This window comes from Oryctolagus cuniculus, chromosome 2, assembly GCF_051225735.1.
Source record: "Oryctolagus cuniculus isolate XC-2025 breed Fujian yellow rabbit chromosome 2, ASM5122573v1, whole genome shotgun sequence".
Lineage (NCBI taxonomy): Eukaryota > Metazoa > Chordata > Mammalia > Lagomorpha > Leporidae > Oryctolagus > Oryctolagus cuniculus.
In genome coordinates, this window is record NC_142868.1 from 50,022,054 (window position 1) to 50,166,232 (window position 144,179).

General features: G+C 37.9%; 2 protein-coding genes and 1 long non-coding RNA gene across 9 annotated transcripts; 1 reads left to right on the top strand and 2 right to left on the bottom strand.

The window, feature by feature from the left end:
• Window positions 1–13,464: 13,464 nt before the first annotated feature.
• Window positions 13,465–33,681, bottom strand: ADAMDEC1 (ADAM like decysin 1). Its single transcript, XM_089325460.1, has 14 exons — window positions 33,524–33,681; window positions 29,007–29,119; window positions 27,724–27,800; window positions 26,949–27,027; window positions 25,397–25,473; window positions 23,730–23,916; window positions 23,544–23,606; window positions 21,857–21,928; window positions 21,386–21,555; window positions 20,988–21,069; window positions 20,488–20,618; window positions 19,223–19,397; window positions 15,339–15,421; window positions 13,465–14,160 (listed from the first exon to the last, which is right to left on the bottom strand). The coding sequence occupies exons 1-14, from the start codon at window positions 33,597–33,599 to the stop codon at window positions 14,154–14,156; spliced, it is 1,392 nt and encodes a 463-aa protein (XP_089181586.1). The 5' UTR covers window positions 33,600–33,681; the 3' UTR covers window positions 13,465–14,153.
• Window positions 29,126–72,718, top strand: LOC108175710 (uncharacterized). Of its 4 annotated transcripts, none has more exons than XR_016228900.1 (3): window positions 29,126–29,399; window positions 39,116–39,197; window positions 71,953–72,718. It is a non-coding gene; the product is annotated as an uncharacterized LOC108175710 (long non-coding RNA). The 4 variants fall into 4 exon arrangements; XR_007913874.3 differs by lacking the exon at window positions 71,953–72,718 and adding an exon at window positions 54,686–56,413; XR_016228899.1 differs by lacking the exon at window positions 71,953–72,718 and adding an exon at window positions 54,691–56,413.
• Window positions 40,596–103,525, bottom strand: ADAM28 (ADAM metallopeptidase domain 28). Of its 4 annotated transcripts, XM_017338045.4 has the most exons (24): window positions 103,343–103,520; window positions 95,266–95,369; window positions 89,911–89,987; window positions 87,127–87,205; window positions 85,383–85,459; window positions 82,511–82,703; window positions 79,182–79,253; window positions 78,216–78,287; window positions 72,728–72,897; window positions 71,261–71,345; window positions 66,336–66,466; window positions 65,215–65,392; window positions 63,844–63,933; window positions 61,323–61,518; window positions 56,420–56,522; window positions 53,362–53,521; window positions 49,742–49,822; window positions 49,352–49,430; window positions 47,641–47,746; window positions 46,605–46,683; window positions 45,034–45,099; window positions 43,300–43,383; window positions 42,406–42,429; window positions 40,596–41,184 (listed from the first exon to the last, which is right to left on the bottom strand). In XM_017338045.4, the coding sequence occupies exons 1-24, from the start codon at window positions 103,392–103,394 to the stop codon at window positions 41,164–41,166; spliced, it is 2,379 nt and encodes a 792-aa protein (XP_017193534.3). In that variant the 5' UTR covers window positions 103,395–103,520; the 3' UTR covers window positions 40,596–41,163. The 4 variants fall into 4 exon arrangements, with proteins under 4 accessions (XP_017193534.3, XP_051688081.3, XP_051688089.1 ...); XM_051832121.3 differs by lacking the exon at window positions 95,266–95,369 and having other exon boundaries at window positions 103,343–103,486; XM_051832129.3 differs by lacking the exons at window positions 40,596–41,184; window positions 42,406–42,429; window positions 43,300–43,383; ... (5 more) ...; window positions 53,362–53,521; window positions 56,420–56,522 and adding an exon at window positions 60,332–60,478 and having other exon boundaries at window positions 103,343–103,525.
• Window positions 103,526–144,179: the final 40,654 nt, after the last annotated feature.

Consider the following 144,179-nt stretch of genomic DNA (forward strand, 5'->3'; position numbering starts at 1 on the left):
GCTTGAAGTACACAAATCCTGGCCATACTTGAGCCATGCCTCCAAGCTTCCAGATTTCAGTACTAAGCGTGTCCACCTATGCAGATTCTTGAGTCTTCTACCCTGTTCAACAGCAGCACACTGGTGCAGCCCCTCTGTCTTAGGAGAAATGCAGAATGGAGGATGAAAGCCAGAAAAGGCAAGAAGTGTTTCTCCAGAAAGCTCTTTTACTCCGTGAGACCAGCCCGGAGAAGCTCTTCCTCCCTGCTCTGCAGGCACAAAGGCTGGCTGGGCCGGCAAGACTGTTTCTTATGTTCCTTTTCACCTGCTAGCTGGACTACTGTTCAACAGCACTCATGGGAGAGAGCTGCCTGTGGGGTAGTGACCAGCTTTCCTGTGAACTTAGACAAAAGTCAAGCTGACAGATCAGGAGGTAGATTTTTAGGAATTAAGGGGACCAAAAATTAAGAAAGCAAGCTTAGGGAGTAGGTAAGAAAATGGAATCCCCTATATCAACATAAAGGGAGGAGAAAGGCAACCAGGCAGAGGTCCTGTAGCTATCACTGGAGCTAGAGTTTGTCATAAGGGCCGAGAGCTGCACTTTGGAATGATGCTCTATTGAAGTTTGTTTCATAATACTATTTATCTTTGCTTTTATTAAATACAGATATTTTCTGGAAATTCCTTTTTCATTATTTAAAATGCATTTATAAGAGGAGGGCAATAACACAGCACTCAGCAAGGTGAGTCACAAAAGAGAAGCAGGCGAGTCCTGCCACACTCGTGGTATCAGGCGCTCCCCTCAGAATATCGGAGGAGCTGTGCACTTTTCTCCTAACCGCTGAGTTCTAATCTACTTGATCAAGCCTAAATTTTCCAACTGATTCTCCTTCTAGCTTTCCCCCATTTGTCCATGGGTCCTTTCCTGCGATTTCTCACTACTTTCTACATCCAGTGGACCTCACATGTCTTTTTGTACCTCCAGGATTACTAGGGGTGGAATTTTCTTCCTCTATTTTTATCTTCTCTTGCTTCTCGTGTCTGTGGAGACACAGGTTAAAGCCAGGTTAGAGTGATTTCTGAGTGAGAAATTCTGCCAAATTGGGTTGTGATGAGGTAGTGCCAGGGGGTTTGGGTACAAAAAGAACTGAAAAGTTGTAACTCTTTCATCTTCTGGTATTTTCATATTCAGTGGTCACAATGATGAGTGATTTTCTAAGCACCTAGGCAGAGTGGTGTTCACCTAGAGGGGACTTTTTCTGCTCCACCTACTGAGGGACATGGGTTTATTTTGATTCTCCCCTCTCCCTTTCTAGTTGCTTACATAACTTGTTTCCTCTTGCGAGCTCTTGCTGACCTACTGTCCCTTCTGCTGCCTCTTCCTTTTTAGACTTGCTTGACTAAGTGTGTGATTACTAAACAGAGAACAGCAACGTAAAGATTGATTCCAGTGCTTCAGCTCTACTCAAACATATGTCTAAAATGGGACTTGGGTGAGGGTGATCATGAGATCTAATGTCATTCCTTGCATTTGAGAAGAAAGTTACACATTCGGGTGGAGAAGTCTAAGAGGTCTCTAGCAGCAGAGTGGGCCTGTAGCTCAGAAAGCAAGTCCACCAAACCCATGCCAGGTTCAACTGGGCTGAGTCACGCTTGTCACTTAGAGCAGCTCAGAATTTCTTTTCCAGAGGGAAAGTAGATAAAGGAAAAGGGACAGGATTACAGGGCCACAGAATATCAGGGAAAGGGTTTCAAAGAGAGACTGCAATTATCCACAGGTGCAACAGGTAAGAGAGATGTCTGGGAAAACCTGCAGCATTTAGCAGTGAGCAGGCTGCAGGTGCTTTTGTAATGATGCGGTTCACTGCAGAGCACTGCACAGGTGCTGTGGTCGCAAGCATGACGCGGCCTCATGACTCAGCGTCCCTCCCGCTGCCCCGTCCCCTGCAGCCATTTTGGATGGGATTCTCTGACCATCTTTCTCTGGGTTCAGTGCCCCTGCTTAAACTTCAGAATGATGCCACCCTACTGGAAGTATTTGACCTGAGGGACTTGCTCTGTCTAGAAGATGAGCTGCTTCACAAACTTGTATCACAGAATATCAGTTTACCTCTTCTTAAGCCAAATTTCTGGTGGAGGCTGCAGCTTCTTTCTTAAAACCCATCATCATTTTCTGCCTCCCATCAAGCCAAAAAAAAGGCAAAAAGTCTTGTTGAAATTGTTCACTGATGTGAAAGTCATCCATAAAATGAGATAATTGAGCCTTAATTTCAGATTAAGTTGTGAGAATCAAGAATATTTCTTAAACTGCATTTCATTCTGTTGGTGCAGGGCTAAAGGGGGATTTCAGGTATCTGTGAGTCTTCCCGGTTACCCCAAAACTTGAACTTTTTATAGTCATGTTGCAACCACCTCTTTAAAATTAGCAATATTGGAATAAGAGTAAGAATTAGAGTAAGAAGTCTTGCTTATTGGATTGCAAGCAAAATAGCCTATTCAAGCACCAACCAGTGCTCCAGGAACAAGTCCAGTTGAGCAACACTATAACTGTGGACAAAAAGCTATAGGAGTTTCTTTTCCTTCCCCCAGTGGTTATTTTACTGTCATGGTGTGTGTGTGGGGAAGTGGATTTTAAATAATATCAATTCAAAGAGTGGTAGGTCCCAATTTGTCTGTGGGTTTATGTTCTCACTTTCATTTTGGACTCAACTTCTTGTCAACAAATTCTTTGTTTATAGTTGGGAAAAAACAAAGCCATCTGTAGAAACTCTTCCCATGGATAAATGTCTTTTTCTTGCAACTCCAGACCTAGACTTGCCACTTTGAATGCACTGTGGCTCAGTCAGCCGACTAGTTCCACCTGTCATCTTGACATTTTGGAGGCTTCTAATTAGCTGGAAAAGTATTTTTCTAATATATTAAAATAATAGATATCTTATTTAAAAAAGTAAAGAAAAATGAAGAATGGTTACCCGCACCTAGCATTGTGTAGTCAGAACGCCGTGGAGACCACAGGGGAAGACAAGCCCATGGACGCTGGTTGTTCTTCCTACTGCAGTCCTGCTGTGGTAATTGCAAGCCAAAGGCATGACCCTGCCCCCCCCCCCTTTCCCTTATCCCTTCTCTATTGCACATAGCATATCATCTTCAAGCAAAGAGCTAGCCATGCTTATCTTTCCTGGGAATGCATTCAGCCCACCTGGGAGCCTATCCCATTTCTCTTGTGAAAAACACCAGGTGTGCTTATGAGTTAGTTGGCAGCTACTGCTATTTGTTGGAGTAACAGGTGGGACTTGCCTGTTTTGCCGTCTATCTGGATCCGCGGAAGGGGAGCTAACCAGTTCCCTGGCTGGAGAACAGCAAGTAGCCCTCTAGCCAGCCTGCGACACTGTGGAAACACCACCTTCTCCCTCATAGTCTCTAACATCGCCTCTCTGCAAAGCACAACACTAATGTATGTGTCCTTAGGCTTCTGTCAAGCATCCATATTTATTTCCACAAGGACACACACATCCAGGCCACCTTTCATTTGTTGCCTTTCTGGTGTCATCCGTTCCTCTGTCCTTTGCTGCTCGTTCCTTCCCAGCCCTCCTAGGAGTCTGCTAGTGAGATCTGATTCCACAAATCCTTTTTGGTTTGTGAAGGCAGTGGTTAACGGCACAAAGAGAGCCAAGGGATGTATGTAAAGTGCCACCCTATAGCTGAACAGCGTGTAGTGCTTTCCCATGCTGATATCAGTTATTTGAGAAAATTGAATAGATTTTATTTTTGCATTGCTGTTAACAAGACATTCACCAAAGGTTTTGTTTGGAAGCTTCCCTGACCTTCTCCCCTTCCCCCACCCCAGATATGTTCTCAAATTAACATATTGAAAGTATCTGAGGCATTATCCATTCTTTCCCTGTATATTAAACCCTGTTATATTAATTTTTATAAGACTTTTTTACCTCTGTACAAGTGTATTATGCATATTTTAGATCTTAACTTTTTCTATGTTTTCTAATATGTATGACCAATGTAGCCATTGCTTTAAAGTGTACCATGTAGGGTCTGTTGTAGTATAGCTGATAAAGCTGCTGCCTGTGATGTCTGCATGCCATATATGGATATCAGTTCAAGTCATGGCTGCTCTACTTCCAATCCAGCTCCCTGCTAATAGCCTGGGAAAACACCAAGGATGACCCAAGTGTTTGGGTCTCTGCCACCCACATGAGAGATTAGGATGAAGCTTCTGGCTCCTGTCTTTGGCTTGGCTCAACCTTGTTAGTTGTGGCCCTCTGAGGAGTGAAGCAGAGGCTAGAAGACTCTCGGTCTCTCCCTCTCCTTTTTCCTCTGAAACTCTGACTTTAAAAAATCTTTAAAAAAAATGTGGTATGCAAATATAAACACATTAGGTCAAGAAAAAAAGTATGATTTTATGGAGCTAAGGAAGGAAAAGGTAGTAGGGAAATACAAGTTATGAAAAGTGATGTTATTCTTTATCCTTTATTAGTTCTTGGCTGGGGACTCCCCATAACAAAGGAAAGATTAACAGGAAAAAAGAAAACAAATATTTAATAACGTGCGTTAGTCCTTTTTCTGCTGCTGTAACAAAATACCTGAGGCCAAATCATTGATACTATAAATGAAAGACATTTATTTCAACTCACGGTTCTGGAGCCGGGAAGTCCTGGAGCATGGCTCTGGCATCCGCTCAGCTTCTGGAACAACCATAATACAGCAGAAGATAAGAACCAAGGAAACAAATGACTGGGTTTCGTTGTTTTTGAATTTGGAAAACATCATGCTGAGTGAATTAAGCCAGTCCCAAAGGGACAAATATCATATGTTCTCCCTGATCGGCAACAACTAACTGAGCACCAAAGGGGAAACTTGTTGAAGTGAAATGGACACTATGAGAAACAGTGACTTGATCAGCTCTTGTCCTGACGGTTGATGTACAATGTAATACTTTATCCATTTTAGTATTTTTTTTTGTTCTAGTACCATTGGTTGAACTCTGTAATTAACACACAATTATTCTTAGGTGTTTAAATTTTAACTGAAAAGTGATTCCTGTTAGGAATTTGGAAAACATTATGCTGAGTGAAATAAGCCAATCCCAAAGGGACAAATACCACTTGTTCTCCTTGATAGGTGACAACTAACTGAGCACCAAAAAGGAAACCTGTTAAAGTGAAATGAACACTAGGAGAAACGGTGACTTAATCAGCCCTCACCCTGACTGTTGATGAGCAGCTTAATATGTTATCCCTCTTAGTATTTTTTTTTGTTTGTTCTACTTAATACTTTTGGTTGAATACTGTAATCAATACACAATTCTTCTTAAGTGCTGAAACTTAACTGAAAAGTGATTGCTGTTAAATATAAGAGTGGGAATAAGAGAGGGAAGAGATGTGCAATTCGGGACATGTTCAAGCTGACTTACCTCAAACGGTAGAGTTAGAAACATACCAGGGGATTCCAATTCAATCCCATCAAGGTGGCATGTACCAATGCCATCTCACTAGTCCCAGTGATCAATTTCTGTTCACAATTGATCGTAATGATAGGACTAAGAACCAAAGGGATCACATAAACAAGAATAGTGTCTGCAAATACTAGCTGATAGAATAAAAATGGAGAGAATGATCCAACATGGGAAGTGAGATACACAGCAGACCCATAGAATGGCAAATGTCCTAACAGCACTCTGGCCTCAGAATCAGCCCTTAAGGCATGCGGATCCAGCTGAAATGCCCATGAGAGTATTTCAGGCATGGAAAGCCAAGACACTCTGGGGGAAAAAAAAAAAAAAACCTAAATGAAAGATCTCCACGAGTGAGATCCCAGTGGAAAGAATGGGTCATCAAAGAAGGGGGTACCTTTCTCTGAAGGGAGGAGAGAACTTCCACTTTGACCATGGCCTTGTCTAAATATGATCAGAGTCAGTGAACTCAGGGGGCTTCCTTAGCCTTGGCAGTTCATGACAAGAGCCTAGGTTGATTACTGATGCCATAAACAAGAGTGTCAATTTGTTAAGTCAACAACAGGAGTCACTGTGCACTTACTCCTCATGTAGGATCTTTGTCCTTAGTGTGCTGTACATCGAGATTTAATGCTATAACTAGTACTCAAACAGTATTTTTCACTTTATGTTTCTGTGTGGGAGCAAACTGTTGAAATCTCTACTTAATGTATGCTAAACTGATCTTCTGTATATAAAGAGAATCGAAAATGAATCATGATGTGAATGGAAGGGGAGAGGGAGTGGATAAGGGGAGGTTTGTGGGTTGGAGGGATGTTATGGGGGGGAAGCCATTGTAATCCATATTCTGTACTTTGGAAATTTATATTCATTAAATAAAAGTTTAAAAAAAAGAACCAAGGAAACAACTTATCATCCTTCCAACCTACTCCCCCAAGAAGTTACAGCTCTCCAACACTGCTGCATTCAGCCAGCCTGGGAGACAGCCTATTTCTTTCACCAGGTGTGCTTATGAGTTAGTTGGCAGCTGTTACCACTTGTTGGAGTAACTGGTGGGGACTGAGGTTCCAATGCATGAACTTCTGGGAGACTGACTTAAACCAAAACAGCCTGTAGACTTCTAGTATACATGGTAGAGAAGCCAGAGAAATGAGTATATTTCTAAATTAGATCTCAAAGAGACCTCAAAAGAAGGCTGTGCTGGCTGCCTGATTCCTCTTCTTTCCCTTTTTGGCCAAATTCCAAGTATCTGCTTGCTAATAGCATCCCTTCATCAGGTCTCTGATGAGTTTTTCTTTCTCTTGGGAAAGGAGGGGTAGAACAAGGGAGAGGCCAGGGTAGATGAGTAAGGTCAACTGAAGGAAGAGTGGCCAAGGAACGTTTGTGGTGAAGGCTTTAGGAACAAGGTAGGGGAAGCCGGAATACCTGAAGTCACAGCCAAGAGAGATAGTGGAAGATATTGATTGCTATAATCATTCAAGCAGGTGGAATCAATAAAAGCAGGACTTCTCTGATGGAATCAACATGGAAGCAATCAAGAAGGAGGTGCAGAGGGAGCCAGGAGAGCACAGGTGGAAGAGTTTAGATTTAAGTGAAGACGGCCGGCGCCATGGCTCGATAGGCTAATCCTCTGCCTTGCAGCGCTGGCACACTGGCTTCTAGTCCCAGTCGGGGTGCCGGATTCTGTCCCGGTTGCCCCTCTTCCAGGCCAGCTCTCTGCTATGGCCCGGGAGTGCAGTGGAGGATGGCCCAAGTGCTTGGGCCCTGCACCCACATGGGAGACCAGGAAAAGCACCTGGCTCCTGGCTTCAGATCAGTGCGGTACGCCGGCCGCAGCGCGCCAGCTGCGGTGGCCATTGGAGGGTGAACCAACGGCAAAAAGGAAGACCTTTCTCTCTGTCTCTCTCTCTCACTGTCCACTCTGTCTGTCAAAAATTAAAAAAAAAAAAAGATTTATTAAAAAAATTTAAAAAAAAAGATTTAAGTGAAGAAAATCCATCCTCAGACCATCCCTGGTAGATGAGTGACTCAGGTGTCAGGTGTGGATCCAGAGACAGCCTGAAATGCCTGCAAAGAGAGATGCTGGGGTTGGGATTAAACTTCTAACATTTTGGTTTTGCTCTGTAGAAAGAACAATCTTTAAATGAGAAAAGGAGGGAGATTTTATTAACAGAGGCAGTATGGGGAATATTCAGCTCCATGTAGTGTCATTTTAGTACCTCCTCTAGCTTCATTCGTTCTTCACCATCCGCAGTATATCATTCCGATCAGAAAAGTCTTCAAAGTGATGCCACCTCCCTTTTCCTAGCCCTGTGTCAACACCTATGCTTTTTTCCTTCTTTTGTTAAAACAAATTTACTTATTTGCTTGAAAGAATTACAGAGAGAGGCAGGGAGAGAGTCAGAAACCTTTCATCTTCTTGTTGACTCCCCAGATGGCTGCATGGCCAGTGCTCAGCTAGGTTGAAGCCAGGTGCCAGCAGCTTCTTCCAGGTCTCCCATGTAGGTGACAGGGTCCCAAACACAATGACCATACTCCACTGCTTTCCCCAGGCCAATAGCAGGGAGCTGGGTCAGAAGTGTGGCAGCCAGGGCTCAAACCGGTGTCCATATGGGATGTTTGTAACACAGGCAGTGGCTTTTCCTGCTACACCACAACAGTGGTACTGTGACCTATGCTCTTCTTACAGGTAATTGTATCTGGTTCAACCATAGTCAGCACGTTGGCCCACTCTAACATCCTATGATTGCTTGTTCCCCAGACTTGGCTTTGTTTGAATGTGTCATGATTTTGCTTGAAGGGAATCCCTGAGTAAATGCACATCTACCAGTGTACATCTGCACACACCCAGACCTGTATGTCCTTCAGTTTCTATGATGTCTGAGACTTGGTTAGATCGGCGTTTTCATCTTTCCTAGCTATTTTCCAGGTTGTTTCTTGATGAAATGAGCAACAATATTTTAAAATTTGTTATGGCATTGGAAGTAATTCAGAACTGTTTTTCTCTTGACTAAGTGATTTGATATAAATGCTTCAAGAGAATCCCACAAACCAGTTTAAATCTAAACACAAATACCTGGAAGCCTTTCAACCTTGAGTAGACATCTGGAGTTATCTTCATAGCACTGGTTCTACAGTTCATTTAAGCTACTTTACTGCTTGAGGAAATAAGATATTTAGAAGGAATATTAGCAGTAAACCACTTTCTTTCCCTAACTTTTATAATAACTATTCTAAAGTCTTTGACCTTGCTTAGTACATCTAGTTTCTTTGATGTCTAATTTTTATTGCACTCATTCCAGTCATCTATTTATTTGCAGGTTAAGTCTATCTGGATGTTAGTATTATATTTAATGGCTAAGTATTTCTGGATGTTACTATTATGTTCTTTAAAATATAACAAAAATAACTGAACTGTAGTGCATATAAGGAAAATTAAATTAGCTCATATATGCCAAGGACTCAGCATGGTGCCTGAAAGAATACAGAACAAACGCCCTTTCCCCATTCAATAGGTTCTGAATATAATTCATCACTCACCTATGCCCAAATTCAGTCTTATGGAAATCTCACTTAAGACATGCTGACAGCTTAGGACCAAGAGCAGGTAGTACACTGCTAATCCTTATTTCATATTTTATTATTCTCATTCCTATCTCTAAGCCTTGACTCCTCTCTAGAATTCATCTTCTTAACCCCAAACTCTGTGGGTTGGAATTCTCAAATCACATCATTTCTCCCTCCCTCCCTCCCTTCCTTTTTTTCTTCCTTCCTTCCTTCCTTCCTTCCTTCCTTCCTTCCTTCCTTCCTTCCTTCCTTCCTTCCATTTATTATTTGAAAGGCAGAGTTACACAGAGGGAGGGAGGGAGGGAGGGAGGGAGGGAGGGAGGGAGGGAGGGATGGAGGGGGAGAGAGAGTGAGTGAGAGAGAGAGAGAGAGAGAGAATGCCTTACATTTGCTGGTTCATTCCCCAGATGGCTGCAACAGCCTGGGCTGAGCTGATCCAAAGCCAGGAGCCAGGAGTTTCTTCTGGATCTCCCACGTGGATGCAGGGGCCCAAAGTCTTGGGCCATCTTTTGCTGCCTTCCAAGGCCACAAGCAGAGAGCTAGATCAGAAGTGGAGTATCCAAGACTCGAACCAGCATGCATATGGGATGTTGGCACTACAGGCGGCAGCTTCACTGGCTACGCCACAGCATCTGCCCCAAATCACATCATTTCTAAAGAGCCAAGTCAGTCCATACCTCCTCTGGAGCTCATCCTCAACTACTTCAGTCTTGTGGGTCCCCATTGCTCTAAACTCGTACAGCATTTAAAGCCTGGGCCACAAAAGCTGTCTCCTAAGGATTTGATTTATTATATTATCCTTAAATCTTTCATGTGCATGTAACTATTATCTTCGAATAAATGTAAAATTCCCATAGAAAAAGTATTCTTCCCGATGTGTAATGTGTAAGCATTACTGAGTAATGCATTGGATATGTAGCATGTGCTCAATAGGCTTTGACTCTATAATAATTTTATTAATTTGTAGGGCTAAAACTACTTGAAAATATAAGCAATTTAATTACTAAAAATGAAATTTGTCCTTGTGTGGACTCAATTTTCTTCTGTGTGTCATATTTTTAATTTCATATGTAAATATTTCCACTTTAACAATAAATCCCTGGTGTCAGGCAACTTGGTCAAGGTTAAGCAGTGTCTTTAGAAAGCAAATTACTGAACACTCACCATGGGCATTCATGCTTTGTATTCATATACACTTTCTAACACCATCATAGATCATCTTTAGATTGATGACACATTCATATTATTGATAAGTAAAGTACCCTCTGAATGATTTAATATGGGAGTTCACATCTGTCTCAAGAGACTCCCACCAGAATAGAAGACAAAAGGGTTTGGAACTCAAGTTTGAGTTCGATAATTGTCATACATTTCCTGTGGAACTTTAGATAAATCACTTAGCAACCTCTTTGGGTACAGATTCTCTCCTTGTATAGCAAAAAATAAAAAAAAAAAAGCCATGCTTCATTTAATGATGGGGATAAGTTCTAAAAAATGAATTAGATGGTTTTGTTGTTTTGTGAACATCTGCACTTACAGAAATGTAGATGGCATAACATACTGCATACCTAGGCTATATTGTGTAAGAGTAAACTGCCATATCTTTTGTCTGTTGAGATGTTGATTTCATGAAGAACCAAACTAGGTAAAACATGTGAAAATATTTTTTAAACTTGTGCATTGAACAGATGTGTGCTTGGGTTTTGTTTCTGCTTTAATTAAAGACAGAATTATGCCTTTGAAAAGTAACTGATAGATGTTAAACACCTTTCCCATTTAACTGTTAGATTGCATGCACATTGTCAAACATCAAAAACAAGCCATCCCGATGTTTGGTCTACCAACATGCTAAACATCTGGGGATTTCCAAAAATAATATTTAATTTTCTTTCATAGTAATGGCTTGATTTACTTTTGTTTCTAAATAATTCTGTGATCCCTGATAAATTCAGTGGAAAACATTTCATTTAATTATTTAGTGATTAGATTAGTCATTTAGTGTTACATCAGTTACACATAGCCTTTACAAATTGCCCAAATTTCTATGTTGGTGTTCCAAAAATGTGCATGGTTTATGACAAATGAGGAGTCATTTCAAATTGAAATTTGTGTGAAAAGATATTTTGGTTAGGCAAGGGCTTGGAACTTGCATAGCTATAATCACTTGGCCAAAGGTGATGGCCTCCATTAAAATATGCATCAGTTTTGGTGCATGGATACTCTAAGGTGGAATTAGAAGGGGTCCTCCTTGGTTCATTCCCTCCCCTGGGTACTCCTTTCTCTATGTTTTCTCAAGTAATGCAGGTAGAATAATATTTTAAGGTTAAAAAAAAGAATCAGGGCACTGTTGCCTTCATTTTGAGGTTTATGCTGAAGTAGCACCAATCAAGACAAATTTCAGAAAAGCGTAAAAATGATCTTGTAGGAAAAATTAAAAGAAAAACACTAACAGGAAAAGGCAGGGACTAGATAATACACCTCCATATACTGGGAGAAAGGAGAAGGGAAGGGATGGTGATCATATTTCTAAGCTCATGGAGTCCCTCCTAATCCATGACCTGGCAATTCTGGTAATGGGGGTTTGCCTTAGGGTGAGAGCTGTATGCATAACACATCAAAGTTTATGTTTAAAATGTCTAATTAATGATGTGATGGTAATTTAAAAAAAAACTGGGTCTCTGAAAAAATGCATGCATCTAAGTTCCTATGTCTATTTTAAATCAGATTGATATAATGCATAGAGCATATATTTTTCAAATAATAAACAAATACACAGTATTGTTTATTCTAATTCCATAAAGCCAGTCAATTGTAACCAAAGAATTTCATTGATTTCTGTTAAATCATTGTGTCTGTAGCCCAATAATGGTTGTCAGTGATGAATGAGTACAGTTCTATTATTTTGACTGAGTATTTCTCTTTACATGAATAAGTAATTTGAAACAGCAAGGATATTTATTTAAATTTCACTCATTAATCAAAGATGTGAAGTTATCATGCAGCTGGAAAATTTTCAAATTAGGAACAAATATTCTTTTAACTTTTTTGTGCTATTCATATTTTAATAAAACTAGTTCACAATTTTCCTAAAAATCTGATTACTGTCATTCACAGCCAGGGTTGGTCATCTCCAACATGTCACTGGCTTTTCTCTGTGGTACAGGTGGTTTTACTCTCAGAAACCTCCACTTGAGCATGATTCCAGGCTAAGAATGTCGTAACGAAATTTTTCTCCCTGCAGCAATGAGCAGGAAGTGTGTATGAGACTTGTGGACAGCTGACATCTTGGCAAGCCACACCCTGCAGCTGCAGCTTGACTGCCAGCAATGTCTGACATGTAGCTCCACTTGCAATGCTGGTAGGGGCAGCTTTCCATGACAGTGAAGTGACAAAGGTAGATAGCCAATACCAGGAGGCAATGCTTCCCAGGAGACCCTTGGTTTCAGAGCTCAATCTTTAGAAATAAGTTTAAATTTCTAAGCACTGCACACAAGCATCCATGGAAACTGACTACTTTTTTTTTAGTAATTGTTAAATAATATAACAGGAGGTGTATGGTAGAGTGGTTAAGCAGCTGCTTAGGTCACCTGCATCTCCTATATGAGTGCCTGGGCTTGATTTCTGCCTTCAGCTCCAGATTCCTGCTTCCTGCCAGTGTGCACTCCAGGAGGCAGTAAATCCAGTTCTTGGATCCCTGCCCCTACATGGAGACCTGGATTGAGGTCCTGGCTCCCCGCTACAGCCTAGCCTAGTCCCATCATTGCAGAAATTTGGGGAGTGAACTAGTGGATAGGAGTGTGCATGCTCTCTCTCTCTCTGCCACTCAAATACAAAGAACTATTTACTGAAAAAAAAAAAAAACACGAAGAAATCTAGTCTTCTTTTGTGACTGGCCTCAGGTCATTTCATTTGAGGCATTAGAAGATGATGTGCTCTTTTTTTTTTTTTTTCTTTTTTTTCATTCTCATCTCCACCTAGTGTTTCCTGGTTTGTTTGCTTTCTGAAGATGTATTTATTTATTTGTAAGGCAGAGTGACAGAGAGAACCAAAGAGAAATCTTCCATCCTGTGTTTTAATCCCCAAATGGATCCATGGCCAGGGCTAGATCAGTCCTAAGTTAGGAGGTAGGAACTCCATCATGTTTCCCATATAGGTGGCAGTGACCCAAGTACTTGGCCATTATCTGGTGCCTTCCTGGACACATCAGCAGGAAGCTGGATTGGAAGCAGAGCACCTGGACTCCAACCAAACCTGCACTCTGATACAGGTTGCTGGGGGTTGCTTAACCCACTACACGGTAATGCTGGCCCCTGTTTTCTGGATATCTGTGGCAATACTGACTACTGGCTAATGACACAATGTGTCTTAATTATGTAGGATTTTGACACCAAAAAAACTAACAAACAAGAGGCTTGAAAATATTCATTTTTTAAAATGATCACACAGAAAAGTCTAAAGAACTTGTATTTTTATTGGCATTAATGGCTTGGTAAGTTGATAGATGAAGGAAGCCTTTCTGGCTGGGTCCATTAAGAAAGTAAGCAGTATACACTTCTCAAAACATACCTTATATGTGATGTGAAAAATGTGCAAAGGATAACACAAAGGGGAACAGTGTTTACAGTTAATTAATCTTGACATGACAAAAGAATGCCAACTTGCAAGAAGCAGGCAAGGTGATCACTGAACGTAACACAAAGCCAGGATCCTATTGCCTTTCTGCCACCAATGCCTTCCCTCTGCAAGTGTTTTTATTTTTTCACAGGCTACTAATAAAATGAAAGTGGGGTTACAGTGCAAGTTCCTTCCAATTTACAATTCTGGACTCCGAATAATTCAGGGGTATATTTTTAGGTGCTTTGGTCAAAGGCCAATTTCTTTTGTTTTCTAAAGAGCAGAGCTATGCCAAAACTTCGTGGTCCTTGAAAATACATTATAGTATGATAAGGCCTTATAAAAAAGACAACTGTTCTAAGTATATTTATGTATCAGATACCTGATAAAAATATGGAATGTAGAATGACATGTGAAAAAGAAGTACAAGTGTACAAAGGCGAAAATATGCAAGATTCTTGGCATAGCTAGCGTTCTTGAGAGTTGTCTTGGCCAGGCTGCATCTCATTGAAGTAGACTTTTTGACTCATTTTCTGAATAAAAGGAAAATAAAGTTTGGAATCCAGGGTTATTATAAATGATATAATAATAACAACTTTTCTAAGTTAAATAATAATAACATATCTACTGAGAGACAGTATCTTTACTTTCATTTTACAGGTGAGAAAATGAACAAAATAACTTGGCTTAAAGTCTCACGATTAGTTTTGGGCAGAACTAAAACTAAAATATATGTTATCCTTATAAGTTCAGTTTTCTCCCAGCATTCAAAACTGCCTATCTTACAGAGTAATGGGCATGTCTAGCTATTTTCAAGCCTCTAAAGAAATAAATGGCTTTTTTTAGATGCCCTGGTACTGGCCTGGGCACGGTTTCTAGAATTCCCTGCAGAGTGACATTGCATCCAGCCCTTATTAAATGATGCATGTTTTGGCTTTGCTGTTCCTTCCCAACAAGCATGGTATTTGGGTCAATATTGTTCTTTGTGCTTTCTCTGTAGTTCAGCTCCACAAAAGATTCAGGGCAGGGAGAAAAAGAATAATTCCTTCTGTATGACATACCCTGAATATCTTCCCTCTTTATGATTTTAGGTATTGTTATTGGTATTTTTATATTCTGGAATTATTTTGTATTCAGAAACAAACACTATACATCAAGCAATTAGATTCCCTAGCCTAATTCATGTTGGATTGTTTAAGACACAAAAATAATATAATGGTTTATAACTCATTGAGACAATTTAAAAGGAATGAAGTCATGGAGTCTCACAGCATGTTCTTCAATGGTATGGATATTCTAGCTTGTTCTTCAATGGTATGGATATTCTTACACATCACAACTCTCAGCTGTTAACCAAGAATGAAGCATCTGCATCAATTAAGACTTTTTTTTTTTAACAAAAAAGTGCACTTTTGTTTTTCTCAACTTAGTTTGTATTAAGTTGATTCCTATCTAACAGGAAGTTAGGGGATGTTTAGCACAGATTTTGGCAGTCCTAATCTCCAGATATCAAAGAAACCACCTTCTCACTACTGTGTGTATATCCATACACTTCTGAGTTAGGTTCATATGCTTGTTTTTTTTCTGACTAAAATTGTCACTTTAAAAATATAAAACAAATGGTGTTTTAGTGTGCCATATAATTCAGTGGCACATCCTCTTCAGATATGAAAGTGAGAAAATGTTAGAAAACTGAAAAGAAAGATCTTACATGATATGCTTTTTAGTGTCTCCGCAATCGATTCCAGGTTTGAATTTACAGGTCACAGCCTCACAGCAAGGACTGGCACATTCCTTCAAAGAACACACAAACGCACACATTACAGTGAAAGTAGGTTCAGAATATCTTCTCATAGAGTAAACAAACTGAATTCTGGTACAAGATGGTAATGAAATTTCTTTTTTTTTTTAAAGATTTTTTTTTAAATTTTTTTGAGAAGTAGAGTTATAGACAGTAAAAAAGAAGAGACAGAGAGAAAGGTCTTCCATCTGTTGGTTTACTCCCCAAATGGCCACAACGGCTGGAGCTGCGCTGATCCGAAGCCAGGAGCCAGGAGCTTCCTCCCATCTCCCATGTGGCTGCATGTGCCCAAGCACCTGGGCCATCTTCTACTGCTTTCTCAGGCCACAGCAGAGAGCTGGATTGGAAGAGGAGCAGCTGGGACTAGAACTGGTGCCGCAGGCAGAGGATTAACCTACTGCGCCAATGGCACCAGCCCCTGAAATTTCTCATTCTACACTAAATTACTCTTCTATTCAAATTCCAGTAGAAATGATGCAGAAAACTCGATAGGAAAAAAAATGCTTTGAGCAATAATAACTACCTTTAATAGGCCCAAAATAGGGGCCGTCGCTGTGGCATAGCCAGTAAAGCCACAACTTATGATGCTGTTAACTCATATGTGTGTTGATTCGAGTCCCAGCTGCTCTACTTCTAACCCAGCTCCCTGCTAATGCACCTGGGCAAACAGTGGAGGACACCCCACGTGCTTGATCCCTTGCACCCATGTAGGAGACCCAGAAGAAGCTCCTGGCTCCTGGCTTTGGACTGGCCCAGCTTTGGGCGTTGCAGCCATTTGGGGAGTGAACCAGAGAATGAAAGATCTCTCTCTTTCTCTCAGGCTGTCTCCCTGTCTCTCTCCTTCTGTAATTCTGCTTTTCAAATAAATGAGTCTTTTTTTAAAGGCCTAAAATAGAATTATCCAAGTATTGTCTCAAGTAAATTTAGTCTAGAAGATATTACATGTAAATTACTTTAAAACCTCACAAATATACACGTTCACAATATTTTTACTTCTAGCAAACTATGTGACCTAATTAGTCCTTGGCAAACAGTTGGTGTCTGTGATATCAGTGTAGCATTACTGCTTTATATATAATCAGTTTGAATCCAAATGGCAGTTCCATGCAATTATCACATAAATATTGCCTCAGTGTTAATTCTGCAACTGTCCATATAAATTCTGATTCTCCACTAAAAAAAAAAAAAAAAAAAAACAACCCTCACAAATAGTTCTATACTACTTAAACTGTTTGAAAATAGAGAAAAATTTTAAAAATACCTAATTCAGTTTACCAATTTGCATGTCTTATAGGAAGAGTAGTAAAGAACACACGCAGTTTCCCTTTTTGAATATAAATGCAAAACCTTGAGTAAAATACTAGTTAAAACCCTGTTTATTACTAAGAACTACATAACAATTAATAACTAAATAATAACTACATAACAACTATGTGAAATTTTCCACTAAAAATGCAAGGATTTCTTTACTGTTTAAAATAAAGTAATAGAAATCCAGCACATTAAGAAACCTAGGAAGAGGAGGAAACAAATAATGCTATTGTGATGAATGATAAAAATTATTTGGTAGAAGTGCCGCAGTCATTATGGAACTGTTTAAGCACACAGCAAGTAAACTATGAACAGGATGCTGTATTGGGGTGATTTTAAAAAACACAATATGGCAGATAGTAAATATATATCCAATAAAATAAAGGATAAGACAAGCATTATTTATATTCTATATTCACATAGAAAATCCAACAGATACCATGAGCTATGGAAAAGATATGAAAGTATAGTAATTGAAAAGTATAAATCATATTTTCATTATTTATTTGTGCTACAATTTGCTACCCAAAAAGACAGAATCAACTTAAAAAATACTTGACAAGTCCCTAAGATAGCTGTTTAAGATAATTTTAAAATGCATCAAACATAGTAATAATAAATTAGAGCCTAAAATAAAAGAGAAAATAGTACACACAAAGCATGAAGAAAAGTAGGGAAATACTTCAGAGAAAACTTTCAAAATGTGAGAAAACTACTTAAAGATCTTTACATATAATTTTCCTGAGAAATGTTTAAGGCAACTTGTGTTTTAGGATGTATTTAATATTGTGAAATTGTCAGTGGCCTTCAGAAAAAAATATTCAGTGCATTCCAATTGAATCTCAGTTGTTTTTGGGGGAAAAACAGATTTTTAAAAGTTATATGAATATTGAATTGCTATGTAATTTTTGCAAAAATAGCTCCAAAGCACAAAAAATATGAAGAGATTTGCCACAAAAATGCTTTGTAAAATTACAATCAACAAAATAGTGTGATGCTTGTAAGAAATATGTAGCAGATAATTATGATGACTATTTTAAAAGATCTAAATATAGGCATAGGAAAACTTAATTTCATATCAAATCTATTGGAAATATAATTATTCAGTAAAATATACTACATAAAGTACATATATTACTTTATGCATAAGGAAAAATAGTTAAAATGTAGTTGTTCATAAATCTGATTACTCCAGCTTTATTCAGTCACATAAAAAGAAAATCAGTAAGGTGTAGAAGCAATACGAAAGTTGACAGATACACTTTAAGAATGTTAGATTTCATACAGACTCTATTTCTTCTTCCCCTTTTCTCTCTATTCTTCTCCAAATCCCCTTTTCTCTCTCTGTTTTTGTCAATACACATCAAATACATGCCATTTACCCATTAAAACTAGAAGTACTTCAATTGTCTTCCACCCAAGAAACCAAAACAAATATGTTGGAAAGGAATAAACACAAATTTTTATTATAAAAGTAAAAGCACTTGTAAAATTCCACACCTCATCTAATTAAGAGAATTTGCAGCATTCTTCAAAAATTATTGCACTATACGATATTCTTATGTAAGCTAACAGCTTAACATTGCTGAATAAACTGAGTAAGGTCTAGACGAGATGTCTCCACTGCCACACAGTTATCTAAAGTAGGGGGTCAATTCTGGTTTTCAATCCCCAATACCTAGTTTTGTACCCTTAGAACTAGTTACTTAACTTTTCTGACCACATTTCTTCTCTAAATTGAGATCATGCCAATACCTATTTTGTAGATTTAATAAAGATGTTTTATATAAAAATATTTTGCAGATTGTTGGATGCATATACATCTCTTCAAGTATTAACTACTATTTTGTCTTAAAACTAAAAGAAACCTACTCATAAAATGTGATTCTATTTTAGAAGCCTAATATGGAATTGTAGTGAACATTCTACCAAAACCATTCTTTAAACTATGAGGCTGCCTTTAAGGAGTTGTATTTTACAAAGATTCCAAAAGTCATGGTAATGACCTTAAATGTTCTATGTTAATAACCCATGTCTACAGGTTTATGTGATGTTTGTATCTCCTTCATCTCTGTTTCATTTGCTTTCTGGTTTACACAATGGATCTTGAGAAGAAAAGGCCAACTCTATATAAAGGACTTATTTCTAGATCTGTAATTGTTACTGCTCAACAAATGATCAACTATATCATTATGCAATATAGAAATTTTTAGGACATCCCAAATTTATGTCTACACATGTAATAATTATATACTTCCTTACATTCAAATTTATATAATCATGTCACAATATATCCTGGCTTTTGAAATATCTTTAAAAAGATGAGTAAAATCAGTAGCAAAAACAGAAGTACAAATCTGTTTCTTACTATGATGTTAAGTTTTTCTTTGGAAAAAATTTTCAGAAGAGCATTTTCAATAAAATTGAAAAGTAAAAGTACAGAATTCCTCTGTCCCAGTAACTCTAAGTTCTGAATTTCATACCTTAGGAGAGCCACAGTCACATTCTTCTCCCACTTCCAGAAGTTGGTTCCCACACACTGGTTTTGTTATATTTTGAGAAACTGATGATTCCAGTAGGCACTTCGGTTTTCGAGATAAAAGGTATTCTTGAAAATGTGAGCGGCAGGTAGTACTGAAATCCTTTGGGAATTTTGAACTGTAAACAGAACAAAACTCAGGAACAGCATGGCATAAAGTATGGTTACTTGTGTGTGATCAGCATGAGAATCTGACTTATCTAACAGGTTCATCAGTAATTCCAAATTTAGCAATTTCAGGACTGTACTGTATTATATATGGTGGGTTATCAAACATACACATTATGCTAATTAGAAATATTCTTCCTGGCTGGCACCGCGGCTCACTAGGCTAATCCTCTGCCTAGCGGCGCCGGCACACCGGGTTCTAGGCCTGGTTGGGGCGCCGGATTCTGTCCCGGTTGCCCCTCTTCCAGGCCAGCTCTCTGCTGTGGCCCGGGAGTGCAGTGGAGGATGGCCCAAGTGCTTGGGCCCTGCACTCCATGGGAGACCAGGAGAAGCACCTGGCTCCTGGCTTTGGATCAGCGCGGTGCGCCGGCCGCAGCGCGCCAGCCGTGGCGGCCATTGGAGGGTGAACCAATGGCAAAAGGAAGACCTTTCTCTCTGTCTCTCTCTCTCTCACTGTTCACTCTGCCTGTCAAAAAAAAAAAAAAAAAAAAAAAAAAGAAAGAAATATTATTCCTACATATCCAGTTGTAGAACTGGAATAATTTATATTCCTGTGTGTATTTGTACCATCTTAAATGACAACAGTGATGAATGTATTTTATTCAGTTTTCTATTCCCAGTCCTTGCACAACACCCAACATTAACAGGTAATTAATAAGTATACAAAATGGACTGATTTGCTGATTGATGATAGAGATATATGAAGATACTGTTGGCACCTTAATAGGTTAATATTTTTAGAGATTGTGATATCAATCAAGACAAATTATTTTAAATTAAAACAATAAGGTCACCATACTTATAAACTCCATGTTGGCATATTTGGAAATCTTAAAGAAGCAATCCTTATAACTGATAAAAAAAAAAAAAAAAACTATGCACAAAGAGACTGGAGTTTGAACTAACAGGGTACACAGTCTTTGGTTGAAAATATATCCATCTAACATATATATATATATATATATATATATATAGACTGCATCTGCATTATTGAAATTGAAGTGTTGGAAATGATTTTTCTCCAGAGTGACATAGTCTTACCTCAGATACTGATTCATAACACAACTGCCGGAGGGACACTTGGTGTAATATGGAATATCAGGCATACCAAGTACATGTCCCAACTCATGCGACATCACTCCCACAAGAGCTACATTATTCTTTTTTCCAGCCTGGGGGAAAAAATAGAAACCTCTATCACTTCTTATTTTATTTGGTTATTTCTCAATTTTTGCCCATGTATAGTATTTACATACATAACTTGAGAGATGAAAAATAATAAATCATTAAGCTCTTTTGCCTGCCTTTACTTATTACAAGATGTTGAGTGAACATTTGAAGTGACTAGGGTCTATGAATGCAATCACAGTATCAGTGCTCAATAAATATTTATTAAATTAATTTACTAAGTTTCCAAGCGAACCAGGCAATAAAGAATATTTGTCAATTAATTTTCCACATCCCTACTGTGGCAACTCTGTATATGGCATTATTCATAGAGGATACAGAATCACAGGGAGACTGACCACAAGCTTACAAACCTCAATAACAGCAACAGAAGACGGGGAACACAAGGAATTTGATGCTGCCATCCCAACACGTCGGTTGCTGAAGGCAGCTCCACTGCATGAAAGTGACAGACACATGGTCACACTCGGAGTCTTTACAACAATTACTTTTTGTTATGCTGTAGATGACCCTTGCCTACTGAGCCCTTTTCTATTCATCAAACTCCAGAAACGCTTCTATTATCCCAGAGCATTACACTGATCCTAGCTGGTTATCTTACATCCGGGAGCTCACTTTATTGATCTGATATGGACCTTCAATAATCTCAAAAGTGAATTGCTAATGGCAGAATATCAGGCACTTGACATCTGATTGAGGAGGTAAGATTCTGCCTACACAGGGACCTGGCCAGGTATCTGTATGTGCTCACCTGAGAAGCTGAGCGTGGTCATGGATCATCTTTTTCCCCAGGTTAGATTGATGCCATCTCAGGAAGTTGTTAAACGTGGTGCCTATGCTGGGTTCCACTTTTATCTTATCACTATCAGACCAGACTTCCATGCCTACCAAGGCCACTTTAACATCTATGGTTTCGAAAATCTGTGGAAAAAGCATTTTTCTTCATGAAAATGTTTACTATCTCTTTTAGTGTTTTAGAGTTTTGGCTGACCACAAGTGATGGACTGACTAACAGACTACAAATGATAAATTTCCATTTTGAAAATAGAAATGCTACGAATTGCCTTTGTTTTGATGTGTCTCGTTTTACCTTGATGCTGAGCTTTATCCTGCTAAAATGTACCAGAACTGCTGGCCATAGGGCACTGTGATCCTGACTGTTGAAATCACAGGGAAGCTTGAGGCTCACCATGAAAACATGTTTACACAACCAATATCTTACCACATTGAGTAGGTTCACAACATCAAATACAAAACTTCTCATCCGGGTTAGATTTCCCTCATAGATCTTATACTGTAAAATACAAAACACAAAGCATAATTGAAATAGCAAATCAAAGTGAGAAAGCTGATGGGGTATAGAATTTCACATTTCAAGAAAATTATACGTGTTAATATAATTGATATCTACTCATTCCATGCCTACATTATGAAAATTCTGTTTTCACAATTCTCTTTTAAATAAAACAGTGCTTTGATACAAGAAAAGTGAGACATTCATATAAAATTTCAGTGTTTTTTAGTTTTCAGTTGAATAAGCCAAATTAATAATTTAAATTTTTAAGCCAATTCAATTATTAAAACTTGTTTATAGGACAATATTTTCTAGGTAAACAAGTAGATTCTAGTAGTTTTCCTATATATAAATATACATTTTAAGTTATAAATATATATACTTTCTGCCTATTCTAAATTTATATAATATTTATACTAGGTACATTAATATTGTAATGCTAAAATATTTAATAAGCCATTCTGTTAATTTCTATATTTAATTGATTTCCTATGACTCTGTTATCAACTGTGGGGGAACTATAAAAAGTTCATGGAAACTGAAATTAAGAGATAAGATTTGTTGTTGCAAGAACATTTGGAAATCCATACCTACAAGGGGTCTTCAAAATGTCATGGGAAATGACATTATTATAAAATATATATTATTATTATTTTTTTTTTGACAGAGTGGACAGTGAGAGAGAGAGACAGAGAGAAAGGTCTTCCTTTGCCGTTGGTTCACCCTCCAATGGCCGCTGCGGCCGGCACACTGCGGCCAGCGCACCGCGCCGATCCGGTGGCAGGAGCCAGGAGCCAGGTGCTTTTCCTGGTCTCCCATGGGGTGCAGGGCCCAAGCACCTGGGCCATCCTCCACTGCACTCCCTGGCCACAGCAGAGAGCTGGCCTGGAAGAGGGGCAACCGGGACAGAATCCGGCGCCCCGACCGGGACTAGAACCCGGTGTGCCGGCGCCGCTAGGCGGAGGATTAGCCTAGTGAGCTGCGGCGCCGGCCCCTAAAATATATATTATTTTTAATATATATTATTAAAAGCTATGCATAAGGGGCCGATTCTGCGGCATAGTGGGTAAAGCCGCCATCTACAGTGCACCCATATTGGCTGCTCCACTTCTGATCCCACTCTCTGCTATGGCCTGGGAAAGCAGTAGAAGATGGCCCAAGTGCTTGGGCCCCTGCACCCACATGGGAGACCCAGGGAAAGCTCGTTGCTCCTGGCTTCAGATTGGCACAGCTCCAGCCATTGTGGGCCTCTGGGGAGTGAACTAGCTGATGAAAGACCTCTCTCTCTCTGCCTCTGCCTCTCTGTAACTCTGCTTTTCAAATAAAATAAATAAATCTTTAAAAAGTTATGCATAGAAACAAATACATTTTGATTATATTTTGAGTATTTTGAAGTCCCCTGGTATATTGCTAGTTCTGAATATTTATTTGGTGACAGGTAGACATTAAGTGGAAGAAAGGATTGAAAACATCGCTGACAGGCAGGTAGAATTGACAAGACAATCATGTGGACAAACTGCCTTATTAACAAGAAAGATTCTCTGCTTGCTTTAACTTGATAAGTCAACTTAAAAATGGACTAAACCAGCCAAGGGTTCACACATTTCATACTCACAAAGGCATTATCCAGCACCAAAAACAGGTCAAGGTATTTTTGTGCCTGAAGAAAGTCTTCTTGCTTTATAAAGGATAAGAGAACATGGTTAAATTTAACTTTATCCTGAACTATCCAAAAGCTTACAAAGAGATTTCTTTTCCCCAGAGAGAAATTAGAACCACAAATAAATAAAACTCTGCTTACCTCTGTACTTTTGGGTGACCTAGAGATTCGAACACGACCTCGCTTCCTGCCAACATGTCTCACACCGCATGTGTGATTTGCTGGGTGCAATTCCTCTCGGTCATATGTAAGGATAGCATGTTCTTTCTGATCTGTGCTTTTCAGGGGCTTTATCAGGTATCTTTGACCACGATGTGTGAAGTATCCTCTGTGAGGTACAGACACTTGAGTTTCAGTGCTCAGAAGGGGTCGACACCTCCCTCTGCCCCAGTCTCACACATACAGCCTTTGCTCATAGGCCTTTGCACTATCTCTCACAAATTTGTTATAATTGATATTTGTCATAATTTGAAGCCTAACCTATGTACTCAGAAAATTCAGAACAAGAATTACAAAGACAAATTTGGGATTGCAACACAAGCTTGTTAAATATTTTTCCATTGCTTATTTATCCATTTAGCAGATATTTTTTGGCAGAACTTAGGAATATAATGAGAAAAACAATATAGGAATATTCAGATAACAAGAAGCCCAGAAGAGAAGAAGAGCGATTAGTAGGTAAGCCTGTGTGATAACTTAGTTAGGACTAGTAGTAGTTGAAAGAATCCATCTTTTTTGCTTAGCAGTTGTAATGCCCATATTCCACACTGAGGAACTTGGCTTTGAGACCAGGCTCCAGCCAATGACTTCAGCTTCCTGATAACGCAGATGCTGGGGGACAGCAGTCATAATGCAAAGAATCAGATCTTTGCAATCCACATGGAGTGCTAGGTTGAGTTCCCAGCTCCCTGCTTTGGCCCCAGCCCAGCCCCAGCCTTTGTGGATATTTAGGGAGCGAATGAGCAGACGGGAGCCCTGTCTTTCTGTTTCCTGCTAATGTGCCTGGGAAAACAACAGAAGATGGCCCAAGTGTTTGGGCCCCTGCATTCTACATGGGAGACCTGGAAGAAGCTCCCAGCTCCTGGCTTCAGCCGGGCCCATCCCCAGCTGTTGCAGTGATTTGGGGAGTGAACCAGTGGATGGAAGACCTCTCTTTCTCTCTCTCCCTTTCTTTCTGTAACTCTGCCTTTTAAATAAGTAAAATAAAACATATTTTATGATATAGGGAAGACTTGGGACATTTGTTAAATACAAACCATTTTGGAAGAATACTTATACATTTTATTCCATATTTCAATCAGGTAAAATATATATTTGCCTATACGAATAAAAGGTGCAAACATGACAAAACATTAGTAATAGAAATCACTCAGTGCTAAATTATGTGGTAGTTGTTATTTTCTTATTTCTGCTTTTTTTATTTCCAAATTTTCCAGAATTGGCAAGGACTACCAGTGTAAACAGAAACACAGGCAATTTTAACGATTAAGCTCAACTGAACATTTACAGGGTAGAATCACTGAGTAATAAAATACAATTACTTCAAAGGTTGGGGTAGATATGCTTGGAAACTGACCCAGATACCCTCAGTGTCCCATGTCTAAAACTCTTGGTTAAGCATAACTAGACCTGACTTCTCTTAGAGCAGTGCATTCTAAATTATTGTCAGCGTAATTCTTTGTTCTCCCCTTTCAACACTGAAATTCAGCATTTTAGTGATGGAGAAAATTTACCAAAGTAATAGGATATAATCTTCAGACCTAACAAAATGATGCTTGCTCTTTACTTGTTTTGATAGTGGTTCTCACCTCAGCCCATCACAGGTACTGATGCTGGCAACAGAACTCTTCTCATTTAGGATGTGTCCTTCATAGTAACAGTGTTCCTGGAGTAGGAAAAAGAAATTATGGTCTCTCTCTCTCGCTTTTTCTCTATGTGTGTGTTATACAAATATATGCATTATTATTATTAATATTATAAATCAGAATTGTGGATAAAACTGTCATCACATTTACATAGGAAAGTTCAAATACTAGCTGTGGCCAAACCAGTTTCTAGAGACAAACAAACAAACAAAAAAAGTGAGAACTTCAGAGATTTTCTGAATTGCTCCACAGCTGAACGGAGAAACTACATATTTGGTTGCTGAGATGTTTTTCTGACACTAATTTACCCCACAGGAAAGTCCAGAGAGGTCAAACCCAATAGGGCCCATGGTAAAAGCAGATGTTGCCTCTCTGAATTAGCCAATTCCCTTTGTTTTCACAGTGTTCCTATTGGACTTTTCCATTTTATTTTGTACCCAAGCTGGGTACAAAAGTCTCTGTGCATCATAAATTAGTAGAATGAGGCACTCATTTTCCCAGACTCGAATTCTCGAGAGGCCACACTACCACTCCTGAGCTCCTCAGATTAGCTGGTTCAGTTCTCCATTCTGATTGGTATATATTAGGAATCCTTTTGGCAGTCCCCCAAATCCACACATGGCTGTAAGCCCATATCAGCAAAGTAGGGGCCACTTATGTGGAATGATCTAAAAAAGTAAATCAACAATCTCTGGTTCAAAACAAACTGGCTTGCCTCAGGGTCTGAAATTCTATCTGTGCATGTATGGTTCTTTTATACTTTGGAAGAAACCCTGTTATCAGAAACATTTTCTATAGAAGATTTGGGAAAATATGCTACATTATCACATTATTAGCCATTTACACTTGAGCATAAATACATTTATCAAATATTTTCCTCTGAAGACAATGCTGGAAAAAAGTTTAGTATCTACAAAATGAACATTATGAAGAAAGAAGGGAACAAGGCACCATCTGTGGCAAAATCTTTGCTTTAATCTGATTTAAGGGACACGGTGTTTAGGATGTCATGGAGATGGCTCTGAGAAACTCTTAGCTTAGGAACACCACTTGATTAAGCTGTTTTGTATCTCTTCCTATTCTTCCCTGCTGTATATGCCATGATTCTCTACATTTAACTACTAGTATGGCATTGGTACACAGAACAGTAATTTAAGCAAATAGAAAAATATTAATTTTTTTGTTACTGATCCAATGATAAAAAGCAATTTGTCTTCAGAAAATAGTTATGACATGAAATCTCATGTGGCTGCAACAGACATTTCTGATTTGTGGAGAAAATGGTTTAGGAGTGAGTGGAATTCTGTTTCCTTCTAAGGCTGTGACACTTGGAAACCTCTTATTGCTACAATCTTTTAAAAGCCAACTGTAATTTCCCATCTGTCATTTCATTGGTCTCAGATGAACACCTCACATTCCAGCACTATGATTTTTTTGAGTTTTGGATTTCTGAATTTTATGAAGTAGAAGATCCCAGAAAGCATGCAGACATTACCATATTCTGAGGGCTTCTGGTGATTTCGTCTCCTCTGGGTGTGTAGTAAGTTTCAGTGTAGTTTGGTGCCAGGAGATGCCTGTAGAAAAGCAGAAAGCTGCAAGACACACTCAAGGTGGAAATAAAGGCTGATTTTTTTTTCCTGACATGATCTTCAGTAGTGAGGAATAATAGTGTCTACAGGAAGAAAGAGTTGACATCCTAACCCATTATCCTCTCCCAAGATTGGAACCCTGCTGCTGAAATAAATTAAGGCAGTAGTTATAATTCTTAGATCTGAGGGAAGAAATCTTCCCAGATACTTTTCAGTTGCAGATTCTCTGTCTATAAACCTAACCCCTGTAGAATTTTGGAGGGATTTTTGATTACAGTCATCAGGGACTATTGCATACAGAGAGGAGTTTACTAAGTGCTTCTAACTCGACAGAACTCATCCCCTGGAAACTATCTCAAGGCTGTGAATCCTGAATCAGCCTTGGAAATATATTCTTATAAACGTAATGTAAATTCCACCAAGGATTCAAGTTTCTATGTATGTTCTCAGGTTAAGGAAGAACTTCATTGATATTTGGAGCTCTCTTTGCTTACACTTTGATTATAATGTGCAGGGAATGCACAAATCTTCTTAAATAACATTAGCAACAACTAAATTCATCTAAAGCTCATTATACTTCATGTCTTCTATCTACAACCACAATGAATAGAGTGTCAAGATTTTTTCCCCACATTCTTTTAATGCAATCCAGTGATGAGATTTTTAGGAAGTACAACTTACTTGGTTTTCTGTAGCTGAAGAATGACTTCTTCTCCATTTAATCTAATCTGATATTTAATTTCAGATTCATATCTTTCCTAAAAATATTTAAAGACATTATTACATCAAACAATTTATATTTCTAAGCCTATCAAAAATAACCACAGGTGCTGGTGCCATGGCCCAGGTTAATCCTCTGCCTGTGGCACTGGAATCCCATATGGGTACTGGTTCTAGTCCCAGCTGATCCTCTTCTGATAAAGCTCTCTGCTATGGCCTGGGAAAGCAGTAGAAGATTGCCCAAGTCCTTGGGCCCCTGTATCTGTGTCAAAGACCCAGGAGAAGCTCCTGGTTCCTGACTTCGGATCAATACAGCTCCAGCCATTGTGGTCATTTGGGGAGTGAACCAGCAGATGGAAGATCTTTCTGTCTCTCTCTCTCACTGTATGTTACTCTACCTCTCAAATAAATAAATAAAATCTTCAAAAAATAATAACCATAATATAAATAGTATATATTAGGATAATTGCAAATATATATATATATATAATGCCTTTTACAATATATAAAATAAAACAAATTTTACATTAAGATGGACTTTTAAAAAACAACAGCTGCATTATAATAACCCTTATAGATTAAGCTAACTTCAATCTGTAAGACAGGAAATTATCATTTGCTTTATTGTACAGTACACTGTTCTGTGAACCCAAGTGGCCCAATAGCATAGTAATGAGACATGTATTTTTCTTATTTTAAAAGCAAACAAAATACACTGAAGAAAACCAGGCAAAATGCTACTAAGAATTAAATACGATAAAAGCTACAAAATGAGGAAATATTAGCAATATCATAGTCAAAGTGTTAATGTACTTAATAAATTTAAAAATCTTCTTGATTACTAAGATTAAGTTGAATTCTTCATTAATGACAAGCCGCTGAGAAAAAGCAGTTCTCCGGGGAAACGGGGTGTGGGGCAGGGGAGGTGGTTTGGTGAGGCTAGAAAGGAACATCTCCATAGTAACGGCTGCCTCTCCTGAACTCCTTTTCTTTCTTTCCTGGAGAAATGTCCAAGCAGCTTTATCCTTTCTTATTAAGTGAAGCAGTTTACTCCCTTTGGCTTTACTGTAAAAGCTTTTGGAGAAATTCTGAGCTGTCTCTTGACAAAGGGAAGCTACATAAATCGTCGCGAGATGAAGGGAGTAGATTGGACAGTGACAGTGACATTGTTTCTCTGAGTGGAAAGGCTCCTTATTGTTTGTTCTGCGATTACAAAATCCACCCCGGTCAGGCACACTGCTTACCTCTTCACCATGCTTCTCTGGCCCGTTGATCTCTCTTTTGTGTAAACTGTGTAGTTTTGTAGGATGAACTATTTCATGGAGTTTTAGTTCAGAAGTTTGCTTTATGGCTATTGCTAGAGAAACAGAGATAACATTTTATAAAGGAGTTAAAGGCTTTTATTTTTGAATTGTTGTGTTTTGCTTCCCCTAGCTGTTTTTTTTTTTTTTTTTCCAAAGAGCACTGAAGACTTAATTGCCAATCAGAGAAGGAACATCAAGAGCAAGGCTATTCGCTTTTTGACAAAAATCTTTCTTTTGCTCTCTCCTGCCCTGGTGGAAAAACATGCAGAGGATGAAACAATTCCTTGGATATTCTCTGTGTATGCACACTCTGGACCCCCATACTCAGAAAAGGTAAGTATTAGAATAAGAACAGGGCCGCGGGAACCTGGAATTTGCCTTGGTTTATTGCATTCCTCTTCACTTATAGTCCTCTTCAAACCTGTGATTGTTCTCTGAAGGGTCTACTTAAAAAAATGCATTTTTGACCCGTGTGGTGCAATCCCTTTGACTACTCACTCCAAATATCAGGCTTTTTTCATATGCAGATAATACCTCATTCTTAGGCAGGACTGTACTAGCAATTAAATTCCTCAAAATAACAATAAATCATAAATGCTCTTTCTCTCATTAGTGTTTTTCTCTCAAGACTTTAGATTTCACAAGAAATGAAAATTTTGCTGTCCTCTCAGATTTTAAAGCATCAGAGAGTAATTATGAAAACTGTTTGTAGACACAGTATTCTTAATGTACTTAAAAATTACATTAGATAGAAGGATTTCCATTATTTACCAACAGTAGGAAAAGAATGGTTCATGGAGCTAAAAGGTGCAGTCTTATGTCCTAGCTAAATGACCCTGTAGAAGGCATGTTGCCTTTGAATCATTTATTATCTGTGATGAGTTCATTGTAAAACTTAAATAAGGTAACATATACAAAATATTTAACACCATTCCAGGACGATGGCAGCATATATTTTCTATTTTTCTTTTAACTGCTCAATCACCCATGAAAGTCAGTGACATGTTTGAATGCTCACATTTCATACATCATACGTGTTTGGGACAGTTTTCTTAATGTGACAGTGAGCCTAAAGACACAAAGCAATTATCCACCTGGTTGATACATGAGAATCTGAAGGAAAGTAGCAAAGCTGGGATTCTCTTCTAGTTAGTTCGCAAGCTCTGCTATGAAGCTATCCTGAGATAGGCTCATTACATACTAAAACAGGAAGTCTAGAAATCTATTAGTAAATTTTCTTTTATCAAAACAGAATATATCTTACTAGTGGAAAGAATTGGGGACTTGAAATTAGAGTGAATTTTCATAACCTCTCTATATAATACCAACTCTAGCGCTGATTTCCAATTTCGGAAAACTCCCTAGAGTATCTGTTTTCCTACCTGTTAACTTTTTCTGTAAGCTTATTTGACTTTAGGCTCACTTTCTAGGAATAGATTACAATTTTCTTTTTCTTTTCTTTTTGTTTTGACAGGCAGAGTTAGACAGTGAGAGAGAGAGAGAGAGACAAAGAGAAAGGTCTTCCTTCCGTTGGTTCACCCCCCAAAATGGCTGCCACAGCTGGCGTACTGCGCTGATCCTAAGCCAGGAGCCAGGTGCTTCCTCCTGGTCTCCCATGTGGCTGCAGGGGCCCAAGCTCTTGGGCCATCCTCCACTGCCCTCCTGGGCCACAGCAGAGAGCTAGATTGGAAGAGGAACAACCAGGACAGAATCCAGCGCCCCAACTGGAACTAGAACCCGGGTGCCGGCACCGCAGGTGGAGGATTAGCCAGGTGAGCCTTGGCGCCAGCCTAGATTACAATTTTCTTGAGCCAAAGGCCTTTCCAAGTTTCTTAAATGAAAACATAAATCTGATAGAGTCCTTTTAATGAAAGTCAAAACATTCTAGTGAAATTTCAACATCTTAATACTCAAAACTTACTTCACTTAAGAAATAGAGATAATTGGATCAATACTATACTCTTATTTAACTATAATATCTCAAATCACTGCCCAGTTTTTCTTTACATAGAACAAAACTAATATAATATTCTTTTTTTTAGGCAGTAAGCAACTCACCATCTTAGATTTTTTTTTTTAAAAATATACAATATATATGTTATAACACTTAAATTATCAAAAAGTTAGAAGGTGATTAAGTGCCATGATGATGAAATATATTGGAATAAAGAGATTGTGGATACTTGGGCAGAGGTGAGTGTTGCGATTCTAAAGTGGGCAGTCTGGGTTGCACTTTGAGAAAGTCCAATTTGAGCCAAGATTTCACAAAGATAAAACAATGAATCTGATGATATTTGGGAACATGAAGTTCCAGACAGAAGAAACATTAATAATGTCCTAATATGGGATTCTCGTGGAGAAGGTATTTAAGAATCCATAAGGCCCGTAGCTGAAGTGAAGTGAGTAGAATAATGAAAGATGCAAGTAGATTGCTTATGGTAAAGAATAGATTGTACTGGACCTAAGAGACTCTTAAAAACTTTGTCTTTTACTATGGGCATAATGAAAAACCACGGAAACTTCAGAGCAGAGAAGTCACAAGGATACTTCTGATACCTGCAACCTCTATCTGAGAGCCTGGTTCAAATGCTGGCTGCCCTTCATATCCAATCTTGCTTCCTAGTAATGTGCCTGGGAAGCAGTAGATGAAGCCCAAGTATGTGGGTTCTTGTCACCCATATGAGAGACCTGGATGGAGTTCCTCACTCCTCACTCTGGCCTTGGTCTAAGCCAGCTGTTGTTGGGCATTTGGGGAGTGAACCAGTGGGTAGATGATTTTCTCTCTCTCTCTCCCCCTCCCTCCCTCCCTCCTTCTCTCTGTGCCACTATTCCTTTCAAATGAATAAACTGATCTTAACATAAGAGGATGACTGTCTGCTCTGTTGAGAATATCCTGTAAAGGAAGAAGAGTAGAATTAGATCATTTAATAGGGTATTACAACATTCTATGAGAGAGATGATGGTGACTTGAGTGAAAAATGACAACGCAGCAAGTAAAAGGAGAGAGAATGAGGAGGAGGAGAGAAAGGAAGAACAAAAAAGAAGGAAAGAAAGGGAGAGGGGGAGAGAAAGAGAAGACAGAAGGAAGGAAGGAAAGAGTGAAAAGAAAGAAAGAAGAAAAGGAATGGAAAAAAGGAAGAAAGTAAAGGAAAAAAGTCCAAAATAAATGAACAATGGATTTAACCCCACTGGATTCATAAGACTAGAGTCTTAGTGGGGAGGTGGGAATGAAACTGAGCAGGATGTGCGTGAGTGAGAAGAGAGCAACTGGAGAAAGAGCGTGTCGATTCTGAGGATTTTTGCTGCAGATTTGAAAGAATAAAAATAGAGTGTAACTGACAAAGGAGGAAATAGAAAGATATTCATTTTAAGTTGGGAGCATTTTTGTATGCTGATGGGAACGATTTAGTAAACAGTAGGAAAAAATAGGAGAGGGAAGTTATTAAATTAATGTCCTTGAATGAGGGTGGAAAATCTCTGGAGGACTAATGGAGGTTCTAAGCTGGCACAGACAGATCATTTATAAGAACAAGAGGGAAGGCTGAGCCTGTGAGGTTTATCTATGAACAATCAGCAATAAACAAATAAAGAGTTATTTTCCCAGGACTAATCCTTTTGACACTGTCATTCCATTTCTGAAAAGCTTTCTCAATGAAATATCCCATAGCAGATTATTTAAAGCCTTAATTTATGAAGATGTTAACAAAAATTTCGTTACTATTAAAAAGATGTAATGATACTAACATTAAGCAATTTTTGGTTCACCTATTTTTTGAAATCTGTGCAAACATAAAATTTGATATCATTAAAATACATAATATTTGAAAAAGATTATGATAAGTTTTAGAGTATATGTTTTGTTATTTAAAATTTTTCACTCAAAAAGTTATATGGCTAGATAGATATAGAAATAGATACAGATTGTAAATTTGTAGATAGATATATGGTTGATAGATGACAGAGAGATTGATGATTGAGAAACATTTCTCAGTATCCATAGTGGACTGACTTCAGGACACCCATCAAATAGCAAAATTTGTGTATGTTCAAGTTTCTTAGATCAAATGTCATAATATTTGCATTTAAGCTATGTACATCCTCCCCTATACTTTAAATAATTTCTAGATTACTTATGATACCTAATGCTATGTAATTAGTTGTTATATTGTATTTAAAGAACAATGACAAGAAAAATCTGTATATGTTCAATATAGATGTAATTATTTTTTGAATAGTTTTGCTCTTAGGTTGGTTGACTAAGTAGATGCACAATTCAAGGATACAGGGGACCAACTGCATACAGTTTGCTTTTATAAAGAGAAATAGAGAATATACCAAAATGCAAGAAGGCATGATGTTTGCATCGGGGGAGCACATGCCATTTCACAAGGGTATTTCAACATTCATCAAATAATTCGACTTTTATAAAAAAAAAACAGCAATGTATTTGTGCTTACCTTGAGTTTGAACGGTGAGCCAGAGCACAGAAAGTAGGGCCCACAACATGGTGGCTACTGCAGGTGGCTGGGACATTGTGCCGAGTATGAAACGGCAGTTGCCCCATCTGGCTGTTTTATTTCCCCCTCTACTCTTTAAAAGTTGAAAACAGAAAATAAAAACTTCAATCATTTCTCATGAGATTCGGTAATGTGTTTAATGGTGTTGGGAAATGGATGAGAAGTTGCAGTGTCAAGGACATGGGGATGTTTCTCATTTATTAAATGTATTTACATCTGTGGTTATAGCTCATTAAGGACTTGCATCTGGACAACTGCTTGTCCTGGGTGTTGCTGTATGTGCTACGAAGGTATGAACTGAGACAGATGCTTGTGTGCATATTTATATCCATACCCAAACTGAACCATCACTATTGTTGTACCCCTATATACACTGCTTCGAGCATTTAGGAAATATCTCAGAATTTAGCACACATTTAGTGAAATTGGCACAGAGAACACAGGATCTGAAAAACAAGCCCCTAGCCAAGTCTTAAATTCCAGGATAATGAAAGTATTTCTGAATGTTAATCTCCTAATATTTAAAAAGGGGATTAAACTCCTTAGGGATCTTCTAAAATTTGTATGCAGTTACAAATACATACACACACATATCTACAAAAAATTGTAAAGAAATGTACAAACATAAAATTATCTTGACAACGTTAAACCCAACTAAATTATATAATACAGGAAGGATGTTTGAAGTATGCTACAGACTCTGCTTCAGAAAGATAGTAATACTTTTCTATTTTCAGAAAAATATTTTGTCATTACAAAATGATACATTCCATGATATAACTGTCAAAAAAGTATGCAGAAGGAAAAAGTGGATCACTCAATGATTCAACATTCAAAAATGACTTCAGTGGCTAGGTAGTTGTCCTACCAATTGAGACTCTGGTCTAGACTTCCACATCCTTCTTTGGAATCTCATGGTTCAATACCCATCTCCAAGCACCTGACTCCATCTTTCTGCCAATGTGGACCCCAAGAGGCAGTGATGATGGCTAAGGTCTCTGACACACATTTGGGAGACCGAGTTTCTGGCTCCTGTCTTTAGCCCTGGCCCAGCCTTGGGCTTTTGGAGAGTGAACCAGTGGATGGGAACTCTCTGTCTTTCCAGCTCTTTTCCTGTCCTTCTGTAACTCTGCCTCTCAAAAACAAAAGAAAACAAAACAACTTCTGTTAATATTTTACCAATGCTTTCATCTATTTTATGCACTAATAAATGTTAATACATTTTAAAATTAATCATATTATACAGAAGGCTTAGAATCATAATTTTTTGCACAGCACTATAATGTAAACATTTTCAAAATATTAAACACATTAAGGCAACATTTTATGGACTTTAGAATATTCATTTGTTTGTATATGTTATATATAATTTTGTATAATTATTTGGCTTCTCAGAGCATCAATGCCTAAAGTGAATGTCCATGATAGAACTTTTTCAGAATAACAACCTATGCCATCTAATTCCTGACCATACATATTGCTAAAGCATTTGGGGATATTCTAGCATCTAATTGCAAATTTTAAAGTTAATATTCTAGTTCTGTTCTTTTTGTTTTTATACTTTCCTTTGAAATAACACCTTTTTCTCTATACTTTTGTATTTCATTTGCAGGTCCAGAAAAATAACTTTTATTTACATCCTTTACAAGTTACTAGTAAAACTTAATAAATATATAATTAATATTTCTATAATCAAATAATAAAATAACTTGCAGTGGTTTGACTTTATATATCTTGTACCCCTTACCACTTCATTTATTTATTTATTTATTTATTTATTTTGTATTTTGACAGGCAGAGTTAGAGAGTGAGAGAGAGAGAGAGAGGCAGAGAGAAAGGTCTTCCTTCCGTTGGTTCACCCCCAAAATGGCCACTATGGCCGGCGTGCTGCGCTGATCCGAAGCCAGGAGCCAGGTGCTTCCTCCTGGTCTCCGGTGCGGGTGCAGGGCCCAAGGACTTGGGCCATCCTCCACTGCCTTCCCGGGCCACAGCAGAGAGCTAGACTGGTAGAGGAGCAACTGAGACAGAATCTGGCACCCCAACCAGGACTAGAACCAGGGTTGCCGGTGCTGCAGGTGGAGGATTAGCCTCGTGAGCTGTGGTGCCAGCCACCCCTTACCACTTAACATTGTTATAAAATATTTTAGTTTTATCCTGATTTTCATGCCCATTGTTCATTAATAATTTTAGGCCTTTTATACAAATAATGCTGTTTGAATATACTCACATGTTTATAAACTTCATTGTTAATAGATCCTTTTAGCATCAGTCCTTTTTTAAAAATTTGTTTAACTTTCTTCTTTGTTAAACATATTCCTCAGTAAATCCTTCCTTTTAGTTTTCCTGGAGTAAACATATTTCATATTTCATTAAAATATTTTTTAGATTTTATCTCTTTCATCCTATTGTTTAATGATGCTTTAACTGAAAGTACTATTTGAGGATAAGAATGAATGGTTGAATATAATATTTTACTATCCTTGGGCATCTACTATTGCTATTGACAGTTCTACTTTCAATCTGCTAAATGGAAATTATTTTTATTTATATATAGTTAATATTACTGTATCAGTTAAATATTGAGTGAGATATTAAATTTTAGTTCACACTAATTGCTACTCTTTTCCTGGGTATTTCATGATGACTCTGATATTACCCTTGCCATTAAGATATTCCTTCATAAACTCTAATAATAAAGTCATACACATAGATACAGCCTTATAAATGAAAGATATTTTGATTGAGGTTTGTGCATTGTGTTAAGATATAATTTTAGAAGAGGAAACATCATTTGGTAGTTGAGGAATGTCAGATAAAAAAGTCAAATAAAGCCATAGGTATGTAGAAAATCATACTTTTTGTTGCACTACAATATATTCCTCATGACTTGAATATTGCATAAAAAGGAATAAGTTTGTGATAAAAAGCTTATGATACATGCAGGAGTCAAGTTGCAGGAGGGGGACAATACTGATTACCCTAAAGAAAATGATACATGTGTGAGGAACATTTAGCTCATAATATTGTTAGACTTGCTGACTGATTAGATGTAGCAATTGAGGGAGGCAGAGGAATCTGAAATGAGTTCTAGGGTTCAGCATGAGCAACTATATGAATGTCATAGATGACATCTTCTGATTTGGTGAAATGATGAGCGTTGCAGTTTGTTAACCCTTGAAGTACAGAACACATATCTCCTGTGTATTCTTCAGGAGCACAGCCCCTTAATCCTTAAATCCCAAGTTCCCTGAATATTTCACAGATATTGACATAAGTTCATTAAATAGTATAAACCATAATACAGAGCTTATACATCCTTTATTATGATTCAGAACTTAACTATACATTGTTATGTAAATAGAACACTGGAACAAAGTAGTTTCTTTTACATATATAGCTTTCCTATGAACAGAACATTAGGAAAATATGATATCCTTTCATACATTACACAATATACAAAGAAGTGATTTTCATGGTCTGTTCAATAATTATTTTTGATGAAAAGGAGGAAAAAACCTCTAAAGAAATTATTACATTACACTTTTGACATATGTTTTTGTTATTGCAGAATGTAGCTTGTTTTGATATTGTTGATATTATTGCCATTTGAGAATAATATGGCTTGTCATGTCAAATTGGTGCTCATCTTAGGCAGCAGTAGGTCCAAGAGCATTATACTTTCTTCCTGCTAGTGGTTTATCATTGCATTATTTCAAATATGTTAAGCAGATATCTCTTGAAATCTAACAAATTTATGAGCTCATTCTTATTTTATTCACAAATTTTTGAATAACCCATGAATCTATTATATATATATGTCAATTATTTTAGTGAACAAAAGCCAATACCATTTTTCCTGCTAATAGAAGTTGAATGTTTATAATCCAATTATCATGGTTATCCATACCATGACTGAAATTGCTTTAGAAACCTAATACCTAAGGCACATTGTTTCTACTCTATTTTTTTCTCCAACACTGTTGAACTTTGTCAAGTTGTTCCATAGTATTGAAGTCTATTCCAACAATGACACATTTATTATCTAACCATTTTAGAATGGGAAGTTCATTATTTGGGTTGAATCCATTATCATACAACCCTCTTGCTTGTGTTTTCAACAATGTCGTCAGTTTCAAATGACATTTGTTTAGTCTCTTTCCCCCATGGTGCCTATAGCTTGGAATACAATTTTTTGAAGGTATATCGACGGTCATAACCCATGAATAGATTGTAGAAAAAAAAAAGAGTGTGATTGTGAATTCTCTACTGATGCAAGACTTTTAGAACTGTCTATTTTCACTAAATGTTCAACTGAATAAAAATATTACCTATATAAATGATAAGTAAAATAGGAAATGTATTCATTAAGGTATTTACTAACATTTTTTAAAATAACTGCCCCTAAATAGCACACTGTAGCCATGTATATGGTCTTGTAATGTGTACTGTATTACACTGCTGCCTAAAAAGCTCTATTGTATTGCTACACATTTGTTGACAAGTTGTGAACTTCGTGCTTTTGAGTAAGATAGTGCTAAAAGTCTTTGAACTGAAGTTTTTGCCTTTTTTACAATGAATTTAAAAATATTTTCAAAAGAATAAATCACAAAGCATACCATCTATTTTACCATAGGTTATATTTATTGTTCAATGTAAGTTTCCAAATATGTTCTATATTTGAGAGGATGGACCATAATGTGTTTAAGATACAGATATTTAAATACATTTGTGGAACATATATACCATGAAAGACATTTGAAAACTGAATTCTCTGCCTGGGACTCTGATGCTGTGTATTAGATAGCTGAATATTAGCATACAAATTAAAACTGTGGAAATAACAGTGAAGAGACTGTTTACTCAGTACATCTGGAGGAAATGAAAAATGGCAAATATATGGAGCCTTATAAATACAATTTTCAGGAATGACTAAACAGGACTTAATTCATGACCATAAAATGAAGAATTTGTGGTCAACATCCTGATTACAAAGAATTTTGTTCCCATAAAGTATGCAACTTGACATTTTGCAATGTTTCATAATAGAGTATTTTTTTACTATTTTGGGAACATGTTTAAATATTGCATTACCAGAAATAAAAATAAAATAATAAAATAGACCAAACTTATTGTAAGCCTTGCACATATAAAGAGCTTTACATAAAACATTTATTTGGCTTTCACTGCAATAGATATAAGCAGTCAAATAGTCTATTCAGAGATTATACTTATCATTTTATAGATGACTCAAGGAGGTTAAGTGATTTACTTCAAGTCACCCAGAGGGTCTCATATATGTTTCCTAAATCATTTCTTATTTCATCAGTGTTAAAAAAGCATACATCAAATTCATGAGTAGGGATACAAATTAAAAGAAAGGAAAACAAGCAAAAATAGCAGATTGGTATGCTGGTCGGGAGTAGATTATGGCCTTAAAGGACACAGGATTTCTGGGTCAAGACAGGGTGTTCTTAAACTCCTGTTAATTAAACTACCTTTTAAAAGTTGTTTTGTTTTTTTTTTTTTCCATAGGGAAAAAGGTTCCAATGAGGAGAGTTAATTGATAAGTGGACTCTGGATTTGCTGGGAACTGAATTTTACTTTTGAGTCCAGGGTGAGTTAATCTAGATCCCTATACTACAAAGGTAGAAGGACTTCTTGTGGGTAAAGCTCCTCTTGAAAACAAAGATTTATACATTCAGGGAAATGATGTCAAGGTGGGAAGCAAGGCAAGTATAAGAAAAAAATAGCAACGATCATAAAGTGGAAAGCATGTACCATTTATTAGTTATGAGTACTTTATTAGTTATCACTTTGGTTGTAGTTGAAAACTGAACTCAACTGGCTTAAACAATAAGGTAAGTTCATTGATTTATAACAGAAATCCCAAATAAGTGTTTGGTGACTCTAGGAGTTGACATACTAGTTCAATAACATCATTCACAATACCAAGGTTTCATTCATTTTGTCTTTTTGCTCTCCCTCTTTTTTAGAGATTTATTTTATTAATTATTTGAAAAAGTTATAGAGCTAGGTGGAGAGAGAAAGAGAGAGAGAGAGAGAGAGAGAGAAAGAGAGAGAAGATCTTCCATCCACTGGTTCACTCCCCAAATGGCCGCAATGGCCAGAGCTGAGCCCATCCAAAGCCAAGAGCTAGGAGCTTCCTACGGGTCTCCCACATGGGTGCAGTAGTCCAAGGACTTGGTCCATCATCTGCTGCTTTCCCAGACTCATCAACAGGGAGCTGGATCTGAAGTGGAGCAGCCAGAACTCAAACTGGCATCCACATGGGATGTCGGCACTGCAGGCCAGGGCTTTAACCTTCTGCACCACAGTTCTGCCCCTTTTTTGTTCTCTCTTATTCAGCATATAATCCTTGCCTTCATCATGATTCTAGCAGTACTAGGTAGGATAGCCACATGCCAACATCCAGAAAAAGAAACAACAAAACACTTCCCAGAAGTTCCCAACATAGCTCCTTTCATCTCACAAGGGTAAAAGGGGATGGGGGTTATATACTCACCTCCAATTCAAACACTGGTAAGAAACATGATTATGATTGACTTTGACTATAAGAGATTAACATAAGATATGAAGTTGAGATCTAAAGGACAGTGGAACAAAATTTGGGATCTGAAAGCAAGGAAAGGTAGGGATGTATTTGGTAGTCAGACAATAGTAGCATATCCTCCATCCATCGAGTATACTGATGGTTACTGTGGGCAATCTGTATTCAGTGTTGACAAACCATGTGATTATTTTTAAAAGCTTGGAATTTGGATGTTTATGAAAGATCTCACAATTTTTAAATATTGGAAATACATTCAAAACATTTAAAATACTACATGGCTAACATCATTCAGGTCAAATAAGTATATATTCAATGCAAACATGGTATACAGGTCATCAGTTTGCAATTATTAATTTTTTTTACTAATTTATTTAACTAAAATTTCCTCTATTTGAAAATTAAGTTCTCTTTAACCCTGACAGTAATTGAATTATACAAATATGTATGATAAAAGCATTTTAATTAATAACTACTACTCAACAGGATAAAAACACAAATGCCATAGTTAAGAAAAATTTCAAAAGACATTATAGGAAAAAGATATAAAATAGAACGCTTACATAATTTTGTTCTTAACTGAAATTTCTAACATGACAGGTTAGTAGTCAAAACAATCACTATCTTACTACTCATTTAATAATAAATGTATAATTTTTCTTTGTTTTGATGACAATTTTATTCTTATCAAATGAGCACATCAATGTGTTCAAAATATTGAACAAACATTAGTCAACATCACATAAAAGGGGGGAGAGTATCTAGGGAAATTACCTATTAGAGATTTAATCATTTTATTCTCATGATTTTGGAGAATAGATTTTTAAAATTCATATAGATTCTTAAGAGCATATCACTGTAAAACATGTGTTTAATTTCTTCCAAATACAAGAATAAAAAAATGTTAACCTCCTTGCATGTCAAAAGCAAACAGTCATGAGAAGCACATATATTTCTTTCATCCAGATTGTCCAGTCATCCGAATTGAACATTTACCCATTCACCTGTTGCTTCAGACTTTTGGATTTAAATCCTAAAAAAGACAAGAGTCTCAGATGATTAAGGTTTCCTGACAATTTAGATATTCCTTTGTAGGTAATTTTGAAATATTAAGGAATTAAACTCAGGGAGCAGGCCAGCACCGCGGCTCACTAGGCTAATCCTCTGTCTTGCGGCACCGGCACACCGGGTTCTAGTCCCCGTCGGGGTGCCGGATTCTGTCCTGGTTGCCCCTCTTCCAGGCCAGCTCTCTGCTGTGGCCAGGGAGTGCAGTGGAGGATGGCCCAAGTGCTTGGGCCCTGCACCCCATGGGAGACCAGGAGAAGCACCTGGCTCCTGCCTTCAGATCAGCATGGTGCGCTGGCTGCAGCGCGCCAGCAGCGGCGGCCGTTGGGGGGTGAACCAACGGCAAAGGAAGACCTTTCTCTCTGTCTCTCTCTCACTGTCCACTCTGCCTGTCAAAAAAAACCAAAAACAAACAAACAAACAAAAAAAACAAAAACAAAAAAACCACTCAGGGGGCCTGTGTTGTGCTGCTGTGCATTGTTCCCTCCACTTACAATACTGGGATTCATGCTGGGTCAACGCTCAGCTAACTGGCTTCCAATCAGGGACCTACTAGTGCATTTGGGAACTCAGCAGAAGATGGAACCAATAACCACGGCTCCTGTCACCCTTGTGGGAGGCCTGGATAGAGTTCTTGGCTCCCAGCTTTGGCCTGGCCATTGGAGCCATTTGAGAAATGAACCAGCATATGGAAAATCTCTTTCTCCTTCAATCGTTCCCTCTCTGTAGCTCTGCCTTTCAAATAAATAATTTTTTTAAAAAATTAAATTCTCTAAAGTTACTTTTCAAATTTTATAGGTTACTTAATATATCGAGTAAAAGAGTAGAAACTTGGGAATGTAGGGACTAAAAGTGAGAAAAATACCATACTGGAGTCTAAATATACATCTGAGTGATTAGCATAATATGGATAAAATAGGAGACCAGTATAATAGTAATGAGATATTGGTGAATATTTTATGAAATACATCTTCATTTCCCACAATACTTAGGGATTATTTTTGAGACATAGCTTCCAGCTCTCTCTTCTTGGCTAGTGGCCAAGCTCAGGGCAAGACATTCATGTTAATACTCATCCCACCATACTACAAGTGTTATTCTTCCACAGGTGCATACTTTAAGAAGACATGGTTGGCATTTCTCTTGTAAGCATGCTAGAAGATTATAATAATTGGAGTATGGATCTTACCTTATGTGCAGGCTTTGTTTTATCCTTTAAAAAAGTAAAAGAAAGTGCTTTTATATCTTTATGCTATGTTAGATACAAAAATACTATTGGGGCATTAGAAATGCTATGTTTTTCCACCTTAGTTATGCTTCTTTCCTTAATGAAGGTACTCCACACCTCTTTACTCATTTGAATCCTACCCAACTTTCAAGATGTAGTTCAAATTCCCTCTATTCAATCAATGCATCTTGTTTTATTAAAACTCTGAAGACATTCATTCCCTCCTTATCATGTTTATCTCATTGGTATCACTCAGATTGGCACTAACGATATTTGAATAATTAAATGCTCCTGTGTATATAACTTGTTCCCTCACTAAAAATGTAAAATTATTAGTTCTTTCTTATTTACACACAAAAGAGTACCAAGTATGAAGAGCCATGCTCAAAAACTATTTTTTAGTAAGTGAATTCCACTTCTTTCTTCATGAGTACCATGTTTTTATTCCAGGTTTTCCTAGATGTGGTTTCCATTTCATTCTCTACCCCCTACAGAAAACTATAACATAGTTGTTATTTTATTTATAGCAAATAAGGAAGTAAGTTATAATAAAATTGTATATCCTCCAAAATAAACATCTAAAATGATCCTTTGGAGGTGACATTAACTTCAAATAGAACTATTTATATTTTCTCAACAATTACATGGAAGTAGAACTATTTTTCATAATACAAAAGCAATGCACACGGCGATTTAAAGATATTTGGTAGGCTTTGCTTTCTCAGATCCTCTAAAACAAATGTGCTTTCAGATATCACATTAGCCTCAGGAACACCAGTCCTGATTAAAAAAAAACAAAACAAACATAGATTTAGAAACAGTGTTCTTACTGGGCAGAGATACTGAAAAACTCACCAGTGGCCGGCTGATATTTACAAGGAAAGAAGATGATATAGATGTAGGAATTGGTGGTGGTGGAAAATCTGGCTTGGTAATCAGCTAGTAAGAAGACAAAAAAAAATTAAAATCAAAGATGACATCTTGTAAACAGGTGTGATTAGTGAAAAGGCTTAAGTCATTTTCAGAAATGAAGATATGATCCTGCCCAGGAGGATATTCTACATTCATAAGCATGATTTATTTCATTTAGGTGCACAAAAAACTTCATATACAAGTCCAGTGTCAATAAATATGTGAGGATGATGATTACTGTGGACTGAATGTTTGTGCATCTCTAAAAGTTCATAAGCTGAAAGCCTAATCTCCAGCGTGATGGTATTTGAAGGTGGCATCTTGCAAAGGTAGTTAGATCTTGAGGGTAGAGCTCTCATGACAGGATTAATGTCCTTATAAGAAGATACACAGAGAGCATTCTCTCTCTCTTTCCTCTCTTTCTCTCTTTCTCTCTTTTTCTCTTTCTCACAGCAGACCTCACTGGACATTAGATCTGCCAGTGTCTTTAACTTGGAATTGCCAGCATCCAGAATGATGAGAAATAAATGTTTATTGCTTAAGCCTCCCATGGAATTTTTGTTATTCAGCTTGAACTGTAAAAACAGTGGCACTCTATCTTTTTTTCTAAAAAGATATCCATTTCCTAGCCATAAGGTTGAAGGTTATGGGCTAAATTTAATAGTAAATAGAGAAGCATGTATTCTCACAGTTTTATATATATATCTATATATATATATACACATATATATATGAGATTATTTGTTTATTTGAAAGTCAGAGTTACACAGAGAGAGTAGAGGCAGAGAGAGAGAGAGAGAGAGAGAGGTCTTCCATCCAATGGTTCACTCCTCAATTGCCCACAACGGCCGGAGCTGTGCCGATCCAAAGCCAGGAACCAGGAGCTTCCTCCAGGTCTCCCACATGGATGCAGGGGCCCAAAGACTTGTGCCATCTTCTACGGCTTTACCAGGCCACAGTGGAAAGCTAGATCGGAAGTGAAACCAGCCGAGTCTCGAACTGGCACCCATAATGGATGCCAGCACTTCAGGCCAGGATGTTAACTCACTGCGCCACAGCGCCAGCCCCCACAGTTTATATTTTCAAAAAGGAATGAAATCCTGTCTTTGCCAACAAAATGGATGCAACTGGAAACCATTTTACTTAGTGAAATAAGCCAGTCCCCAAAAGGCAAGTGTCATACGTTTTCCCTGATCTGTGGTAACTAATAGAGTACAAAAAATGTAATGTATATGAGTGAAATGAACATTTTGCAATTTGATTATTGTTTTCAGCCCTTCTCTGTTCAGGAATAGTATTTTTTTTTTTTTTTGTATTTTGTTCTCATTATTTGTTGAATTCTTTACTTAGTGAAGGGTTAAGCTTATGATTATCAATAAGCTGAAAGTATATCATAAAAATTAAAAGAAAGAATAAGAAAGGAGGGAGGAGTATGGGTAAGAGCATAGGCAGGAGGGAGTGTAGGATAGGTAGTATCACAATGTTCCTAAATCTGTATGTATGAAATATGAAATTTGTTCAACTTATATAAATACAAAATATTTTTAAAATGTTCTAAAAGACTTAATATTTTATATTCTACATGTTTCTGAAGAAAAAATTGGACAATGTGAGTTATATGTCTTACTAGATTTCCTTAAATATGAACTTGGGTGATGGGAAAAGTTGCCAACTCACAAAAGAAGCTGGAGGCTCATTGCTTTCTAGAGGCAGCTCAGACACATGGAGCTTCATCTGACTCATCTAAAAAGAAGAAATAATAGTTTACAATGAAATCATTATTTTCCTAAATACAGCTTCCAAGTAAGCAGTTTTTTCAAGGCTTGGGGGCTTGGCATTAAGCTGATACCAAGAGACCAGACAAGACATTACTGGTGCATTCCATAGAAATACTTCCCTGAAGCAGAAAGGAAAAGTCTTCATCAGAAATACTATTACCAGCATCATTTTCATTAACAACCTTCAATTAAAATCTTTAAAACTTGCAGGTAATGATAGAGTATAAAGGGTTATACACATTACATACATTACAGTACAAATTTAGATAGCATGTATCTATTGAGAAGTTCACTGAATGAAACAGAGCATGAGAAACAGAAAGACAGGTACAGATAGAAATTGAAGACCAACATCTGAATGGGTGTGGGGAGCAACTCGGACTAGACTGTTACTGGAATTAAGACTTATTCTATGCATCTGCTCTCCCACAATATGGCGCTGGGAGAGGAGGAAACAGCTTCTACACAGCTGCCTCCAGTTCAAACAATAAACAGTAGGACCTGCTCCTGATTGGAGGAGAGCAGCGTACTCGGCGTGTGGGTAGCAGAGTTGGGATTGGTGGAAGAGGACTATAAAGGAGGAGAGAGACAACATGCACCAGTAACATCTAAGGGGAACACCTGAGCAGCCCCCGAGAGAGCCGGCCGGCGGTGTGCTGCTCCCCCGCGGAAGTGGGGAAAGTGGCAGGGGGAACCGCCCTTCCACGGAGGTGGAAGGGTCGGTAGCCAACCCGGGAAGAACCAGCAGCAAACCCGGGAAGGGCCGAGCAGACAAAAGAACAGCGCAGGGTCCTGTGTCGTTCCTCCACGAAGAGGGGGAGCGACAAATGGGACCTTGTTTTCTTTATTCTTTTTTTAAGATTTATTTATTTTTTATTTGAAAGACTTACATAGAGAAATGGACACACACACACACAGAGGTGTCAGGGGGGAAGAGAGAGAGAGAGAGAGGAACAGAGAGAGAGAGATCAATCTTCCATCCATTGATTCACTGTCCAAATGGCCACAATGGCTTGAAACAGGAGCCAAGAGCTTCTTCCAAGTCTCCTACATGTGTGGCAGGTGCCCAGAACTTGCACCATCTTCAGCTGCTTTCTCAGGCCATTAGCAGGGAGCTAGATTGGAAGTGGAGCAGCTGGGACACAAACTGACACACAGGGGATGTAAGAATTGCAGGTAGCAGGTTTATCCACCATGCAACAATGCTGGCATCTGTTTTCTTTATTCTTTGGCATTTCATGAATCCCAGAAAAGTAGTCTCTACATTTTTTGCTGTTACTGTTTGCTTGTTTGTTTGTTTTAGAATTCTCTTTTGCATTTAACAAGGAGAATTTTTTGAATGTGCTATTACAGACCCAATCATCCTTGTATATAGAAAACAAACAGAATGGACATGTAAAACACTGCAGTCTATGAGGGTTGAAATTTCACACTGGTACTGTGGCAGACACAGGCCAATCTGTAGCTCACCTCTTGAGGTTGAATAGCCTTTGCCATTTGGGGTTTCTTCTTCTGTTTGTGTGGCTTTTTGCCAATGGTAGATAGTGGCCTGTCAGTGAAAATATGTCATATAAATTTACTTAGTTCCTTTAGCATTACAGGAAACTCAATAGAAGATGACCAACTTCCTTTCTCACTGTTAAATCTTTGGTTGCTGACTGGGTTTTCTTCTGCCTAAGAAAGCTTTTAGTTCCCTATTAGGTGCCTTCATTGTCCTGTAATTCGTAATCACTACCCGTAGTTTTCTTTTTAATTCTGAACAGAGCCTTCATTCCTACTAATAATAGTGTTGAAGCCAACTTTTATCTAAGTGAGGCTGGTTCATTAATGACTTCTTTTGTTTATTCAATATTTATTAAAAACTCCATATAGATAAATAAGTCAGTCTTTAGTGATACTAAAATGATATTGTTGGATCAAGACAATGATTTTAAGATAAACAGATCAAGGTATAGATAAAGGCTCTATAAATTACTTCATAAGACTGTAAACATTTTTGTGAACCTCTCTAAACTTGTTTTCACATTCATCAAAGTGTGATATCCCTTAAACTTGAAGGACTGTTTTAAGGATTAATATACAATCACACGTTTACTTGTTAAGTATGTTAAGTATAAATATATTTTTATATAAGTATATATAAACTACCTTATGATGTTATTTGAAAATAAAATGGTATATAAAAGAGTTCAGAACAACGCTTGTCATATAGTTAGTGCTCAATAAATGTTAAGGATTGTATTGTGATAATACAGTTTTTTAATAATGAGGTAATATCACACTTATTATTAGCTACAAGTATGGTGGTTCATAACAAACAAAATACATATCTTACCATGAGGATTCCCAATAAAAGAGATACTCATCCTCTGGTCTGAGAAGAATATATTTGTATGCATTTCTAAATATTTAAGTAAAATTAAATTAAATTTGAGGCCATACCCTTGAATTTAAAGTAAAATGGGAATCAAAGAGTTCCTAGAGCAAGATAAGACTGAACCTTTACCTCTGAACTTTCTTCTTTCTTCTGGCACTTTGGTGTCGGACTACTATGGCAACCACCACAAATATGACTGCCAAGGGGAACAGCACCCCAATGATGATGGAGAAGTCTGCACCAAAGAGAAGAGGGCTTACTGAAGAGATGAGGAGTTCACACCCACACACCACACTAGTTTTCATTGAATACAAATTTCACTTAGCGTTTCCCTAAAGAACATGCATCCCCTGAGAAAATCTCATAGCCAGTAAGATTGAAATGTATTTTGATTTTGAATATTATGTTAGTAGAGATATTTAATGTGAAACAGGTAAAACATTGTATTAAAGTGAAAGGATTAAAATATTGCATGTTCCTATAAGAAAGGAAGAGGTAAAGGAACATAAAATAAACAAGACAAATGGGAATTGAATAATATAATTGCAGATTTAAATTCAGGTACATTAAATTAAATTCATTGTATGTTAAATTAAAATGGACTAAGAAACCTAGCTTAATAATAATTAAGAAAATATATGAGATTAATACATATATAAATAATATTAATGGATTCTCTTGTTTATAAACTTTCTTTAAAAATATCAGAAAAATTTAAAGAATATTCAGAGAAAGGATGAAAGTAAAAGTATGGAACAATATTATACTAATACAAAGAAAGAAAGAAATATGGAACATCTATGTTAGACTCTAGGAGCTATAGAGTTTAAAAGGCAAAAAGTACCACTGGAGATGTACATAATCATTTCATAATGATAAAGTGTTAATTCACTATGGGGAACATAACAATCCTAATGTAGATGGCAACATGCTCTCAAATTATATAAGTACTATTAGAACCAGAAGAAGTAATAGCCAAATTCACAATTATACAAATGGGAGAATTTTAACACTTCTGCACAGCAATTGATAGAACAAATAAAATACATGTATAATTTGTACATTATAATCGATAAACTTGACACACAGAATATATGAAGAACACTGTAGAACACAGCTGCAGAAAATACACACATTTCTGTGCACAGAGTTGTTCTGAGAATAAACGGCTCTCAGGAAGGCAATGCAATGAAGAGCCTTTTTAGGGTAAAGCGCTCCTCACTATGATGGTTGGAGTTGAGGAGCCCACTTGGAATCCTTACTCTTTGCCTATAGGGAGACCTGCCTACTTACTAAGAGAGCTCAAAGTCAGATGTCCCAATGGGAACACTGTCAATGGGTACAACAAGCATACAAAAGCACAAGCAACAATGTAAGTCAATCCAAGTTAACCTCATCCCTCATTCAACTAATGGTCACATATTGAGGAGAACAGCACACTGAAATATAAGCAACATGGTGAAAGAACAAAGAATCAACCTAAAGAGCAATTTAGAGAGCAGAATTAAACCTATAAAAATAAGTAATACTTCATGAAGATAATCTGTTTATCCATTGATTTAGGACTGAAATAAACGGAACAATCAAAAAGCAAAACAATTGGAAAATTACAGTTACATTACAAAATAAAAATCTGAGAAACTCTTTTTGTGTGTAGAGTAAAGACAAGAATGTGGGAAATATGGTTTAAAATTGTTAAAGATATTTAGGGGGCTAATGTGGATTTAAGATCTATAGAACAGAAATTCCAACGGGAAAGAAAAGAGGACATGGGGTCATATATATAAAAGCTTGGAAGAAGAGAGCAGTTTTCTCATGCTAGAAACATAATGTTACCTACTGGAGACCATGGAGGAGTCATCACAGTCGGGAGGCACCCATCCTTCCTTACATTGACATTGGAGCTCATGGTCACACACCTTCGGCAACAACAGTCCTGTTAGTTTCCCTTAGATTTGCCTCAAAGGTCAAGTCTCTATTCATCCACACTAAACTCCATTCAGAAGCAGGAACAACACCAGATATCCAGGAGTCTACATAATAAGAATTTCACTAACAAGTCTTGGTAGAAATTTCTTGTTAAAACATGTTCCTGAAAATATGGACAAGCTTAATAATTTGGACAAACAATAATTCTAATAATACTAAAATATTATTTTAGCTTCATCAAAATTGACCTAAAATTATATAAGATTTTGCAAGCTTGCAGAAACATATTTTCAAAACTCACAGCATGTCCTTTGCACTTAGAAGAGCAATTGGTTGATTTGTAGGCTCTCTCAACATCCACACATTCTGCATTAATGCAAACCTGACAGACACATGAGAAACACGAATTGACATTAATGTCCAATGCTTCAGGCTTACAAGTGATTCACAGTCTGGAATTTAGCCCTATATTTTTAGTCAGCACTATTGTTATCAAACTCATCTTTTTGGTAGGGAAGTCTCAGTGCTTTTTTTTTTTTTTAGGAAGATAGGTTCTACATAATTTTTATGATAAAATATTTAGAAATACATCTTTAAAGATTTCCTTTTTGTACTTCATTCTTTTCTTAACCCCTAGTTTTACTCCAACAATTATTACTGACATTTACCAGTGACCTATGCATTGCACATAACACTCATACCAGGTAGCTCTTTCCAACAACCGTAACATAAAGAACATATATGATATCATATGTGCAATATTAAAATAATTATCATCTATGTAGTTCTAAATAGCATTGCGAATTTTCCTGTGTGTTATTTATAAGGAAAATGTTTTCTTTAATTATTATTATAAAGGACTCCTATGGGGGCCAGCCTTGTGGTATAGTGGGTCTAGCTGCAACATGGATGCTGGCAACTCATATCAAAGTGCTGGTTCCAGTCCCTGCCATTCTATCTTTGATCCAGATCCCTGCTAATGCACCCGAGAAAGCAGCAGATGATGCCTCAAGTAATTGGACCCCTGCCATCCACATGGAAGACCTCAAAGGAGTTTCAGACTTTTGGGGAGTGAACCAGCAGATGGAAAATCTCTCTCTGTTTCTGTCATTCTCTCTGCCATTCAGTGTGTCAAATATTTAAATAAATCTTCAGAAAAAGAATGCCTGTCATTTAATGAGTATCTAACCATTTTGGATAACTAAAATTTACAAAGTTTAACAATCTATTACTAAACACATAATAGGTACTTATTAAATATTATTCAGAAAATGAATTCACGCATGCATAAATGAATTGCAAAAGCATTACTTTTACAACCATGCTCCACAAGACACAAGAAGGCACCAACTTGGAGTTGGCTGCCTTTCCCATACTTCACTTTCCATTGAGTAGCTCTGCTTTTATTTATTTTGGGCATTTAGGCTTCCTAATGTGATTTCATATGAATAAAATGTCCCAGGTCTACAACTAAGTGTGAAAATTGCACCACTAAAAGATCCAACTATACTGAAGCTTTTATTCCAATTCCAAATTGCTTGTCATGCATGGCAGTGGGTGTTGTTGCCATAGCTATCTGACTTTATTAACATGTTGGACACTCTTGTGTTTCACAGGGTGACCAGGGCCTATGCAGTTTCAAGAGGGAATTTTAAAGAACAAAGGTTAACCCTAGTAATTCCTTTCCTTAGTCAGATACTGATTTAGGAATAAGTAGTTGATAAAATTCTGGGCAATAAAATGTGATTTCATGACGGTTGGAAAGGCACTTTCAAGGAATATTATTTTTTAATCTTAAAAAAAATTATGGGGCTGGCTGTCACCTGCAGTGCTGGCATCCAATATGGGTGCCGGATCCAGTCCTGGCTGCTCCACTTCCGATCCAGCTCTCTACTATGGCCTGGGAAAGCAGTAGAAGATGGCCCAAGTGCTTGGGCCCCTGAACCTACATGGGAGACTTGGAAGTAACCCCAGGCACCTGATCGGCCCAGCTCTGCCAGTTGCGGCCATTTGGGGAGTGAACCAGCAGATGGAAGCCTTCTCTACCACTCTCTCTACCTTTGCCTCTGTAACTTTGCCTTTCAAACAACAAATTATGTGAGGAAAACCTCTGATTTCTGTCTCTGCCATTCCTACCTGGAAAGTAGGTAGCAATCATGGACCACTGGTATGGTGGCCTATATGGGGGTATCAGCATCCTGGAGACAGCAGGAAGCTAAGGCAGAAGGAACCTGGGTGCTTGATGATGACATTGTACCACTGAATTAACCAAGCAGTTTTTCTGTTTTCCTGATTTATGGATATATGAACTTATGAGTGCCCTAATTTTTAAAGTCCATTTCAAATGATTTTCTGGTTTTTGTTTGTTTTATAACCTAAATTATCCCAACTTATTGGACAGTTGAACTGATAAGACAAATGTGGCAGAAGTCTTAGGAGAAGAAATATTGCACAATCAAAAAGAAATTATGTATTTGTGAGAATGATTAATTTGTCATTGAGAATAAAAGGAAACTGAGGGTCTTGCAGAAATAATACTATGAAACAAAGCATATAACAAGGAAATAAGGCCTTAAAATTGTATCTTCTGTGATGAAGATGACAAAACTAAGACAATATCAAGAGGGGATTAGATGTTAAAAGTGGCTCTAGGGTGTAATTATCACACAAGAAGCCTAAAGATGCATAACTTCCTTTATTATACAAATATATGGGCAGGAGGTGGGCAGGGAAGGGAAAGGGAGGTGGATAATTGACTGTGCTCATGGTATTTATTCCTTTAGCTAAACTAGCCCCCAAAAAACTGATAATGCTTATCCAAATATTTTTTTTTTTGCTTTAAAAAGTTCAAACCACACTATGTCTCAGAAGAGGTGATCATACAAATAATGAAGAGATGAGCAATAGTAACAGCCAAAAATTCCTAAATTTTGCCTTCCTCCAGTGTCCCTCCTTCTCCTTCTATAAACCCAAGCACTGTGACTCTGGGAAGTTTATGCAATGATGGCTTAATGTCTCTAAAAGCATCAGACTAAAAAGCCTAAAGGAAGTAGAAGCCCAGAAAACCAAATGAAAGACTTCTGTTTATGAATTATCTTATCCTTGATGCTGAAGTATATTTTAAGCAACAGAGTAGGAAGGAAGGAAGCTAAACATACTTGAAGCAAGGCTCAGCATTTTAATTTGAAATTAGCAGTATTTATCAACATTTCTAAATTTATATTTTTAACTCCATGGGTTTAGAAGCTATAATAATATATACTTAATTTAACCAGTAATGTCAACATTGAAGCATAATTAGATATTCATTAGTGAATGAATTTATATTTAAATAGCTAAAAAGGGGTAAGTAAATAAGATATTTTGGGGATGGATTTGCCACAAAGAAAAAAATTATTGCTCTTAGACCATATCAATATCGTAATGAAATTATTAGGGTAACTCTTGTCTTCTATGAGTGATGAACCTCCTGATCATCAAAGCTCATGGCTTACCCCTGGCTAAGCAGTACTTTTGCTTTCTTACATTGTTTATAATTGTATAATCTGTTAACCACAGCCCAGTATCCTACACCCTGGTACTTCATTGGTTTTTCAGACTTAGTTTAGCGAAGCAAAATATACTCTGCTATATGCTATCAACATCTTTTGTACTAACATTTATGAGAGTCAGTTATTTCCAAATTCCATCTTAATGTTCGCGAATATCAACAATCATGAGTATTCTTGCTGAATGCTATGTTCTCTATCACTGTTATTTCTTAAATTTCTCAGAGTATCCCAATTCAAGTCCCTAATTGTGGTATCAAAACATGGTGAACTCAACAATTGAAAAACAAAGCAACTAGTGAATACATGAGAAGCAAAACAACAAAGCAAAAGAGAAAAAACATTTTGAATAAAATCCAGATGTCCCACTTACCTTGTGATTTCCACACTTAGTTCCATTGGCCACCATCCCTATTTCTTGACTTGTGTCTTCAGGGTCAAATGTTTTACATGTCAGGAAGGTTACTATACTTCCTTTCCAGGGCAAATTATCAGACCCACCTTCACAGAACAATTTTCCGCACATGGCATCGCTAAGAAAAACACCAGAATTTACTGCAGTATTCAAGTTACAGTTTATACAATCAGCTACATGATGACCAATATTTAATTAATAACAGTTATCCCTATAGCAGAGACTTCCTTCCGGTTGTATTTTATATCTATTTTTCCTTATTGCTCATTAATAGGACCCCTGAGTGTTAGCAAAGTACAGTGTCATACAAATAAACATCTCCAGGATTCTTACATATCTAATTTTTGCCAAGTGCATAAAGTCTGTCTAATAAGAAGGGAACAGAATCTTAAGTGAAAATTCTAGACGGTGACCTTCAACAGGAAGTATGCCCTGTTCCTCATTGTTTTCTACTTTTTGATGATTGTAAAGTGATAACTGGAAAAGGAGAAGCCATTATAGACTGAGAAAAATGTTGGGAATAGAGGTCCCCTCTGGAAAAAAAAAAAAAAAAAACTAAATGAAAGATCTCTGCGAGTGAGATCCCTGTGGAAAGAACGGGTCATCAAAGAAGGAGGTACCTTTCTCTGAAGGGAGGAGAGAATTCCACTTTGACCATGGCCTTGTCTAAATGTGATCAGAGTCGGTGAACTCAGGGGGCTTCCATAGCCTTGGCAGCTCATGACAAGAGCCTAGGGTGATTACTGATGCCATAAACAAGAGTGTCAATTTGTTAAGTCAACAACAGGAGTCAATGTGCACTTACTCCTCATTTAGGATCTCTGTCCTTAGTGTGCTGTACATTGAGATTTAATGCTATAACTAGTACTCAAACAGTATTTTTCACTTTATGTTTCTGTGTGGCAGAAAACTGTTGGAATCTTTACTTAATGTACACTAAACTGATCTTCTGTATATAAAGAGAATCGAAAATGAATCTTGATGTGAATGGAAGGGGAGAGGGAGTGGGAAAGGGGAGGGTTGTGGGTGGGAGGGACGTTATGGGGGGGGGAAGCCATTGTAATCCATAAGCTGTACTTTGGAAATTATATTCATTAAATAAAAGTTAAAAATAAAAAAAAAGAAAGAGCTAAAAGATATAAAGAAGATAGATTCTTAAATTCATGGAGGCAGCTAAGAAACCAGTTTCTATCTCATTTCAGTAAAGTTACATATTTGTTTTGATGCTTGCTGCAGAATAATTCAAGAGATAAAACCTGACTCTCAACTGTAATTTTGTCAGTATAGGGCTGAGCCTCTGTGAACACTGCAAGACATCAAATGGGTCGGGGCCAGCACTATGGCATAGTGGGTAAAGCTGCCGCTTGCAGTGCCAGCATCACATATGGGGGTCGATTCGAGTCCTGGCTGCTCCGTTTCCGATCCAGCTCTCTGCTATCGCCTGGGAAAGCAGTGGAAGATAGCCCAAGTCCTTGGGTCCCAGCACCCACATGAGAGACCCAGAAGAAGCCCCTGGCTCCTGGCTTTGGATCAGCACAGCTCCGGCCTGTTATGGTCATCTGGGGAGTGAACCAGCAGATGGAAGATGTGTTTCTCTCTATATATCTCTGCCTCTGCCTCTGCCTCTTCTTCTCTCTCTCTCTCTGTGAAACTCTTTCAAATAAATAAAGTAATCTTTAAAGAATAAAAAAAAATCAGATGGGTCACTCTTTCCGTGTATCTCCAAATTAAATGACTCAACCCTCAGCATAGCCATTCATTTTCCACCAAGGAAAATGAGGTTAGCCTATAGAATCAGCGTCAACTGCTTTATGCAGGATTCAGAGGAGAGGTATGAAAACCATTCGCACGGGAGACCAGGAGGAAGCACCTGGCTCCTGGCTTCGGATCAGCACAGCACCGGATGTAGCGGCCATTTGTGGGGTGAACCAACGGAAGGAAGACCTTTCTCTCTGTCTCTGTCTCTCTGTCTAACTTTGCCTGTTAATAAAAAAAGTGACAGAATCTGACTTTTCTGATATCTATGGCAGCTGCAGAGACTATGATCAAGAAGTCAGATAGGCATACATTTCTCCAAACTTATGATGATGTTTTTCTCAAATCATTAAGGTAGAGCAATATAACGATGGCCCTATTGCACAAGGGATTTGGAACTAATTCTCCACAATATCCAATGACTATCAAAAAATGACTAGGGGGCAGTCTGTGGGGAAAGCTAGATTCATGGGCCTCCAATTATAGAAATTATTCAATGCTTATACAGTTACACAGGACAATGGTGTTTGCATGTACTGCAGTAAAGTGAAGCAACGATGCTACTTTTCTTTTCTCACTCATTATCTACATCTTGTTTCTCCCAGCCCTCATGTATTTTCTTTAATATAATAATCTCTTTTTGAATCTGATTTTCTACAAATGAGAGATCACAGGATATAACTGCATTTTAGATCCATCTTTTCTCTTTCTATATCTTTTATGAAAGTCTGTGGCAAGTTGAAATAAAACCATGTAAACATTGTACTGATTATTTCTCTGGGTAGATAAATATTTCTACTTCTAAATTCATAAATAAAACCTTTTGGAAAAATGACTATAGTATATTATAAAATCCATGGACAAATTTCCAATCAGGCCAACACTTTGTTGTATATTCCATCCCAAATATTAATTCTACTTAACAGTGTCTGTATTTGGTAGTATCTGAAGCCCCCGCAATGAGGGACTTGAAGAAAGAGATCATTACTTCAGCAATAGAATCCCATGTGTTAACAAAAATGTGTTGTTGCTCAAATAAATTTTTCCCAGATCCCTGATTTTGCCAATTGTGTTTTTAGACTCAGTAACTTCTGTCGACTCAACACTTAGCCTGAAGCATGACACACAGCTCACACTCAATAATGTTTTCAGGAGACTTTTGTCCAAGTTCCCTTTCTCTTTAACAGGCATAAATCAGAATATGGGACTGGAAATGTGTCTGTGGAACAAAAAATAAGTGTCATACAACAAGGCTGCTTACTTTGCTTTACAGGGAATGTGTGTGTTGTCCACTCTGCGACAGTATCCATACTTTGACCCACCTTCATTCCGGCTGTAACATGACTTATCTGAAACTTTGGTTCCTGGTTAAGTAGGAGCATATTTGAAAAGAAAGATAAGAAATTCATTGCTGCAAATGATTAATAAAATATACAACCAGCAGGAATAGTACTATTTGGAAACAATCGTATTGACAATTCCCAGAAATGCAGGCTGTGATAATTTGAAGTCAAAGGAGCTGACTGGAATTAAAAGTAAACTTTCAACTATTCTGTTATTGGTTAATGATTATTTATATGTTTGGGAACATCAGCATGATTTGCTGATGCTAAAAATTCCATATAACTATGAAGATGTAGCCAGAGAAGCTGCAAGCATTATGTGAGCAGCTTATAAGCAGGTTTTCCAATGCTGTTTTGCTGCTCTGTGCTACAATGACAACTAACAGCTATGGTTTGTGAAACTCCCCCAATATGCTGGACACAGGAGTCAGCATCACATATTTCATTTCTCATGTAAGCATTCCAGATTCCCATAAGAGGCCAACTAAACACAGTGGTTAAAAGCTCAGGTTTTAAGCAATACTGAACAGCTATTTAAACTTTGTCAAGTGTTTAAACCTCTAGATTTGCCCATCTATGAAGTTAGCATATATAACAGTACTTACCTTGAAGAGTTGTTGTTGCCGATTAAATATATGTGGATTAATATATTTGAGCCATGGAGAACAGTGCCTGGTTAGTAGCATGTGGTTGACAAATATTCGCTATTCTTCTATTTTTAATCATTCTCATTTTATCAGTAAGAAAACTGAGAGTCATACTAAGTCACAGAGAAATATAAATCTAACTTGGTGCCCAAGTCTGTCTAACTTAAAGACTTATGCTTTTTTTCTGCACTGAGCTGACCCTATTAAAGATCAAAAAAAAATCTCTTCGAATGGGTGTTTATTAAGACTCCCACATCTCATATCAAAGCACCTGGGTTTGATTCCTGGCTTTGGCTCCTGACTCATTTCCTGCTACTGCTGACCCTGGGAAGCAGTGGTGATGGCCCAAGTATTTGGGACCCTGTTCCTAGTTCTACCCCTGTCCAAGTTAAGTCCTTAGAAAGAGAGCACTTAGAAAGTGAGCCAGTAGAGGGGAACTCTGTCTCTTTACCTTTCAAACAAATTTAATATTTTTAAATTAATAAACTGTTAAATACAGGGAAATTTTGAATCTAGTCTTTAAAAAGCAAAAAAATGGATTAAATAAGCCAAAAACCTATGAAGATATTCTAGTGTGTTAAAAAAGGATTATTATAATGATGCAAACTCACACCATTTTAAATGAATTTCATGGTTCCATGTTCAAGATTATAAAGTGAGTTTTGTTACTATATTTTCGTATTTATATTTTAGTAACATTTAGTAATTTCTCAATACAAAAACAAAATATGGACACATTAAAAAGTATATAGGCATAAATAACCAGGGGAAAATATATTTCTAATCCCAAATTGCAGAGTTACTGGTGCTAATATTGCCACTTTGATGTTATAAAATATTTAGCACCTTCCTTTTTCCCAATTAACGATATGCCTATCATGTCTCTAGGCATTAAATAGTCTACCTCATCATGGATGCAAGACCTGCATTAAGTTAGCAGCCTATAATTTATTTGGCTAATCCTAATTTTTACATTTTAAGATGTTTCCCAATTATCAACTATCATTGAAAAATACTGAGAGAAATCTTCTTTTAAATAAATATTCCAGGGTGTAATCAATAGGGCAAGGAGTGCAACTTTTTTTTTGGTTGTATATGCATTTTTCCAAATTCTTTTTGGTTGTATATGCATTTTTCCAAATTCTTTCTGTAAAGATTATACTAATCCATGTTTTTTTTTTTTTTTTTTTTTTTTTAACAATGGTGTATAATGCTAGGTATTTTGTCACATCCTCACCACCCAGGGCATTGACATCTGTAACAAATCTGTCAATTAACAAGTTTAGGAGATTATCTATTTTCATTAATATTTCTTCCTTTTTTTAAGACTTAGAATTTTTTTAAGTTTATTTGAGAGGGGATGGAGGCAGGAGGAGAGAGAAAAAATATATAGAGAGAGAGTTCCCAACCACTGCTTCACTGCCCAAATGCTCACAATAGCAGGAGGGTCAAAGTCGGGAGCCAGGACCTTAATGGGTGGCTGGAATCCAACTACTTGAAACATCACCTCTGTCTTCCCTGGGTCTGCACTGGCAGGAAGGAGGATTCAGGAGCTGGGTTTCATAATGGAACTCAGGCACTCTGTTGTGGAACATGGGTGTGCTAATTGGCACTCTGCCCATATTCATATTTTTTCAAAGTAGTAAGTTGGAATGATTTAAAATTTGTGGGACATTTGTATTTCTTTTTCATGATAAATTGCCTTCTTATGCCTTAGCCACATTTTCAATTCTTGACATTTCAATTGATAGGAATGACTTTATATTAAAAATAGTGATATTTTAATACTTAGATATGGTACAAAACTTTTCAAACTTTACAGAGCAACTGAAAATAAATTTGTCTCCCTTTATGAAGTGTAGCATTAGTCATTTTATTTAGGCAATTCTATTTCTCTGTTCTTTTGAATGACTTCCTTTAAACCTATGATTTAAAAGGTCTTCCTCTTTCCAATATCATATAGTCAACATTAATTTAATAATTTTGAATATTTCCTAAAGTAAGGCACTGTGCTATACAATTGTCACTGGGAATACAATTGTGAACAAGAGACTGTTCCTGTACTAGGAAGTTTATAGTTACAGAGGAGATGGATAATGGAGGGAGGCAAAAGAAAAGAACAGTTAACATTTATTGCAGTCACTTATTACCAGATCATAAGGGAGATGCTCAGGACTTCACCTCAGTGCTAAAGAACATTGAAATCAACCAAGGAAGCATTAAAATCTTTAACCAGCCAAGTCAATTATATTTCCACTTTTAATTTAGCATATCCGTCTGCAGGAAGTCTAAGCAGGATTGCTGGGGCCAGATTCCAAGGCACCAACTCACTTCCTGACATACTAGTGTTTTGAGCTTTGCTCCCTAAAGTGTTTCTCAGCCCAGCTTTGCTGGACACAGAATATCACTGAGGGATCCTCTAGGATGTTGTTCACTTGTATCCCAGATTCCTTTTCACTAAGTGTATTGTGAATCAGGAATTTTTACTGCTTTCTTCAATCTCATTGCAGGTGTATTTTCAGGAATTATGAAAAGTTTCTAGCACGGAATGATTCCCTTCAATAAATTTAGGAGTATGTCTATTTTCTCTATTAAAAAAATTCCTCCACAATTTGAATCAGACTCTGAAAGTATAAGCAGGAAAAGATATGACAATTAATTACACATATACAATATACTTCATAGCTAGGACGTTCAAGTAATTCAGTTTTTAAATTGTCTTTCTTAAAGAGAAATTGTATTTCCTTTAATCAACATCTCCACAACTATCCCCACTTGGAAACTACTATTCTACTCAATACTTCTAAGAGAGCAACCTTTTAATTCCGCATGCAAGATCATATATATGATATGAACTTGCCTTTCTAATCAGGTTACTTAAGGCAATTTATATTTCAGTTTATAATTTCAGAGGTCTTTATGCTAGAAACTTATATTTAAAGTTTTCTTCCTGGTATAGTCAAAGAGCATAACCTCTAAGATTCTAGTGGACAACGTGACACTTTACCTCATTGCTCCTCTTCTTCCCTGCTCTTCTTTTTCCCCCTTTTCTTTCTCCTGGCACCAACACCCCTATACACACACACACCCATGCACACACACACAGACTTCCAAGAATCAACTTGTCTTTGAAAAATCTTAGGGTTGCCAGATAAAATACAAAATGTCCAGTTTAATTTGAATTTCAGATAAATGAAGTTGGGTTTATTTTGCTTAGTTTTGTACAAATATATATCAAACATTGCACAGGACATTCCAGTAATAAAAAAGGAGTTTGCTTTGTTTTGAAATTAAATTTCTTTACATTTACTTGAGATGCAGAAGGTCAGACTGAGAGAGAGAGAGAGAGAGGGAGAGAGAGAGGGAAAGAGATTGTTAGATAGAGCTCTTGTCCACTGGTTCACTCTGCAAATGCACACAAAAGCTGGGGCTGTTCCAGGATGAAGCTAGGAGCAGGAAATTCAATACAAATCCCCCACATGGGTGGCAGGGACTCAACTATCTGAGTCATCATATGCTGTCTCCCAGAGTGTACATTAGTAGGAAGCTGGAGTCAGGAGCAGAGCAGGGACTTGAACCCAGTCAGTCCAATACAGGACGCAGGAATCTAGCAGCTTAACTATTGGGCCAAACACCCACCCTTCTCCAGTTAAAATTTAACTGGATCATCTTTATTTTTACTTGCTAAATTTAAGAACTCTAAAACTTTAAAAAAGATGCACTTTTTCTTTGAAAGACTGATTTACAGAGAGGGGGACATACAGAGAGAGAGAGAGATCTTCCATCCGCTGGTTCACTCCCCAGATATCTGCAACAGCTGGGGCTGGGTCAGGCTGAAGCTAAGTGCCTGGAACCCCATCCAGGTCTCCCATGTGAGTGGCAGTGACCCAAGTACTTTGGCCATCTTCTGCTGCTTTTCCAGGTGCATTAGCTGGGAGCTGAATCAGAAGCAGAGCATCCCGGGCATGAACCAGTGCTCGTACAGGATGCCAGCATTGCAAGCAGCAGCTGTATCTGCTGCACCACAATGCCAGCCCCTAACCTTCAGTATTAATGTGAATTTATCTATACTTTTGAACAGTGGCATCGTTTCCAAGAATGAGAAAGGGTAGTCTTTTAGCCATTATTACACATTATCACCCAGAATAATAGTTAGAGGGATTTGTCTTCTTACCTGGTCCCCAGAGTTCCGTGCACTGCTTCTGCAGTGTGGGGCAAGTTCCCATCAGACAGTAGCCCTTCCCATTCTGGCAAGGGAAGCCATTGACTCGGAATCTATTGTCAGGGCAATTATTGGATTTACCATCACACATTTCAGGCAGGTCACACTCATCTTTTGCAGGTCTGCAAACCATCCCAGCCTTTTTAAGCTATAAGAAAACAAAAAGAAAGAGGGTTATTTTTCTACCAAGTTTACTCTACCACCTCAAATTAACACAAATAGCATTTTCCTTTTGGCCTTTTTGGCCATGGGAGTTAGGCACATTACTTTATTCCAGTTTAACTTTTCATTCCATTAATTAAGACTATCTTCTGTCATATTGCCTCTTACTACTGCCCTAAGTCTTTAAACTGTTATGATTTCTGAGTTTGTAGGATAAACATTGTGGAAACATAAACTAAACCAAAAAAGTACACAAAAAAATCAAGCAATATCTCATATGCAGAGAAAGAAGTTTTTTCTACTTTTGTTGAATGCATCTTTGTTGGGATTTTCAAGAACATTTAAGTCTGAAATTTCAGAGATTTACTGGTGAAGTGAACCTTCTGTGTTAAAGGAGATAAGTTATGAGCACCAGATCAACCATACTTTGAGACTTTCCCAGGCATCAAGTTTCCTAATCCTTAATTATTTTATTGAAGGTTCAGATATTTCCTTCAACTCACTTCTCCCTGACATGATTTATCATGAGGGAGAAATAGCCAAATATTCATTTGATACATCAACTTCATTGCAATTTATTACCGCAGACGGCTCTTGTTTTCTCAGAGAAAGCTTAGCAAAACACATTCTGTCACTTGTGTCAATCTGAGGACACACGTATTTTCCTAGCTGCTGTTAAGCAGGTGTGTTGTCACTGCATGTACTGTGAATGTCCTCATACTAGTTACAGGAGATAATCCAAGTTCCAGCTGGAGTTTATGACACTCTGCTAATTGAAACTCAATTGCTCCAACCAGACTAGCTTTCTCTCCAGCTGTTGCACATACCATGTTTGTACATTCGGTTACATGTTTGCTCAGTCTGTCTCCTCCTGGAAATTCCTTCCCTATCTGTCTAAATCTGAATCCAAACTTGATTTATTTTTTATAGGGCAATGGAAAGTCTTCCTTCCCATGAGCTTCTCTGAGCTGTTTGGTGAAAATCACTCTTCCTGTTTTTGACCTGTGGTGGGCAATTCTGCTGATTTTGCATTTAGATAATATAGGTTTGAATCTTCATTTTGCCTGTGGCTAGAGGTTTAACTTAAGTAAAATAGATATAATCTCTGAAAATCCAATCCTCATCTAACACCCCCCTTACAAGGGCACTGTGAAAATTAAGTCAGAATACTCATGGGAGATATCACATGTTATTATACTATTGATATGGCCATCTTAATATGCATCGTATTTTCATCTGTTTTCATGTGTGTATCATTGCCCTATACAGTAATTTTTTGAAGTCAGAGACTTTCAAAATTTTCGCTCTCAAAATATTAAGCTCCACCTTAAAGGAAAATTTAAGAAACTTCCATAGAGCAAATGACATGTCTTATTTCTAAGAATTTCACTCTGAAATGAGTAGGAAGGTTGAAGATAGGAGCATTCCCACACTATTCAAAATAGATAATACTCTTCTGCCAAATACTTCACTAAAGGCAGATGTGATCAATGTTACTAGGTTTTGGCCATGAAGGCCATGTAGCACCAAAAGAAGCAGGTAGAATAATTAGCATTGGCTGTGGAGATAGTCCTATTCCAGGTTTCCCCTACATATTGGTCATGTGATTTATTTTAAACATTTTAATGTATATATTTAAGGTATAATACATGATACTTTGATATACACATACATAGCGAAATAATTATTATATTCAAGTAAATAAACATTCAATTCCTCATATAATTACCTTTTCTTCCTAGTGAAAACACCTGAAGTCTGCTATTTTAGCAAATATCCAGTGTTCAATACAGTATTATTATCTGCACTCACTATGGATACAATTAGAGTACACTAGGGCTCTAGCCCTATTTTTTTTTTTTTTTTTTGTACCCTTTGAGCAAGGTGTCTACACCTTCCTGCTCTTGGAAACCACTCTTTGTTTCTATGTTAGGCATTTTTGATTCCACATATAAGTGAGATCATATGGTATTTGTCCTTGTGCGCCTGACTTATTTCTCTTAGTCCCATGTCTTCTAGGTTCATTCAGATTACCAAAAATAGTGGTCCTATTATTTTGCACATTTTCTGCTTTGAGTTTCTATTCCCTCAAAAGTAAAATGAAATAATAACACCCAATGTGAAGGGTGTCACTGCCAGATGAAATAGGTCATTGTGCATAAAGCACTAAGTGCTCCATAAACGGCATGTGGTATTAATTTGCAAGAAGAGAAATATTGCTTTGTCCATTTCATTTCACATAATCACTAAGATGTTACAATAGCAAAAACAAAATCATCATTATTAAAATAGAATAAGATGGTAATCTTACTTGGCATTTTTCACAGCATTCTCCTAACGCACATTGAAAACCTGCTTTGATTTTACATGTTTTAGCTTCACAGCAAATGTTGGTACATTCCTAAGAAATCAGAAACAAATGTAAATTCTGGATTACTCTTTGGTGCTATTTCAGCCCAATTTATCATGTAATTTATTCATCAAACAGATGTACTTAGGTAGAGTTTGAAAATAATTTTATGAGAAAAAATATAAAAACAAAGCTTACCAAACTGAGTTGATTTTTTGTTTTTCTGAATTCTACTTACATCTTTTTTTTAAAAAAGTCTTAAATATATTTTCAAGATCCCTCAGTCTCCTGTAGTAATACTAAAATAAATATTTTTTGGTAAAATATGAGGGAAAACAAAATGAAAAAGTTCAGCTTAAAAATGGAAGTCATATTACTACTTATAGAACATAATTAGTTCAATTCATCAGTTACATGCCTAACTAGTAGTCAACTCAGTATCTAGAATGGATACCCAAAAGCTAAAGACCTAGTTTGTAACCAGATTTAATGTGTAATTTAACTATGCGTCAAACAATGTACATACACGAGGTCTCCAGGCTTTCTCTGAGAAATCAGCAACCTGCTTACACTATGCACTGGAGGAACTCCGGCTTCAGAAATTTTCCCTGGAGCTGTCTAGCTTCCTACAGAAGTGTAATACTGTTACAATTGTAACACTTTAAGGTTAAAACTCTTGCCCTTAGTTCAAATAAATACACCATATGGGAACGCTTTGTCTTTCTCATAGGATGAATAGGTTTGTAAATGTATTTCAAGATTACTGAAGAACAATCCCTGAGGGCTTGATGTACTAGTCATATTAATTGTCAACAAGATGATGACAAATGTCTGTGCAGAATCGCACTTGTGCTGTAACTAGGATGGGATCAGCTCAGTCTCTTCTACCACTAAGTCTTCCTGAATCCTGAGCTGCAGGGAGCTACCAGGTCCCTGTGCTCGCTGGTGCTGGGACTCCAGAAACAGAAACCTGAACCCAGGGCTTGATTCCTTCACTGAGACCTTGGTTAAGGAAGATACACTCTGAACATTACCACAGCAGTGCTTAAAGTAATGCTCAAGAAGTCATCGTCACATAAGATATTTGAGATTTCAAGTTGGTACGTGGTACTTTAAAAGGAGAGGGGAATGAGATAGTATCCTTAGAGGGAAATAAGCAAAGTCCATTCAACAGTGAAGTGTTCCTTCTCATAAAAATTGACAAATACCTACAAAGACATATGTCCAAACTTACAGGAAACATCCAATTATATAATGGACCGCACATTATTTTATAACTGACCTTTCTAGCAATTGAAAAACTAGATCATTTTAGGAAATACTTGATAGTACCTCAGGGGTCCCACAGTCACAGTCTTCTCCTAATTCTACCAATTGGTTGCCACAGATTGGTATGGATATAATATCTTTAGGGGATGGAACATTAAAGATGCAGTCTGATAACTTTTCCTCAAAGAACTTGTCATAGCTGACACGGCTACAGGAACTGAAGTCTGTAGGGATATAGAAGCTGTGAAGATAAGAGTAGAGAAATGGCTTAGGTCATGTTCTGTATGCGGCAGCAATGTCTGACCCTGGGTAGGATTATACGCATAACCAGTCCCCAAAGAATGATTCCAATCCACTCACAATGACTAAGTCATGAGTTCATTTTCTATATAAATTAATCCATGTGGGTTGACACAAACACCCCTGGATTAATAAGGAAATATGGCCACATCTCCAAGTATAGTATAAAGCCTATTTTTAATAAAACTTATCTAGATAATCTTATTCAGCCTTGGATCATTTGGTGGTTGTAAAGACATAAAGGTAGCATTATATTTATTTATATGTTAGTGAGTTCACTTTCATTTGGAGGAATTCCTACTAACAGAATTTCTTCATCACACAAAGAAAGATGAGGGATAAAATGTTATAATATCTGGGAGAAATAACATACAGCATAGGAAAATAGCTTGAAAGGCATGGAAAAAGAGAATAGAAAAGAGGAAATGAATATATAAAAGAGACTGAGATTTTAAATATAAGATTGCCTGGAAATTGTGCCTAAGACAGGGTATGCAATCCCTTTTCATAGACTATCTTCATCATTCTGTAAGAAGTTTCTTCTTTATTTAGATTTTTCTCCAAGATTCCTTTTCCTAGCATCACCCAATCTGAGTTCATTGAAAACTTGATAAATATTAGTGATTTTTATGAAATCAGGTCTCATGTAGATATGATGAAGATAAAATGATGAGGTTCTCCAATAGAAAAGAAATAATATATTTAAACTTTCCCTAGTTAATGAAAAATATTGCACATAAATGAAGGGCAATGTGGCCTGGCACAGATACATATTTATTCAACAATTCAGGAACAGAAACATGTAGCTGAAGATGACCCAAAGAATAATAAGTCCAGAGCGCATCAAAACCAGGAGCACACAGCATGTTCCCAGAGAGCCTCACCTCAGTGATTTGTCCATCACACATATTGTAGAAGGGCACTTGCAAACATAGGAATCATGATACATTCCAAAGTTGTGACCCATTTCATGGGCCATTGTTCCAGCAACTCTAAGAAGATTGTCACTGTGGTCCTGAGGGTAAGAACAAGAAAACAGATGCTCTGATTTTCACAAGGAATAATTCATTGTGTATGTTTTTCATAATTATTGTTTCTATTGTCAAGTATAATAGGCTGATTTTAGCTCTTCTCAAATGTCTGTCTCTCTCTCTCTCTAACACACACACACACATACACACACACACCTGTTATGTACTGAATGCCTTTATTGCATATATCAGTGGCCCTTTCCTCTGGTGAGTGGGTTCCTATAATGAAGGAAACTATTTGTATATAAAGAGAATTAAAAATGAATCTTGATGAAGATTGGGATGGGAGAGGGAGTGGGAAATGGGATGGTTTAGGGTGGGAAGGAGGTTATGGGGGGAAAAGCTGCTATAATCCAAAAGTTGTTCTTTCAAAATTTATACTTATTAAATAAAAGTTTAAAAAATTAAAAATTAAAAAACAAAAAATGAGGTAAACTATTCCAGTTTCTTGCTATAAAACAGCAGATTTTTTTCAATCATGATAGTAATTAAAAAAAAACTTTTTTAAAACAATGATCCAAGCCGGCGCCGTGGCTCAATAGGCTAATCCTCCACCTTGCGGCGCCGGCACACCGGGTTCTAGTCCCGGTCGGGGCGCCGGATTCTGTCCCGGTTGCCCCTCTTCCAGGCCAGCTCTCTGCTATGGCCCGGGAGTGCAGTGGAGGATGGCCCAGGTGCTTGGGCCCTGCACCCCATGGGAGACCAGGAAAAGCACCTGGATCCTGGCTCCTGCCATCGGATCAGCGCGGTGCGCCGGCTGCAGCGGCGGCCATTGGAGGGTGAACCAACGGCAAAAGGAAGACCTTTCTCTCTCTGTCTCTCTCTCTCACTGTCCACTCTGCCTGTCAAAAAAAAAAAAAAAAAAAAAAAAAAAAAAAAAAAAAAAAAAAAAAAAAAAAACAAACAATGATCCATTTCCTCTTCCCTTAGCTTGCATTTCAATACTCCCAACTAAATTTTAGAAGTCTTTGATGTGTTAGGCTAATAGTAATCTAAAATTGTTGACTAAGCACTGTAGTTCTGCTGGCATCATTCTTCATTCTGTTACTGCCGAGAGTAGACATCAGTAATTTCCATATTTATCCCATTGCATGAAGTTCAACCAATATCTGACTTCATCACTAGATTATTTCTTATTTGAGCTTGAACAAGAGATTCCAAGTGATCCAGAAGCAATAAAACAATAAAGGAGAATCACCAATGTTTTTTAATTTCCTATTGGGTTGAAAGGAATGTGCCAGTAACATCCAGCCAAAGAAACTGGATTCCCTTTGATATTTCATCTCAAGGAGCCAAACGTCAAGATCAGTGAGGAGGCACTGGCTTTGTGGCACAGTGAGTTATTCTCCACTAGTGATGCCCACATCTCATATCAGAGTGCCATTTGATTCCTGGCTACCTGGCTTCCAATCCAGTTTCCTGCTAAGGTGCCTGGGAAAGCAGTGGATTATGGTGTAAGTACTTAGATCCCTGCTACCCATATAGAACACCTGGATGGATTTCCTGGCACTTTGCTTTGATTTGGCCCTCATCTGGCCCTGTCCTGGGCATTGCAGCCATTTGGCAGTGAACCAGGGGATGTAAGATCCCTCTGTATGCTTGCCTATCTCTCTGTCTCTCTTTGTAATTGTGTGTGTGGGTGTGTGTGTCACTATGCTTTTCAACTAAATAAATACATATGTAATTTTTTTAAAAAACATTGATGAAGAACAAAACAAGAGTAGTGAGCAAAGAAAAGCTGTGTAATTTAGGAAGTCAATAACCAATTCATGGGGCCAGCACTGTGGCGTAGTAGGTTAATTCTCCGCCTGCGGCGCCGGCATCCCATATAGGTGCTGGTTCTAGTCCCGGCTGCTCCTTTTCCAATCCAGCTCTCTGCTGTGGCCTGGGAAAGCAGTAGAAGATTGTCCAAGTCCTTGGGCCCCTGTACCTGTATCAAAGACCCAGGAGAAGCTCCTGGCTCCTATCTTCGGATCAATACAGCTCCAGCCATTGTGGCCATTTGGGGAGTGAACCAGCAGATGGAAGATCTTTCTGTCTCTCCCTCTCACAGTATGTAACTCTACCTCTCAAATAAATAAATAAAATCTTTAAAAAATAATAACCATAATATAAATAGTATATATTAGGATAATTGCAAATATATATATATATGTAATGCCTTCACAATATATAAAATAAAACAAATTTACATTAAGTTGGACTTTTACAAAACAACAGCTGCAGTGTAATAACCCATATATAGATGTATATGTATATGTATATTCCAGATCTTCGGATATTACTGGCACATTCCTCTCACCCCAATAGGATATTTTAAATATATATTTATAATACATATACATATATGTATATGTATTATAAATATATATTTGTGTATGTATATATATATTTATTTTTGTTTATTCCATGAAGTCTATCACAAACCCAGATTCATAAAATGGTCATTATAAAATATTGTTCCATTTCTGTCTAAGATGTAGAAAGTTGGAAATAGCACTATTCTGACACTAATAAGGACAAAGCAGATTAGAAATTATAACTTCTCTTGAATCAACCAGTATGTTGGGGTTACAGGCTACCCAAAGAGCCTGTGAAAATATATTTGAATTGAAAGAAAGATAGTCTTATTCAGATAAAACTGAAGTAACTCACTGTATTATAATAAATATTAAAAAACATCCTTCTGAAAGGAAAACTTCAATACCAGGTAAAAAAATTGATTCTTTACAAAGAAATGAAGAGTTTATTGTTTGAAATGCAATAATGCAATAAAGCAAATGTAAATATAGAACAATTTCTTTATTTTGAATTACAATAAAAGATAATTTTTTAAAGCAAAACTTGTAACAATATATTGTGAATACATAGCATATGTATTATTAAATATATTATAGCAATAGTGCAATGTATGAGCGGAAATTAGAGCTAGTGATTTATAAGATCCTTATATTACACTTGGTATTATTTCAAAGTGAATTGATTACTAGAGAGGTATGTTAAATCCTGAAGAAACCACTGATGTAATAATCAAGTAATTGATAAAGCCAAAAAATAGGTATAAATAAAATTATTTTTAAAATACCCAATCTTAAAGAAGGTTGTGAACAAAACATAAGAAATCAAACACTGGAAGGAATAGAAAACAGGTAGAAAAATTAAATAATTTGGTCCCAACAATATCAATAATTACATTAATATAGCTGATCTAAATATATTCAATAAAAGACAGATATTATCTGATTAGATTTTAAAAGGTAAAATCTAAGTATATACTGTCTGCTAGAAAACTTCTCTAAATGTGAAGATGTACATAAGTTAAAAATAAAGGAAAGAAAGTATCATGTAAAAATTACCATAAAATGTTGCAATAACTTCAGAACAAGGAATGTTTCAGAGATATATACTTCAGCCAGAATCATGGCATGATGATAAAAGGATCAGTTCACCAAGAAAACATAACTATTACACTTACATTTATACTAACAGTTTATTTAGTAGCATAAAACAAAGACATAAAATTAAAAGAAGATAGACAAATCTATAATTTTTCTTTGGAAGTTTACTGTTCTCTCTCTCTTCATTAGGACTTAAAAGAGCTATACAGCACTATAAGTTAAGGTCACATAATTAACAATTTTAGCATATTGTATTCAACCACAGAAGATATACTTTTCAAGTTTATATGGCACACTGACTAAGAATAAAACTCAAAAACATTTAGAATATTGAATTCTGCAAAGTATGTTCCATGTTATAACAGAATTAAATAACATAATCACTAAAGGGAATTAATACAGCACACTTAAAAATAATGCATGGTCAAAAGAGATGAAAAATGAAATTAGAGATCATTTTCATACTAGAGAAAATTAAAAACACACGAAATCCAAACATCTTAGATGAACTAAAGTCATGGAAAATTTAAAGTGTTGAAAAAGAAAAAAATGAAATGTAGAGCAAAAGGAAGAAAAGAAAAGCAGAAATCAATGAAATTGAGAACAGGGAAAGTATAGAGAACATTGATGAACCAAAATGTGTTTCTTTAAGAAAACCAATGAAATTGATAAATCCCTAGCCAGTCTGACAATAACACCACCACACCCACACACACATTATAATATGAATAAAAGAGGAAGTATCACCACAAATACAAATTCTATAGATACTGAAAGGATAATAAAAAATGCTATTGACAAATTAGTGCCAACACAATAGCATATGGTTTTTCTTAAATATATGAACAACTAAGGCTCATTCAAGTAGTGTTGGGTAATCTGAAAAGTACTAAAGCTGTTGAAGAAAGAAAATTTATATAAAAACCTTTCAACCAAGAGAACTCTAGGCCCACATAGTTCTACTCATATATTATATCAAACATTTTAGGAAGGATTAATAGTAACTCTACTCAAAAGTTCTGTAAAATCACAGTTGGGAGCATAACTCTTTTAATGTGGCCAATTTTACTATAACAATGAAACACAGAAAATAATTAACACAAAATCTAGAAATAGAAACTACAGACTGATACTCTACATGAACATAGATGCAAAGATCCTTAATATATGTTAGCATGTTAAACCAAACAATATTTTGAAAAGTTAACACATTATGACTATACTGAGTTTATCTTGCAATGCAAAATCAGTTCAACATTCAAAATACCATGTCAACAAATGAAAGAACAAAATTATAATGGTATTCTTAAATGATCTTAATTGATTCAGGAAAATAAAAAAATGTGAATTATAGAACCAACTGCTCATCTTCAGACAGACCTGAACAATCCCAACAGAATGATAAGGAGAGCACATGGTAGACATGAAAGCAAGGCCCACAGTTGTTCCAGAAAGTTCTTTTGCTCTGTAGGAAAAGTGAATTGATACAATAAATTATGATTCTGTTACATTTAAATAAATAATTCATCTAGAATTCTAAATAGTTAACAGAAAAATTCATATTGTGAACCATCACACTTAAAATGTTATTCAGTTTTGAATTTGTGGAAGGCATTTTTTTCCTTGGAATTACTTGCCTATCATTTGAAATCCAAGCATCAGGATGTATTCATGCTTAGTATTTCATTTCTGTCATTCATAGTGATCATATTTATTTGGAGAATGCAGCCTTTTTCTAGGCAGGCATTGTAGCATAACAGCTTAAACTGCCGCCTGCAACGCACCAGCCCAAAGAAGCTCTGGTTCGAGTCTTGGCTGCTCTATTTCTGAGCTAGCTCCCTGCTCCTTGTTAATCCAGTTCCTTATAAAGCTCCTGGCTCCTGGCTTCAGCCTGGCTCACCCATGGCCATTAGAGCCATTTGGGGAGTGAACTAGCAATAGAAGATCTCTATCTACCTACCCCCCCATAACAACTATAAATATGCCTTTCAATAAATACAATGATCTTAAAAAAAACCAGAATGTAACCTTTCTTAAGATAAAGAAAGCATTTTTTTTTTTTTTTGTCATAGGAAGCTGGATCTGAAGCAGAGCACCGAGGACTTGCACCAATGCTCCCATATGGAATACCCACTCACAGGCAGCAGCTTAACCCATTGGGCCAAAATGCCAGCCCCTTTGGTTTATTTGTTCTACATTAGTAGATGTTCAGCACAGAAATGCTCATTAATTTTGACAGCATGTATTCCACTGATTTCTCATGACAGTCACTGTTTCCTTAAGGATGGACTCAAGTAACTCCAAGTCAAACCTTGCCACTTACATCTATCTGATTCCAACTGAAGATTATTCAGCTACCCAGCAGCATTTGTGAAATGAATTTTGTAAAAATTCAAGTATTATTGTGTGATTTGGCCACAGGATTTACTTTCATTGCTGTTTTTAAATGACCATTTCAGTAGGGTAGTGTAGTTGTGAGATTAAAATAGTTATATTTCCTTCCAACCTGGAAGTTTCTCCTTACTAGATCATAAAGTCAATCTTTCTTTTTAAAATACTGAATCCAAACCTCTCTTTCTATTATTTAAACTTTACTTTCCATATGCACAATAAAAGCAAATGAATCATTGCTCTATCATCAGCTTCTCTTTAATAAAGAAAATATTTAGATCAAAAGTGTGATCACATGTGACACACGATCCAAGTGTGGGATTTTTAAGTATATTCTGCTAAAGGCCTTTTCCTCTTGTCTTATAGCCGAAGACACCACTTTTTTTTTTATCAAGACTATGAAAAGCTTCTATTCTAAATATCACATGGTATGCAAAAGGGAAAACCCACACATACGTGATCAACTGAGCAATATCATGACGTTTTCTCCGTAGGAGAACATTGCCTCTCCATTTAGAAAAATTTTCCAAAGTGAAGCTTGCATTTGGAGATATATTTATCTTATCTTCATCACTCCAGATTTCCACACCAACTAAGGCCACATGAGTATTGAGCTTTTTATAGAGCTGTACAAAGAGAGCACATAATGATAATGTTACATTTGAATATTTCCAATGTGCCTTATATTTTCAAACCTTCATAGCACTGTAAAAAAAGTATTCTTTCTGAATGTATCTGAAAAATAAATTACATTCTCTTCTTTCAGACACTAAAATCCCCATGCAAAATGAAAGGCAGAGCCTCCTAGATATTTTGAGTTTGTAAATTTTGTTTTTGTTTTAAGCCAAAGCCTTATTAAAGCAAACTTTTTCTGCATGTGACTTCAAGAAATACTGTAAGCTTTTTGCAAGTTTATGTTAGCAGATCATTCCTATAGCTTTGGTTTAAATATATACACCTCAAACGGTAGAGTTAGAAACATACCAGGGGATTCCAATTCAATCCCATCAAGGTGGCATGTACCAATGCCATCTCACTAGTCCCAGTGATCAATTTCTGTTCATAATTGATCATAATGATAGGACTAAGAACCAAAGGGATCACATAAACAAGAATAGTGTCTGCAAATACTAGCTGATAGAATAAAAAGAGGAGAGAATGATCCAACATGGGAAGTGAGATACACAGCAGACCCATAGAATGGCAGATGTCCTAAACAGCACTCTGGCCTCAGAATCAGCCCTAAAGGCATTCCGATCTGGCTGAAAAGCCCATGAGAGTATTTCAGGCATGGAAAGCCAAGACACTCTGGAAAAAAAAAAAAAAAAAAAAAAAAAAAAAAAAAAAAAAAAAAAAAAAAAAAAAAACAAAACCTAAATGAAAGATCTCTGTGAGTGAGATCCCTGTGGAAAGAATGGGTCATCAAAGAAGGAGGTACCTTTCTCTGAAGGGAGGAAAGAACTTCCACTTTGACCATGGCCTTGTCTAAAAATGATCAGAGTCGGTGAACTCAGGGGGCTTCCATAGCCTTGGCAGCTCATGACAAGAGCCTAGGGTGATTACTGAGGCCATAAACAAGAGTGTCAATTTGTTAAGTCAACAACAGGAGTCACTGTGCACTTACTCCACATGTAGGATTTCTGTCCTTAGTGTGCTGTACATTGAGATTTAATGCTATAACTAGTACTCAAACAGTATTTTTCACTTTATGTTTCTGTGTGGCAGCAAACTGTTGAAATCTTTACTTAATGTATGCTAAACTGATCTTCTGTATATAAAGAGAATCGAAAATGAATCTTGATGTGAATGGAAGGGGAGAGGGAGTGGGAAAGGGGAGGGTTGCAGGTGGGAGGGACGTTATGGGGGGGAAGCTATTGTAATCCATAAGCTGTACTTTGGAAAAATTTATATTCATTAAATAAAAGTTAAAAAAAAAGAAAAGAAAGAAAAAAATAAATATATACACTCATTTTTTTAAATTCCTTAAAGTCTTGGAATTTTAAAATTAACCAAGGTGGTTCAATGTTGGTTTGAGAATTAGAGAAGAAATCGCTTCTCGGCCTTTTGGCTAAGATCAAGTGCGGAGAATTAGAGAAGTAACACACTACATGAAAATGTCCTACATCCATGAATTTGAACAAGGTAAGTGGTTGTTATAGCCTGAATGTGTGGCCACCAGCTCCAAATTCATTTGTTGAAATTGTAACCTCTAAGGTGACAGTATTAGGATATAGGGCATTTGAAAGGTGATTAAGTCATGAGGGTAAGCCCTTATAAGTGGGATTAGTGCCCCTACGAAGGGCCCCGGTGAGCTGCCTTGTTTCTTCTACCATGTGAAGACAGGCCAAAGGCACCACCTATTAGCCGCAAGGTGAACCCTTACTAGATGCTGCATCTACCAGCACATTAATCTTGGATTTCCCAGCCTCCAGAACTCTGAGAAATGAATTATTGCTGTTATGAACCACTGAGGTTGGAGTATTTCATTACAGCTGCTTCAATATACTAAGACGATGGTCCTCTAAATGACCGAGTCATATATACACGATGTATAATACATATGAAAAATGTGCATATTGAAATAAAGGGTAAAGCTTACTCTAATGATAAGAGCTCACATTGCTACTATAATTTCTAAAAATGCACACACTGACAGCCATTCTCATGGCCAATTTTCTGTTGAGAAACCTGAAAAAAATTTATCTTTGCTTTAAAAAAATGATTTATTTGAAAAGTAGAGTTACAAAGAGAGAGAGGGAAGGAGGGAGGGAGGGAGAGACAGACAGAGAGATCTTCCATCTGCTCATTTACTCCTCAAATGGTCAAAATGGCCAGAGCTGTTCCAGGAAGAAGCCAGGAGCCAGGAGCTGCTTCTGGGTCTCCCACTTTGGTACAGGGGTCCATGACTTGGGCCATTTTCTGCTGCTTTCCCAGGAGCATTAGCAGGGAGTTGGATTGGAAGTGGTACTGCCAGGACTTGAATCAGAGCACACATGAGATGCTGGTGTCTGTCACAGATGGCAGCCTAATCTGCTGTGTGACAAGGTGATCCCTGTTGTTGTTTTTAAAACTAATTTGAAAAGCACTGTGGAATGCAATTATAAAAGGAGAAGTAGGGGGCTGGCTTTAACCTTACAGTTAAGATGACTGAAGATCTGGTTTCAATACCTGGCTTTGTTGCCAACTCAGCTTCCTGCTAATGCAGACCCTCAGGGGCAGTAGTGATTCAAGTAATGACAGTAATGAGTCCCATTCATGTGGGATACCAGAATTGAATTACAGGCTCTTGTCCTGTAATAGGCATTTGGGGAATAAACCAGCAGATGGAAGGTCTCTGTCTTTCTCTCAGCTCTTCCTCTCAAATAAATACATATTTTTTTTTAAGAAGAGAGAATTAAAACGTCAATTAGATTAAAGTCCTTCCCTTAATAATTCCCTCCACTTCCTTGTTCCTAGTTTTCTTTGTTTTACTTACCTGATAAACCCTAATCATTTACAAAGCCAACTCTGCACTGACTCTCCCCCATCATGCCTTTGAACACACACCATGCCAATTGCTCACACTTTGCAGGCATGATGACTAATCTCCATGCTTCATAACATTTTCCAGCAAGCATGCTGCATCTCCTAATGTTATTCACTCAGTCTCTGCACATTATTTCATACTTCCTCATCTTTATTAGGAGTAACAGCATTTCCTTTAACATTCCACTTTCACAACCACTGAGAGTGCAGAAGTAATCCAAAGAGAACTTCCACAGGATCTCCCCACCTGTCTACTCCCTTCCTATATCTATGCAAACACCCTGCACCTACCTGTCTTTATTACATGAATGACCAGAAAACCTAAGGCCAGCTTCTCCACTCATGCACTGAGCACTCATTCTCCTATATCCTCCTGAATCAAGATGGTTCCAACAACTTGTTGCTGCATTTTATCAACGTTTTTTTTCCCCCTGCATTTTATCAACGTTTAACCTTCCATGAAATCATTTATATAAGCAAAAATTGATTTTGGGGATTCCACACTGATTAAAATAATCACACCCCTAAATATATTAAATACACCAAAACATCATGCAATATACATGATTACACAGAATATATACAATTTTAAGAACCAAAAAAGAACTATAACTGGATCCATCATGGAGTGGGGACAATTTCTCTCAATCCTACTGTGGGGAGCAAACCGGACTAGACTGAGTTACTGGAATTAAGACTTATTCTATGCATCTGCTCTCCCACAATATGGCGATGGGAGAGAAGTAAACAGCTTCCGCACAGCTGCCTCGAGTTCAGCTAATAAACTGTAGGACTTGCTCCTGATTGGAGGAGAGCAGCGTACTCGGCGTGTGGGCAGCCGAGTTAGGATTGGCGGAGGAGGACTATAAAGGAGGAGAGAGACGGCATGCACCGGGAACATCTAAGGGGAACATCTAGCTGAAGGAACACCTGTGCAGCCCCCGAGAAGAGCCGGCCGGCAGTGTGCCGCTCCCCTGCGGAAGTGGGGAATGTGGCCAGGGGGAACTGCCCTTCCACGGAGGTGGAAGGGATAGTAGCCAACCTGGGAAGAACCAGCAGCAAACCCGGGGAGGGCCGAGCAGACAAAAGAGCAGCGCAGGGTCCTGTGTCGTTCCTCCACGAAGAGGGGGAGTGACATAATGGTGCCGTGACTCGGATATGAAGCCTAGGCAGGGTTTAGTGTCGTTCCTCCACGAAGAGGGGGAGCGACATAATGGTGCCGTGACTCGGATATGAAGCCTAGGCAGGGCTTAGTGTCGTTCCTCCATGAAGAGGGGGAGCGACATAATGGTGCCGTGACTCGGATATGAAGCCTAGGCAGGGTTTAGTGTCGTTCCTCCACGAAGAGGGGGAGCGACACCTACTCCCCTCTCTAACATATACTGCATTTCTGTGTCCTGGAAGAAATACATCTTTTTTGTTATGCTTAATTCCATATCTCTTATTCTCTCTTGGACTCACTCTAATTATGCTCTTAACCATCCTCCACTACTTATTAGCAGGGAGCTAGATCAAAAGTGGAGCAACTGGAACTTAAACTGGTGTCCATATGGGATGACAGCACTACAGGCACTGGTTTAACCTGATATGCAACAGCAATGGTCCCATTCCTATCAACTATTTATTTGATTGTCTGTTTGTTTATGTCTGTCTCCCTGAACACAAATACAAACCCCAGTTCCTGGGTTCCCTTAAAAGTGGTATGCTTGATCTTTATGTTGAGAGGACATGATGTGGCCTTGGTCACTGAATCCACACTCATTTTCCTTCCATCTTGAAAAGTTTTGCAGGACAACATAAAGAGACTTAGCTTCAAAATAAGTACACCAACTGTGTATGAAACTTATAAGAAACTAACAAATAACTTTTAATTAAAAGGAGCATAAAAATTTGGAAATTGTTACAATCACATCTAACCAACAGGCGTGTAACTGAAATGGGATTTGAGATCTATGATATGTCAAAATCCTACCTCTATTGTTCTCTACCTTTGTGATTATAAGCAAGTTACTTCATTTCTCAGAATGTAATTCCATAGCTCTATGTTAGATTTTAGTAATAGCTTAGTTATGGTTGTTTTGAGGATTAATGAGATAATGTAAACAAAAGGTGTTATTGTGTCAGAATTTGGCATATTTTTGTGTGCCCCCCCGAAACAGTTTTCTATTTGTTATTTCATTTTATCATTTTCTTAGTGGATTTTAGGAGAACAAAATACAACAGCATCTTGAATATCTACACGGGTCTAGGAGGAGTGGTGGCAAGTAGTTGAGAAAAGTCTCTGTCATGGGATAACAATACTAAATTAAGTAACAAAATTGTGGTCTTCCTTTAGTACCAGACAGCTTCATATGCATTCAGAGAAAAACCCAATAGCGTTTCCCAGTCAATTGCTTATATTTAATAAAGTGTATCATACCATGTTGACGTAATTGGCCATCTCAAACACCCTGTTTCTTATTTCCTCTGGGTTTTCATTGTATTTTTTATACTAAAAAAGTGAAAGCAGAATATGAGCATTAGTAAAAATTGGTATAATTTTAAGATTAAGAGAAAGACAACCATACTTATATTTCTTTTCAGAAGTTACAGTTAAGGATTGGTTACTAAAAACTTAAAAGTCAGAAACAAATTGGATCCTTACTTCTGTCACTAAATTAAATTACTTTGATTGGAGATAATGACTTATTTGATAATGTAGTGGCTCAGCATAAAACTCTAAAGAATTATTCCAAATACATTTTCACTCAAATTCTATGATTTCTAAGCTGTGCAGAATCTGTGCAAGGAATAGTTTATTCATTTTAAAAAATGATTTCAGTCCAATAAGAGAGGCCAAAGCTTTAAGGCTTGATCTATTTAATGTATTCATGTTTCTATAGTCCAACATTTTCCTTTATAGGGTTATATGAATGGAGCTTGTATTTAAAAATCCAATATATGGAAAAGTATTCTTATAAACAAAGCTAAATAGTGACTATTGCCAAAGATTTGCATTTTTCAGAAGATTCCATTCCCTAGGCTTTTATGTTTACCACCACATGTTGAGCATAGATTCTGACAAACAAACAATTTAGGTACTTAACAAGAAACAAGATGACCAAAGAATTTAGTAGGAGGTGAAATTTAGCTCATAAGACACCAAGGAAAGAGCATTACAGTGGCAGGAATTCAATTTATGTGTATATATCAGCTGCCAATTCCTGGAGAGGAAAAATCATAGTAACTGAATTATAAATGTCAAACTTCATAGGTTCAAAATAATTTATAACCATATGGTTATTCAGGATTTTGAAAAATAGATGCAGACATTTAATTTCTCACATAATAACTAAATTTATATGGAGGGAACATTTTAAAAGATATATCAGTTTCATGCAATTACCTCACCATTATCCAGGACCAAATAATATTCTATATATTTCTTACGCTCTTGAACTTTCTGGTCATTCAATTTCTGAAATATAAGGAGGACAATTACTAAGACAACATTTTCTCTGTAAAAGTCCTTTTTTTATTTGACAATTTTATCAGAGGTTTGTTGTTATCTAGGAATAAAGAAACATTATTAGTATTTTAAACTCTAAATCAACAACAAAGATTATCTATAAGCAAGGTTCAGACTGTTAGAACTAGAATGGTATCAGTAATATTCAAGGCTGACTCATTTTACTGAAGAACTTAAATGATGACACAAATACTTAATGTAAGGGGGAGCTGGAGCTAAAAACCAAAGCTGCTGGAGACTTGAACAGTAGACTTTCCTCACCATCCTACCACTATACCCAGAAACCATGATGTCCACATCCTTCAGAGTTTTCCTTATAGTCTTTTTTTGCTAACTTTATAAATATCCCTTCTTTTACCAGTGGCACAGTGCCCAGAGCACCATTGCATCTGATCTGTTCTCCTCTCGACAAAGCTTCCCTAATTTCTGTTCTTCCACACCATCACCCCCCCAAATAAAAGCAAAGCCAAAACTCTTCATGATGGATTGTCCCAATGAAATGAATCAAATTCATTGTTCCTACTAAATAATAAATTATCAAAATTTATTATGTTGCATTTTTAGAAGTGCTTGTCCTTCAACAGATGAATAAATGTCCTTATTGAGAACAAATTACTGAAAATAGACATTTAGGTATTATCTAATGAAATATAAACTTACCTCTCACTCTCCATAGGAGCAAAATATTTATTAGCACTCATAGTGTTCTGGGAACTAGGAATACAGCAGTGAAACAGACATGGCCCACTGGCCTAGTGCACTCACAAGACACAAACAAATTGATATATATCAGATGGTTATAAGTTCTATAGAGAGGTTACATGTGTGATGTTGAGTGACTCGGTAGTTATTTTATAGTTAGAGAAAACTTTACTGAAGTGTTAGCCCTTAAGCAGATGTATTAATGAAAATGAGAAGCCAAGCAAGGGAAAATAAATTAGTAAAGAATTCTAGCAGTGACATTAGTAAAAGACTTTAGACTACATTGATATTGGTGAGTTTAAAACACAGCAAAACATTTGTGTTGGTCAGAATATAAGGAACATAGTTATCAGTAGGTAGGGCACACAGGGGGCAAGAAAATGGAGAGGTAGATGGGGCCCTAATCCTATTGGGCTTTGTAACCCTTGCTCACTTGCCTGGCTTTTGTATTAAATGCAAAGAGAAGCCAATAGACATCACCTTCGAGAAGCAATAACAGAACAGCCCTTGTCTAGACTGTTGAGGAACAGTTCTCTTAGTTTCTTTATACCATTCTTTTTTTCTTTTTCTTGGAGTAAACAGGAGCTGGGGGAGAGTGGGTGGGAGGGTGGGTACGGTGGGAAGAATTACTATGTTCCTAATGTATTTATGAGATACATACAAATAAAAAAAGGAGCCAATAGAGGGCTTTAAACAGTAAAAGAACATAGTGTGAGTTGCCATAAAAACATCAGGACCTATCATGTAGAGAATGGATCCTACTGAGGAGGGAAAGGAGTAAGAAGTTCAGGTAGAGGCTGTTACCATGGTTATTGTGGGAATATTTGGAATATTGGGAATATTTGGAAAAGACGACACAGCAAGAGATCTGGAATGTATGTGGAGGCACTTTCAGATGGATTCCATGTGAAGAGGGATGAAATAAATAGGAATCAAGGACGGTTTTTAGATTTGGACTTGACTAAAGAGTGAATAGTGGTACTATTAAACTGGGAATTGAAAGCGAAGAAAGTTTCATTTGGGGGTTGAAAACCAGTAGATCTTTTGGAGCATATTAAGTTTATAATATCAGGTATTTAAATAGATATATTAATCAAGTAATTAATTATGAGATTCTCACAATTAATTGAGAGATCAAGGCTGGAGATACACATTTGATAGTGATTAGTGCATGGTTCCTATTAAATGGGATGAGGGAGAGAATGAAATTACTCAGAGAGAATGCAAAGAAAAAGCAAATAAGTGACCAAATCCCGAGCTTTGTGACATCTTCTGATATTTAGTGGTCAATTGGAGAAGGGGTCCCAGCAGAAACTGAGGCAGCATAGCATCAGTATTATAGGAGGAAAGCCAAAACAATAGGAAATCAAGAAAGAAAGGCTATTTCCATGTGGCCCTCGAGGAATGAGTCTGAAGAACACAAGGTTTCTACCAAGGTAAACCAAGAGGATGAAGTCATAATAACATGTAACCATGACTGGTTCTTCTGGGTTCCTAGAAATCATGGTGGCATTCAAACCCACAGCCAGATGAAATTTTATCAAAACCAATTTTACCGAGTGCTCATGGGTTCTGAGAAAACTGAAAGAAGATGATTGGATTTGAAGTAGATCCTGAAGAAAACGCAAGTTATTAATGATAAGTATATTTTGATAGACTCTTCACAAGTTGAATCACAGATCTGTGTTCATTTTCATTCTGTAACTAATTGAAAGCATTCTGGGCCGGTGCCGCAGCTCAGTAGGCTAATCCTCCGCCTTGCTGCGCCGGCACACCGGGTTCTAGGCCCGGTCGGGGCGCCGGATTCTGTCCCGCTTGCCCTTCTTCCAGGCCAGCTCTCTGCTGTGGCCAGGGAGTGCAGTGGAGGATGGCCCAAGTGCTTGGGCCCTGTACCCCATGGGAGACCAGGAGAAGCACCTGGCTCCTGCCTTCGGATCAGCGTGGTGCACCGGCTGCAGTGTGCCGGCCGCGGCAGCCATTGGAGGGTGAACCAATGGCAAAGGAAGACCTTTCTCTCTGTCTCTCTCTCTCACTGTCCACTCTGCCTGTCAAAAAAAGAGAAAGCATTCTATATGTGAAAGAACATTCCAAGTTCTATAGACAGATACTCATCTATTTTTCTCACTGTTATGGCCTCAGCACCTGCAGCACTGCTTTAGGAGATATTTGTTGAATGCACCCATGAAAGACAACAGAATGTTTAATTTTAAAATAATAATAATAATTCCTTATATTTTGTTATTTATTTTATATTATGGAGAAAATCGTGACACTTGTCTATTCTAGCATGCATAAGTCATATACTTATTAATCTTTGCACATTTCACATCTAAGAAAGAGTCATAAATTCATATAGCACTGCTTTGCAATTGGTGTTTCTATAACCCACTAATTCAACAATGACTATAATATTTCTGTGAGTTGTGTTGCTAAGTTCTGGAACTCAGGGTATTCAGAAGACAACATACAAGGAAACATCAAATAGAGGATAAAGTTATACATACAACCAGTCTGGAGGCAGGCAGGTCCACATTCTGCTGTGATCCATGTGCCCATAACAAATCGTCCATTCCACAGGAGCTGCTGGCTTTGTTTTCATCAGGATCATACTTGAAGAGTGCATGTTCCTGTTCATCCTGGTTTGTGGAACTTAAAGGTTCAATGAAGTACCTCTCATCTCCTTGGCTGAAGTAGCCCCTGCAGAACATGAGCATTTAGGCTTCTCTTAAAAGAGTATATTGAGGGGCTGCTGATGTGGCACAGCTGCCTGTGACACCAGCAAGCCATATGGTCACTGGTTCCAGCTCCATTTCTATTTAGCTCCCTACTAGTGCACCTGAGAAGGCACTGAAGGATGGCCCAAGTGTTTTGGCCCCATGTCCTCCATGTAGGAGAGCAGGAAGGAGTTCCAGGTTCCTGTCTGGCCTGGTCCAGCCCTGGCAATTGTGTCTATTTGGTGAGTGAACCAGCAGATGGAAGAAGTCTCTGTCTCTCTGTCTCTCTGTCTCTCTCTCTGTCTCTCTCTGTCTCTCTCTCTCTCTCTCTCTCTCTCTCTCTCTCACACACACACACACACACACAAATAAAAAGCTAAATCTTTAAATGTATTCTTACATTTGATTTCTATTGACTTGCAGGCTCCTAATAAGGGACCCTATGGAATTCCTAGTCAGGAACCGCTTAAACTCTTGATGATAGAATACAATTAAACTTTCAGCTGAAGATGCCTTTAGATGTTACTCAAACTTATTTTCTCTGCGAGAAGATGAGACCTGTCAGGGAGAAGTGACTCCAGCATTGTGATGTGGTTGACCCATGTCAGTTCTAGCACAAGAATGGACATTTTTCAGGCTGTGTCTGTTCTAAAGATGTACTTGAAGAGACTGTGTAACCTTATAAATAAGCCATAACATCCTGGGTCTGTCACTTATTAGCTGTGATAACATGGGGGAAATGATTTAAACTTGTATAGCCTCAGTTTCTTCATCTATAAAATGAGAAAGATAGGCCGGCGCCGCGGCTCACTAGGCTAATCCTCCGCCTTGCTGCGCCGGCACACCGGGTTCTAGGCCCGGTCGGGGTGCCGAATTCTGTCCCGGTTGCCCCTCTTCCAGGCCAGCCCTCTGCTGTGGCCAGGGAGTGCAGTGGAGGATGGCCCAAGTTCTTGGGCCCTGCACCCCATGGGAGACCAGGAGAAGCACCTGGCTCCTGCCATCGGATCAGCGCGCCGGCTGCAGCGTGCCAGCCGCGGTGGCCATTGGAAGGTGAACCAACAGCAAAAGGAAGACCTTTCTCTCTGTCTCTCTCTCACTATCCACTCTGCCTGTCAAAAAAAAAAAAAAAAAATGAGAAAGATAATACCTGCCTAACAGGACCATAGCAGAGATTGAAACAGTATGTAATGCATATGATCAATGTATATTATCAATTTCTTCTCAACTTTTTCTGCCGAAGCCCTGAACTAGGATTCATTCAATCTATATTTAGTGAGTACTCATTATTTATTAAGTATCAGACTAAAGGCATGCAGTAAAAACAGAGTACTACATGGAGCATATGTTCAAATGAGAAAAAAAAAAGTGGATGTGTATTAAATATAAGAGGGGGCAGGCTTTGAGCTGAGCAGTTAAGACACCCTTGTCCAATATCAGAGTGCCTAAGTTCAATTCTTGGCTCTGGCATCTGATCCCAGCTTTCATCCAATGCAGAGCCTGGGAAGCAGTAGATCATGGCTCAAGTAAATTGGTTTCTGCCACTGGGGAGATCTGGATTGAGTCTCACGCTACTGACCCTAGCCCTTGCCTCATCCCAGTTGTTACAGGCGTTTGGGGAGTGAATCAGTGGATAGGAGCTCTGTCACTGCCCATCTCTCTTTCTGCCTCTTGAAAAAATATGAATAAATAATTTTTATTTGAAAATCACAGAATATATACAATTATATAGTAAATATATAATGTTTATAGTTACAACAGGTGATTGATATAAAGAAAATTACAAGAGCATCAATACTGAAACCCAATTAAATGTAAATGGAATTAGAATATATCAATTATGGATGTAAGGATGTATATTAAATGGCTTGTTACAGTGGTCTGCAAAAAGGATCAGGGTAGCTGGACTAGGGCACTGAAGTAGAGATGGGACAAGAGGAATAACTTCAGGAAATATTTAAAATACATACTCTATAGGTCATAATAAAGGACTGAAAATGAAGGATTGAGATGTAAGAAGTCCTCAAGGAATTTACAGTTCTGGGTAACAGCATTGATTGAAACAGAGAATACAGGAAAAATACCAGATTTGGGAGACATTTATTAATTAAGTTTAAAACACATTGAGATCAATATAAATTTACAGCATTGATTGAAACAGAGAATACAGGACAAATACCAGATTTGGGAGACATTTATTAATTAAGTTTAAAACACATTGAGATCAATATAAATTTAAGATCTCCAACTAGAAGTATGTAAAAGAAATTAGATAACGAAATCTGGGCATCAGAAGATACAGGTTAAGTGTGGGTAGATGCATGGAAAGTCATTAACGTACAGGAAGAGCTGAATGCCAGAGTATGGAAGGCATACTAGAAAAAGAATTAAGTAAAGAGAGGGGCAGTTGTCTAGAGATTCTTCGTCTAACACTAGGATTCATAAACCTACATTTTAAAAACAAGCAAATAAAATCATTTCCTATGAGTAATTTATAAACTGCTGCTAAGAGAAATGGCATTTCCTTCAAATTTCAAAGTTGTGTAGCCTTTGGGATTCACATTCCAATCTAGTATAATTAATTATGCTTGAGATTCCTCAGGCATTAAATAAAACAAACATAATCATAATCACAGATGCATTCAAGACATTCATGAAGTCTTACCTCAGACCCCTGCATGTGCTGATGCTAGCATCGGAAAGTTTTTCATTAAGGATATGTCCTTGATAATAGCAGTCATCCTACAGATAAATTAGATAGAATTTTGTAAAGGAAAGTGTGTGTAATTTTTAGACCTACTCTTAAATTTGATTGAAATGTGATCTCTAGTAATTTCAAACCATTTTCTGCCGAATGACAGTCAATTTATGGAATTTGAAAAACTCATTAGATAAAAGCTTCAAATGGATTAAAATCTTTATTGTTGATTATCTCAACACACTTATTAGGCATTTACTAAACGTTTGTGGTGCTGATATAGGACAGAAGTAAATATTTTAGAAGAAATGATTTTATTTATGAAAAATTAAAATCTGACTCCCACCAAACTGCACTAATTCTTTCCCTAGGCTTACTGCTTTATAAAAAGTTTGCTAACAAAGATCTGCAAGCTCTTTTTCCAATTGATGTTACTCAGATTGTATTTTTATTTATTTCTTGATTTATCCAAGAATTCTACCAGATGAATATTGATCAGCACAACACTGGATCAGCACAACACTGGATCAGCACAACAGCTTCTCTTTGGAGCAAAACACCCAGCCTATCATCTTTTTTGTTTCATTTGGGTGTTCTAGGGCAGACATTTCTGTGGAACAGATGAGGTGTTGGCCTGTGTAACTCCTGTATCATTGCTATAGATGAGAATACATGAAGGGATCCCAATAGACAATGGAACTCAGAAAAGAAAGTGACAGTAAACAAATTATTTCATTGTTACACCCTGTCAACTGCTCCTTTCTAAAGACATCAAAGAAAATAGCAAGATCCTTCTGACCACCTTCAAATAGAGAGACCTGGACCATACCTGTCAAGGAAAAGTGATAATTTTTGTCAAAATGTTAAAAAGTCAGAAGATCAATTAAGTAATTACTAACAATGAAAAATAGTGCCACTGCTATACATGCAGTTTCTTTTTTTGAACTTATACTTTCAAAATTTATATTTATTAAATAAAACTTTTGGATTATAGCAGTTTCCCCCCCATAACCTTCCTCCCACCCACAACCACCCCCTTCTCCTACTCCCTCTCCCATCCCATTCTTCATTAAGATTCATTTTCAATTATCTTTATATACAGAAGATCAACTTAGTATGTACTAAGTAAAGATTTCAACAGATTGCACCCACACAGACACACAGGGTATAGAGTACTCTTTGAGTAGTAGTTTTACCATTAATTCACATAGTACAACACAGATGTCCTACATGAGGAGCAGCTGCACAGTGACTCCCATTGTTGATTTAACAATTGACACTGTTATTTATGATATCAGTAATCACCCGAGGCTCTTGTCATGAGCTGCCAAGGCTACAGAAGCCTCTTGAGTTCACCAACTAGATCTTACTTAGACATGGCCATATTTAAAGTGGAAGTGCTCTCCTCCCTTCAGAGCAAGTTACTGCCTTTTTTGATGGCCCGTTCTTTCTGCTTGGATCTCACTCACAGAGATCATTCACTTATGTCATTTTTGGCCCAGTGTCTTGGCTTTCCAAACCTGAAATACTCTCACGGGCTTTTTAGCCAGATCCAGGCTCCTTAAGGGCTGATTCTGAGGCCAGAGTGTTGTTTAGGGCATCTGGCATTCTACATGCAGTTTCATTTCTGCTATTTCCATAGCGATGACCCTGTCTTTAGGTCTGTGGGTCACACCTCTATTAACAAGGGTCTTGGGAAACTCTGTAATACCATGATTTGTGGACTGGTGGTGACTTCTTTTCCTGTGGAATTATAATATGTTTCCGTGTAGCCTGGTGCAAGGAGATTCCTGGAGAAGCAAAAAATGGAATATGATGGTTAACAAACTACTGGAGATTGAATAAGTTTAAAGACCCTCCCCAATAAAGAAAAGCCCAGGTCTCTACAGCTTTACTGCTGAATTTTACCAGACATTTATATAAGAACTAATTCCATTTCTTCTCAAGCTATTCAAAATAAATGAACATTTCTCAATATAATCAAGGAAACTTATGATAATCCAAGAGACAGCATCTGAATGGGGAAAAAATGGAAGCATTCCCACAAAAATCCAGAATGAGACAAGTATGCCCAGTCTCACCACTGCTATTCAATATAGTCCTGGAAGTTTTAACCGGAGACCTTAGGCAAGAAAAAGAAATAAATTGGGAAGGAGGAGATCAAACTATCCCTATTAGCATATGGCACAATTCTATATATAGGGGATCCAAAGACTCCACCAAGAGTCTATTGGAACTCATAGAAGAGTTTGGTAAAGTAGCAGAATATAAGAGCAAAACACAAAAATCAATAGCCTTTGTATACAGAGATGATGTCATAGCTGAGAAAGAACTTCTAAGATCAATCCCATTCACAATAACTACAATAAATTTAAATACTTTGGGATAAATGTAACCAATGACATCAAAGATCTCTTCAATAAAAATTAGAAAACACTAAAGAAAGAAATAGAAGACAAAAAAGTGGAAAATTCTTCCATGTTCATGGATTACAATGTCCATATTAAACACAATTTATAGTTTCAATGTGATTCCAAAAAGTACCAACAGCATTCTTCTCAGACCTAGAAAAAATGATGCTAAAATTCATATGGAAACACAAGAAACCCCGAATAGCTAAAGTAATCTTAAACAACAAAAACAAAAGCAGAGACATCACAATACAGAACCTCAAGACATATTACAGGGCAGTTATAATCAAAACAGCCTGATACTGGCACAAAAACAGACGTATAGAATGATGGAACAGAATATAAACTCCAGAAATCAATCCATGCATCTACAGCCAACTTATCTTTGACAAAGAAGCAAAAATCAATCCCTAGAGTCAGTATGGTCTCTTCAACAAATGGTACTGGGAAAATTGGACCCCTACCTTACACCTTACACAAAAATACACTCAAAATGGAACAGAGACATCAATCTATGAACTGACATTATGAAATTGCTAGAGAACACTGGGTAAATCCTGCAAGACATTGGCATAGGGAAAGACTTCTTGGAAAAGAATCCAGAAGCATAGGGGATCAAAGCCAAAATCAACAAATGGGATGACAGCAAACTGTGAACCTTCTGCACTGCAAAAGAAGAGGTAAAGGATATAATGGGAGAAAATATTTGCAAACTATGCAACTGATAAAAAATTCATATCCAGGATCTATAAAGAGCTCAGTAAACTCAACAACAACAAAACAACCTAGTTAAGGAATGGGCAAAAGGACTTGAACAGGCATTTTTCAAAAGGGGGAATTCAAATGGCCAATACACACATGAAAAAATGAAATGAAATACTACAGTGATTCAGAAAATGAAATCCTGTCATTTGCAACAAATGGATGAAATTAGAAACATTATGTTTAGTGAAATAAGCTAGTCACAAAAAGACAAATACCATATGTTCTCTCTGATCTGTGGTAACTAGTAAAGTACCTAAAAGGTAATTTATAGGAGTAAAACTGACACTTTGTGATGTAATGACTTTGAACAGACCTTGCCTTGACTGTTGAGGAACAATGTTTGTTTTTGCTTTTTTTTTTTTTTAATTTTCTTTGTACTATTCGATGAACTCTGCTTAGTTCAGGGTTAATCTAATGAGTATAAAATTAACTTAAAACAAATCTTTATAAAAAATAAGAATGGAAATGGAGAGGGAGGAAGAAAAAAGGGTGGGAGTATGGGTGGGAGGAAGATGGGGTTGGGGGAAGAATTGCCATGTTCCCAAATTCGTGTATATGAAATGCATAAAGTTTGTATTCCACAAATAAAATTTTTAAAAATCCACCTTTTCAGTGTTAGAATAATACTATGGGGTAATACAGAAGAAAATCCAGAAGTTATAGCAAAATGCACTGGAACCTCTCTACTATGTCATAGAATAACTACAATGAATTTCTACTCACACTTCATTCATTGGGTTTTATTCCTAAAATACAAAAATACAGTATTGGTAAATTGCTGTTTTTTATTATTATTATTTTTTGACAGGTAGAGTGGACAGTGAGAGAGAGAGAAAGGTCTTCCTTTGCCGTTGGTTCACCCTCCAATGGCCACCCCGGCCAGCGTGCTGCGGCCGGCGCACCGCGCTGATCCGAAGGCAGGAGCCAGGTACTTTTCCTGGTCTCCCATGGGGTGCAGGGCCCAAGGACTTGGGCCATCCTCCACTGCACTCCCTGGCCACAGCAGAGAGCTGGCCTGGAAGAGGAGCAACCGGGACAGAATCTGGCGCCCCGACAGGTACTAGAACCCGGTGTGCCAGCGCCACAAGGTGGAGGATTAGCTTAGTGAGCCACGGCGCCGGCATAAATTGCTGTTTTACCCAATGTATTTCTACTGCTTCAGCAGTAACAAACATTTGTTGGATATCTTGGTTCAGTTAAGAGCAAAAGCTGATTAGGTAAGGACTGTGAGAGCTATAAGTAGTAACAGACTCCTTTGGCATACTTTGCATACCACAACTTACTGTTGGTGAGGATAAATCAGATTTAAAGACACTTACTTGTTTTGTTTCAAATAAAGCACTGCAATTTTTCCATCAACTGTCATTTTATACTTTAATTCAGTTTCAAATTTTCCCTGCAAAAATATACAAACATTCACTGGCAATTTAAACACACACAAATATTTATTTGGCTATACTTATTCATTTGTCTATGTTTATCTGCTTAACTACTAGCATGAAATATATGCTTTTTTTTAGCAGTGGTCAGTATAATTCCAACTGTTTATTTCTTCCCCTTTTAACAGATCAAGGAACTTTGGCCACAAAGGTATCTGATAGTTCCATTCATGCATTTCTCCATGCATGCATGCACTATACATATATTGTTTGAGTGCTGGTTATATTAGAAACGTGATTCTGCTTGGCTCTGGAAATTCAACTCTATGCAAAAAAAAAAAAAAAAAGTGTTATCTGCTGTCAGAGTGCCCATAACCTTGAGTAAAGACAGAACATGAAGTGGTATGATAACAGATGTACATATGTTATAGGACACCTAATGTTTTAAAGGCATAGATGGCTTTCTTGAGATGTAACATTTAACCTGAAGGTGGTATTACCTGAGTGAAGTGGGGAACTGAATTTATCTGAACAAAGAATTTGCACACAGACCTAAAAATCTCAACTGTGTTTCATGGATTATTTTTTTTTTTAATTTTTTTGACAGGCGGAGTGGACAGTGAGAGAGAGAGAGACACAGAGAGAAACGTCTTCCTTTGCCTTTGGTTCACCCTCCAATGGCCGCTGCGGCCGGCGTGCTGCGGCCAGCGCATCGCGCTGATCCGAAGCCAGGAGCCAGGTGCTTCTCCTGGTCTCCCATTCGGGTGCAGGGCCCAGGGACTTGGGCGATCCTCCACTGCCCTCCTGGCCACAGCAGAGAGCTGGCCTGGAAGAGGAGCAACCGGGACAGAATCCGGCGCCCCGACCAGGACTAGTCATGGATTATTTTTTAAAAGATTTATTTACTTTGAAAGTCAGAGTTACAGATGGAGAGGGCGAGACAGAGAAAGAGATCTTCCATCTGTTGGTTCATTCCCCAAGATAATTGCAATGCCTGGAGCTGGGCCAGGCTGAAGCCAGGAGCCAGAGACTTCATCTGTGTCTCCCCCAGGGGACTGAGTACTTGGCTCATCCTTTACTTCTTTTCCAAGCCATTATCAGAGAGCTGGTTCAGAAGTGGAGCAGTGGAACATGAACTGTCACCCAAATGGGGTTATGGCCTTGCAGGTGGTGGCTTTACCCACTATACCACCATGCCAGTCCATTGAATTTTGATGTTGAAGACTTCAAGACTCTGTGGAGGAGCTGGCTTTGGGGCACAGCAGGTTAAGCCACCTTCTGGGATGCTGGCATCTCACATGGGTTCTGGTTTATGTCCCAATTGCTCCAATTCCCATCTAGCTCCCTGCTAGTGCACCTGAGAAATCAGATGAAGATAGACCAAGTATCTGGACCATTGCCACCTATGCGGGTGACTTGGATGAGGCCTGGATGAGACCAGATTTCAGCCTAGCCCAGCCCAGGCTATAGGGACCATTTGAGGAGATATATTCACTCTCTCTCTCTCTCTCTCTCTCTCTCTCATCTCTCATCGCTCTTTCAGATAAAGAAATAAATATTTTTAAAGATTTAGTTTATTTATGTGAAAAATGGAGTTACATAGAGAAGTAGAGCCAGAGAGAGAGAGGGAGGGAGGGAGGGAGAGAGAGAGAGAGAGAGAGAGAGATGTCTTTCATCCGCTGGTTCACCCTCTAAATGGCCACAATTGCCAGAGCTGAGTTGATCTGAAGCCAGGAGCCAGGAGCTTCTTCTGGGTCTCCATGTGGGTGCAGGGGCCCAAGCACTTAGGCAATCTTCTACTGCTTTCCCAGGCCATAGCAGAGAGCTAGTTGGGAAGAGGAGCAGCTGGGACATGAACCGGCACCCATATGGGATGCCGGCACTGCAGGCAGGGCTTTAGCAACTACGTCATAGCACTGGCCCCAATAAATAAATTTGAAGCTCAGAATATGAAAGCCATAGCAGGAATATGTACCCGAATGTTGAGAGAAATCATCAGAAATAAATGACAGTTTCAAGCACTTAGGAGCAAGAAATATGTCACGTAAATCATATAGAAAAGGAGAACTACGTTAAATGTAGATTTTTATATAAAAGAAAAGATAAAGAATAAATTAAAATAAGATGTTTTGGGTCACACATTTCTCATGTGGCTCTATAAAACTTTATTACTGCCATTTTCATTAAAAATATCTAAATACAGCAGCCCAAAGATTGAGAAACATGTACAAGGGACTGAGTCCTTTTTCATATGCTATGTTGTACCTAAGGCTCAACTTTTCTTATCTCTTCACTTTAATGACCAGAATAGCACCTAAACTCATTGAGTAGCAATGGCAAGTTACAACTATCAGTTGATGAGTATTGTGTGGGAATTTGGCCATCTTCAAGGTCAAATATCACAATATATCTTCCTTTAAATCATCAGTTATTAGGCTGTGTTCTGGTGTTCAAAATTCTGTCTATAAATACTCTGTATATTGGATCTGGATGAGGGTAAACTGATTGGTTTCAGCTAATTTTCATGTACAGAAGGTGGAAAAAGCCAGGGAATTGAAAAAATAAAAGTAATGGAGAATAGCCGTAAGTATTTATTGTTCAGGTTTAAAAAGACTAGATAGAATGACACTGTTATGGTTCTAAATGCAGTGTTCTACCCAGAAAGACATTCTAGATGTCTGTTCCAGCCTGCAGTAAAATTTTGTGGATTTTGTTCCAAAATTATCATTTGGAGGTTGTTTTAGAAAAGGAGCATTCATTTTTTGAGTAGGAGTTTTAGCTAACATTGGCATAGAGATTATAGGTGGAAGCAAAGAACAAGAAAGAAAACCAGAGGCTACATGAGAGAATGTACATTGTGTGATGTGATAACCCTGACTTTGAAGAATTCAGTGTTGGAGAGTGATACCTACTGATAAGAAGCATCCTTTTTGTATACTCTGTAGGTTCTTAGGTATGAATTAGGAGAGGAAAGATGAGCTTTGATTTAGAGAATGCCCCCAGAAGGAAATGGTGTGTGTTCAACTGAAAAGTAGTAACTGATCATGTGACACATAACTCAAAGTTTCTTCCAGGAAAACTATCATGGTTCAGATTTAATGGCTGGATTGGGAGAGCACTGGAAGGTCCTGGGATGGAAGCAAATCTGTGAGGTCAAGATGGTGATTATGGCCATGGAACTCAGGAAACCAAAGGAAGACCTGGCAGAAATGGAGGTAGTTTATTCCAGTAATACAACTGTACTAGACAAAATACCATAAATTTGAGGCTTCTAGAAACTGTGGCAGAAATTGCTTGAAATAGCCCCAATCACAAGGAAGCCTTGTGCTATCAGATATTCTATTTTGTGACTTGGGCGAACAGAAAATTGGCTTTGAATTCTAATTAAATGTACAACCGGATGATAGTGACTACCTTTATAATTTAGATTTCTTACATCAAGGGTTTTGATTAAGTATTTGTTGAACATATATCTATGGAAGCAGATGTATAATGTATTCCAGTCAGATTCATTCATTTCATTGTTCATTTGTTTGCTTATACATTAAGTCATTTATTCAATAGTTATTTATTCCATTACCCTTAGTTCATGCACATAAAACATAATCATGAATAGAATATTCAAAGTTCTACCCTGATCTCTGGTACTTCTCCTTCAAAAACGTTTGCAAATGTTATTTCATTATAGCTCAAATATTAAACTATGTGTCTATGTCTGATCAAGTCAGAAAGATGGTGCCTCACTCTGGTCCAACAGAAGGTATAATTGTATGATACACTTGGCACTCCATATATCTGGGTTTTGTGTAACAAAAATATTCAGAGAGGACTGGCATTATTGTGCAACAGATTAAGTGATCATTGTGATGTCAGTATGGTTATAGTCCCCCAGCTTCTCAACTTCCAATCCAGCTCCCTGTTAGCATGCCTGAAAAGACAGCAGATGATAGCCCAAGGTAGGTCCTTGCCATATGTATGTGTATATATATATATATATACACACACACACACACACACACACACACACATATATATTTATATATGAAACCATATATATATATATACATATATATATATATATATGAAACCAGGGTGGATTGTCTGGTTCCTGGCTTCAGCATGGCCCAGATCTGGCTGTTGCAGCCATTTAAGGAGTGGACCAGAATACTGGAAGAGTTCTATGTGTGTGGGTTCCCAATCTGCCTTTCATGAATATATATATATATATACACATATATATATATACACATATATAATATATATATATATATTCATTTGAGAGGAAGAGTTACAGACAGAGAGAAGGGAAAGACAGAGAGACAGAAAGGTCCTCCATCCACTGGTTCACTCCCCAATTGGCCTCAATGGCTGGAACTGAGCTGATCCAAAGCCACAAGCCAAGAGTTCCTTCCGGGTCTCCCACATAGGTTCAGGGGCCCAAACACTTAGGCCATCCTCCATTGCTTTCTTAGGCCACAGCAGAGAGATGGATCAGAAGTGGGGCAGCCAGGACACAAACTGGTGCCCATTTGGGATTCTGGCGCAGCAGGCGGAGGTCTAGCCCACTACACCACAGCACCAGCCACCAGTAAACTGTTTTTTAGACTATTTTTGTATACTAAAAATTATGTCTCACTTATCTGTAGTTTCCCCACTCCCTGTAGACTTCAGAGTGCAGATAATTATAATATTGTTGTTGAATGGATCATCATGTTTTAGCTTTCCTCTCACAACATGTTGAGTGAATTTTGGTTAACAATGTATTGTTTCTCAAAGTAGGAAGAATTATGCAAACTGTAATAGCTTCCTATTTAGAAAATGCAGATAAATTTCATGCTATTATGTGTATGTTATATATGTGTATATATATATTTATTTACCCGCAATATTTATTTTCTACTTATATTTTAATTATAGTTTTGTGCCTTTGGTTAGATAGGTGATAAATAGATAGATAAATAAGTTACATGCAATTTTAAGTACACAGAACAAATTATCATAAAATATTAAAATTTGTTGTGCAATCTGGAACAGTTTATTTTATATCTCAGAGCATTGGCTTATAAAATGAGGTGAACAGTGGAACTTTTGGTAATACTGACTACTAAAGCAATTCAGGTTAAAACAAATTAAAACAAATATAATCATTATTATTTACCTCCAAGATGTAATAGCTAAAAGGTCACAAAGTCCACCTGATTCATTAACATATTCATATACACATCTCATTTATATCTCTCATTTCTTCTTTTGACATGTACTAATCAAGATTCTTTGATAAAACAAAATCTGTACCTTTTGCTGTGGATCTTTGACCTCCCTTTTATGGACTGGATGAAGTCTGACAGGATAGACCACGTCATACTTCTTTATAACAGGGTGATCTTTTATAGCACTTACTGAGAGGGAAAAAAGAGAAAAAGAGAAGACTTAGCTATCCAAAAGAGAAGTCCTTCCTAGTACATGAACGAGGTCAGTTGGTATTGATAATCCCTTTTATTCCAAGTGAAGAAAGCTACACACAGAAGCCCTCAGTGATTTGTTTCAGTTATTCACATGCTGACACCAGAAGAGATTAGCAAAGTCAAAACCCTGCTCTTTCTCTCTTTACTTTACTTTAACCTATGTCTTCATATGTTTCCCCCTTAAGAGTCAACAAGTGTTTCTCTCTTTAGTAAAACTAATTCTTCTTTTAAGATTTATTTATTTTATTTGAAAGTCAGAATCATAGAGAGGAAGAGACAGAGAGAGACATTCCATCTACTGGTTTACCCCCTCTCCAAAGGCCCAAATGGCCAGGGCTGGGCCAAGCCAAAGCCGGGAGCCAGGAGCTTCATCCAGGTCTCCCATGAGGGTGCAGGTGCCCAAGCACTTGGGCCATCTTCCACTGCCTGTCTAGGCACACTAGCAGGGAGCTGGATCAGAAGTAGAGCAAGCAGGACTCAAGCCAGCACCCATATGAAATGAAGGCAGAGTGAACAGCAGCTTAACTCACAGCTCCACAGTGTCAGCCTGAACGCCTCTTTTCTTTTTTTAACCATCTATTTATTTATTTGAAATGCAGAGTTACAGATCAAGAGGGAAAGACAGAGAGACAGAGACAGAGCATACGCGAGAGATCTTCCATTTGCTGTTTCACTCCCCAGATGGCCGGAATAGCTGGGGCTGGGCCAGGCTAAAGTAGGAGCCTGAAACTCCTATGTGGATGGCAGGAGCCCAACCAATTGGGCCATCTTCTGCTGCCCTCCCAGGCACACGAGCAGAGAGCTCTATCAGAAGTTTAGCATCTGGGACTTGACCCAGTGTCCATAGAGGAAGCTGGTGTTGCAGGTGGTGGCTCAACCACTGTACCACAACACTGACCTCCAAAAACATCTCTTCCGAGTTTTCCCATTTTAGTGATATATAGCAATGACTCCCTAAGTGAGGATATAGTAGCAGTGTACACACACAGAGACATACATAATACTAATACTAATACTAATACTGGCTGGCGCCGTGGCTCAATAGGCTAATCCTCTGCCTTGTGGCGCTGGCACACCGGGTTCTAGGCCCAGTCGGGGCGCTGGATTCTGTCCCAGTTGCCCCTCTTCCAGGCCAGCTCTCTGCTGTGGCCCGGGAGTACAGTGGAGAATGGCCCAAGTCCTTGGGCCCTGCACCTGCATGGGAGACCAGGAAAAGTACCTGGCTCCTGCCTTCAGATCAGCGCGGTGCGCCGGCCGCAGTGCACCGGCTGCGGTGGCCATTGGAGGGTGAACCAACGGCAAAAGGAAGACCTTTCTCTCTGTCTCTCTCTCTCTCACTGTCCACTCTGCCTGTAAAAAAAAATACTAATACTAATACTAATAATAAAGGCAGTAGCCAACATAATCTTTGAGAAACCTAAATAGTCCCAGAATAACTGAGTAGAAGCACAGTGTAAACCACCCAAAGTTATAAAAATAATTATGCCATTTCTGATTCTAATATACTTTTATTGGATTTGCCAGTAGCAATGTCATATACTGAGGAAAGACACCAAGTCACTGTAAGAAAAGATTGCAATACTACATCCATAGAATGACCAGGAATGAGCAAAAACACAAAAACATGAAAATGAACATTAAATCAGCAGACAAACTGAACACAATCACTGGACTGGAAAGATTTATTTTTTTTTTTTGAGTCTGCAGTCATATTGAAAGGGAATTGGGGGCCTGCGCCGTGGCTCACTAGGCTAATCTTCCGCCTTGCGGCGCTGGCACACTGGGTTCTAGGCCCAGTCGGGGCGCGGGGTTCTGTCCCAGTTGCTCCTCTTCCAGACCAGCTCTCTGCTGTGGCCAGGGAGTACAGTGGAGGATGGCCCAAGTGCTTGGGCCCTGCACCCCATGGGAGACCAGAAGCACCTGGCTCTTGCCATCGGATCAGCGCGGTGCGCCGGCCGTGGCGGCCATTGGAGGGTGAACCAACGGCAAAAGGAAGACCTTTCTCTCTGTCTCTCTCTCACTGTCCACTCTTCCTGTCAAAAATAAAAAATAAAAAAAAAAGAAAGGGAATTGGGGAGCTAGCACTGTGGCAAAAGAGGTAAGCATCTGCCTGCAGTGCCAGCATCCCAATCCAAGTACCAGCTGCCCTACTTCCATTCCAGCTCCCTGCTGATGGCCTAGGAAAGTAGTAGAAGATGGCCCAAGTTCTTAGGCCCCTGTACCTACATGAAAGACCCAGAATAAGCTCCTGGCTCCTGGCTTCAGATCAGCCCCACTCCAGCCATGTGGCCATATGGGGAGTGAACCAGCAGATGAAAGACCTCTATTTCTCACTCTATCTGTCTGTAACTCTGCCTCTCAAGTAAATAAAAATAAATAAGTAAATAAAAAATAAATAAATAAAAAGACTTTGTTAGAGGTTTAAAAAAAAGAAAGGGAATTGGAAAATTATCTGATCCAATCTATTTTCATTTCAATATTTTTTGGACTTTTAAATTTTTTTTCATTTTATTTCAAAGGTAGAAAAGTCAGAGAAAAATGGATAGAGATCCTTAACCCACTGGTTCACTCCCCAGATGCCCAAAACAGCCAGAGCTGGTCCAGGCTGAAGCCAGGACCCACAATCTGGGTCTCCCACAGGCATTTCCAAATACATGAGCCATTGCCCGTTTCCTCCCAGAGTATGCATTAGTAGGAATTTGAATCAGAAGCAGAGGAGCAAGGACTTGAACTGGACACTCATTTATATGGGATGGATTCTTCCCAAGCATCAACATAAGCACTGCATCAAACATCCCCTCTGCTATTTGAATCTTAAATGCTCATTCTGGTGTTGTTTCTAAAGGCCACCTTATAGAGAAATTCAAAGTTATCCAAAGCCAACACTGTATTTTCTAGTTTGTTTTTGATTCGTCTGCATGGCCTAATCCCTGCCCTCTATAGAGTAGTGCCTGAGAAAATGTCAGCAGATCCGTTCCTTGACTGCTGAAGAATCCTGCAGGTGTACACCGTATGCAAACTGCAGTAGGAACCAGAGCCCAGTGGAGCCCTCCCCACGTCTGCCACTCCCACTACCACACACAGCTAAGACTGAATCTGGAAAAAATCTATTGTTTTCTTTATGGAGTGAGTAGGAGGGCATCTAAAGGTAATCCTAGCTTTTCAAAGTCTTAAGCCTGAAGTCTAAGGTATTTCTGTTACTGTGGTTCATCTTATAACAAACATAATGGAGACAATAAATATTATTCATCCATCAGTCACCTTGGAGGACTGTACACTTACTCAGCTGATGTCTCAAAGGGGGAAAATCATTCCTGCTTTTAAATGAGTTAATTGATTGATTGATTGATTGAAAGGTAGAGTGACTGACAGAAGAAGATGGAGGAGGAGAAAAGGGAGGAAAGAAAAGGGGGGCAGGAGGGAGGGAGGGAGGAAGGAGGGAAGGAGGGAAAGAGGGAAGGAGGGAAGGAAGGAGGGAAGGAAGGCAGGAAGGAAAGAAGGCAGGAAGGCAGGAAGGCAGGAAGGCAGGAAGGCAGGAAGGCAGGAAGGCAGGAAGGCAGGAAGGCAGGAAGGAAGGAATCTTCTATCCGTGATTCATTCTCCAAATGGATAAAATAGTCAGGGCTGGGCCAGGCTGAAGCTAGGAGCCAGCAATTCTATCTTCATCATCCCCATGGGTGCCAGGGGCCCACACACTTGAGCCGTTTTCTTCTGCCTTCCCTGTAACATTAGTGGGAAGTTGGATCGGAAGCAATGTAATATGAGACTTTAATTGGAACTGAGATTTGGGATGCCAGTATCTCAGGTGGTAGCCTTACCCACTTAGTCATAACATCAATTCCCAAACATTCTGTTTTAAGTTTTTTTTTTCAGAAATTAAAGCAAAAACTTATGAAAATGTTTAGTGATATCATGTTTTCACCAATTTCAAAATCCTTAATTCATCTATCACTCGTGTTATTTGCATTTAACTTGGAAAAATAGAAAAGAGATTAAATTAGCTAAGAACTCTGAGTCAAAAATGGAGTGTTAAATTAACAAAACAGTTGTTCTTTCAGTAGGTTAAGATTATTAATTACAATTTCAAAAATTTTTAAAACCATGGCACTGGCACCAAAAGACCTTAATTTTTGGTTTGCTTAATTTTTTGTTTGAAATGAGGGAGCATATGAATCAGTCTCTAAAGCTAATCCATGTAGTCCTTGACATTATTTAAATAAATAGAGTCCACTATAACCTCTTTGAGGAGGTCATGATCATTTGAAGAGGTCATGATCCCTTTAATCAGTTGTGATAAAAAAAAAAGTGTTACCTTACATTGTCATACTTTGAGTATGACTTCACAAGTTTGTTGAGTTACTCATTTCCTGCTGTCATGTATGTAACAATGAGCATCTTTTATTTTCATTTAATTAATTTTGGAAGAATAAAAAATAACATTCATAAAATTTTTTGTAACAGAAGTTCAAATGTCTAAAGGAATATTAAGTCAGTCATATGTCATTGATTTTACATTTTTGTAATTATTTCAAAACAATAGGATGCCAGGAGGTAAGAAAATTACTCTTGCCAGAAATTAACTGAAGGTACTGACACAATTCCCTGCTGCCTCCTTTAATTCAGAGACACCAAACAGGCGTACCATAAGGTGCCAACATGCTACCTAGTGTATTGCAGTGTCTAATCAATGCAATTAGTTAATAAGGAGCTCAAGGAAATCATATTTCACCAATGGTGCAACCACAGTAACTCTTGAAAGTGTTATATTTCTGGTTTTCATCCATAACATATGATTCTACCAGGAAATAGTTCATATTGCCTTCAGGTCACAAGTAGTAATTGCCCACCTAATCCTTTGCATAAAAGCAGAAAATGGTAATATACCATGTCCCATTCAGAAGTAGTGAGAAGGGAAATAAGGCAATCTAGCCAACATACATTTTTTTTTCTAATATGCCTACTGATCTCCATGCTTCTAGTTGGCATCTAAATCTTAATGTTTCATGAAATCAGAAATTACCAACTGGCTCTTAACACTGGACTCAAGATAAGTAAATTAGTTATGAAATTTATTTATAGATCACTGCTCAACAGCAAGCACTTCCAAGAGGAAACCAGACACAAACATACAAAACAGAACAGAACAAACAAGTAAAAGCTGTAATATTTGCTTTAACAATCTTCAGCAGCTGGTCTCTCTCTTTAGTCTGAACTGAATGGATGCCCACTCTTCCTGAACCCTAGCAACACTGTGTATTCTCTAAAGAGAACAGACACAATTTCCAATAAATGCTCTTACTTTCCTGGATACTTAGATCTCTGAAGCAATGAGACCTGAAATATGGGGATATCCAGACCTAAATATTTTTTGGTTCATTCACCCTCAAATTTGATGGAGATGATGTAGCCTTCTCCCAGCTGAAAAACATCAGGCTAATTATTTTGAAAACTGTGAAACAAACACAGTTAAGTGCCACCCAGGGATTACACAAATCCAAGGTGCAACCGCAACTCAATATGCTTCTATTAATCCGTTTTAATGCTTGCTTCTCCTCTTCTACAGAACTCATTTATTAAATTGGTTTTACCAGCAAAAATGGACCAAGAAAAACAAAACTATTATTTTGGTTTGTGTTGGATAACTATTCTTTTATGTGTCATGAATTTTAGAAAATTCAACATTCATTAACAAGATTTATATAACAGAAATTGGTCTGCATTACTACTTTAATTGTTAATGTGTTTGGGATCATTTTAGAGATTAGGACATTCGTACATAACATTGACATTTTTACATTAATTCAAATTGGTTCAAAACAATTGAAAGGAGTATTTTTCTTAACTGAACATGTGACATTACACCTGGAATAAGGTTTATGTATCAACATTAACTTAAATTCTATGATTCTCTTCAACCTCTACAAACATCCTGTGATTTTAAACTTCATGTGGTAAAACTGAGTATAAACACTGATGAAAATACACATCCTAATTCATTACATTATTTTGTCTATGAGGGTTAAATTGCCTATATTCTTCTGAGTGTTCTAGTCAGCTTGTGAAGGCAAGAAAGAGACTGCTGAAGGTCCTGTACCCCCTAGATTTTCTGTGGGAATATTGCGAACATTTTCCCTTTGTTGGTGCATCCACTTCTTCACCACACAACACTGATCACATCCTTCTAAATATTTGTTTCTTTTCTTTTCCTAGGATGAAATCCCATTAGTCATTTCCTCCAGGGGATTGCGAAGATCATTACAAGTACTGACCTTATTTCACATATCATTATTTTATTTCAACTATAAGAGAATTGGGTTAAAATCATGGTCAATGCAGCATACGTGTATTGTTTTGATGATGAGAGCAGAGGAAGAAAGAAGAAGAGATGGGCAATGAAAATTTCTTGACTTCTTCCATTCTGGATAGAAAATAAAGCCCATAAAAATAAAAGATATAATAAGAATGGTATTTCAGTGGCCAAGGAGATATCCTTTAAAGCACAAGCTGGAAGGTCAATGAAGGGAATAGTTTTCCATTTAATATGAAATGTAAGAGGATACAGCTTTCTCTTTGTCCATCAGTTCTCACAAGGGTAACTTCAGAACCTCTTTCCCCAATACTGTGTAGTTGGAATGATGTCACACATCTACACATAATTTCTAAGATGTTATGACTCTTGGTGTCATGCTGTGAATGTGTAGTCCAGGGAAGCAGAATTGGGGTGGGGGCAATTTCACTAAAAAAAGATGTAATATGTGAACCCCAGTGTTAGAAATGTGACTCTGCTGATGTACTTGGCTGATCCTTATGCTCGCGGATAAAACTAGTATTCAGGCAGTTCTGCTTCAGCCCCAAGTTGGTTCCCAAAGGGTTGCCCCTACAATTTTGAAGAATATTAGGAAGGAACATTTCTACTAAGTTTGACTCAGGATTTTAAATACCTAGCATCAGTTCAATATTTAAAAATATTAAGTAAGAGGGATAAAGATGGGGAAACCCATTTTAGCTACAAAGTATATAATGGGCACATGAAAGAGGAGACTCTTTCCTCCCCTAAAACCCATACCTCTTATGATAATTTGCTTTCATTCCCAAGTCCCAGCAAGTACTTTAGACCCCAGTTTACCATGCAAGGACTCTCAAGAACTGCAGCTAATATGCTGACTTAAATGTGCCCCAGCAATAGAAATGGGCTGAAGCAATGCATTGCCCAATTTAACATAAACAAAATCTAATTAGACCACTTAACAGAAACGGAGAGACATTCTAGATGCAACGTGGTACTAGGAAGTAATATTTGTTTACTTTTGAATTATTTGATGTTTGATATAACCAGCAAAATGGAGGTGAATTATCAGAGCAACATTGCTTAGTCAAGTATCACAATGATTCATTAGTACAAAATTGGTGAACTATTTCTAGTTAGTCACATTTGTTATCACCAGTACTGAAAGGACTAAATAGAACAAAAGAAACAGAAGGAGCCACTGTGCCCAATAATAATAGTAGGTATTTCCCAAAAACTATCTATAGTGATAATTAGTCATACCTGCTGTATTTTTCACACACTAATATGCCAGAGTGGGTTTTACCAAACTCCATTTTTTTGCCTCAAATATCATATTTATTATTTAAATTATGCTGTTTGCCATCTATATAGTCACAGATCAGATAAACAGCAATCTAAGAGCTCTCATTGCTTCTTTTTTGATTTTGAGTTTTTACATCAGTCACTGCCCCCAAACAACAGATCAAAACCAGTTCAACTGGTTAGTAAAATTTGTTGAGGAACAGAAACAAATCCTAAATAGTCAAAATATTCTGTACAATTAAACTACTGGGAGAGGATAAAAAGCAAGCATTCACTGATGTGCTTAAGAGAATGTGAAGAAGAGCCCACCACCTACCTGGCACTGCAGGAAGGAAGACAGTGAGTGTCAGAAGCAGCTCCTGCCACATGCTGGTGCTTCCTGGAGCTCCCTGCCTGCCCTTCACACGTACACCTGGCTGCTGCTACGCCCTTGTCTCCTCTCAAGTGAGACAGAGTGAGACTGCCTGGTTCATTCTTGTCTCGGCTTCAGGAAGTGTTTACCAAAGGTGTTGCACAACCTCCAAGCTGTGGTCCTGCAACAATGGCACAGCAGGCGGAAGTCCCAGCCACCTCCTGGCTCTCAGATTTCTTTATCATGAACTACTGTTTTTTCTCCTTCTCCATACTCCCTGCTCCAAAGTATCAGGGTTCCAATATATTATCATAAACCAATAAATGACACAGATCCAAGTGCCTTTTATATCTTAACAAGTGTGCCGGCTATTTATCACATATAAAATATATATGTCATGTACATAATACATATATATTTAAATATATTTCTATGTACATTGAACATGTGTGGTTTGGTAAACCAGTTTCTAAATATCTCATGTTCTATTCCCATATGATGATGCTCCCAGGGAACTTGAATCATCCTGAAATAGAGAACTATGACAGATAACACTGGCACAAGCCTTTCAGATCTTCAGGGATATCTGTATATCATAACTGACAACTAGGAAAATGGAAAAACTCTTCAAGATCCAAAATATGGAATTTCCAGAGGAATTTCAGGATCTGTCACTGGTGGCAGTCAGAATAAACTGGATATGCCAAGGACTCACACTGTGTAAGTAACAAAATAGCTCATTTTAAATGACCTGTTTATTAAATTTAGGTAGTCTCCCAGTCTATTATGCTTGTCATCATATTGATTCTTCTGATACCTCTGTGTAATAAATACCACTCTCTCCCATTTTGTAGACAATAAAATTTCAGTTTAAAAAGATTTTGAAAAATTTAAAACATTAGGACAGTAATCTTCTTTGTGTGGATTAAGAAAATCAAGCAGCTTGCTCAAGGAACTTATCTAGTGAAAGGGCAGAAGTAGAATTTGTATTAGGTGTTGGCTGAGCACTCATTTACTCTAATGCTTTCAACAGCTAAGTTCACTGATACACCCAGTCGTATGCTTACTGATAAGATTCCTCTGAAATAGAAATAACACTGAGACCAAGAATTACTACAAACCCCATTTGTAGACCACAAAAACTGCATTTTATGGATTTTGAAGCATATTCTCAAACTAGAGGTATTTCAATTAAAAGGAACTCTTCACAATGATCAAAAAGGCAAGAACTAACAACCAAAATGGAATTTTACATCTAGTTACTTGGATTCCAGACATCATGATTGAGAATTCTATAGATTTTTTACCTCTTCCACCCAAGTCCAATGGCTTTGTCTTTTCAAGGAAGAGATACATTCATCTTTTAATTATCACGTGTGTGTCTATTAATTCAACACATATTCATTAGTATTTAGTATGTGACATATATGTCACAACTGGAAAGCATAATCACTACTTTCTCTAGGTGTTGGGTCTGTGGAAGGAAACAGGTAAGATCATTATCACAGAATTGTGAAGAATGAATATTACTGTATGCTATTATAATACTTTTGTCTTTAATGGTATGATAGATTTCTATATGGACAGAGGTTAGAGGAGGAAGGACTAAGCAGGACAAAGAAAGCTTCTTGGAGACTGGAACATGAGATAAATGAAGAATAAACCAAGAGAAGAAATGAGGAGGATATATTATATCACATTAATTTATTAATATATTTTTGTTTTGTTGGAGCTACAGGTGCCTTGGTGGAATGGTAAGGGATCCCCGTAAGAACAAAAGTGCCGCTGCTTGACTTCAACTTGGGAATGGACATCAGTGCTGTGTTCTAATGAATACAGTTATTTGCATATATACCTATATAGGTGAGGAATACAAAAGAAATGGAGTGTGACAAAGTCTACCTGAGTTACATGTGGCATTTTAAATTGGAAAATGTTCTTCAGAAATCTTGTAGTTACGGTATGTTTTTTTACCTCAAGTACTTCCTGGTATCCTTTCCATAATTTTTGGTCATGTAAAATGTATATTTTGAACAAACTATTCATAAATGTCAAGTTTTTACACAAAAATAAACTTTTTCTTCAATTCCATTTCCCCAGAAGATTATTAAGTACCCATATGTTTATGGTGGTCACATTAGGCACATATCTGGAAAGCAGAGATGATGACATTTACTAACTGGCCTCTTTCCTTGATATTTGTATGGGAAATTAGGTATATGATTGTATTTTCCATGAGAGAGGGCATTCACACACTAAAGCAAGTAAGGAAAAAATACAATAAATCCAGTTTGTACCACGTTACATATAGGAAAGATATCCAGTTGTCAATTAGAAAAATAAGTTTGGAACTCAGAGTAGATTTATACTAAAGGTAATGGATAACATATATTGAGTTTTTGTCTGTGACTTAACATATTTTCATTCTCATAACATTTCTGTGAATCAGGTAACATTTTCATTTTGAAGACAAATACACTGAGGTAAAGAGAGCCTAGGTAAATCATGTAGCTATTTTGCAAGAAAAAGAAAGTAATATCTAGACCCAAGTGACTTGATATGGGGGCAAGTTTATGCACACTTATTCTACAGGGCTTTTCAAACCTCCTGGCATAGCACAATCCACATCAAGTATCTACAAATTACAAACTATAAGCTCTTGTGTATTACTATTTTATACATAAAAAATGTTCCCAGTTAGATTTCAAAATCCCTTTGGTCAGCATCATGTCAAGTTCTCTGTTTTTATTCTGACATCTCTTTTTTTAACAAGTGCTTAAAGATTCCTTAAAATCTAGTTTTATTCTTAACTGAAAAGTGATCGCTGTTAAATACAAGAGTGGAAATAAGAGAGGGAAGAGATGTGCGATTCGGGACATGCTCAAGCTGACTTACCTCAAACGGTATAGTTAGAAACATACCAGGGGATTCCAATTCAATCCCATAAAGGTGGCATGTACCAATGCCATCTCACTAGTCCCAGTGATCAATTTCTGTTCACAATTGATCATAATGATAGGACTAAGAGCCAAAGGGATCACATAAACAAGAATAGTGTCTGCAAATACTAGCTGATAGAATAAAAAAGGAAGAGAACGATCCAACATGGGAACACAGCAGACCCATAAAATGGCAGATGTCCTAAACAGCACTCTGGCCTCAGAATCAGCCCTTAAGGCATGTGGATCCGGCTGAAAAGCCCATGAGAGTATTTCAGGCATGGAAAGCCAAGACACTCTGGAAAAAAAACCTAAATGAAAGATCTCCACGAGTGAGATCCCCGTGGAAAGAACGGGCCATCAAAGAAGGAGGTACCTTTCTCTGAAGGGAGGAGAGAACTTCCACTTTGGCCATGGTCTTGTCTAAATATGATCAGAGTTGGTGAACTCAGAGGGCTTCCATAGCCTTGGCAGCTCATGACAAGAGCCTAGGGTGATTACTGATGCCATAAACAAGAGTGTCAATTTGTTAAGTCAACAACAGGAGTCACTGTGCGCTTACTCCTCATGCAGGATCTCTGTCCTTAGTGTGCTGTACATTGAGATTTAATGCTATAACTAGTACTCAAACAGTATTTTTCACTTTATGTTTCTGTGTGGGAGCAAACTGTTGAAATCTTTACTTAATGTATGCTAAACTGATCTTCTGTATATAAAGAGAATCGAAAATGAATCATGATGTGAATGGAAGGGGAAAGGGAGTGGGAAAGGGGAGGGTTGCGGGTGGGAGGGACGTTATGGGGGGAAGCCATTGTAATCCATAAGCTGTACTTTGGAAATTTATGTTCATTAAATAAAAGTTAAAAAAAGCATAAAAAATCTAGTTTTATTAAAAATTCTTTCACTGCAACTACTCCAGAGACCATGAATATCAGATAAGTGATTAGGGATCTGATCAAGTATTACAATGGAGTTGAGAACCCTGGAGGGAGGGAAGTTGTCTCTGCTTAGTACAAAATGAGATATAATAATTCTCCGAGTTGATACTACAGTCATGAGAGATTCCCAATGATGAATTTACAGAAATAATTTTCTAGGCATTTCCCTGACATGTGATGGAGTAGATTTGACCAGAAAAACCAATAAGAGTTTTGAGACTCAAACTGCAAGATTTTTACCCCACAGAGGTCTATACTAAACAAAACTCCTCATTTAATGTGAATGATAATGATAACAGTAATACCTAACCCTCTGAACATTTACTCATTGCTAGAAACTTAGCCAATGCTTTAAATATGTAATCTCCTTTACTCCTGGGAAAAATCTGAAGATTTAAGCAGTAGATGCCAATGTTGTGGCTTCAATAGAGCCATGATCATGAAGTTGGAAAACATAAATTCAAATCCTCACCATATCACTTGTCATAATTCACTGGGGATATAATTTTTTCTTGTCTTAGTTATGCATAAAATTAAGTTCCAAAGGTATATTATAATAATATCCATCACTCCACTTCACTGGCATTTAAGATACTCAAATGCCATTCCATTTCTGAAAAGTATTTGGTACTTTTTTATTTTATTTTCTATTAATATCAATTTCTCTCAGTTAAAGATCATCTGAAGAAATAAAAGGATCCCAGCAAGATGATTTTCAAGCATCAAATTGAAAGTAGTGGAGGATGAAATCTGATGAATGACAAGAGCATTAATTCTTTGAACCAATGTCCTTGGTTGTGTAGCCCTACCTATTTTGATTGATTGATGTTAAGAAGGCTCATTCCTTTTAATGTATATCCTATACCACTTGGAGTGCATGATTTATAGTGTAATTGTTATAAAAATTTTGATGTAGATATTATCAATTCCAAATTACATATGAGAAAACTGAGGACCACAAATATTAAAGGAGTTTTTCTAGGACTTAAACAGTGTGTATCTAATAAGGCATTATTTTATGATAACATTCACTGCAAGGTTTCCCAGAGCCTAGCTCCATCCCTGAGAGGCATTGGCAGATTAAAGAGGCAATTCTTTTTTTTAAGATTTTAATTATTTATTTGAGAGGTAGAGTTACAGTCAGTGAGATGGAAAGACAGAGAGAAAGGTCTCCTCCTGTTGGTTCACTCCCCAAATGGCCACAACAGCTGGAGCTATGCCCATCGGAACCACCAGATGGAAGACTTCTCACTCTGTCTCTACCTCTCTCTGTAACTCTGTTTTTCAAACAAATAAAAATAAATCTTTAAAAAAAGATGTTTATTTTGGCGCTGAAAATTTTAAATCCATGTATCTTTTTTATGATATACATTTCCCATGAACTCTTTGAAGACCTCTCATATGCATGGATTCCAAAATTTTTGCACTGGAATAAATTCACCTTTTGATTTTATTTTCCACAAATATTTTGAAGTACCCTTATGTGTTTGGTTCTTGGCCTCCTCTTTAGAATGAGTGACCAAAAGCTTAGCAGTGAATGAATGTAGGCAAAGGAAGGAAAGACCCAATTATGGGCAATTTCCTATGACTCATAATTTGGCTCTGATTAAATAACTGAATTGCCATACTGTATTTTCTATCAAGGACTTCAAAATAATTTCCAAAATAATTACTTAGAACTATCAACAGAGAGGAATGAGAGACCTGGTCTTAAATTCTTTCTAGGATGGGTAGTGACTAAAGTACCAGAAAAACCTCCCTGAAACTCAGCTTCAGCCTCATGACCAGGATAGCGACTCTCCCAAGGACTCTAGACACTAAGGGTAAATAAGGACTTGCACATAAGGAAGGTTATAACTTTCCTTAAGGAACTCTACAAGCCTCTATTTTCCTCCCTGAATCATAACTCTTCTGTTTCCAGTTTGGATACTCCAAAGAATTTCGTATAAGCAGAAGAAACAATGGGGTTAATTCTCAGGGCTGGAAAATGAAGAGAAGAATAATTCAGTCACCTTCTATTAGGCTCCAGACTCAGGTCAAGGGGAAAGAAGGAAACCAATGATTAATGGATGGTGATTAAAATGGGCCTGTTGGTTTTTTCTTCTTTTTTAAATATATACACTTTATTTTTTTTTTTTTTACAGGCAGAGTTAGTGACAGAGAGAGACAGAGGAAGGTCTTCCTTTTCTGTTGGTTCACCCCCCAAGTGGCCACTATAGCTGGCGCTGCACTGATCCAAAGCCAGGAGCCAGGTACTTCCTCCTGGTCTCCCATGCAGGTGCAGGGACCAAGCACTTGGGCCATCCTCCACTGCCTTCCGGGGACACACAGAGAGCTGGACTGGAAGAGGAGCAACCAGGACAGAATCTGGCACCCCAACAGGGACTAGAACCCTACACTTTATCTTTTTTAAAGAGTTATTTTGTTTATTTGAAAGGCAGAGTTACAGAGAAAGAGAGAGAGAGAGAGATCTACCATTCACTGGTTCATTTCCCAAAATGGCTGCAATGGCTAGGACTGGGCCAGGTTGAAGCCAGGAACCAGGAGCTTTATCTAGTCTCCCAAGTGGGTGGTAGGGGTCCAAGAACTTGGGCCATCTTGTGCCGCTTTTCCAAGCACATTAGCAGGGAGCTGGACTGGAAGTGGGTCAACTGGGACTTGAACTGGTGGTGCCCAAATGGGATGCTGGCATTGCAGGCAGCAGCTTACCCCGTGACACCACAACACCAGCCCTGAGACCTGTTGATTTTCATTAGCACATTCCAATCTTGAGAACAGCTATGAGAAGAAAGGGTTATTGAGACATCAATGAGAATGGGTCTTTTCTGAACATGTATGACAATTTCCATGACCAATGAGCACTGGATTCTCAATATGTGTTTTATTTGATTATAACATTAATCTTGATATTGTCCATTTTCTATTGCTAATAACTAAATGCCACAGACTGGATAAGTTATAGAGAAAAGAAGTCTATTTAGCCCACAGTTCTGGAAGTTTAGATGTTTGTACCTGTAGAAGGCTTTTCTGGTAGCAAGAGACAGGGAGCATGCATGTGTGTGTGTGTATCCTCTGGTCTCTCTCCTCCTTCTTTAAGAGCCACCAGTAGTCAATAACGGGGGGACCCCCCTGACAAACATTTCTAATTTTAATAACCTCTTGGAGGCTCTGCCTCTAAACATCATAATCGCTCTGCATATACTAGGGATGGAATTTAAACATATCTTTGGGAAGCACATTCAACCATATCCCAACATAGCACTGTCTAAATAGCTATGGTTTTACAATTATTTCTGGAGCAGATAGTGAGCCATCATTCCCTCAACCCAAGACAGTCATTGAGTGCTGAAGCACAGTCTGTTTTCCCAGAACCCAGAAATGCCCACCACAGAGTCAGCATTGGGTTTTTAAAACTAGGCTTTAACACAAATGACTCAATTCCTTCTGTCTGCCTTATACACATATCATGTGTTTGAAAATGAATTTGATCATATCTTAGTTATACTTAGGGAAACAGAATAAACAAATAAACAAAAAAACCCTTAGAGTTTAATATCCAAGAATAACATACTAGTCAATGTCAAATTCAAGATTTTAACATATTTTCTTATACTTTAAACAAATATTTCAACCCCCAAGATTCTCCCTAAAGAAAATATCTGAAATATAGAGTGGTTTACAAATTGTTAATGACACTGTTGATAAAGGGTAAAACCAAAACTAAATATCCAAAATATGAAGATCAATGTAAATTACCACATACCTACTCCCTGAAATGTTAAACCATACTTTAAAATTACCTTTACAATACATTTTGATATATCAAAAAATCTTTAAGTTATTCTATTAGAGCAACAGCGAGGAAATAAGGTTATACACAAAATGACAAAAACTGAGTACAAACTTCGGAAACTTACTCAGAGTAAAAAATGAAAACAGAAAATAGTTCCAATATATTTAGAGAGGCTATTCTTGTGTGGTGAGACTAAAAGTGGTATTACTCTTCGTATTATATTTGTTAAATGAGTAGTTAGTATTTTGTAATTTAACAATTATGCAAAAATAAACACAAAAAAGTACTATCTTCTCTAAAATTACTAAGACAAGCCTTTCTTCCCTTAAATTAACATCCTCTTTAGGACATATTAATCACTGTCAAATCCTCAAGACATCAACACAGGGCCTACACAATAGTAGCTACTGAATAAATGTTTGCACACATAACTAATGATTGGGAAGTGATCATTCTTAATAAAACAAATGGGCCCTTGGAACCATACATCATGACCTGCTGATTTTCAGAAGAAAATGAAAAAGAGTAGCTCTAGGTCTTTTGTCAACAAACCAATTTAAAGTCTTAGAGTTTACCATTCTAACTTAATGTGTTCTGACCTGTAGTAAGTGTGTGGCATGACCCAAAGAAAAGACAACTATTTGTTTTTAAGCTTGGTAAATACACTTTTATAAAAGAATGACAAGGGGTTTGGGTATCATCTTTCAGGCACTATATTTACATAAGGTTGACTTTCTTGGATCAGGCTCTGAATTACTAGTGTATATTTAAGACACGGTACATTCCAATAGCTCCTTTTTAACATGAAGTGGCTTTTCCTGACATTACACAATATCTAAATCAAAAAGCAGTTAAGTAATCTACAAAGATGTATTACATCTGTTCAAAGTGATGTACCATTTGCATAATATCTAATAAAAACAGACAAAGCTTGGCAGAACACTCTGCCCTCCAACTAGAATGAAGATAGATATTGCCCATCGTTATAAATGTGGTTCTTCACTGTTTCTATGCTATCCTTACACTCTCCTTTGCCCTGTATGTGGCACAAGGACTATAATTATGGCCAAATTTTATGTGTGTGTTGACATGTGGGGAAAATCAGAAGGGCTTGGAATAGCTAAATAAATTCTACTCCTCACTGTGTTCTGATGGATAAGATCTCCTCTTCAAATAACATTCATTACAGGAACCAGGCACACTTCCTGCTTATCCCTGAGTAGAGAGCTTCAGTTCTCACATACCGAATTGCTCATGTAATCCAATCACATACTTCTACAGGAACCAGTAGGTAACTTACCCGTTTACTATAAAGTCTGATTCCTGTAACTCTGACTGATTGCTGTGCTCAAGTGAAGGCTTGTGCGGGGCTTTGAATGGCAGGTGGCCTCCCCTCTAGTGAAGGCTTGTGCGGGGCTTTGAATGGCAGGTGGCCTCCCCTCTTCCTGGACTGTGAGAATTTGTGACATGAGATGGTACTGGGGGAGGAGGCAAGATGGCAGAATAGGAAGGGAGCACACTGATAGTCCGGGGAGAGATAGTTTAATAAAAGTGGAGATACTGCAGGTTCAAGGAAGAGTAGGGGAGGAAACAGCAGAAGAAACTCTTCCGGAACGCGTGATTCACAGTAGACCTGCGTGGAGAGCGTGGGAGCCCACAGTTCGGGACACCAGCGGCAGACTCAACACACCAGCGCTGGAACGCAAGGTGAGCCAAACCTCAATAGCCCAAGACACTGGCAGGCAAACAGAGAGAGGAGACTAGAGGGAACGACCCCCCAGGGGGGGGGAGTTCACCAGGCTAACTGGAAGAGAGAGAGAGAGAAAAAAAAAAGGTGACTGGTACGGACACGGGTTTCTCTCTCTCCACTCACCTCTCAAGGGCAAGCAAGACAAAGAGCAGGCGCCATCTTGGACATACGTCATAAGCAGAGCCACCTCAGGTCTGCACTGGCCCTGAGCCTAGCAGAAAAACCTGACTCTGGGCAGGGCGAATTAACAGGAGATTAGGACCTAGTAAATTTGTGGTGCTACTGAACTGAGACTGTGAAAAAAGAGGCGGTGGGGGAGAGAACTCACAGAATTCATGTGAGCACTCTCCAGAGACGCTACAATTCTGTAATTTTGGCAACCCAGTGGGAGACTGAAGGAGAATTTGAGCCCACTCTGAGGGCCGAACAGATTCCCTGTGTGGTCCTTGGGAAAGAGCTTCTGATCTCTGGCTCCTGTGGGTATATCATTTGCCTGCTAACTACCTCCAACTTCGTTCAGCTGTGCAGAATTACTTCCCTTTGGAATCAAAAAAAAAAAAAAAAAAGAAAGAGAGAGAGAGAGAGAGAGAGAGAGAGAGGTTTAGCACGCCTAACCTGGGAGTGTCACCTTTGGCACACCAAACAGAACTCTCAGGCCACACCCACCTCAAGCCCTAAGGCTCCATCAAAAACAGATAGTCCACTTAATCTAGAGTCATAGTATAACAAGAAAAAGCACCACAGTGAAGAAACCAAATATCTTCAATATGCCAAATAACAAACGCAAAAACCTAGGTAATAAAAACAAGGAAGTCACCATGACGCCCTCAAATGAAAAAGACACCCCAATTCAAGATTATGAAGATGATGACATGGAAGAAATGCAAGAAGCAGATCTCAAAAAATTGATAAGAACATTAAGAAGTTCTCAAAAACAAATTCTTGAACTACATAAAGCCTTAATGGACAAGATAGAAAATCTCTCTCGTGAAAATGAAATATTAAGGAGGAATCAAAATGAAACGAAACAACTAGTACAACAGGAAACTGGGATAGTGACTGAAGTGAAGAATTCAATAGATCAAATGAAAAACACATTAGAGAGCCTTACAAACAGAATGGGTGAAGCAGAAGAGAGAATATCGGACTTAGAAGACAGAGAACAGGAAAGGATACAGTCAGACCAAAGAAAAGAAGAGGAAATTAGAAATCTAAAACATATTGTCGGGAATCTCCAGGATACTATTAAAAAACCCAACATTCGGGTTCTAGGAGTTCCTGAAGGCATGGAGAGGGAGAAAGGATTAGAAGACCTTTTTAGTGAGATATTAGCAGAAAATTTCCCAGGTTTGGAGAAGGACAGAGAAATCCTAGTACAGGAAGCTCACAGAACCCCTAATAAACACGACCAAAAGAGATCCTCACCACGACACGTTGTAATTAAACTCTCCACAGTGAAACATAAAGAAAAGATCCTAAAATGTGCAAGAGAGAAACGTCAGATTACTCTCAGAGGATCGCCAATCAGACTCACAGCAGACTTCTCATCAGAAACTCTACAAGCTAGGAGGGAATGGCGAGATATAGCCCAGGTACTAAGAGAGAAAAACTGCCAGCCCAGAATATTATATCCTGCAAAGCTATCATTTGTGAATGAAGGTGAAATAAAGACTTTTCATAGCAAACAGAAATTGAAAGAATTTGTTGCCACTCGTCCAGCCCTGCAAAAGATGCTTAAAGATGTGTTACACACAGAAACACAGAAACACGGTCATCAATATGAAAGAAGGTAAAGGAAGGAAACCAAGGAAGTAAACCTCACAGCAAAAGATCACAGGGAATTCAAAGCATATATTAGAACTTATCTTTGGCAAATGGCAGGGCAAAGTTACCACTTTTCATTAGTCATGTTGAAATGAATGGCCTGAACTGTCCAGTTAAAAGACACCGATTGGCTGATTGGGTTAAGGAACAAAACCCATCTATTTGCTGCTTACAAGAAACACATCTTTCCAACAAAGATCCATACAGACTGAAAGTGAAAGGCTGGAAAAAGATATACCATGCCAACAGAAATGAAAAAAGAGCGGGCGTAGCCATCTTAATATCGGACAACATAAACTTTACCACAAAAACCATTAAGAGAGACAAAGAGGGACACTACATAATGATTAAGGGATCAATTCAACAGGAAGATATAACAATTATCAATGTATATGCACCTAACTACAGGGCACCGGTTTATCTAAAAGATTTGTTAAGGGACTTAAAGGGAGACTTAGACCCCAATACAATAGTACTGGGGGACTTCAATACTCCACTCTCAGAAATAGACAGATCATCCGGACAGAAGATCAACAAGGATACAGTAGATTTAAACGACACTATAGCCCAAATGGATCTAACAGATATATACAGAACTTTCAATCCTACAGCTAAAGATTTTACATTCTTCTCAGCAGTACATGGAACCTTCTCTAGGACTGACCACATACTAGGCCATAAAGCAAGTCTCAGCAAATTCAAAAGAATTAGAATCGTACCATGCAGCTTCTCAGACCATAAAGGAATGAAGTTGGAAATTAGCAACTCAGGAATCCCTAGAGCATACACAAACACATGGAGATTGAACAATATGCTCCTGAATGAACAATGGGTCATAGAAGAAATCAAAAGAGAAATCAAAAACTTTATGGAAGTAAATGAGGATAACAGCACAACATACCAAAACTTATGGGACGCAGCAAAAGCAGTGTTAAGAGGAAAGTTTATATCAATAGGTGCCTACATCAAGAAATTGGAAAGGCACCAAATAGATGAGCTTTCAAAATTCACCTCAAGGATCTAGAAAACCTACAGCAAACCAGACCCAAATCTAGTAGGAGAAGAGAAATAATTAAAATCAGAGAAGAAATCAACAGGATTGAATCAAGAAAAACATTCCAAAAAATCAGCCAAACGAGGAGCTGGTTTTTTGAAAAAATAAACAAAATTGACACCCCATTGGCCCAACTAACTAAAAAAAGAAGAGGAAAGACTCAAATCAATAAAATCAGAGATGAAAAAGGAAATGTAACAACAGACACCACAGAAATAAAAAGAATCATCAGAAATTACTACAAGGACTTGTATGCCAGCAAACAGGGAAACCTATCAGAAATGGATAGATTCCTGGACACATGCAACCTACCTAAATTGAACCAGGAAGACATCGAAAACCTAAACAGACCCATAACTGAGACAGAAATTGAAAAAGCAATAAAGGCCCTTCCAACAAAGAAAAGCCCAGGACCAGACGGATTCACTGCTGAATTCTACCAGACATTTAAAGAAGAACTAACTCCAATTCTTCTCAAACTATTCAGAACAATTGAAGAAGAGGGAATCCTCCCAAATTCTTTCTATGAAGCCAGCATCACCTTAATTCCTAAGCTGGAAAAAGATGCAGCACTGAAAGAGAATTATAGACCAATATCCTTGATGAACATAGATGCAAAAATCCTCAATAAAATTCTCGCCAATAGAATGCAACAACACATCAGAAAGATCATCCACCCAAACCAAGTGGGATTTATCCCTGGTATGCAGGGATGGTTTAATGTGCGCAAGACAATCAATGTGATACACCACATTAACAGACTGCAGAAGAAAAACCATATGATTATCTCAATAGATGCCGAGAAAGCATTTGATAAAATACAACACCCGTTCATGATGAAAACTCTAAGCAAACTGGGTTTGGAAGGAACATTCCTCAATACAATCAAAGCAATCTATGAAAAACCCACAGCCAACATCCTATTGAATGGGGAAAAGTTGGAAGCATTTCCACTGAGATCTGGTACCAGACAGGGATGTCCACTCTCACCACTGCTATTCAATATAGTTCTGGAGGTTCTAGCCAGAGCTATTAGGCAAGAAAAAGAAATTAAAGGGATAAAAATTGGGAAGGAAGAACTCAAACTATCCCTCTTTGCAGATGACATGATTCTTTATTTAGGGGACCCAAAGAACTCTGCTAAGAGACTATTGGAACTCATAGAAGACTTTGGCAAAGTAGCAGGGTATAAAATCAATGCACAAAAATCAACAGCCTTTGTATACACAGACAATGCCATGGCTGAGGAAGAACTTCTAAGATCAATCCCAGTCACAATAGCTACAAAAACAATCAAATACCTTGGAATAAACTTAACCAAGGACGTTAAAGATCTCTACGATGAAAATTACAAAACCTTAAAGAAAGAAATAGAAGAGGATACCAAGAAATGGAAAAATCTTCCATGCTCATGGATTGGAAGAATCAATATCATCAAAATGTCCATTCTCCCAAAAGCAATTTATAGATTTAATGCAATCCCAATCAAGATACCGAAGACATTCTTCTCAGATCTGGAAAAAATGGTGCTGAAATTTATATGGAGGCACAAGAGACCTCGAATAGCTAAAGCAATCTTGTACAACAAAAACAAAGCCGGAGGCATCACAATACCAGATTTCAGGACATACTACAGGGCGGTTGTAATCAAAACAGCATGGTACTGGTACAGAAACAGATGGATAGACCAATGGAATAGAATTGAAACACCAGAAATCAACCCAAACATCTACAGCCAACTTATATTTGATCAAGGATCTAAAACTAATTCCTGGAGCAAGGACAGTCTATTCAATAAATGGTGCTGGGAAAATTGGATTTCCACGTGCAGAATCATGAAGCAAGACCCCTACCTTACACCTTACACAAAAATCCACTCAACATGGATTAAAGACCTAAATCTACGACCTGAAACCATCAAGTTACTAGAGAACATTGGAGAAACCCTTCAAGATATTGGCACAGGCAAAGAATTTCTGGAAAAGACCCGGGAGGCACAGGCAGTCAAAGCCAAAATCAACTATTGGGATTGCATCAAATTGAGAAGTTTCTGTACTGCAAAAGAAACAGTCAGGAGAGTGAAGAGACAACTGACAGAATGGGAAAAAATATTTGCAAACTATGCAACAGATAAAGGGTTAATAACCAGAATCTACAAAGAGATCAAGAAACTCCACAAAAACAAAACCAACAACCCACTTAAGAGATGGGACAAGGACCTCAATAGACATTTTTCAAAAGAGGAAATCCAAATGGCCAACAGGCACATGAAAAAATGTTCAAGGTCATTAGCAATCAGGGAAATGCAAATCAAAAGCACAATGAGGTTTCACCTCACCCCGGTTAGAATGGCTCACATGCAGAAATCTACCAACAACAGATGCTGGCAGAATGTGGGGAAAAAGGGACACTAACCCACTGTTGGTGGGAATGCAAACTGGTCAAGCCACTATGGAAGTCAGTCTGGAGATTCCTCAGAAACCTGAAGATAACCCTACCGTTCGACCCAGCCATCCCACTCCTTGGAATTTACCCAAAGGAATTTCAATTGGCAAACAAAAAAGAGGTCTGCACCCTAATGTTTATTGCAGCTCAATTCACAATAGCTAAGACCTGGAACCAACCTAAATGCCCATCAACGGTAGACTGGATAAAGAAATTATGGGATATGCACTCTTTAGAATACTATACTGCAGTAAGAAACAACGAAATCCAGTCATTTGCAACAAAATGGAGGAATCTGGAACACATAATGCTGAGTGAAATAAGCCAGTCCCAAAGGGACAAATACCATATGTTCTCCCTGATCTGTGACAACTGACAACACCAAAAAGGAAACCTGTTGAAGTGAAATGGACACTATGGGAAACGGAGACTTGATCAGCATAGCCCTGACTGTTAATGAACAACTAAATACATTATCCCTCTTAGTAGTTTTTTGTCTGTTCTACTTAATATGACTGGTTTAATTCTGTAATTAATACACAGTTTTTCTTAAGTGTTGAAAATTAACTGAAATGTGATCCCTGTTAAACATAAGAGTGAGAATAAGAGAGGGAAGAAATGTATAATTTGGGACATGCTCAAGCTGACTTGCCCCAAATGGTAGAGTTAGAAACATACCAGGGGATTCCAATTCAATCCCATCAAGGTGGCATGTACCAATGCCATCTCACTAGTCCCAGTGATCAATTTCAGTTCACAATTGATCGTAATGAAAGGACTAAGAGTCAAAGGGAGCACATAAACAAGTCTAGTACCTGCTAACACTAACTGATAGAAGAAATAAAGGGGAGAGTGATCCAACATGGGAAGTGAGATACTCAGCAGACTCATAGAATGGCAGATGTCCTAAATAGCACTCTGGCCTCAGAATCAGCCCTAAAGGCATTCGGATCTGGCTGAAAAGCCCATGAGAGTATTTCAGGCATGGAAAGCCAAGACACTCTGGCAAAAGATCTCTGTGAGTGAGATCCCAGTGGAAAGAACAGGTCTTCAAAGAAGGAGGTACCTTTCTCTGAAGGGAGGAGAGAACCTCCACTTTGACTATGACCTTGTCTAAACAAGATAAGAGTCGGAGAACTCAGAGGGCTTCCATAGCCTTGGAAACTCATGACTGGAGCATAGGGAGATTACTGATGCCATAGACAGGAGTGTCAATTGGTAAATCAACAACAGGAGTCACTGTGCACTTACTCCTCATGTAGGATTTCTGTCCTTAATGTGCTGTGCATTGAGATTCAATGCTATAACGAGTACTCAAACAATATATATTTCACTTTGTGTTTCTATGGGGGTGCAAACTGTTGAAATCTTTACTTAATGCATACTAAACTGATCCTCTGTAAAAAAAAAAAGAAATTATCAACTCCCAACTTGACTCTCACTGGGATTAAACATGACAATAGGTCTGATCTGATTTCATCATCATTTAAAAAAAATCATCTATTATTTTTCACTTTATGTTTCTGTGTGTGAGCAAACTGTTGAAATCCTTACTTAATGTATACTAAGCTGATCTTCTGTATATTAAGATAATCGAAATGAATCTTGATGTGAATGGAAGGGGAGAGGGAGTGGGAAAGGGGAGGGTTGTGGGTGGGAGGGACGGTATGGGGGGGAAGCCATTGTAATCCATAAATCGTACTTTGGAAATTTATATTCATTAAATAAAAGTTTAAAAAAAATAAATTTATGGTACTAAAAAAAAATTGTGACATGAGCTGTCATTATCTGCCCAATTCAAATGTCCTGTGTTCAGCTATCCCACAACCTTACGATGGGAATCCTGTCCTTACAACAAGGAAAATAGATACAACTAAGACATCCTGACACATGCACACTTCCAGTGGCAATTATTTGGTCATGAGAGATATTCTCTATCTGCTTTGGATCATTTGATTTTTCAGGTGAATTCCCACAGAAAAATATCATTTTTCCCATTTATGTTATGGTAGAAGAGGCTTTTATTTTTACTCACATCTTCTCCCTACTTAGGAAAATCCAATCTGACAAAAAGTGTTCACCATCTCAGTTAATCTATAGCTGGCCCCCCACAACTTGAATTTAAGTTCCATGAGGACAGGTAGTTTTCCAGTAAAATATCTCTAGTACTTTTAACTGTGCATGATGCAGAATTAGTACTCAAGTGTTTTTGTCAATAATTGTTAATGACATAATTTAATGATCTTTAATTTTTAAAAAGAATTTTTTTTTTTTTTTTTTTTTTTTTACGGGCAGAGTTAGAGAGAGAGAGAGACAGAGAGAAAGGTCTTCCTTTTTCCGTTGGTTCACTCCCCAAGTGGCTGCTATGGCTGGCATGTTGCAGCTGGCATGTTGTGGCCAGCGCGCTGCGCTGATCTGAAGCCAGGAGCCAGGTGCTTCTCCTGGCCTCCCATGCGGGTGCAGGGCCCAAGGACCTGGGCCATCCTCCACTGCACTCCCAGGCCACAGCAAGAGAGCTGGACTGGAATTTTTTGTATTCATTAGCATGTAATTCTGATACATACTTAACTGATTTTTATCTCTTATTTTCTTTTATTAAAATAAAGAAAACAGATTTCATGCATTTCATAGGTACTATTCCAAGAAGACAACCACACTTTCCTCTCTTCCCCCAGCCCACCCCTCTTCCTTTCATCAGGTTTTGCAAAAACATAATTTTAATCCACTCTATATTCACAGACTTAATTCATCACCAACCATATATTCATAAAGTAGAAAGTAGAAAGACCACTGTTCCACAAGAGTGTAAGAGTATAAGCAAGGGCTAAAATCATATCAATAATCATATCACAAAATGTCTATTTTATTCCTTTTCATTTCTTTGTATTCTATATTAACTATCATATATCAGAGAAAACATATTTGTTCTTTTGGGACTGGCTTATTTCACTAAGGATAACAAATATCCAATTGCATTCATTTTGTTGAAAAAGACAGGAATTCATTCAATTTTATGGCTGCATAGTATGCTACAGTGTATATATACTACTTTTTTTTTTTTTAAATCCATTCATCAGTTGATGTACATCAGGATTAATTCTAAACCTTAACTATTGTGAACTGACCTGCAACAAACCTGAGAGTACAAATAACTCTCTCAGGCCGGTGTCGCGGCTCATCAGGCTAATCCTCCGCCTTGCGGCACTGGCACACCAGGTTCTAGTTCCCGTCAGGGTGCCGGATTCTGTCCTGTTTGCCCCTCTGCTAGGCCAGCTCTCTGCTATGACCCGGGAGTGCAGTGGAGGATGGCCCAAGTCCTTGGGCCTTGCACCAGCATGGGAGACCAGGAGAAGCACCTGGCTCCTGGCTTTGGATCAGCGCGATGCACCAGCTGCAGCGTCCTGGCCACGGCGGCCATTGGAGGGGTAACCAATGGCAAAAGGAAGACCCTTCTCTCTGTCTGTTTCTCTCTCTCACTGTCCACTCTGCCTGTCAAAAAAAAAAAAAAAAAAAAAAACACCTCTTTCATATTCTGATTTCATTTCCTCTCACTAAATTCACAGGAATGAGATGGCTGGGTCCCATGATGAATTTATTTTCAGATTTCTAAGCAATATCTATACTGTCTTTCAAAATGGTTGTACTAGTTTACCCTTCCACCAACAGTGAATTAGGGTACTTTCCCCCACATTCTTAACAGCATTTATTGTTTATTTTATTTTTGGATAATACTCATTCTTACTGGGGTAAGGTGAAACTTCATTGTAATTTTTATTTGCATATTCCTGCTGGCAGAGTGATGCTGTCTATTCATATTTCTGTTGCCCTTTGCATTCATCCTAGGCATTTCATGCCCATTCAAATACTTTGACCAGGAGCTCTTCACAGATCCTGAATATTAATCTTTTATCAGTTGTATAGTTTGCAAATATTTTCTCCATGCTGTTCGTTGCCTCTTTACTTTGTTGAATATTTCCTTTGAAGTTCAGAAGCTCCTTAGCTTGACGTGATCCCATTTGTCTATTTTTGCTTTGATTGCCTGCGCTTCTGGAGTCTGGTCCAATAATTCTTTACCTATGCTAATGTCTTGCAGAGTTTCCCTAATATGCTCCTCTAGTAATTTGATGGTATCAGTTTTTAGATATAGATCCTTGACTATTTTGAGTTGATTTTTATATGAGGTGTAAGGTAGGGGTCCTGTTTCATACTTCTGCATACAAAGAAACAATTTTTCCAGCACCATTTGTTGAAGAGACTTTCGTTACTCCAGGGTTTGATTTTTCATTCATACCAGGGATAAATGCTCATTGGTCCAGGTGAATGATCTTTCTGATGTGATGTTGGATTTGATTGACTAATATTCTGTTGAGCATTTTTGTATCTATATTCATTGGGAATATTGGTTTTTAAGTTGTTAGTGACCTACTTGGATCCCTTGTACTCTATTAACTAGAAACCCATTATATGCCTTTAACACACCCCTCCACTCCAGAAATTTTTCAATTGTTATAGATTTACATAGTCAAAAGAATCTCATGTCTTTTCAAAGTACTGGGGGTATGTATGTGTGTGTGTATATATATATATATATATGCTTTGTCATTGGATAAAAATTGATCCATAATTGTAGAAGTATTTTTACATGCTCTGGATCCTTACTTACAGGAAGGATGACTCAAAAAAGGGTACCAAGGTGCTGAGTACATTAAAAAGATTTTGCTTAATGTTATTTTATTTGAAAGGCAGAGCAAAAGAGAGAAAGATGGGAAGATCTTCCATTGGCTGGTTCACTCCCCAAATTCCTACAACAGCCAGGGCTGAACCAGGAATCTCAAATTAGTTTCCCACATGGATGGCAGGGGCACAAGTACTTGCACAATTATCTACTGCCTTCCATGATGTATTAATAGGAAGCTGGATCAGAAAGATGGAGTGATCAAATCAGCACTCTGATATGGTATGGGCATCACAATCTGTGACTTAACCATGGCACCACAATTTCAGCCCCTCCTAGCTCACTTTGATACGACTAGTTATTATTTACATGGGCTTGTTCATTCCAGCATAGCTAGATCTAAAGGAACTATCAACAGGAACTGAACACTGTTTTATGACTGAAGCTCTTCTCAATGAAACATATGTTCTTACCTAAATCCCAGATGTTCAGCATAAATTCCCTTTATCCTCCTGTTATTTAATTCAAGGTCTCTGTCTTTGATCACCAAATCCTGAAATATTGCCTAAATTTGAATCATGGGCCTTAAAGCATTCATGATTCTCCAGAAAAAAATCATATTCATATATAAAATCATAGAAAAAATAGAGAAAGATTGAGATTGATTTATTTTTCAGGAATTAGGTCATGCAGTTGTAGAGGCTAGCAAATCCAAAATCTACGGAATATGCCAACAAGCTGGGGATCTAGGGAACAGTTGATTTTGCAGGTCAAATCCAATGGCAGTCCCCTGACGAAATTCTTAAACTATTAGAGAAAGTGCTATTGACATAGCATTTCACTTGTTTAATGTGTTCCTCGTTTTACCAAGACATAATGGTAACAGCTGCACACAGTCAATGAATAAAAAAGAAAACTGGACCTAGAACAGGTAACTGAGAAAAAGAGTTGACAGACATACAAGGAGCTGGTTTTGCAGAAGAGAAATTCTAAATAAATAAATCAGTCAGCAGTACCAAACACCCCTTCAAATTGACTACAATAAGTAAAACATGGTCTTTGTGTATGGCATTGAAGTCATGGATGTGTTTGTCAGGGGTAGTTTCAATGGAGATATGGAAGGTAGAGCTGAGTAGAGTATGCATGAAAATGCATTGCTTAAAGAACCTGACCTTTGAAGGAAAGGAGAAATATCAGGATAAATTTCCATAAAAGTAAAACAAACTGTTTATAAATTGAAATGAAAGACTCCAGGAAAAGGATGAAAATTTTAGAGTGGAGAATTAGAGCCAATTCCTACTAGATTTGAGATGAGCTAGGATTAAGAAAGCAAGTAAACAGATTAAAGAGATGAGTTACAAATGATTACATGTATAGGATTACCTTAAAAAAAAAAACAGTGAATTGTAGTGAAGAAGTAAATACATCACGGAAAGCATTTTCTCCATGAAACAAGAGTATCTATTAACAGTGAGGGCTAGGGGTTAGGTGATAGACTACAGGGATGTGTTGGATGTGGGTAACCATAAGTCTATGGTGGCATCTCCGCAACCACGTGTAAATAGGTAACACCAGAAGTAGGAAGATCTCTTTCCATGCAAGTTGAATATACATAACAAAATAAGCTTAGAGTCCCTGAAAATATATGCAGAACTAAAGCAATGAACCATTGCTCTGAAGTGTTCCCCGCCCAAAAAGGGCAAAGTAAAAAGAAAGCATTTCTGATAAAAATAATTTTATGAAAGGCACCTAAAATAATTTAGGAGGTATGTGTCCCCCCCCCCAAATATTTTTCTTCCAGAAAAATCTCTATGTAACAAACAGAGGAAGTGATGAAGAAGAAACATACTTGGGTGACAATAGATATAAAGGGTAAATTTTGTAATGAGCAAAACATGGGCAAGATACAATGTGAGCCTAAGAGCCAATCTTTTTATATAGGATGGCACATACTCACTCAGACCTACCTCCAATGGTGGAACTAGAAATGTGCTAGGGGATTTCAACTCAACCTTACCAAGGAGGCAGGTACCAATGCCAGCACACTTGGTAAAGTGACAAATATAAATACACAACTGATCAAAAAGATAGGATAAGTGTCGAAGAGATTACACAAATAAGACCAGTGTAAGCAAATAATGAAAGATAGAATCAAAAGGGAGAGAAGATCCTGCGGGGGAAGCAGGACACACAGCAGACTCATAGAATGGCAAATGCCCAAAACAGCACTCCTGCCTCAGAATCAACCCTTGGGACATTCGGATCTGACTAAAAGGTCCATGAGAGTCTCGCAGGCATGGAAAGCCATGACACGGTGGCAAAAAACAATCTAAATGAAGGATCCTGGTGAACAAGACCCCAGCAGAAGGATCAGGCCATCAAGGAGAGAGGCGCCTTTCTCTGAAGGGAGGAAGGAACCTCCACTGTGATATGGCCTTGACTAAACAAATTCAGAGTTGGTGAACTCAAGGGGCTTCCATAGCCTAGACAGCTCATAGCAAGAGTCTCGGGTGATTGCTGACATCATAAATAAGAGTGCCAATTGTTAAATCAACAGCGGGAGTCACTGGGTTCATGCTCCCCACGCAGGATCTCTGTCCTTAATATGTTTAACTATGAAACTCAAAAACAACACTACTAGTCGAACAATACCCTATACCTGGTTCGGTTATGTGAGTGCAACCTGTTGAAATCCCTGCTTAGTATATACTAAGTTTATCTTCAGTATATGAAGGTAATTGAAAATGAAACGTGATGAAGGGCGGGATGGGAGAGGGAGTGGATGAGGGGAGGGCCACGGGAGGGAGGGAGATGGGGGGGGAAGCCACAACAATACAAAAGATGCATTTTATATTCTACTTAAAACGATTGTTGAACTCTGTAATTAATACACAATTACTCTTAGGTGTTTAATTAATGCTATAACTAGTACTCAAATAGTATTTTACACTTTGTGTTTCTGTGTGGGAGCAAAATGTGGAAATCTTTACTTAACATACGCTAAATTGATCTTCTGTATATAAAGATAATTGAAAATTAATCGTGATGTGAAGGGGAAGGGGAGAGGGAGTGGGAGAGGGGAGCGTTGTGGGTGGGAGGGAAGTTACGGCAGGAGGAAGCTATTGTAATCCATAAGCTGTACTTTGGAAATTTATGCTCATTAAATAAAAAAAAGAAAAGAAAAGAAAAAAAAAGAAAAAAAGAGCCAATCTTTTTACCACATTCTGTTCTGTCTCTTGGAAATACACAAAAACCAGAGAAAGTTGGATGTCCTGAAGTGTACTTCCTGTCCTGCTGGTCACGTTGTCAGTTATTAATCAAGGGCTATGGGCAGTTAAAGAGTGCTTCTGTTAGACTATGAGAGGCCATGGCTGAAATTGTGAGCTCCTTGTTCAGATTAACTAGGATGAAAACATGACAACTTCTAATATTCATCATTCAGTTATTTTTCCAGAGCACTTGCTTATCTCCAGCCAGTTGGACCAGTGTAGGCTCCAGTTGTTACTTCACACAGACACAGAAAAAAGTACAAACTTATACCTATATGTTAGTATAAGTGTGTCAGTATGTGGCTGTAGTGAGGGATAATCCAGATAAATAGCTATATAGATAATATACGTAAGAAATATAGGTGCTAGATAGATATTATTAATTTTACAAAATGAATAAGAAATCAAAATCGCTTTGAAATATATTTTTCAAAGCTGGAGAATTTCAGAGTGATGAACAGGTCAAGAATAAAGCCATTTCTGAAGGGAATAAGAAGAGAGGCAATAAGTGTGACCAAATGTCAAGGCACTGAGAGAAGCATTTCCTACAGGGTGACATGGATTTTGCCATTGCTACAGATGATCTCAGGAAAGGGGGTTTGGAAGAGGAAACTTGTGAAATGACTGCCAAATCCTGGGTAATTCTGGAGAAGTACCTTGGAGTTCAAGCAAAGGTTGCCTGACTTCCTAGGAAAAGAGGTATTTGCACACAAGGAGTAAATTATGCAAAGAAGCAGTAGGAAATAGAAAAAACTGAACACCATACCCCAAAGCTATTTTTTGAAAATTTGGTAGAATAGGGAGTATCTACCAAAAGGCAGCTGGTGTGAGTTATCCTTGGCATAGTTGAACAAGATGAAGAGGTATTAAAAATGAGGCAGGTTTTCAAAACAGTTTTCCAGAGGGCATGGTGGAAAAGCTGCAAGACAGAAGAGTGATATGGTGACAAATTGCCAGAGAACATAGGGTGTCTTTCAAATAAGAGTATAGAATTAACCAAGGTAGTTTCCACTTGGAAAAATAGCCAAGGATGGCAGGACTCTCAGAGAAACGCATGTAGCTCTAGGAGATAACACTTTGGAGAGCAAGAAGAATGCACAGATTGAAATGAGGAGTTTACCTTCTCTAAGATCACAGAACCATGCAGAAACACAAGCACCATCAAATCTCCCAAATATGCACTTCCCAGAGTTGCTTGGCAAATCACATCTTAGAAGGTCTTTAAACTTAGGAAAGGTATTTATTAGGGACAGTGATACCTTGTGAACAGGCCCCAGAACAGCAAGATGAATAAAATGAAACCTGAACCATACAATCCAAGAAGTTACATGCAGCCTGTACATTGTTATTGTTTGTTCCTAGGAAATTATCTGGGTGGCAAGGAATAAGGAACTTTATATCAGAGATACTGATTTGAAGCACCTGTTTTCAGAACCAGGTATATGGATGTAAACAAGTCTTCATGAATTTACTGACCAAAGACCCGGAGAAACACATCAGTTTACCTGTCAAATGTTGTAAAGGGTCCCAGAGCACTGTTAATCATGTTCTTAACATTATTGATTAATAGTTCTCTGTTTTACCAAACAATCCTTCAATAAAGTGTATATAAGAATGGTATATTTTTAACCAGACCTTAAAATTAATCATGAAACTATATAAATGTAAGAAATCTGTACAAGCAAGGTAATAAATCAGTAGAACAATGTAGCAATTCCAAAATCGAACAAATACTCCTAAGTTTTTAGTGTGTGATAAAGTTATAATGTCATATATGAGGGGAAAGCACAAGAATGCTGAAGATGATGCTATTTGACGCAAAGGTAACTGATAATGTATGCGGTGAGTAGAAAATTCAAAATAGACAGAGGAGAGGGAGAAGACAGACCCAGGGTAGGAAAGAATGAGCTATGAAAATAAAACCTATTGCTCTCTATACATGTGAACTCCAGAAGAGGTGTTGTTGAGCATACCAGGGGTCTGAGCTACAGAACAGCTAGTTAGGTGGGAAGAATCCAGAGCCGGCCTTCAGCCAAGTCCACCAAATAAGTTTACTAATTAGTAGGTCTCCTAATAACTACATGGAATAGGAAAACAGAAGCTTACAGTTTCTGTCCAATATATTAATTCCATGTTGCTTAAAGATTAAAATGTGGGGCTGGCTCTGTGACATAGCAGGTAAACCCACCGCCTGCATTGCCAGCATCCCATATGGGCACCAGTTCAAGTGCCAGCTGCTCCGCTTCTGATTGACTTCTCTGCTATGGCCTGGGAGAACAGTGGAGGATGGCCTAAGTCCTTGAGACCCTGTAGCCCCATGGGAGACCCGGGAGAAGCTCCTGGCTCCTGGATTCAGATCAGCTCAGCTGCAGCCGTCGCGGCCAACTGGGGAGTGAACCAGTGGTTGGAAGGGCTCTCTCTCTCTCTCTCTCTCTGCTTGTCCTCTCTCTCTGTGTAACTCTGACTTTCAAATGAATAAACAAATCTTTAAAAAACAAAACAAAAACCAAAAAAGATGAAAATGTAAAATTATGAAAATAAATGTTAGCAATGTTAAAGGGAACGTCCATGTACACACATTACAGTGCACATATAATTTTTAAAACTAGGTTTTGTCTAGAACATTCTTCAGTAATTCAATGGATTTTTATTGATACTAGATAATTGCATTGCAGTCTTGGATAGCTGGGGTTTGTGCTGGTTATATAGGTGAAACAATACAGGTGGAAATTATTCATCATTGAATTAGCCCCCTTCCTGCCAAAGTGGGCAGCACACACAGAGACACACTCAGGCATGAGCCCAAACTACAGATACCGGATGTTGAATAAATTCTGCTACTTGAGCTTCTAATGTGTGAAATTTTGACAAAACTTAAGAAAGCAGCTAATTTCCTACATGATGCCACTCTAAGAACTCTGGGACAGGCAAGTATTTACAATAATTTACAGAATCATACATCAGTTCCTAGCATCAAATACACAGAAAACAAAAACATTTGCCCGAGAATTCACTTCTTAATTGCCCATTGCTCAAGCACAGTACTTTCTTTTTTTCAGAATTTTGCAATCAAGAACTGGAAACCTGAATCAGAAAGTGAAGCACTTCGTGACACATCACATAGGGAAAAGACGGTCGGGGAAACACACCATTGCATTCATGAGACTTCAGTCTTTTTGTCCAAGAAAGAAGGACTTCTTGAGAAGAGGTTTTGCGGCCCAGCAGTTAATCTGCCCTGGGGACACCTGCATCCCATATCAGAGTGCCTGTGATGAATTCTCACCTCCATTTCCATTCCAGCTTCCTGGGAGGCAACAGGTGATGGCTCAAATACTTGAGTTCCTGCCACTCATGTGGGAGACCTGGGTGGAATTTTCTGGTCCTGGCTTAGGCCTGGACCAGCCACAGCTATTGTGGGCATTCAGGGAGTGAACCAGCCAATGGAAGATCTCTCTCTCTTCTCTCTCTCTCTCTCTCTCCCTTTCAAATAAATAAATATTTAATAAATAAACATTTTTAAAGATTTTATTTTATTTGTTTGAATGACAGAGTTACAGAGACAGGTAGAGACAGAGAGAGAGGTCTTCCATCCTTTGGTTCACTCCCCAGATGGCGGCAATGGCTGGAATTGTGCTGATCCAAAACCAGGAGCCAGGAGCTTCTTCCGGGTCTCCCACGTGGGTGCATGGTCCCAAGGACTTGGGCCATCTTCTACTGCTTTCCCAGGCCATCGCAGAGAGCTTGATCGGAAGAGGAGCAGCTGGGACTAGAACTGGCGCCCATATTGTATGCCAGCACCTCAGGCCAGGTCTTTAACCCACTGCGCCACAGCGCTGGCCCCATAAATAAAAATTTTTAAGTGGTTCTTGTAAGGACAAACTGTGCCTAGCAAGGAAGAAGCAAGATGAAGACATAAAGAAAACAAGTCTAATGGTTGCTGATCACTTCACATAAGTGAAGAGAAGTCAGTGAGGATTGGAGGAGAAGGCATTTAGAATGTAAAACTAGTGACAGGTAGAGGAAGGCTGAGGATGCTATTTGAGGTAAAGTTAACTGAGTGTGTGATGTGGGGAGAAAATTCAAATAGAGGAAGAAGCTAGAACCAGGGAAAGGACAGACAGAGCCATGTAAATAAAACCTGCATTCTATACCATATGAACCCCAGAAGAGATGTTGCTAAGTGTTCAGGGGTCTGAGCTAAAGAATAACTAGTCAGGTGGGAGGAATCCATAGCTGGTTTTCAGCCACGTCCATCTGTTTTCCAGTAGGAAAGCTGAGCTCAGCAAGCCCAAATTATTTAAAAAAAATTAAAAAAATACTCCCCAGGCCCGCGCCGCGACTCACTAGGCTAATCCTCTGCCTGCGGCGCCGGCACCCCGAGTTCTAGTCCCGGTCGGGGCACCAGATTCTGTCCCGTTAGCTCCTCTTCCAGTCCAGCTCTCTGCTGTAGCCCAGGAGTGCAGTGGAGGATGGCCCAAGTCCTTGGGCCCTGAATCCGCATGGGAGACCAGGAGAAGCACCTGGCTCCTGGCTTTGGATCAGCGCAGTGCGCTGGCCGCAGCGGCCATTGGGGGGTGAACCAATGGAAAAGGAAGACCTTTCTCTCTGTGTCTCTCTCTCACTGTCCACTCTGCCTGTCAAAAAACAAACAAACAAACAAACAACCTCCTCCACCAGTTATTGTCAAAGCAGGAAATAAACTTAGTTCTGTCACTCAATTGAGTATGCATTTCTTGCTGCAAACCTCTATGCCATTTATAGCATATCTCATTTTCAAGTTTAAGCAGGAATAGTCCAGGACCAGGGTAAGAGATTTGTCAGTGTGGAACTGGAGAATGTGACATTCCCCCAATACCACGATAGGATCTGATGGCCTTACGCATGGAACTAAGGCTCCTTTAAAAGAAATCATAGAATTACATGGGGCCATTCAGAAGTTCATCCTACAAAACAAAATCTCCAAAGCTATCTGTTTCCACCACTTCTGAATGGGAAAGAGGGAATGCACCTGCCAGGTTTCCACACAGCAGGAAGTGGTTGGTACTAGGTTACACAGTGAGTCATGATTAACTTGTACTTTCCTTTATCACTTCTTGTCAAAGCTCAGTTTCAGAGACAATTGTTTATTGTACTCCCCATTTTCTTCAAAAGCCCCTATACATGCTAATCACCATTCTGTGCTCCCTACTATGGCCCTCATTTTATTTCACAGTACTGTGATGGTGGAATCCTGTGATTAGATGATAAGGTGTGTGTTGGGGGGGCATAGCTGGATCTCTGGGGAATCACTGGGTCTGACAGCCGAGGCTCAGAGCTCCCTAACTATCTGGGGTGGGTCATTACAGATGGCTCCATACTCACATTGAAGACTCAACAGACCCTTTGTGTGGTTCATGAGCCAGTGTGGGTGACAGTCATACCCACTGTGGGTTAACCCTAGGCATAATTACATTGGAAAACAGGAGCTGATGTTATAATTACTCTATTAGGCATAATCATACCAACACCCCTGCTGAGTTCAGAGATCTATGGCACCCAACTTGGGTATCACCTTGGATTTGCATCCCACACTTGAGCACTGACCAAAATTAACTGGCCTCATGCAGCACATACTTTTCGGTATATACTGAAGAAGCAGACATTCCATTAATCCATAGTGGCATAGCTCAAAGATAAAACCCATCAGTGGAGAAATCCAACAAGTGTTTCTACAGATGTCTAAAAATAAATGCTTCTACAAAAAGCAAGAATAAGGAAGGTAGCGTGACTCCACAAAGGAACACAACAACATAATATCAGAATGTGAAGATGAAGAGATTCATGAAATGACTGGAAAGGAATTCAAAACAACAACCAAAGATTACTCAAAATCAATGAGAAGCAAACTCATCAGTTAAATAAATCCATAGATGACTTGGAAGAAAAATATTCCCATGAGATAGAAATTTTGAAGAGAAATCAAACTAAAATGCTAGAAATGAAGAATTCAATGTCAAATAAAAAAATACAGTGGAAATACTTCACAGAATTGGTGAGACTGAAGAAAGAATATCCGAGCTAGAAGAAAAATCTTTGGAAATGTATCAGTCAGACCAAAAAATAATAAATCAAAAAGACTAGAAAAATTACAAGCAGCATTGGAGATTTATGGGAAACTATCAAACAACCCACATAAAGGTCTTAGGAGCTCCTGAATGTGTAAAAAGAAAGAATGGATTAGAAGGTGTATTGAAAGGAAATGGCATTCAATTACAGAAAACATATAAAAATCCTGATAGACATGACCAGAAAAGATATAAACTATGACACATTGTAATCAAACTTTCAACAATAAAACATAAAGAAAGATTCTAAAATGTTCGTGAGAGAAATGCCAGATTACTTTCAGAGGATCTCCAATTAGACTTACAGCTGATTTCTCACAAGTATTAAAAGAAAAAAAAAAATGTAAACCCAGAATACTGTACCTTGCAAAGCTCTCACTTATGAATGAAGGTGAAATACACCTTCTATAACAAACAGAAATTGAAAGAATTTGTCACCAGCTTTCCAGCCCTACAAGTGATACTTAGGGAGATACTACACACAGAAACATAGAAAGATAAAAATCACTATGAAAGAATGTGAAAGCAGAAAATCTTCTAGTAAAAGTACAAAGAAAATCCTAAGTAAACAATAATGTAATGACCAAGTCATTACTTATTAATAATAACCTTGACTATAGATGGCTTACATCCTCCAAAAGATACAGACTGGATGAATGGATAAAAACAAAACCCATCTGTTTGCTGCCAACCAAAAACACATCTCACTAACAGAGATACACACAGACTGAAAGTCAAAAACAGAAAAAGTTATTCCATGCTAATGGAAAACAAAAACAAGCAAGTGTAGTCATCCTAATAACAAGCAAAACGGACTTTAACACAAAGTTAAAGTGTTGAAAGAGACAAAGAAGGGCATTATGTAATGATTAAGTGATCAAGTGATTCATTCAACAGGAAGAATGGTGCATATACTATAATAAATGTATATACACCCAATGCCAGCATTAATACATGTTAATGGATCCAAAGGGAGACATAGACTCCAATAAAATAGTAATGGGCTACTTCAAGACCCCACTTTCATCAACCTATAGATCAAATAAACGGAAAATCATTAAAGAGTCAATGAAGTTAATCAACACAATAGACCAAATGAACCTAACTGATATCTACAGAACCTTTCATCCCACAGTTGCAGAATATACATTTTTTTTCCCATCAGTGCATATGCTACACCATGAAGCCAGTCTAAGCAAATTCAAAAAAACTGAAATCATACCATGTGTCTTTTCTGGCCACAACGGAATGAAGCTGGAAATTAACAACCTAAGAATCTCAAGAAAATATGCAAAAACATGGAGACTGAACAACGTGCTATTGAATGAAGAGTGAGTCATAAAGTAAATTAAAGGGGAAGTTAAAAATATTCCTAAAAACAAATGAAAATCGCATTATGATGTATCAAAACTTATGAAATACAGTAACAGCAGGGTTAAGAGGGAAATTTATAGCAATTAGTGCCTACATCAAGAAATTGGAAAGGTATTAAATAAATGAGCTACCAATGCATCTAAGGACCTAGAAAGACAACAAAAAAACTCCAAAATTAGTACCCAAAACCTAACTGATTCTTTTTCATAATAACTCTCTTTGAAAATTGTAATTCCTTCTCGCAACTGCTAGTTATTTTTAATTATCTTTTGTTCCTATTTTATTGATTCTCTTACACTCTTTTTGTCTTTGTGAACTTTAGAGTACTTTTTAAAACACTGCATTAGTTTCCTTGTACTGCAGCAAAAAGTGCCATGAAGCAGGGAACCTAAAATAACAGAAATATTTTCTTTCACAGTTCCAGAGACTGGAAGTCTGAAATTAAAGTATTTGTAGGGCCATATTTCTTCTAAAGAATTTAGGAGAGAATCTTTCCTTGCCTCTTCCTTGTTCCTGTTGGTTTCCAGCCTTCCTTTCCTTCACGCCAGTCTTTCATCGCATGGCCCATTTTCTGTATGTGTCTGTGTCTCTGCATCACTGTATCAAAATCTCTCATCCTTCATTTTATGATGATAATAGTCACAGGATCTAAGACACACTCCAATGCAGTATGATCTCACCATAACTTGGTTATATCTGCAAAAATTCTAGTTCCAAATAACACACAGACACTAAGCAATAGGGTTTCAGCATGTCTCTGAGAAGATGTAACTCAACCTGCGGATACTGCCTTTTTATTTTTTTTCTTTAATTTTTTTTTTGACAGGCAGATTTAGACAGTGAGAGAGAGAGAGACACAGAGAGAGACAGAGAGAAAGGTCTTCCTTCCGTTGGTTCACCCCCCAAATGGCTGCTACAGCCGGCGTGCTGCATCGATCCAAAGCCAGGAGCCAGGTGCTTCCTCCTGGTCTCCCATGCAGGTGCAGGGCCCAAGCATTTGGGCCATCCTCCACTGCCTTCCCAGGCCACAGCAGAGAGCTGGACTCGAAGAGGGGCAACCAGGAAAGAATCCAGCGCCGCAAGCAGGACTAGAACCCTGGGTGCTGGTGCCGCAGGCGGAGGATTAGCCTAGTGAGCCATGGCGCCGGCCAGATACTGCCTTTTTCTTGGTTACCATTTATAGGGCCTGCTGGCTACCATCTTAAAATTGATTTATTTAACTTAAAATTGATTATTTTAAATTAATTATTTAATTGATTCATATTTTAAAATATGAATTATTTTAAAAAGACAAGTACAGGATGCAACATTGTACTCTTCTGTGTAACCAGATTTAACTGATAATAGCATTTTATTATACCTGCATAGACACATTTTTATACTTAAAAATAATATGGTAGGAGCCGGTACTGTGGTACAGCAAGTTAAAGCCCAGGCCTGCAGTGCCAACATCCCATTTGGGTGCCGGTTCAAGTCCTGATTGATCCACTACTGATTCAGTTCTCCCTAAATCTCTCCCTCCACCTCACTTTCCCCATCCCCACTCTGTTTCTCTGTTTCTGTCTGGGAAAGCAGTAGAAGATGTCCCAAGTCCTTAGGCCCCTGCACCCAGATGGGAGGCCCGGAAGAAGCTCTTGGCTCATTGCTTCAGATAACTCTGGCTGTTGTGGCCATTTTGGGAGTGAACCAGTCGATGGAAGACCTCTCTTTCTGTCTCTGCCTGTCTCTGTAACTCTGTCTTTCAAATAAACAAAATAAATCTTAAAAAAATAATATGTTAGAGACACACCTGAGCCACATCCCTCTATATCACTCTCTGCTCTCATTATCTTACAGTTTAGGTATTATTCCATACACGTTTTGTACTTTGACTTCATTTACATGTATATGTATCATTTCCCTACTGAGAGATTTAATTGATCTCCATTTTCTACTAATACATGTAATACTTTAAACATCTTTTTATATAATAGACATTTTCCATGTAAGCTACTTAAGAAGGTAATTGCTAGCTTGTAGTTTGTACATATATACTTTTCATAGATAAAAATTGATCTCCAACAGTCACTCCACTGTAAAACACACCAGCATTATAAAATTCATCCGTCATCATAATTGTTTATTTCTTTTTTCACTGTTGTCATTTTGACAAACAGTAATGCTATCACATTCTCATGTTAATTTTCAATTCTTGAGTTATTAACTATTTTAAATCTTTGTTATTATGTTTTAGTTCATTTGGGTATATTTTGTTGATTAATATCTTCTTATTGACTTCGAGTTTTTGTCATTTAAGATATTCTGATACCAACCTTTTTTGAAATGTAAAGTAGCATATACCTTCTCAAGTCTAATTGTATTTTCATTTTATTAAATATTTTATCATAGAGATCTTTTACATTTTAATGAATTTAGATACATAACCCTTTCTTTTATGATGCTTAGTGACTTGAGACTTTGTACTTTAATATCATATAACTATATTTATATTGACTATAAAATGCACTATCATTCACTCATCCATAATTTATTTTTAGTACAGCATCAGTGGAAGAACAAATTTTGTGTGTGCTCTATGGATAGCCATTTATTCACACATCATCTATAGAACTTTTTTTCTGGGTTTCATGGTAGAGAGGATCTTCAGTTACCTTAGTGTACATTCACACACAAGATTTGTGAGTAATGGTAATGAATTCCCTCCTATGCCTTGTAGTTATTATAATATACTGAAATTCCATCACCACCACCAGCACTGTAGTCCTAATATGTGACAATTGCTTCTGAGGGAGTTTTCTGATATTTGCTTCGAGCCATGGAATATATTGCCACACATTAATTATGCATTTGTGGCCTGAGCACATTGAAGATATGGACAGTCAACTCTTCTACCTCATTCACAAACAGCTTACTTCTACGTTAACCTTTTGTGGATCAACAACTTCATTCATGGCTGAGTCATGAAGTTCCAGTTCTTACCACCATCTTGGAGATTTGGTTCTGTTCCTCCAGCACACAATTGGTGTAGCTTCATCCTCTTTCCTAAATCAAGGATCTGGTTCTACTAACTATTTCCCCATTTTCTCCTTTATTTCCTTTTTTCCTCCTCGTCCTCCCTCTCTTCTTCTCTCTCACTCTCCCTCCACCTCACCTTCCCCACCCCTACTCTGTTTCTCTGTTTCTGTCACTTACTGTCTCTCCCTCATATTTTCTCCAGAAGATTTTTTTTTAGTTTCTTAATGTGATCAAGCATAGAAATGGATATATAATATTCCTTAGAGTACTACACAAACTTATCATGTGATTATGATTTAAAACCTAAACAGCACTCTGGCCTCAGAATCAGCCCTTAAGGCATTTGGATATGGCTGAAGAGCCCATGAGAGTATTTTAGGCATAGAAAGCCAAGACACTCTGGAAAAAAAAAATCTCTGCGAGTGAGATCCCAGTGGAAAGAATGGGGCCATCAAAGAAGGAGGTACCTTTCTCTGAAGGGAAGAAAGAACTTCCACTTTGACTATGACCTTCTCTAAATAGGATCGATGTCTGCAAACTAAAAAGGCTTCCATAGCCTTGGCAACTCATGACAAGAGCCTAGGGAGATTACTGACGCCATAAAGAAGAATGTCAATTTGTTAAGTCAACAACAGGAGTCATTGTGCACTTACTCCTCATGTAGGATCTCTGTCCTCAATGTGTTGTTCAATGTGAATTAATGCTATAACTAGTACTCAAACAGTATTTTACACTTTGTGTTCTGTATGGGTGCAAACTGTTGAAATCTTTACTTTGTATATACTAAATTGATCTTCTGTATATAAAGAGAATTGAAAATGAATCTTGATGTGAATGGAATGGGAGAGGGAGCGGGAGTTGGGAGGGTTGCTGGTGGGAGGGAAGTTATGGGGGGGGGGAATGTCATTATAATCCATAAGCTGTACTTTGGAAATTTATATTTACTAAATAAAAGTTTAAAAAATGAAATTATCATCCAAAATAAACAACTGGACTATAATTTACATCTAGCATTATGGCTTCTGCAACCCCATTTTCCTATCTTTCCCCACATTAAACACTCCATGTTTTTCATTCTCTACTTCCTTTTTTATATAATATTATCACATCTCTGTTTTCAGTAAATACACATGTTTTAAAATTATATTAGCTAGGATGCAACTTTTTGAAAAAATATTTTTATTTAATACTATTTTCATGTAATATTTTATTGAGAATCATGCATTAATCTAATGAATATGTTTTCCTAGAGGTAATTCATTTTTACTCCTGATTAATATCCTGTAAGTTGTCTATACCATCATTTATAAATTCTCTAATAAATGGGTGTGTGTATGTTGTTTTTGCCATTATAAACAAAGCTGCTATGTTCATATATTATGTGTTCATATAATATATATATATATAGGTCTTGTGTTCATATATTATTCTGTATATGTACACTAATTTCTCTTGACTAAGTAGAATTGTTGAGACAAACTTTCTTGGGTTTCTAACTGTAAGCAGAGTTGTCAAAAATTACTGTACCAATTTACACATTTACCAATGATGTATGAGAATATGTAGATCCACAATTTCTCCAATATCATTTTCAGATATTTTAATGTTTACCAATATAGTAAGCATAAAATGATCTTTTGTGATTTTGCTTTACATTTCATTGATCAGTATTGATGTTGGCCATCATTCTGCATCCTATTCTGTAAAATATTGATCCTCAGCTCTCACCTATTTTTCTATACATCAGTCCTTATATTATTTACCAAAGCTCTCTGCCTTCTAGATATGGAAGACTTCATTGTATTTCCTAGTTCTTCCTTGTATGTTCTGGTAATCTACATGTTAGAGGAAGCGTGTTGAAGCCTATAAATACTAGTATGAGACTCTCCTTGAGTTCTCTTTTCCTCTGCAACAGTGATTGGAACTAATCCCACAGTATCATCAGTTTGAGTCACAGAAGTAGTCTCCTCAGGTAATCCATAATGGGCATATTATTCAGAAGCAAACCCTTTCTCAAGGGATTGAGTTTTGTGGAATATTAGCTACAATACCTTAATCTAGACAACTCAGATTGATATAGTTTGTGTTTTTCTTATTTTATTTGCAGGAATTGCTCATTGTATTTTGATTTTGTCTTGATTATCTTTGATTGGGAGGTTTTTTCACATGGATAGCACTTTCTCAACAATTTATAGAACTGAGTGTTGTTAAATATGTTTTTGTGACACATACAGATGCTTAATCAATATTCACAGGCTATAGCTAATGGAAAAATTTTACCTCTAAGCTGAATCTTGAACAAAGGTATATCAATTTTCTGTCATTTGAGATACAAAAGAAGGTGCTCTCAATGGTTTTCGCTATAGAAACAGTTATAAAATTATCAAAACTCAGTAAGAACTAGGCATTGCATTCGGCATTTAAGTTTTACTTCAAATAGTCTACTTGATGAAATGCGGTGCATTAGGTTAAGCCACGCATCCCATATCTGAGTGCCTGGGACTGAGTCCCACCTCTGTTTCCATTCAGCTTCCTGATAATGAGCACCCTTGGAGGCAGCTCAAGTACTTAGGTCCCTGCTATCCAGGTTACTTGGATGGATTTCCTTCTCTGGACCTCGGCCAAATCCTGCCTAAATTGTTGTAGGCATTTGGGGAGTGAATGGGTGGATGGGAGATATATTTCCTTATCCATATATGCTTTCCAACTAAATGAAATTTCAAAAAACCATGAAATTCATACATCATTTTCCTTGAACTTTTTCAAGACCCCCTGATAGAAAAAAAAAATTAAAAATTGAGACAAAATAAATATATTTTAATTCCACTTTCCACAGCTTTTGAAGTTCCCTCATTGTTATTTTCTTACTCTATCCCCCCCCCTTTTTTTTTTTCAAAGATTTACTCATTTATTTGAAAGACGGAGTTACAGAGAGAGGAGAAACAGAGAAGCCTTCCAACTGCTGGTTCACACCCCCCCCCCCCCCCCCCGCCCCAGATGACTGCAACAGCTTTGGCTGGAGAATGGAATTTCATCCAGGAGCCAGGAGTCTCATCCAAGTCTCTCACATGGGTGCAGGGGTCCAAGAAGTTGGATCATATTCCACTGCATTTTCCAGGCCATTAGCAGAAAGCTGGATTGGAAGTGGAGAAACCAAGACTTGAACTAGTGCCCATATGGTATGCTGGCATCCCAGAAGGCAGCTTTATACACTATATCACAACACTGCCCCTTCTTACTCTATTCTTATCCCTTCTTGGGATCATTTTGCATCACTGAGTTCTGGTTTTCTCTTCTGGCCTCCATGGGGAGAGATTCCGTTGTTTCAATACATCTTGCTTCTTACCCACTCTTTTCAATCCTTCTTTAAGGGAACTGGATGGGCTGACGTGTTTAATGGGATTGGAATAAGGAAAGAGGCATGTTTGGTTTTGTTTATTCTACTTTGCATCTCTCTCTCTGACATGTATGAGTTGTCAAAAGCCTGCTTCCTCATCTGCTGATTCATCGTGTTATTTTCATAGGTTCTGTCACAACAGGGAAGAGAAAAGGACAGACATGCTAAAAGACAGAAAGTTACATTCCAAGGGATCTGATACACTGAGTAGTGTACACGGAGTATTGAAATTTGAGGAGTTAATCAACATTCTGAAACTGAGGCCACTATTGGTAGCCAAGCCATTTTGGCTTTCCTAGTTTGCAAGGGCACATATGGTACCATACTATTAAACTTCACAAATTTGTACTTGCTTTTAAGTAGTGCTGCTGAGGATGCAGCTTTAGAACTTAAACTTCAGCTCACAGGTTTTTATAGGTTTCTTTACTTTAGTAGATGGCTATAGAACATGACACTCAATGAGTAAGTGATTATTTTTATCTAATTAATATAGCTTTTTTTGCCAAAAAAAGAGACATTGCCGAGAATTAAGCTGCTGGTGGATGCAAGCTTCAGTGTATAGAATGCCCCAGTTAGGCAGTGAACTGGGCTTATACTAGCTTTAGTTCCTTACTGCAGGCCATAGGTGCATCTCAACAGACATGTGTAGGTCATGGAAGCTTTGGTAATCAGACACAGCATTGGAAAAATCCAATACTTTCTATCTTTTTAACAAATCCTTCTATATCCAAACCTTTTGGACACTAAAGAGGAAAAATTTTTGACTCTGCTCTCTAGGTCATTATACTGCAGCTAATTTCTACGTGAGCAAAGGAGCACTCTAGTGTGTGAATTACTTCCTTTGTTTATTTCAGTATCAAATCAAGATAGACTGCTCTAAATTACATTTATTTTCACACTGCATCTTTTTCATTTTTATAAATTTTATTTATTTTTTATTTTATGTGAAAAGCATAGAGAAAGAGAGAGAGTAAAAGAGAGAGAGAGATTGACAGTGATCTTCCATCACTCCCCCAAATGCCTACAATAGCTGGGACTGGGACAGAGTGAAGCCAGGTACCCAAAATTCAGTCTGAGTTTCTCACACAGATGGAAAGGACCCAAGTACTTGAGCTATCATCAGTTGCCTTATAGAATGCACTTTAACAGGAAGCTGGAATTGAAAGAAGAGCTGTATCAAAAACTCACATGCTTTAATAAGGGGAAGGAGACATCTCAAGTGGCATGTTAACTCCTGTACAAACACCCACTCTTTGTGTTGTTTATTTAGAGTGAAAGGAGGACATTATCGAGAAATTGACCTGGGTTTAACATATAAGGTATCTTCAAAAATTCATGGAAAATCTATATTATGAAAATCTATAAATGGATTTCAAAAAATTTTTCCACCAAAATCAACATTAAATTTTGTAAATTTTGAGAGATAGATGGATGGAGAGAGAACTTATCTTCTGGTTCAATAGTCAGGGCTATTGCAGGCATTTGGGGCAGTGCACCAATGGATGAAAGCCAGGAGGTTGGAATGCAGTTCAGGTCTCCCATGAGGAAGGCAGGGATCCAATTATGTAAGCCAATAACCACTGTTTCCCAGAGTGCACATTTGCTGAAAGCTGCAGTCAGGATTCAGAATCAGGAATCAAACCCAGGTACTCTGATATGGGACGCCAATGTCTTAACCACTAGGCAAAATGCCCACTCTCATAAAGTTATATTTTAACTTTACTTTTCCATGAACTTTTTGATATTCTTTCATATAATTTATCATTTAAACAGAGTTGGTTTTAAGTATATGAGTATGGCAGTTGCCATTTATACCAGGATAACAGACATAACCAGGATTGTCCTGGACAAACCCAGTGGTAGGATGATAAAAGATAGCCTCTTTTATTTATATGGGCTTATATATAGATTTTTAAAGGCTGTTCCCTATCCTGTCACCTGAAGTTGGTAGAAGTGTGTAAATATATGGTTGTTCATAGCTTTAGATAAAAGTTGACAAATACATTCAGTAAAGGATCAAGAATTAAAAGTTTATATTTTATAATCTAGGTTGAAGCTAGTGAACTTTGCTGCTGTATCATCAAAGAAGGCATGGGTCATATTGTATATATAAACAGATGTGTGGCTAAGTTCTAGAAATACCCTTGCAGGCCAGAGAGAATGACATTAGTGAAGATAGCAGAGTAGGAAGAGCCAGGGATCTTTTTGTCCACATAGACTATAATCATATTGGCAGAAACTGTCTAAAGCAACTATTTTAGAACTCTAGAGTCAATTTTAATCCTTGAAACTTACAGAAGAAAACCTAGATTGTAGATAGTGATTATATTTGGTTGGTTTCAGTCTTTGACACGGTATTCACTGTCCATCCAACCCCCGCTGTGTGGTTAGTGGTAGAACCTGAGTTTCTGGTCTGGTACTTCTTAAAAATTGTTCTCAGCATTATTTACAGTTGGTTATAGTTTATTACATACTGTAACTTAATCCATGTTAAATTTCACTATGTTACTCTTCACCCCATAATTTAAAACTGTCAATAATTTTTTCCAATCTTTGAAAATGTAGATTTTTTTTTTTTGACAGACAGAGTGGACAGTTAGAGAGAGAGACAGAGAAAGGTCTTCCTTTGCCGTTGGTTCTACCTCCAATGGCCGCCGCGGCCGGCGCACCGCGCTGATCCGAAGCCAGGAGCCAGGTGCTTCTCCTGGTCTCCCATGCAGGTGCAGGGCCCAAGTACTTGGGCCATCCTCCACTGCACTCCCTGGCCACAGCAGAGAGCTGGCCTGGAAGAGGGGCAACCGGGACAGAATCTGGCGCCCCGACCAGGACTAGAACCCGGTGTGCCGGCGCCGCAAGGCCTCGGAGGATTAGCCTAGTGAGCCGCAGCGCCGGCCTGAAAATATAGATTTTAAAACACACAAATAGTTAAAAGAAATCTGCATGACAGTTTTCTGGAGTCTACTATTTACTTTTTTCTATGCTTCCATGATCATATATCTGTTCATCCCTCCAACAGATCATGTTATATTGAATTCAATTATACAACAGATCAAATACTCATAATCTATTTGTATATCCATAGTTTTAAAAAAATATTTCTATCATTGCTTATATAAATGATAAAACTTTTGCTCAGGATAAGTTGATTCTTCTAGTAGATTAGAAGAGATGGACTTTTGCAAGGTAAGGGTGAGAATGTAGATATTAATCTCAGCTAGGAGTTAAATACTGGAAAAGAGTTAAGTCTTTTGTTCAGCACCAAGTCAATATTACCATACACCTTTGATTTTTCTTCTCCTTGCCTACTCTACCTTTCTCACCTCAATTGCAGCTGAACAGGCTTAAGCATGAGCCTATACTCTCTACTGTATCACATTTCCTACTTTCCAATGGGAAAGTTTCTCTAGTCTCGGATTTCATCTTTCTATAGTTTACCCCCAATCCCTGTCCAAGAGACCCTGCCCTTCCTCTCTTGGTTTCTTGCTTTCCCCTGTGTTTCTTAGACAGCGTGGTTGGCTGGCTGTTTGTGCTTCTCTGAGTCTATATTAATCTCATTCATTCTTCCTGAGATTCTTTCTATAAAACCATGATGCTCCTGCACTGCATCTCGTCCATGTGTGCATTCAGATTCATTTACGTCACGCTTCATTTTGTTTTGTTTCCCAAGAGGCTGACCCTTATGGCCTGAAGCAATGGGCCTCCTAATCCTTGACTTTGGGACTCACTGGCGAGAGACAGGAAAATGGAGAGAGAGCAAGGGCTAGGTAGTTTTCCTTGGGTCCCTCTGTGAGCTGGTTACATTTCTTTACTAAAGGCTCAGCTTCTGCCACGAAGATTCTCCACACAGCATCCCCTCCTTAGCTTCTTGTAATGATGTCCTCCCCTACCCCCTTGAGGTCATAGGTGATTAACTTTTTCTATTGCTATCAGCCTCAGGATCTTGTTGGCCTCCTTATGTCCTGTCCAAACTTTTGATGGCAGCCTCTTATTAAACTTTTAAATTTTTCCCAATTTTTCAGTTTGAGTTTGGCATCTCTTTCTGGCTGGGATTTTAATTATCTGTTTTTTTCCTGTTGACTATTTGCTCGCTATTTCCTCGCCTATAAAACAAAGGTCAGATTTCTATCTTGCCCCTTACTAGGCCACATGGTGATATCTACCCTAGGGCAAAAAGAACATATACCCCCCCCCCATCCCACCTCAGGCTGTCTCTCATCCTTGCTC

Excerpts from the sequence above, each read along its gene's own strand:
- ADAMDEC1 (XM_089325460.1), bottom strand. The coding sequence starts at position 33,599 with ATGTCCCAGCCACCTGCAGTAGCCACCATGTTGTGGGCCCTACTTTCT. Across the intron at positions 27,801-29,006 it reads CAGAGAAGCATGGTGAAGAG|GAAAGATATGAATCTGAAAT; the intron begins GTAAGCAGTGTG and ends AAATATTTTTAG. Across the intron at positions 15,422-19,222 it reads GTGACTGTGGCTCTCCTAAG|GAATGTGCCAGTCCTTGCTG; the intron begins GTATGAAATTCA and ends TGTTCTTTGAAG.
- ADAM28 (XM_017338045.4), bottom strand. The coding sequence starts at position 103,394 with ATGTGGCAGGAGCTGCTTCTGACACTCACTGTCTTCCTTCCTGCAGTG. Across the intron at positions 79,254-82,510 it reads TGCCTGCCTCCAGACTGGTT|AAATTGAATGACCAGAAAGT; the intron begins GTATGTATAACT and ends CTTATATTTCAG. Across the intron at positions 43,384-45,033 it reads ATGAGCCTCCAGCTTCTTTT|CTGATTACCAAGCCAGATTT; the intron begins GTGAGTTGGCAA and ends TCTTCTTACTAG.